At 56.8% G+C, this 122433-nt stretch overlaps 7 protein-coding genes and 1 long non-coding RNA gene across 14 annotated transcripts; 5 read left to right on the top strand and 3 right to left on the bottom strand.

Moving 5' to 3' along the window:
- Positions 1-14682: 14682 nt before the first annotated feature.
- On the bottom strand, positions 14683-22975 carry CTU1 (cytosolic thiouridylase subunit 1). 3 transcript variants are annotated; one of them, XM_050930170.1, is made up of 4 exons: positions 19970-20035; positions 19704-19859; positions 18663-19168; positions 14683-18239 (listed from the first exon to the last, which is right to left on the bottom strand). In XM_050930170.1, exons 2-4 carry the CDS (start codon positions 19853-19855, stop codon positions 17608-17610), a joined length of 1290 nt encoding a protein of 429 aa, XP_050786127.1. In that variant the 5' UTR covers positions 19856-19859; positions 19970-20035; the 3' UTR covers positions 14683-17607. The 3 variants fall into 3 exon arrangements, with proteins under 3 accessions (XP_050786127.1, XP_050786128.1, XP_050786129.1); XM_050930171.1 differs by having other exon boundaries at positions 19704-19835; positions 19946-20024; XM_050930172.1 differs by lacking the exons at positions 19704-19859; positions 19970-20035 and adding an exon at positions 22921-22975.
- A 92-nt stretch (positions 22976-23067) lies between these two features.
- LOC127037965 (beta-1,4-galactosyltransferase 3-like) lies at positions 23068-34853 on the top strand. Of its 5 annotated transcripts, XM_050930230.1 has the most exons (9): positions 23068-23140; positions 25842-26116; positions 29352-29437; positions 31323-31661; positions 32040-32275; positions 32744-32931; positions 33524-33646; positions 34005-34109; positions 34524-34853. In XM_050930230.1, the coding sequence occupies exons 4-9, from the start codon at positions 31388-31390 to the stop codon at positions 34672-34674; spliced, it is 1077 nt and encodes a 358-aa protein (XP_050786187.1). In that variant the 5' UTR covers positions 23068-23140; positions 25842-26116; positions 29352-29437; positions 31323-31387; the 3' UTR covers positions 34675-34853. The 5 variants fall into 5 exon arrangements, with proteins under 5 accessions (XP_050786187.1, XP_050786185.1, XP_050786186.1 ...); XM_050930228.1 differs by lacking the exon at positions 25842-26116 and having other exon boundaries at positions 23070-23140; XM_050930229.1 differs by lacking the exons at positions 23068-23140; positions 25842-26116 and adding an exon at positions 28023-28874.
- An 11680-nt stretch (positions 34854-46533) lies between these two features.
- On the top strand, positions 46534-53632 carry LOC127037998 (TYRO protein tyrosine kinase-binding protein-like). The gene is made up of 5 exons (XM_050930320.1): positions 46534-46705; positions 49915-49935; positions 50774-50911; positions 51843-51889; positions 52401-53632. Exons 1-5 carry the CDS (start codon positions 46645-46647, stop codon positions 52461-52463), a joined length of 330 nt encoding a protein of 109 aa, XP_050786277.1. The 5' UTR covers positions 46534-46644; the 3' UTR covers positions 52464-53632.
- Positions 53633-55576: 1944 nt separating this feature from the next.
- Positions 55577-71184, bottom strand: LOC127037943 (B-cell receptor CD22-like). The gene is made up of 11 exons (XM_050930148.1): positions 71128-71184; positions 68914-69038; positions 68091-68495; positions 66085-66375; positions 65397-65663; positions 63528-63791; positions 62821-63084; positions 62367-62447; positions 58763-58789; positions 57841-57978; positions 55577-56464 (listed from the first exon to the last, which is right to left on the bottom strand). The coding sequence occupies exons 2-11, from the start codon at positions 69029-69031 to the stop codon at positions 56421-56423; spliced, it is 1899 nt and encodes a 632-aa protein (XP_050786105.1). The 5' UTR covers positions 69032-69038; positions 71128-71184; the 3' UTR covers positions 55577-56420.
- A 1685-nt stretch (positions 71185-72869) lies between these two features.
- On the bottom strand, positions 72870-73947 carry LOC127038008 (uncharacterized). The gene is made up of 2 exons (XR_007770544.1): positions 73721-73947; positions 72870-73446 (listed from the first exon to the last, which is right to left on the bottom strand). It is a non-coding gene; the product is annotated as an uncharacterized LOC127038008 (long non-coding RNA).
- Positions 73948-82730: 8783 nt separating this feature from the next.
- Positions 82731-83148, top strand: LOC127038001 (transmembrane protein 258-like). Its single transcript, XM_050930323.1, has one exon. It carries the CDS (start codon positions 82734-82736, stop codon positions 82971-82973), a length of 240 nt encoding a protein of 79 aa, XP_050786280.1. The 5' UTR covers positions 82731-82733; the 3' UTR covers positions 82974-83148.
- A 5249-nt stretch (positions 83149-88397) lies between these two features.
- Positions 88398-88825, top strand: LOC127038000 (transmembrane protein 258-like). The gene has a single exon (XM_050930322.1). The coding sequence runs from the start codon at positions 88411-88413 to the stop codon at positions 88648-88650; it is 240 nt and encodes a 79-aa protein (XP_050786279.1). The 5' UTR covers positions 88398-88410; the 3' UTR covers positions 88651-88825.
- A 12309-nt stretch (positions 88826-101134) lies between these two features.
- Positions 101135-107273, top strand: LOC127038366 (sialoadhesin-like). Its single transcript, XM_050930944.1, has 6 exons — positions 101135-101200; positions 102676-102744; positions 103805-104158; positions 105378-105641; positions 106055-106336; positions 107107-107273. The coding sequence occupies exons 2-6, from the start codon at positions 102699-102701 to the stop codon at positions 107271-107273; spliced, it is 1113 nt and encodes a 370-aa protein (XP_050786901.1). The 5' UTR covers positions 101135-101200; positions 102676-102698.
- Positions 107274-122433: the final 15160 nt, after the last annotated feature.

Below are 122433 nucleotides of genomic sequence, written 5' to 3'. Positions count from 1 at the left end.
CACTTCGGTATCTGAGCACCTTACAAACATGAATGGAGCAGATCCCCGCACTGGGGCAAACCAGCTGTCACTCCATTGGAGTCAATGGGGCCAGATCCCAGTTGAGGTCAATGGGCTGTAGCTCCATTGGGGTCAGTGGGGCCAGATCCCAGCTGGGGTCAACGGGCCATAGCTCCATTGGAGTCAATGGGGCCAGACCCCAGCTGGGGTCAATCGGCTGTAGCTCCATTGCAGCTTAGAAGCTGAAGGTCTTGTCCTCATGCAAAAGTTTTTCGGTATAACCTAAGGCAGAAGCATTACTTTTTTTCAGTTTCGTTGATGTCACTTGGGAGATGGGTTAAGCTGAGCCGGAGAATGTCACTGTTCTACCAGCACAAAAGCGTCCATGGGGCAGGAGGTTAGAGCAGCAGACCCAGTACACCTGGCCTTTGAAGACAAGGCCTAAAAGCCTCAATAAAATCCTGCCCTTGGAATCTGGTCAGTTGCATTTAACTGCAATGCTGGGGCAGTGGGTTTGCTACGTGTGTAGTTTTTCATGCTGACCAGTATCGTCTGGTTCTTTCCTTGCACTTTTTCTTGGCCTGTTTGTGAATCTACCTATTGTCAATAGTCTTACACTCTTCCGGGAGGGCCTGTCTTTGTGTTAGATCTTCGTACAGCACCTGGCACAATGGGGCCCTGGTTTCTATTTGCTACCATAATACAAAGAAGTCACAATAATTGACCGGGGACCGTGTGCCTTCACCATATAAACGGACTGACAGTCAGTATGGATTCTAATCACAGCGTCTTGCGATCATGTGACGCTTTATTGACTCAGTCACTCCCTACACAGCTGGGAACGCGCACCCATCTCTAGAGCCCTGCAAATCCATAGGGATCCGCTAAATATCTTGACCAGTTTTGTGATACCAGGATTGATGCGAATACAAATTTTGTATCTGCACAGGGCTCTGACAGTAAAAGCCGCGTGGGCAGCTGTGAGGATCCGCGGTGTGGACCCCCCAACTGCCCTGGGCAGGAGGTCTGGGGGGCAGGGTTCATGGACGCTGAGCGAGGGCTGCTCAGGCCTCCCACCCAGGGCAAGTGGAGGGACCCAGGTTTCCCACAGCTGCCAGCGTAGCTCTCCCTGGCCCGGCTCTGGTGGCTGGGGGAGGGAGGGGGTCGGAGCTGCAGCCTGGCCATGTTATCCTTCTAAGAAGCACACAGGATCTTTTTCAGGGGAAAAGGCAATATGCCGTCTTTATTGGAAATACATCAATTAGCATAGGCGTTCAATCACACCACACACACACACAGACACACACACACAAACACTGTCCTGCCAGTCGATGTTATAGTTAACAGTCCAGAGTCTGGATCAATCTAGTGGCCAGCTAGGTTGATCACGGGTAGGGAGAAGCTGGGTTCTGTCAGTTGCGGCACGATGGTCCGGGGAAGCCTTGGCAGGAGGAATCCAAAGTTTCATAGCAAGGCCCCCTGTTTATATAGAGATTTTCCTTCATTGGGAGCAATGAGTTTTGTACCGTCCTGCTGTAACCAATCGTTGTTTGATGAGTGCTTGTTTGGGGTTTTGTAGGGGGGGTTAATTAATTTTTTTAGGGAGTTATCCCATGATGGTTTTGATTACAGCTATTCTGTCCCCATTGAGAGGTGCTTGTTTTATTTTTAGAGTTGTTAATTTCCCCTTTTTTGACATTTTAATAGGGGCATGTGGTGATTTTCTGGTGCCTTTGCGTCTGTCCTCGGTTCCTCCCTAGACCATCTGGTTGGGTGATGGCCTTCACACTTACTTTCTAACACACACATTTCTCATTCGCGCACAAAACAGAATTGATTTACACAGACCATTTGAACAAGAACATCAAATTGCAATGCAAGAGAAAACAATCACGGCATTCTCTTACTTATTTTAAAATGCTTAACCCACAACAAAGTGGTGATCCTAAAAGGTCTGTTACTGACTTGAAATCAGCTCAGACAGATTCTGGCTAATGCATCTCTACCAGTGCCCAGTTAGGCCATTCCTTTCTGCTACAGGTCTCGCAACTTACGCGCATTTAACATGCGCGATTTCAGCTTTAAGCTGAAAGGCCTGGAGTCCGGGAGGGGGCGTGGCCTCAAGTAGAAGAGGCGTGGCCTCAAGATTTAAAGGTCCTGGGGCACCAACTGTGGCTGGGAGTCCCAGGGCCTTTAAATCACCCAGGGGGCTTCCAGCTGCAGAGGTGGCTGGTAGCCCCTGGGGCAAACTAAAGGGCCCGAGACTTTAGCCACAGTGGAGCTTCGGGCCCTTTAAATGCCAGCCCCAGGCTGGCTGCCCAAAGCTGTGGGCGGGATTTAAAGGGTTCCTCCGGGCTCCTCACCATGGCGGGAAGCCCAGCAGAGCCCCTTAAATCCCGCCTGCAGCTTTGTAGCTGGGCAGGGGCAGGGGAGCCCTTTAAATCCCGCCCGCAGCTCCGGCGGCCAAGTGGGGGGTGGGGGGAGCCCTTTAAATTCCACTGGAGCTGCGGGCAGGATTTAAAGGGCTTGGGGTTTTGACTATATGCAGTTTTCGCTTTATGCGATAACCGCAGAACGGAACCCCCGCCTAAGATGCGACAGACCTGTATTCAACGAGGGTGGCTGGCAGGATATAATCAAATCATACACCGATACATTTAATACGTGCTACATTATTATCTCATTATTCTTTATTCTAAATTATATTAAATGGAAACATAAAATCCTACTGCTACATGTCCCCTTTTGACCCCTCGAGAACAATTCTTGACTGGGTCCTATTTTATACAACTATTTCACAGCAATTTACTGAGAGGCCATTTGAGCGTGTGGTTTTAATTTTAACGAATATCCTTTTTGTCCAACAGCACGTACAACACATTCCTAGCAAGCAAACACAGGAGACTATTAACACAACTAGTAATGTGTGAAACATAATAGACAATATGCCCTTAGATGTCAGGGACCAGACTGTAAAAACGTTGATAGGCTGTCAGGTCTTTTTGAGACCTAGCAATTTTTAGCATGTCTCCATTTGCATGTAATATTTGAATGACACGCTGTGACGAAGTGGGGAGTTTTCTTGTTTTTTTTCATGTTTTCCAGGGGGTTGCATGCAGAGGGAGTGGGACTCAGTGTGCCCGGATTTCCTGGTTTAATGAGGTGAGAGGACAGGGAGTTTGTTGTTACAGAGGACCGGAGAGGGAGATGGCCTGGAGGATGGAGACCCCAGCGACTGGTGACCTGACGACCTGGAGACCCAGCTCAGGAGTCACAGCTGGTTCTGGCAAGTGCGAGAAAAATGGGATGCAAAGAGAGGACCCTGGTGACCGGACCAGCCGGTTCCAGCCAGAGGGGGGCTGAGAAGAGACAAGACCCAGGCCACCCTGTTTACGACCGTGTTTACCTGGAGAGAAGACAATGGACAGAGGGGGAGTTGGTGCCAGGGATATCGGAGGCCCACCTGGGAAGCAGGGGCCTCTGGGCTGGAGAGGGGGAGCAGGCAGAGCCCACCTGGATGCAGGGGAGACTGGGATGTGCTGGGCTGAGGGTGGCCAAGCCTGAGGCCCTGAGAGTTTCCTGTGCTGTGTTCAACCATCAAAAAACCCTCCTGTTTTATGCTGACTGAGAGTCGCTCCGGTCTAGAAAACAGGGGGCATCAACTCCTTTGGGGGATGGAGACCCCGGGGATCCAGAGCGAGTTGACTCCTTGGGGGGGCCCACGGCGAGAGACAGACATGCTAAGGCTCAGAGAGGTGCGGCTCCAGGAGATGGAGGAGCCAAGCCCTGAGAGAGAGTGGATGCCCGTGAAGGGCTGTCACACTGAAAGGGGCACCCCCCACAGACCGCACGGGGCCACGAGTGGGCACGATCTGTGAGGCCGTGTGTCATAAACGGATAGTTAAGGGTTAATAGAACAGGAGGACTTCATGTCTCTTTTGCCTGTAAAGGGTTAACAAGATCAGTGAGCCTGGCTGTCACCTGACCAGAGGACCAATCTGGGGACAGGATACTTTCAAATCTTGAGGGAGGGAAGTTTTTGTGTGTGCTGTTAGTGTTTGGTGGTTGTTCTCTCTGGGTTCTGAGAGTGACCAGACGTGCAACCAGGTTTATCTCCATCTCTCTGATACAGGCTCTTATAGATTCAAAATAGTAAGTACTAGGTGATAAGGCAAGTTAGGCTTATGTTTGTTTTCTTTATTTGCAAATGTGTATTTGGCTGGAAAGAGTTCAAATTTGTATTTTGCTGAAAGGATTTTAATTTGTACTTGTATACTTAGGCTGGGAGGGTATTCCCAGTGTCTATAGCTGAAAGACCCTGTAACATATTCCATCTTAAATTTACAAAGATAATTTTTACTGTTTTTCTTTCTTTAATTAAAAGTTTTTCTTGTTTAAGAACCAGATTGTTTTTTTTTTATTCTGGTGAGACCCCAGTGGACTGGGTCTGGATCCACCAGGGAATTGGTGGGGAGAAAAGAGGGAAGGGGGAGAGAGAGGTTATTTTCTCTCTGTGTTAGGATTACTTTCTGTCTCAGGGAGAGTCTGGGAGGGGGATTGAGAAGGAGGGAAGGTGAATTTTCCTCTCTGTTTAAGATTCAAGGAGTTTGAATCACAGTAATCTTCCAGGGTAACCCAGGGAGGGGAAGCCTGGGAGAGGCAACGGTGGGGGAAAGGGTTTACTTTCCTTGTGTTAAGATCCAGAGGGTCTGGGTCTTGGGGGTCCCCGGGCAAGGTTTTGGGGGGACCAGAGTGTACCAGGCACTGGAATTCCTGGTTGGTGGCAGCGCTACAGGTTCTAAGCTGGTAATTAAGCTTAGAGGAATTCATGCTGGTACCCCATCTTTTGGACGCTAAGGTTCAGAGTGGGGGTTTATACCATGACACCGTGACACACGCTTCCCTACATCCCTGTGTGTTTGTTGTAAAAACGGAGTCACCTTGGTTTCTGACAACAAGTGATCAGTTAGATCTTGCCAATCAAGACCAAGAGTAACAGAGAAATTAACCAGGGTAGCAGTTATCCTGCTCTGTGCTTTTTCTCTTTTTGGTAATTAGTACGTGTGATTGCTAGCATATAATACATGGGCATTACATCCACATTCATGCACTGGGCGTTGGCTGATACTTGCATCCTCCCAAAATACTGTTTTCCAGGTTAAAAGAACAGGAGTACTTGTGGCACCTTAGAGACTAACAAATTTATTTGAGCATAAGCTTTCATGGGCTACAGCCTCACTTCATCAGATGCATGTAGTGGAAGATATATATACACAAAGAACATGAAACAATGGGTGTTACCATTCACACTCCAAGGAGTGTGATCAGTTAAGGTGAACTATTATCAGCAGGAGAGAAAAAGAACTGTTTCCAGGTTGTAACACAGACACGTTGTCCATTGTACAAAACGCGCGTCAAATTCTCTGGTTCGTCCCATACACGTTTCCAATGATGTATCTCTGCTATATGGTTCTATAGTGACATGTAGGGGACAAGCACACCCATTTCTGAGGGCTCCACTCCGTACACCCTCCGGTGTCCAATAATTTCTCCTCTTTCTCAGCCCACTTACCCCATAACCCAGGGTAGCCAAAAGGATCCCATGGTCAATTTTGGGAGCAGGGTCACTTTCCATATTTTTGTTTCCACAGACCGTTGGTGAGCAATTTTAACAAGAGTTTCACTTAATAAGAAATCAGGCTTAACCATGCTGAAAACATATTGCATCCATTCATGTCTATGGGTGTCGAACAAGGACCTTGTCTGTTGTTTTAAAAGATGCCCAGACCTTCCCAGATATTACCCAAAACATTTCGTGCTCCAGCGATGCTAAACTAAGAATTTGCATCTCAGTACATCCCATGGCCAAGGCAGCTCTAGTCCCTAATTCTGTTTGTTGTTTATACAGAAGCCAGGAGGTGGTGTTCAGCCACCGCCACATATTCCGTAGTGCTTTTAGGGTTCCCAGACCTGTTTGTACCAAGTCCACAGTATCATCTGCCTGCTGGGGAATGAGACTATCTTGCAGTTGGGCCAAGAAACTTAATTTAGTCTTAATTACCTCCAGCTCTAGAGTATTGATAAGCCCTGCTCCAAAAACAATCTACTGCATCTGATTTTGCTCGGCCATTGGGGTGTTGAGGTGTTTTTATTTGGGCTGTTATAATAGGAAGGGAGGAGGGGGAACATTTGGCTTCCAATTTAGACATGTTTGGCTGAGTTCAATCCATACCAATTTTCGTTTTCACAAATAGTGGATTTAACAAGACTTTTACTGGGTTACTTTGAGTCACAAACAATTTTGGTTTCTTTATTTTATTTGCGGTGCCTCTTTCCAATGCATCGTCCCTGGTCCAGGTTCTGGTGCATGTGTCCGGGAACCATAAGTTCAGTTCACTATGGGGTATTGGACAGTACTCCACAATAACCGTTAGTATTGTTCCTGTCTTAACAGGCTTATCCCATTGATATGGTAATTGTGGGTAGCTGGAATGCCAGGTGGTATCCCCACAGGGACCTTCTATTTTAACCCCTAGTTCCCAGAGGTTTGGTATTTCTGTGGCTTTTATAAGGTACATGTTAAGTCCAACTGCCCCTTTCCAGACATATACATTGGTATTTCCTAAGGGTCTTAAGTAATAGCTAGGAGGACAGATAGCTCAGTGGTTTGAGCGTTGGCCTGCTAAATGCAGGGTTGTGAGTTTAATCCTTGAGGGGGGCATTTAGGAATCTGGGGCAAAAATTGGTCCTTCCAGTGAAGGCAGGGGACCGGACTTGGTGACCTTTCAAGGTCTCTTCTAGCTCTATGAAATAGGCATATCTCCATATATACCCTTCCATGAGGATCAAAGCTAGGAATCCATGGTTTGCTAGCCACACTTGGTGTCCCAGGCCTTTGGGGAAGGGGTGGATTGGGGCTAGGGTGGAGGCTTTGGGGAAGGGGTGGAGTGAGGGCAGGGCTGGGGTGGAGCAGCGGTGGGAAGAGGTGGGGCCAGGCCTTTGGGGAAGGGGTGGACGGGTTTGGGCTCAGGTGGAGCAGTGGTGGGAAGAGGTGGGGCCAGGCCTTTGGGGAAGGGGTGGATGGGTTTGGGCTCAGGTGGAGCAGGGGTGGGAAGAGGTGAGGCCAGGTCTTTGGGGAAGGGGTGGATTGGGGCTAGGGTGGAGGCTTTGGGGAAGGGGTGGAGTGAGGGCAGGGCTGGGGTGGAGCAGCGGTGGGAAGAGGTGGGGCCAGGCCTTTGGGAAAGGGGTGGACGGGTTTGGGCTCAGGTGGAGCAGTGGTGGGAAGAGGTGGGGCCAGGCCTTTGGGGAAGGGGTGGATGGGTTTGGGCTCAGGTGGAGCAGGGGTGGGAAGAGGTGAGGCCAGGTCTTTGGGGAAGGGGTGGATGGGTTGGGGCTGGGGTGGAGAAGAGGTGGGATGGGGGCTTTAGGGAAGGGGTGGAGTAGGGCTGGAGCAGAGCAGAGGCGGGAAGCAGTGTGGCTGGGGCAGGTCCAGGGGCCATGGGAAAGAGGCAGGGCTGGGGCTGGAACAACACGCAGCTGTGTAGGGCTCTAGGAGCTTTGGTGCCTCAAATTTTCTGGTGCCCTATGCAATTGTGTACTTTGCATATGGGTAGGGATGGCCCTGCAGGCTGGGAACCGACTGGCTAAGCAACAGTTCTGCAGAAAAGGACCTGGGGGTTACAGTGGATGAGAAGCTGGATACTAGTCAGCAGGGTGCCCTTGTTGCCAAGAAGGCTACCAGCATATTGGGCTGCATGAGTAGGAGCATTGCCAGCTGATCAAGGACGTGATCATTCCCCTCTATTCGGCACTGGGGAGGCCACACCTGGAGTATTGTGTCCAGTTTTGGGCCCCCCACTACAGAAGGATGTGGACAAATTGGAGAGAGTCCAACGCAGGGCGATGAAAATGATTTGGGGGCTGGGGCACATGACTTATGAGGAGGGGCTGAGGGAACTGGGGTTATTTAGTCTGCAGAAGAGAAGAACGAGGGGGGATTTGATAGCTGCCTTCAACTACCTGAAGGGGGGTTTGAAAGAGGATGGAGCTCGGCTGTTCTCAGTGGCGGCAGATGACAGAACAAGGAGCAATGGTCTCAAGTTGTGGGGGGAAGGGGTCTAGCTTCGATAGTAGGAAACACTATTTCACTAGGAGAGTGATGAAGCACTGGAATGGGTTACCTAGGGAGGTGGTGGAATCTCCATCCTTAGAGGTTTTTAAGGTCAGGCTTGACAAAGCCCTGGCTGGGATGATTTAGTTGGGAATTGGTCCTGCTTTGAGCAGGGGTTCGACTAGATACCTCCTGAGGTCCCTTCCAACCCTGAGATTCTATGATTCTCCCACGATTGCTCTATTTGGACAGTGAAAGTTCCCAGAAGCTGGTAAAGCCAAATCTTCACACTGGAGTCTCATTTTCTGTGGATTAAAATTGTGGTGGTTAAGCAGCACCTTGTGCTCAATTCTGGGAAGTCCTTTTCTGTGAAAATCACTGTCAGCATAAATATACACAGGCCGTGGGGAATTTTCATATTGCCTTAAAACTTGATAAATTGCGTGGAGCTTGGCACGCTGAGCTGATCCATGGTCTACACGCCCCTGAATGACTTCCTCTTCTAAGTTAATGGCAGCGTATTTTACACATTTTTTCCCCTTTTACTACCATTGCACTCCTGTCAATAAACTAAATGTGCTTTTCTTGGCCCACGGTATCTAATTCTTCCAGTGGGGGTGCCTCTACCAAGGGAATTCTTTGCTCCAGAATGACCTCTGGACATTCAGGTAGGTTCCTTTTTTCAATTAGGGCACGTGTTAGCAAGTCTGACTTGGACACTGTTTCCGTGATCACCCCTCTGTTAACTATAGTAAATATCCATTGGGCCATTCGGTTGTTTGAGACTGTACCTCCCATCAGTTCCCCTGATGAAATGTACTTGAGGGGAGAGTGAGTGCTTTGGATAGTAATAGGGGCCGTTCCTGTGAGTGGCTCAAAAGATTGTACAAAAGATGGCTGCTAGACACTCACATTCACAGGAATCAACATTTATTTCTGCGCCTTGTAATTGTCTAGATTCATACGCTACTGGCACTAGTTTTTCCTTTTCATTGATTTGTAACAGTGTGGCAGCTGGTATTAGCTGCCAAACAAATAACACAAAGTTGTGATTCATCGGGGAAAGGCGGGGCTGGGACTAAGGGCCTTGTGTTTCAGCAGGGTTAACGCGGGGTCCTGCTCTTTTCCCCGTTCCCATTTTGTCTTTTTCTTTAGGAGTTTCCGCAGTGGGTGAGTGATTCCACGTATTTATAAACGTGTGGGCTAAGGAAATGGAATCCTTTTAGCAGAACGTATTAACATTTCCTTTATTCCAATGTTTAATATTAACATCAAATTTAGACTTTAGCACTGAATACACATACAAAAAGAATATTTGTTCTACTTAGGGTTAACCTGGTTTTGTTTGTTTGTTTTAGGTTTGACTCCTTTTCCCACCTTCTTCTGGAGGGTCAGAATTTGAGCCTTTTGGTTGCAGGTAGTTTGTTTGCTGACCAGGTGTGTCCTTTATCTGCAGTTCCTTTGTGCTGCCACAAAGTTCTCTCCTTCGGTTAGGTCAGTGGCATGAACAGAGAGGCTTTCTGGCTTGCTTCTGGATCCAAAGCCAAGCAGCTCAGAGACTGTGTTTTAAAAGGGACCCAATCAACTTTCACCAGAGTTCTGATTACTTTTAAAACTTTGAACTCCTGCTTCCAAAACACACAGCTTTCCGAAAAAGAAAACACAATGTATTGTGGCTCCCTTTGGAGCCCTAATAGGATTTTAATTAAGTGGCATGTTTTGTTTGCATTTCTTGTATCCCTTCTACAATATACACTGCATCCGGCCTGGGGAGAATGCACATTCCTTTCATAGTTTAACTTCTATAACATTAGCCGTATCAGTTTGTAGATAAGGAGTAGCTGTTTCTTTTGTGCTTACAGAGTTTTCAAGTACCCTTATCACAGTGACAGTCTGATTACTAAAGGCTGAGTGTTTTTATGTTGCCTTGTGCACCTCACCCCTGCTGGTGCTCCAGAGGGGCACTGTCTTTTTTTAGTCTTATTATTTTACTACAGTTTTTATTTGCTATTTTGTTACCAGAAAACAAACCCAGAATTTCTTCCCATTCTTCTGGTTCTGGCTACCCTGCTGCAGCCACGACTTTGGTCTTTGAAAAGATATTGAACATTATAAAGCATTGAGGTACCTCAAGGATTAAATGCTAAATCCCAAAGCCAAACAACCCTAGTGACCTGTTTCTGGCAAAAAGTGTTTCTCAGTCATGCAACTTTGAATGAAAGATTCAAATGGATGTTAGTGGTATTATTTCAAAACCAAACCAAACCAATTCATCTTAAACCTACACAACAAGAGTTTTACAAACCAGGAGTGTTGATTTAGGTCAGGGGTCGGCAACCTTTCAGAAGTGCTGTGCCAAGTCTTCATTTATTCACTCTGATTTAAGGTTTCGCGTGCCAGTAATACATTTTAACGTTTTTACAAGGTCTCTTTCTATAAGTCTATAATATAGAACTAAACTATTGTGTGCAAAGTAAATTAGGTTTTTAAAAATTTTAAGAAACTTCATTTAAAATTAAATTAAACTGCAGAGCCCCCGGAATGGTGGCTAGGACCGTGGGCAGTGCGAGTGCCACTGAAAATCAGCTTGCGTGCCGCCTTTGGCACACATGCCATAGATTGCCTAACCCTGGTTTAGGTAGGTCCTAAACACTCCACATAGTTACACAATCTATTTATATGCACAGATACATACATACTCTTTTGCTCAATTCCATTGCTTTAATTTTTACACAGCTGTACATAATTACATTTGTAGACATTTGGGGGCAGTTTAAGTTCCAGTAGAAAACCCCTTATGTTCTTTTAGTGAATTTGACTAAATTGTTCATGGTGAGATGATTTCAATCAGATTGTCTCTTTGTCTGGCTTATTGACAGACCTTCTTTTGGAAAAGGGCCCATTTTCCCTTCAGAATGGCTGCAAAGAAACCAAGAATTCTCTCTCTTTAACACTTTTAAAAAAACAAACATACATTTGTACAACGTTCAGCTGCTTATTTCCCTCCAGCCTCTGCAGAATTAACGTCTCGCTCTCTTTCCTTTAATCACTTATTTTCCAAAAAGACTCCTCCATCAGCCAAGATTTCACCATTCCAAGTATCATGCCAGGGATCTGAAATCCCCAGGCCTGAGCTTACTGCTTCCCTTACTCCTGCCACTATATGCCCCTCAGGACCCCTAACCTGTTTTCCAATCTCTATTTGCTGCCTGCCTGCTTCTCTGGGCCCGATCCTGCTTTCCTCACTCAGGGCCGGCTCTAGGCACCAGCAAACAAAGCACGTGCTTGGGGCAGCACATTTTTAAGGGCAGCATTCTGGCCATCTTTTTTCTTCTGCTTTTTTTTATTTATTTTTACTTTATTTTTTGCTTCGGGTAGCAAAAGCCTAGAGCTGGCCCTGGCAGCAGCAGAGCGTGGTGCGCGTGGGGTGCCCTGGACCTACTGCGGTTCGCGCCATGAGGGAGCAGAGCCCGCCCTTTGTGGCTGTACCAGGCAGGCTCCGAGCGGGGGACACTTGGGTTGGGGGCCGCCCCGCGGGGCACATGGGGCCATCTGCAGGTGCCACAGGGCAGCCACTCCCCAGCGCCACAGCCAGGGTTGGGCGAAGCGGCCCGAACCACCCAGGGACTGCGGCAAGGCGGCCAGAAGCAGCAGCGGGGCCATAGAGGGCGAAGCGCTGCCATGCAGGGCCCGTGTCCTGCTCTCCGGGGCTCCGCTCCCTCTGAGGCTACCTGTCCTGGCTCCTCAGCCCCCTGCCCGGGCGGTCCCCCGGCTCTGCCCTCCTGGGTCTCCGCTGGTCCTGGAGGCGGGAGCCCTGGCTGGAGGGACCCTGGGCTGAGACATGGCCCGGGAACCCCGTTGCTCACCCTGACCCTGCCAGCCTGGGCAGGCTGGAGGCAAGGGGGGAGCAGATGGAGTCAGCATTGGTGGGGGGTGGGGAGCCCAGGGCTGAGGCGGCAGGGGTTGCGGGTGGAAGGAGTGCACTGGTGGGGGAGGGCGAGAGCCCAGGGCTGTGATGCAGGGCAGCCAAAAATGTTTTTGCTTGGGGCGGCAAAAAACCTAGAGCCGGCCCTGTTCTCACTGAACCGTCCCTTCCACGGACACGGGCTTTGTTCCACTACCACTATAGCAAGGAGGGTGGGTTCCTCAACTAGCCCCCACTCCTCCTGGTCCCTTTCCTTAAATATTCCTCTCAAAATTGTGAAATCGCCACAATATCACTGTCATAAACAGATAGCTAAGGGTTAATGTTCTTTTACCTGTAAAGGGTTAACACAGGGAACCAAACACCTGACCAGAGGACCAATCAGGAAACAAGGCTTTTTCAAATCTGGATGGAGGGAAGTTTGGGTGTGAGTTCTTTGTTCTTTCTCTTGGGTCTGACCCTCTCGGCTCTGAGAGTGATTTTTCTGTCTCCAGGTTTTCTAATCTTCTGTTTCCAAGTTGTAAGTACAAGGATAGTAAGACAATAGGTTTATATTGTTTTTTTTGTATTTACATGTGGGTAGTTGCTGGAATGTATTAAACTGTATTTTTTGAATAAGGCTGTTTATTCATTTTTTCCATTAAGCAATTGACCCTGTATATTGTCACCTTAATACAGAGACTATTTTTAATGTCCTTTTTCTTTCTTTTTACATAAAGCTTTCTTTTTAAGACCTGTTGGAGTTTTTCTTTAATAAGGACTCCAGGGAATTGAGTCTGCAGCTCACCAGGGAATTGGTGAGAGGAAGAAGTCAGAGGGAAAATCTCTTTGTGTTAGATTTACTAAGCCTGGCTTTGCATACCCTCTGGGTGAGGGGGAAGAGAGATTAGATCTCTCGGTACTTGTGTTTCCAGGACTGGAAGCAGGGAATCTCCTAGGGTCGTCCAGGGAGGGGAGCCTGGGAGGAAGTAACAAGGAAACAAGGGGAGGGGGTTATTTCCCTTTGTTGTAAGACTCAAGGCATCTGAGTCTTGGGGTCCCCCAGGGAAGGTTTTGGGGAGACCACAGTGAGCTAGGCACTGTATAATTCCTAGCTGGTGGCAGCCGTACCAGGTCCAAGCTGGTAACTAAGCTTGGAGGTTTCCATGCTAACACCCATATTTTGGACACTAAGGTCCAGATCTGGGAAGAAACGTTATGACAATCACTCACAAAAATACTACACTGCCCAAACTCCTACATCCTTCAGAGGTGGGTCTCTCAGAGAAAATATCACTTGAACATTTTTTTTCCTACCCTTATAACTTTTCCATGCCCAGTTTGTGCTGGGACTTACACAACACAAAATGTCTCTACCCACTAAAAACTCTTCCTGACAGAGCAGGATGCGGGGAACGCTAAGCCCCCTACCTTTTGGGCTCTATCCTGCTATGACCGAGGATATATACACCTATGCAATTTTTCCCGGACAGACAGGTAGGAGCAGGGACTCTAATCCTCTCCCTTGGGGCCCGGTACTCTACAACCAGGGTGTATATACCTAGATAGTTGTGTACAAACAGTTGACACATATCTCTTATCTGTATAGTTTTCCCTGACAGATGGGTCGGAGCAAAGTCGCTCATCCTCCCCGTATTGCCCGGTATCTCTACGACCAGAGGTGTGCACACCTGAAAGATCGATCACTTTATACCTATTAGATACCTTTTAGCAGCATTTTCAATAACCATGCTGCATGTCTTTTCCCTTTCACAATTCTCCACCAAAAATGTTATGCTTATAAGCACCACACAGGATCTTTTTCAGGGGAAAAGACAATACACCGCGTGTATTGGAAATACAACAATTAGCATAGGCAAGTCACTCACACACACACACACACACACACACATTGATGTTATAGTTACTAGTCCAGCGACTGCATCAATCTAGTGGCCAGCTAGGATGATCACGGGTAGGAAGGAGCCGGGTTCCATCAGTCGCGACACGATGCTCCAGGGAAGTCTTGGCAGGACGAACCCAAAGTTTCATGGCAAGGCACCTTGTTTATATAGACATTTTCCTTCATTGGGACCAATGACTTTTGCACTGTCCTGCTGTAACCAATTGTTGTTTGGCAAGTGCTTCTTTTCTTAAATTGTTTTTCTTATTTTTAATTACGTTTCTCTGGGAGTTACCCAGGCTGGTTTTGATTATGGCTATCTTGTCCCCATGGATAGGTGCCTGTTTTCCTTTTAGAGTCGTCAGTCTGCCCTCTTCTACATTTCAATAGGGGTGTGTGGGAATTTTCTGGCGCCTTTGCCTCTGTCCTCAGTTCCTCCCTAGAACATCTGGTTGGGTGATGGCCTTCATACTTATCTTCTAACACACACGTTCCTTATTCACACACAAAACAGGATTGATTTACACAGAGCATTTGAACAGGAACATCAAATTGCAATGCAGGAGAAAACCATCACTGCATTCTTTTACTTATTTTAAAATGCTAAACCTACAACAAAGTGATGACCCTAAAGGTCTGTCACTGCCTTAAAAATCAGCTTCAGACACAGATGCCGGCTGATGCATCTCTACCAGTGCCCCATTAGGCCATTCCTGCTATTCTAAAAGGGTGGCTGGCAGAATATAATCAAATCATACACCGATACATGCTACATTATTATTATTTATTCTTCTTTCTAAATTATATAAAATACATAAAATCCGACTGCTACATTGGGCTCTCAGCAGACTCAGGCAGCATCACGGATTTCAATGGAATCTCGATGCCTAAGGTGACTTGCCCCAGCCCATAGAGAAAGTCTGTAGTGCAGCAGGGAAACTCAGGCAATTCTAAGTCCCAGTCTAGTGCTCAATAACCACTGGCCCATTCTTCCCCTCTAGCTGGTGTTTTCAAACTGTGGATCTCAAAGCGATTCACAAAGGTCAGTATCAATATGCCCATATTAGACAAGGGGAAACTGAGTCACAGAAAGGGACTCAGCCAGCAGGCAGGAATAGCACCTGAAATGAAAATGTCAAAATAAGTCATTTAGACACTTCCCCCCACCCCCCAAATCCACACGTCCCCACCAAACATTTTGATTGTGACGAATTGGCCATTTCCAACAGCCAAGAGAACCTACTTCAGGGTTTTCTGCCTGGCAGTTGAGCTAGAGCAGATCTCAGAGGTACAGTAATTTTCCCGACCTTTGCTAGGGTCTGTCAAGTGATTAAATTCAGGGCCTATTATCTGAAACCGAGATGAAGTGGGGGGGAGGGGGGGCTACAGGACCATGGTGAGCTCCAGTGCGGAAAAGACTGAAACACTCCAGCCTGTTCTCTGTATGTATAAATATCTTCTGTCTATGTGTTCCATTCTGTGCATCCGAAGAAGTGAGCTGTAGCCCACGAAAGCTATGCTGAAATAAATTTGTTAGTCTCCAAGGTGCCACAAGGGCTCCTGTTCTTTTTGCAGATACAGACTAACACGGCTGCTACTCTGAAACCTGTCATCATAAAACCAAGGTGCCCAGAGCGGGAAAATTGAGCTCGTTATGGGAATCTCCAGCAGGAACCATCCCTCTGCTCAAACCATGAGACCCATCAGACCTAACACTATTGGTGAGGATGTGAGTGTAACTATAGTTGTAACTTGTGCCTAGAATTGCGATCAGCTTGGTTAATAACTTTAATTGTAACTTTAATAAATACTATAAAACAGACTAGACCTTGTACTTGTGAATGTCTGTGTGTTCTCTACCTTTGGTCTTTGTGTTCCTCAAGATTCTATATCGGGGTAGACAACCTATGGCATGTGTGCCAAAGGCGGCATGCAAGCTGATTTTCAGTGGCACTCACACTGCCCGGGTCCTGGCCACCGGTCCTGGGGGCTCTGCATTTTAATTTAATTTTAAATGAAGCTTCTTAAACATTTTAAAAACCTTATTTACTTTACATATAACAATAATTTAGTTATATATTATAGACTTATAGACATAGACCTTCTAAAAACATTAAAATGTATTACTGGCGTGCAAAACCTTAAATTAGAGTGAATAAAAGAAGACTTGGCACCCCACTTCTGAAAGGCTGCCAAGCCGTTCTACATCTAAAGCACATAGCAGAGGTGGCTTTCACTTTGTTAAGTTTGAAACGGGAGCTGCTAGATCTGAACCCACGGTGGTGTGATACGTTACAAAATTCACGTTCCATTAAATAAAAGGCCACACTGGTGTGCAAACTGTCCTCCTAGGTCCCTACTTCGCGTTTCTTGCTGCTGAGTTGTAATAAAAGTGAAACCTCGTCCTCTCCCAGGTGTAAGGTGCTGCCACCTTGGCTGCTGCTGGCGGCAGCACTGCCTTCAGAGCCGGGCGGCCAGAAAGCTGTACCCACCCCCGCACCAGTTCCCCTTTTCCTCTGACAGTGTCCTTCAACTATGGTACCCCCAGGTCTCAGAACCCCCCTATAATAGCCTTGCCACCCCCTTTTGGGTTGGGACCCCCAGTTTGAGAATTCCTGTTCTAGAGAATAAATGGACATCGCATCCCCGCTATACAATGGGAATGGCACAGAAAGATTCCTACATGCCACTTATTTCTACAGGGTGGATTTACTAAAAATCATTTCTGTAAAACTCTTCACATCACCTCTGACCCTTGTGGTTTGAACCAGGCAATCTGTGACCCAGGAAAATCTGGGGCTGTGTAATCCGGCCACAAACGCTGTAGGTTTCCCCTGCCCCAAGACTTTCAGGAAAAAATTACCCAGCCCCAAATCAGACTGAAAAGTCCAAAGCCTCTAGTATTTACATGAGAAAATCTTTTTCTTCAGTTCCAACCCCTCAAGCAGTTTCCTTTCAATCATTTTGAAATATCTCATCTCAAGTTTGGACCTTTGCCCCCTTAACGTGCGAATTTGCTCAAATTTCTAACCGAAAAGTTGTTTCAACTGGGAATAAAATTAAGCTTTGGAGTGCAACAACGTCCAACCTGGTACAAAAAAATTGGGAGTCAGGCATTTCCAAATTTTGTTTTCTACATTTTTTGGTAGAAAATCCCCTATTTTGTTCCTGTCTGAGTTTAAACCTGCGAGCCAAGTTTTTAGTTTTTAAGGGCCTGTCTGTCTTTTGTTATGTGATTGCCAAAGATTAGAGAGGCTGTTTACCGCGTGATTTCTTCTTCAGCAAACAGTTTTATTATCAGCTCTTTCACATGTCCTTGTAATCTCCTGGTACAGAAGAGAACCATGAGCCGTTTCTTCATACTGAGCACTTATCATAACCAGCTCTCATAGCAGTTTACAAAATATAAGCTGCATTATCTCAATTCTAGGAGGCTGGGAGGAAGCAACTGAGTCACGGGGAGGTAAAAGTAACTTACCTAGTCACACAGTGACTTGGAAATAGAACCCAGGAGTCCTGGCTCCCAGTCCCCTCTGCTCTAACCACGAGACCCCACTTCCCTTCCAGAGCCAGGAGAGATGCAAGAGTCCTGGTTCCCATCTCCTGTTGTATCCCACTGGATCCCACTCGCCCCCGCGCAGGGCTGTGGACAGGAGCACGGCTGTTCTCAGTGGCACGCTCCACACCACTTCAGAAGTCCAGGTCCCGTGGGCCCCTCAGTTCCTGTCTGCCCCACAGCTCCTCGTCTCTCCCCAGCTCCACTCGAGGCACCTGCTCCTCCGGCAGCTCCTCCTCGGCCAGAGCCCCCAGGCGCCTGCGCTCCTCCTGGGTGAGGGGCTGCCCGTCCTGCAGCTTATCCCGCAGGCGCCGGTGCTTGCCGATGCCCAGCTTGGGCAGGCCGCGGTCGAGCCCCTCCAGCAGGACGCAGGCCTTGCACAGGGGCTGGCTGGCCACGTAGCCGCAGCGCTGGCAGGTGCCGCGGGCCGGCATGCGGAGGTCGGAGCGCAGCGAGAGCCGTTCGCCCGAGTGGCCCAGGTCAGCCACAGCACTGGGCCGGGCGGCCTCCAGCTCCTTGAGCAGGGCGCGGGCGTAGCCGCGGTAGGCCTGGGGAGCGTAGACGCACTCGGTGCTGAAGTAGTCCAGGCCCTGGAAGTAGGCGTAGAGGACGATCTCCTTCTCGTAGGCGTGGCGCAGGGGCTTGCAGCGGGGCACAGCCCCCTCCCCCCCTGCTGGCCCTGCTCCTGCCCCCCGACGCAGCCGGCCCACGTCGCCCCGCAGGAAGTTCATCAGTACCGTCTCAGCCACGTCATCCGCGTTGTGGCCTGCGAGAGAGAGCGGAGGAGGAGTCAGGCCGGAGGGGGCCCCACCGAGTCGGACCCTGCAGTGACTCTTCCCCCCCAGTACAGAGCCCCCCAAAGCAGACCCCATAGCACCCCCTCCTCCAGCACAGAGCCCCTCCAAAATAAGACTGAACGCCGCCTTCTCCCCAGCAGAGCCCCCTCCCTGCAATTCAGCTCCCTCTGCCTCCATCGCACAGGACCACCCCCCACGCACACCTAGGGAGATGTTGTGCATGCTGAGCAGCAACCCTCTAGCTAACACCCCACCCTACCTGCCCTCAGGGCAATCCTGGCCTCACCCCTGGCCCCTGTTCTCCCATGCCACACGCTCCCCGTGGGCTCTCCTGCCCCCCCCGGGCCATCTTGCCCCTCCCAGCAGCAGGGCCCCCGGCCGCTCCCTCTCACCTGTGGCGATCTTGTCAGCACCCATCAGCAGGGCGCCCCGGTCGAGGGCCTGGCGCCGGAAGACGCCGCAGAAGGTGCAGTTGTTGCGGGGGCCGAGGTGGCGGGCGATGCGGTCCATGCTCCAGCCGTAGAGCTGGCGGTAGGAGACCACGTGCAGGGGCAGGCCGGAGCGGTGCTGGTGGCGGCGCACGGCAGCCAGGGAGGCGTCGCGGTACCCGGCGATGCCCTCGTCCACGGAGAGCAGCAGCAGGCGCAGGCCATAGCCGTGGCGCTGGTCAAGGAGCTGCAGCAGGTGGGCCAGCACTGTGGAGTCCTTGCCACCTGAGGCACCGATGGCCACGGTCTCGCCAGGCCGGAAGAGCCGCCCGGCCACGATGGCCTGGTGTGTCTCCTCCTCGAAGGCCGCCAGGAAGCAGGCGCGGCACAGGGCATGGCCCGTCTTGGGGCGCCGCAGGGCAGCCGGGCTGGTGCCGCAGGCAGAGCAGGTGGCCGGCATGGTTGGGGGGCTGGGAGAGATGGAGTGAGGATTAGAGGGGGAGTACCCAGGCCAGACCCCCAACTCACCCAGCCCCCCACTACCCCTGCTCATCCCTCGCCTCATCCAGCCCCCCACTGCCCTCCACCCATCCCCCCACTGTCCCCTGCCCATCCCCCTCTCATCCACCCAGCTCCCCACCTAGCCCTTCCCCCACCTCCACCCAACCCCTCATTGCCCCCTGCCCAGTCCCCCAACTCACCCAGCCCCTCCACCCTCCCCACCCAGTTCCCACTCAACCAAGCCCCCCAGCCCCTGGCACAGCCCCACCACCCACTCCCCGTCCCCCGCCATAAACAGCCTCCCTCCCCTCAGCCCTCCACCCCTCACCCCTCCTCTTAGCCCCCCCGCCCAGCCCCTGCAAACCACCCCCTCCCCACAGCGCCCCGCCCCAAATCTCTCCCAACATCCCACCCTTGCCCCCCACGCCCAATCAAGTACCAGCCCCGACCCTCCCGCGGGTGCACAAGCAGAGCCCGGGGCTGGGGGTGGGGGGTCTGACTCACCCACTGCCGGAGCTGGAGTCTCTGCCCCTCCTGCCCCACACGCTGGCAGCGCACACTGGCCAATTCCCAGCATGCACCTGCCTACAACTCCCAGCATGCACCTGGCCAGAGCCTGTAACTCCCAGCATGCACCTGCCTACAGCTCCCAGCATGCGCCTGGCCAGAGACTGCATCTCCCAGCATGCACCTGCCTACAGCTCCCAGCATGCGCCTGGCCAGAGCCTGCATCTCCCAGCATGCACCTGCCTACAGCTCCCAGCATGCACCTGGCCAGAGCCTGTAACTCCCAGCATGCACCTGCCTACAGCTCCCAGCATGCGCCTGGCCAGAGACTGCATCTCCCAGCATGCACCTGCCTACAATTCCCAGCATGCAGCTGGCCAGAGACTGGCACCCCCCCCCAGCAGCCACCAGCAGAATAATAACTCCTCTCCCCATTGTTTCGTGCGCATGCCAGCCCTCCCTGCGCCCCACCTGCTGCTGCCCCCCAGCCCAGGGCCGTGCCCCGCAGCTCAGAGGTCTTTTGCCCTCCCAGTCCCTTACTCAGCACTAGGGGATGAGATGGTGCCAAGGGGCGTGTCTGTCCTGCCCAGACCCCTGCTGACCACACCTCCCTTCCCCAGTTAACATCCTTCCTGTCACAATCACTGCTGGCCCCCATGCCCCTGTGCAGTGCTATGGGGTGCCAGGCCACAGGAAGTGGGGCAGGGGACCCAGCAGGGGGCGCTGGGCTGCAGGGAGCAGGCAAGGGGCTCGGCAGGGGGTGCTGTGATGCAGGGAGCAGGATGGGGGCTCAGCAGGGGATGCCATGCTGCAGGGAGCCAGTGGGGGGGCTCAATGGGGGTCAGTGCAGTTTTGTGCAGCTGTCAAACAGCTGCCCCTCCCCAGTGGTAGCTGCATTTCAGAACAGTGCAATTCCTATTGTTCCATTCACAACATTGCCCCATAGCACCGTGCTGGGGCATCAGGGCCAGCCCTGACTGCCAGGGGAGAGCGCCCTGCCCTGCTCCCTGCAGCACAGCATCCCCTAAGGCCATGCTGGGACATCGGGCTGGTCCTGACCCCCCGACCCCATACACACACAGGGGGCAGAGCCCCCCCACTGAGCTGCCCCTATGTGCACAAACCAACCCTAAACTAAAGTGGTGTCTGGCCACATTCAGGCTCTGGAAGAAGCAGGCCTGGGTGGGAGATGCAGGGTGAGTCTCTCGCCAACTGTTTATAAGAAGCACATGTGGGACAGAGCTGTGTGTGGGAAGGGGGATGGTGGGGATAGCATTTTCTCCGCCCTCTGGATGCCAGAGCGGTCTCTGCGGTGGGTAGGAGCATGAGCCACGTGGAGCAGAGCTGGGATGTGGGGAGCTCCAGGGCAGGATCTCACCCACCCGGGGAGCGGACAAAGCCACATGCCCTGCACCACTTGATCACACGGCCTCAATTGGGATGGGATATTTCAGGGACAGGGATGTAGCCCAGATCAGAACAGACCCTGATCTTTCCCTAGCCCAGACAGATGTGAGGGAAATGCAGCCAGCTTTGGAGCGGGGCAGCTGGGAAACCCACATGGGGATGGTTCGCCCAGCACTGAAGTGCAGCCAGCTCTGGGCAGGGCAGCAAGCGAACAGCCACACATAATGCCGCATGAGGATGGCTGGCCCAGCGCTGAGATGCAGCCACCTCTGGAGTGGAGCAGCTCAGGAAGAGCTGCACAGCTACGCTGCCCAGTAATTAAGTACTGGAAGTGAGGAATATGTGAAACTCCCTGCAGGACGGGACCCCTGCTGAATCCCCACCCTGCTCCCTGCAGCATGGCACCCCTTACTGAGCCCCCACCCTGCTCCCTGCAGCACAGTGCCCCTTCGGAGCCCCCACTCGGCTCCCTGCATCACGGCGCCCCACCAGGACACGGGTTATTAGCACTGAGTGGAGGAGGGAGTCTCTCTATCCCTGGCCAGCTGGCATCATATCCTGCTGCCTCATGAGTCTCCCACATGCCTCATCTGTGGGGCTGGGGACCAGCTGGTTCGCAGATGCTTCCTGTTGTTCCTTCATCTCCCTGGCCCAGGGCCGGGCTGGCCTCTCATTTCCACCCCTCATGGCCTCAAGCCGGGGGATACTGGGGGCCTGTGTGATGGGAATCAGGATGGGGGTCACCCCGGTCAGCTGCGGCTGCGGGGGATGGGGGATGTAGCTCCTCTCCACAGCAGCCATGGGGTGAGATCAAGATGCCAGTTTGGAGGCAGCTGGGGCCGTGGGGCCAGGAAAGAGATACCTGGCTACCACGGCTAGACGGGACCATCTTCTAGTCGGCCCCCCTGGCCTGGGAACTGCCCCCAAAATCGTCCATCAAGCCAATCTTTTTGAGCAACACCCCGAGAGGATTTTAAACTCTCCAGTGATGGAGAATCCCCTGCGGCCATTGGGAAATTATTCCCATGGGGAATTACTCCCACACTGCTAAAAAAATTCCCTCTTATTTCCCATCTGGATTCATCTAGCTTCAAATCCCAGGGGTCGGCAGGTGTTACAGGTGCCCCTGCTGAATCGAAGAGCCCGGTATTAAATATCCGTCCCCCACGCAGGTGTTCACGGACAGGGATCAGGTCCCCTCGTAACTTCCCCTTTGTTCAGCTCAACAGGCAGAGCTGCTGGAGTCTCTCGCCTTAAGGTGGGGTTTCCAACCCTGAAATAATTCCCCCTGGATTCTTCTCTGGCCCCCTCCCCAATTCATCGGCAATTGGGGGCACCACTCTAGGCCTGGTTTGCCAGCCCAGTCACCCTGGGGCCAGATCCAGAGGGAAAAAAACCTTTCTACTCCCACTCATGCCTCCCCAGTTTGTGCACCCCAGGAGTGCCTCAGCATCACCCTGGGACTGTCATGTGCAGCCGCTGAACCCCCACAGCCCCCCTGATCTTTCTCAGCAGTGCCGGTCCCCAGGGGGGAGCCCCCAGCATGTGGGTCTGGCCGACGCGCTTTGCTCCAACAAAGTGGGGATTGTCGCAGTATTTTTCGCCAGGCCACTGCGTGCCTCAGTTTCCCCCGTGTTTGGCACAGCTTCCCCGGGTGGCGGGTGATAGGGGAGGAGAGGGAAAGGGGCAAGCTGGAGCAATGGGCCTGAGCAGGCGGTAAAAGGTCCACACACACACCCGCCTCTCCAGCTGTGAGGTACAGCCCCCCCACTACCCCCCAGCGGAGATAGTTGGTCTCGCCCCCTACCCCCTCCCAAGTTGGTCTCTCCCTCCTCTGCCCCTGTGGATGGTCTCTCCGAACCCTCGCCCGCCTCTGACCCTCCGGCCCAGCCACGCCCCCTGTCCCGGCCAATGGGAGCCCAGCAGGCCCCGTGACGCGAGGAGTCCCGCCCCCGGCGGGGCAGGGAGGTGCGGGGGCGCGCAGCGGGCACGTGCCCGGCCCGGCCGCCCGGAGACAGAGCGAGAGGGTGAGAGCGGGGGCCCGCGCCCCGCCCCCCGCGGGGTGTCCCCCTCCCCTGTGCGCCCCCAGGGTGTCCCCCGCCCCCTCCCCTGTGCCCCCCCCGGGATGTCCCCCGCCCCCTGTGCCCCCCCCGGGGTGTCCCCCGCCCCCTGCGCGGAGCCCCCTCCCCCTGTGCGCCCCCTGCGCGGAGCCCCCTCCCCCTGTGCCCCCCCGGGGTGTCCCCCTCCCCCTGTGCGCCCCCTGCGCGGAGCCCCCTCCCCCTGTGCCCCCCCGGGGTGTCCCCCTCCCCCTGTGCGCCCCCTGCGCGGAGCCCCCTCCCCCTGTGCCCCCCCGGGGTGTCCCCCTCCCCCTGTGCGCCCCCTGCGCGGAGCCCCCTCCCCCTGTGCCCCCCCGGGGTGTCCCCCGCCCCCTGTGCGCCCCCTGCGCGGAGCCCCCTCCCCCTGTGCCCCCCCCGGGGTGTCCCCCGCCCCCCGCGGGGTGTCCCCCTCCCCTGTGCGCCCCCGGGGTGTCCCCCGCCCCTCCCCCTGTGCCCCCCCCGGGATGTGCCCCCCCCGGGATATCCCCCGCCCCCTGCGCGGAGCCCCCTCCCCCTGTGCGTCCCCGGGATGTCCCCCGCCCCCTGCGCGGAGCCCCCTCCCCCTGTGCCCCCCCGGGGTGTCCCCCGCCCCCTCCCCCTGTGCGCCCCCGGGGTGTCCCCCGCCCCCTCCCCTGTGCCCCCCCCGGGGTGTCCACCGCCCCTCCCCCTGTGCGCCCCCGGGGTGTCCCCCGCCCCCTGCGCGGAGCCCCCTCCCCCTGTGCCCCCCCGGGGTGTCCCCCGCCCCCCGCGGGGAGCCCCCTCCCCCTGTGCCCCCCCGGGATGTCCCCCGCCCCTCCCCCTGTGCCCCCCCGGAGTGTCCCCCGCCCCCCGCGGGGAGCCCCCTCCCCCTGTGCGCCCCCGGGGTGTCCCCCGCCCCCTCCCCCTGTGCCCCCCCGGGGTGTCCCCCGCGCGGAGCCCCCTCCCCCTGTGCGCCCCCGGGGTGTCCCTCTCCCCTCACAGAGAGCCGCCTGCTCTGTGCGCCCCCGGGAGCACCTCCCCCCCGCTGCTCCCTCCCCTCTGTGTGCCCCCGGGGTGTCACCCGTCTCCCTCCTCTGTGTGCCCCCAGGGTGTCACTCGCCCTCCTTCTCTGTGCGCCCCAGGGGTGTCCCTCCCCCCTGCTGCTCCCTCCCCTCTGCACCGCCCCCGGAGTGTCACTGACCCCCCTCCTCTGTGCGCCCCCGGGGTGTCCCCCGCCCCCCCCCATGGGGAGCCCCCTCCCCACCCCCGAGGTGTCCCCCGTTCCCCTCCTCTGTGCGCCCCCGGGTTGTCCTCCGCCCCCTGTGGGGAGCTGCCTGCCTTGTGCGCCCCCGGGGTTTCCCCCCAGGGAGCACCTCCCCCCCTGCTGCTCCCTCCCCTCTGCACCCCCACGGGGTATTCCCCGCCCCTTGTTCACCCCTCTCCTGCGCACCCCCAGGACATACCCCACCCACTCCTCCCCTGTGCGTCCCCGGGGTATCCGCCCCCCCGGACCACCTCCTCCCCTGCTGCTCCGTCCCCTATGCGCCCCTGGGTATCCCCCGCCCCCGTAGGGAGCCTCCTTCCCCTGTACACCCCTAGGGTATCCGTTGCCCCCCTCCCCTGTGAACCCCCGGGATATACCCCCCCGGGAGCACCTCCCCCCTTGCTGCTCCCTCCCCTGTGCGCCCCTGGGGTATCCTCTGCCCTGCCCCCCTCTTCTGTGCACCCTCAGGGTGTCCCCTGCCCCCCATCCACCTCCCTGTGTGCCCCCGGGGTATCCCCCGCCCCCTGTTCACCTCTCCTCTGTGTGCCCCTGGGGTGTCCCTTGCCCCCCATGGGGAGCCACCTGCCCTGTGTGCTCCCGGGGTGTCCCCTGCCCCCCATCCACCTCCTCTATGCACCCCTGGGGTATCCCCCGCCCCCTGTTCACCCCTCCTCTGTGCGCCTCCCGCCCCTGCCCCCACCAGCCTGTCCCCCACAGGGAGCACCCCCTCCCCCTCCTCCGTGCACCCCTGGGTTATGACCTGCTCCCCACAGAGAGCACGCTGCCTCCCCTGGGTACCCTCCCACCCCTGCTTCCCCCAGCCTGCTCCCTGTGGGGAGTGCCCCACCCTGCCCCCTCCTCTGTGCAGCCCCAGGGTACCTCCTGCCCCCTGCTCTTCCCAGCCCATCCCCCATGGGGATCACTCCCTCCTCCTATGGGAGTATGTGGGGGAGGCCATGTGCCCCCCCCCCCGGAAAGGGTAATGAGCTGGGGTGCTCCTCGAACCCCATGTGCTCAGCGTTCAGCCCTGCCCCATGGGGCTCCACATGCCAGCCCTGCCCCCATGCCCATTGGAGGTCCGGATCAGCCCTTTGGGCCCCTCCCTGCCCCACTGGGTCAGACCTCACATCTAGCTGTATCTCACCCGCTCCATGCCCGCCCCCCTCACAGCCCCTGGGCCCCTTCAGCCTGCTGCCACCGTCCTCGGGCTGGGCTGGGAAGCATGGCGGTGTCTGGCTGTCGGCACTGGGGGGGGTCTCCGGGGGGCAGGGCAGATGCTCACCCAGCCCTTGGGGTGCTGGGCTATAGAGTTGCAGGCCTGGCACCCCTGCTACTGACCCCCCTCCCCTCCCAGGGCTTGGACAGAACTCAGGTGTCCTGGTTCCCGACCCTTCTCCTTCCACCCCCTAGATCCCACTCTCCTTCCAGAGCTGGGTCCTTCCACGTCCAAGTCCCGCCCGCCCAGCAGGAGACAGTGCCGGCTGTTCCAACAGAAGCTGCCAAGCCCCTTGTTATGCAGCAGCCTGTGGAACTCGCTGCCACTGGAAGTCCCTGAGGCCAGGAACAAAGTGACTCTCCGAACGGACGGCACCATGTGCACAGGGGCTTTTATTCCTTCCTGACCCAGTTTCATCCGCAGACGCTGCTGGATGCCAGCAGTGCCCAGTTCCGGCGTCTCCCTCCCGGTGACTGACAGGCCAAGCCAGTCTCACGAGCTCATCAGGACTCCTGGGTTCTGTCCCCAGCTCTGGGAGGGGAGTGGGGTCTAGTGGTTAGAGTAAGGGGGCTGGGAATTAGGACTCCTGGGTTCTCTCCCCAGCTCTGAGATGGGGAATGGAATCTAATGCGAAGGTGGGGAGATGGGATCAAGACTCCCGGGTTCTGTCCCCAGCTCTGGGAGGGGAGTGGGGTCTAGTGGTTAGAGTAAGGGGGCTGGGAATTAGGACTCCTGGGTTCTCTCCCCAGCTCTGAGATGGGGAATGGGATCTAATGCGAAGGTGGGGAGATGGGATAAGACTCCCAGGTTCTGTCCCTATCTCTGGGAGGTGAGCGAGGTCTGGTGGTTAGAGCGGGGACAGATGAAACTTGGACTTTCCCAGCGCTGTCAGTCCCAGCATGCCGTGGGGTGGTTCTTTGGCCTGTCGGGTCGGTTCTGGTGCCGAGATTTTTGCGGCCGAGTTTCCACTGGCCTCTGCTTTTCGCCAGCGCTTTCTGGATGACTTTTCCCTCTGTGTGTGGCAGGGTGAGGCCAGCGCTGCGCCTGGTCCGGGGGGGGGGGGGGGGTGGTGCTGGTTGACAGGGGCGGAGGACAGACCCCGGCATGATCGCGGGACGGAAGAAGAGGCCTGGTAGCGAGCTGTCGCAGTGAGGACAGACCAGCGATAGTCAGGGTGCGGGGAGGAAATGGGAGGCTCGTCGATCTAGCCAAGAGCCAGTGGCTGGAGATTAAAGCTGGGCAAATTCCACCTCAGGCTTGGGGTGGAACTATGGGGTCGTGTCGGGAGCTGGCTGGACCCCCAGCGTTGCCGCACCACAGCCCTTTGTAAAGCAGCGCTTTATGCAAGAGGGGAAGGAGAGTTACCTCTGTTGGGGAAACTGAGGCACAGAGCAGGCGAGTGGCTTGGCATTGCTCGCCCAGCTTCCCTCCCTCCCCCGTGGCACCCACCCCCTCCCCCACATTCTACCCCATGCCTGCACTGCCCCCCACACACTGGTCTCACCTTCGGAGCACAGGATCTCCCTCCCCTTCCCCTGAGGGCTGCTCCCCTGCCCCAGCAAAGGGGACAGACCCCCAGGGCTAGCTCAGCACTGCCGGGACCTCCCATCTCCAGCTGAGGGTCCCAGGACTCCCACCACGCACCCCGTGGGCTCCTGTTAGCCGGGCAGGTACTGGGTCTGGGCGTGGACCTGGCCCTGTCTCTGAAAGGGCCTGTGTCGGGCCGTTGGTCTGAGCCTGGCTCTGTGCCCCTCCTGGGCGCAGTCCCCATGCGGTGCCCAGCTGGCTGTTAATGAGCCATTGTCTGGCGAGGAAGCCGGCTGGCTGCAGGGGAGGAGTCGGTGGAGCAGAACCCATCCCTCCCTCTGGGGATGGATCAGGGCCAGCACCCACTGGGGGAAAAGAGCCCCATTCCACCCCCCTGAGCCAGGCGGTCCCCTGGCCTGGGGCCAGATTGGGGTGCAGGGGTTGGCATGGCTGGGGTGCTGACTGGCCTTGCTGTGCGGAATGGTGCCAAGGGCCATGCTGTTGGCTCATGTCCATCCCCCTGACGTCAGGTCTGCGCACGGCCAGCGCTTGTGTAAATGCCACATTAGTGCCGGTGCACGGGGGAGTCAGCTGAGCTACCTCAGGGTGCTCAAAGAGGTCACCTATGGTAGTGAGTTAGAAGGTGGGGTGGGGCTGGGAGCCAGGACTCTTGGGTTGTATCCCCAGCCCTGGGAGGGGAGTGGGGTCTAGTGGTTAGAGCTGCGGGGGCTGGGAGCCCAGACTCCTGGGTTCTATCCTTGGAAGAGGAGCGGGGTCTAGTGGTTAGAGCGAGGGGGTTGGGGTGTGTTGGGGACCAGGACTCCTGGGTTTTATCCCCAGCTCTGGGAGGGGAGTGGGGTCTAGTGGTTAGAGCTGCGGGGGCTGGGAGTCAGGACTCCTGGGTTCTATCCCTGTCTCGCATGCCCATTCCTTCGCTACAGACTTGCAGTCCTTGTTGGGGTGGAGCGGGCTAGGGAGGGCGGGGGGTTGAGGTCTCACATGGGAGTAGTGTTGGCTCGTTTCACCTTGTGGCTTTATTGCTATTTGTCTGTGGTGGGGCGCACAGCTGGTTCCCTGCACAGACAGAGGTAGAGCAACCTCGGACTTCGATCCTTCCCCGTGTTTCCCCTCTGGGCACATTGCCGTCCCAAAACCGCAGCGTAGAACAAAGAGAGGCTGGGCTTGCACCAGGGCACAGAAACTCGCTCGTCCTGCGCTGCTGACGTAAATCCACCCCCAGCTCTGTGGGGTAAAGGGGAGGGGCACAGGGTGGCTGTTCCCTGGCTGCCCCACCCCAGAAGTGGCTGCATCTCAACACTGGGCAAGTCATCCCCACATGACATCCCCATGGGACCTTTGTAACCCAGCCAGGAACTCAAACACGCTAGATCCTGCTTTCTTCCTCTAGCCGCAGGCTGATTGCTGCCGGCGGTGGGGTGGGGGGGTCTGGTCACACGCCTCACGCTGTAAGGAAGGGGCATCTGGCGGGCACCCTGTGATGGGGTTTGCTGCTTTCCAAACCTTGGGCCCTTTAAGAGAGATGAGGAGTAGCTGCCTGGCAACCCCTGGTTGTCTAAGCAACAGGACGCTGGCTCACCCAGCAACGGGGGGCGGGTGCTGAATCCAGCGGGCTCTGTGCCTGCCCCCTGGGATCCAGGCTGGGTTTCTGGGGCCCTGGCACATCCCATGCCCGCCTTGGGGTGAGAGCCCAGGTGCCCTGGCATCTCTCGCTGTGCAGGGCTGGGGTCCAGGTCACGGCATGGATGGGAGACCTGCAGGGAGCGGAGCTGGGGGCTCTGTGCTGTGGGGAGCAGGGCGGGGGCTCAGTAGGGGGTGCCATGCTGCAGGGAGCGGGGCAGGGGGGCAGCCGTGCTGCAGGGAATGGGGCAGCTGAGGGGCTCATTTCCTTTTCCCTTAGGAACCCCAATTTCCACAAGCCCTGCCCCATTCCCCCTTGGATGTTTTTCTCTTTAACATCCTGGCGCAGCGTTGTTGGGGCTGTGGCCAGCTGCTGCGCTCTCCCCCAGAGGTGGCTGCATTTCAGCGCTAGGTGAAGTGGTGGGATGGGCAAAGGGAGTGAGTCTTTTGTCTCAGCCCCTATTCCACTCCCCCCACCCCCGCTTCCCTCCTGTATCCTTCCTGCTTCCTCTCACACTCGCCTCCTCTTCCTCCCCCAGGCGCCCCACGGACAGAGCCCAGAGCCAGCTGCAGGGAGTGAGAGCCGTCTCGGTGGAGCGGACTGGGGGGCGCTGTCCATCTCGAGGTAAGTACCCCGGATTTTGCTCCCCCAGGCCAGGCTGGGCACTGGAACAAACTGGGGGGGTTGGGACACAGGGCCCTTACCCTGTAGGGGGGCGCTGGCTCTGATCCAGCCCCGTGGAGGTGGGGTTGGGAAGTCCCTGGACCCCTCCTGCCCTGGCGTGGGCAGAGTCTGGGCACCAGCGTCAGTCCAGGATACGGATCAGAGCAGCCAGGCCCTGGAATTGCACAAGGCTGGTCAATCTGGAGAAACCAGTTCCCAGACCTAGGGAGCGGGGGCAGGGGACACCATGATGGGTAGGGGCTGGGAGCCAGGACTCCTGGGTTTTATCCCCTATCCCCGGGGAGGGGAGTGGGTCAAGTGGTTAGAGCAGGGGAGGAAGGACCTGGGAGCTAGGACGCCTGGATTCTGTGCTGGGGAGGGGAGTGGGGTCAAGTGGTTAGAGCAGAGGGAGGAGGGACTGAGAGCCAGGATGCCTGGGTTCCCTTGGTGCTGTTGGCCTTGCTGCTAGAATGATCCCCTCCCCCTAACAGCAGCAGGCCCAGGGACAAAGGGTTCCTGCAAAGTATGTCAAACATCCAGCCCCCGGGGCACAGGAAAGCAGCTGCCTTCCCCGGGCTCAGGGCCTGGACGCTAGGCTAAGTGGAGCCGAATCCCAGCAGGGGAGCACCCCACAGCCAGGACCCAACCAGGCCAGCCTCAGCACCAACCAATGCATCCCACTCCCAGAGCAGGGGATAGAACCCAGGAGTCCTGCCTTCCGCTCCCACCCCTCCCAGAGCAGGAGATAGAACCCAGGAGTCCTGCCTTCCGTCCCCCCACCCCTCCCAGAGCAGGGGATAGAACCCAGGAGTCCTGCCTTCCGCCCCCCCACCCCCACCCCTCCCAGAGCAGGGGATAGAACCCAGGAGTCCTGCCTTCCGCCCCCCGCCCCCACATCCCTCCTAGAGCAGGGGATAGAACCCAGGAGTCCTGCCTTCTGCCCCCCGCCCCCACACCCCTCCCAGAGCAGGGGATAGAACCCAGAAGTCCTGCCTTCCACCCACCCGCCCCCCAGAGCAGGGGATAGAACCCAGGAGTCCTGCCTTCCGCCCCCCCCCCTCCCAGAAGAGGGGATAGAACCCAGGAGTCCTGCCTTCCGCCCCCCCCCTCCTCCCAGAAGAGGGGATAGAACCCAGGAGTCCTGGCTCCCAGGCTCCTCCCCTTCCCAACCACTAGACCCCACTCCCATCCCAGAGCTGGGATAGGACCCAGGAGTCCTGGCTGGCTCCCAGCTGTCGGGTGGGAGGGGTGGGGAACCTGGGCGGAGACACTTGTTGAGCCAGGGGCTGCCTGGCTTTTGTCTTCCCTGATTTCCCAATTCCTGCCACGCCTCCTGCAGCAGCATCTGACTCACACCTCAGGCAGGTGAGGTGGTGAGCCGATATCCAGGACGCCTGGGTTCTTCCAGGACGCCTGGGTTCTTCGCCAGAAGGTGAGTGGAGGCTAGGGGGCTGGAGCTGGGAGCCAGGACTCCTGGGTTCTCTCCCCTGCTCTGGGAGGGAAGAGGGTCTAGGGGGTTAGAGGAGAGGGGCTGGGAGCCAGGACTCCTGGGTTCTCTCCCCTGCTCTGGGAGGGAAGAGGGTCTAGGAGGTTAGAGGAGAGGGGCTGACAGCCAGGATTCCTGGGTTCTCTTCCCTGCTCTGGGAGGAAAGAGGGTCTAGGGGGCTAGAGCCGGGAGTGGGGAGCCAGGACTCCTGGGTTGTCTCCCCTGCTCTGGTAGGGAAGAGGGTCTAGGGGGTTAGAGCACAGGGGCTAGGAGCCAGGACAGGTTCTTGGGGAGCAGCGGCTTTGGTTTACAGATGGCCCAGGGGCTCATGCTACCTCCCTCCCCCCGGCCTGTCCCCAGGACGCGGGGCCGTAGCCGTCTCCGCCCGCCCGCCGGCCATGGCTAGATGATCCTGGCCCCGCGCCATGCTGCAGTCCCGCGCCCGGTACCTGCTGCTCCTGCTGGGGGTGCAGCTGGTGGTGATGGCGCTGCTGTACCACGAGGGCTACCGCCGGCGGGTCGCCTACTTCCTGGGCATCTTCTACAAAGGGGGGGCCCCAGCCGGGCTGGGGGGACCACAGGGTGCCACCCACAACGCCTCGCTGCCCGGCGACGTCTATGCCAACCTCAGCCTCATCGCCCGGCCCCCACTGCGTCCCGAGGAACTGCCCTACTGTCCTGAGACCTCCCCGTTCCTAGGTAAGGGGCGCTCAGAGCCCTGGCTTCGGGGGTGAGGGGGGGAATGATGACGGTATGGGGTGCTGGGCTCAGGACAGCTGAGTTCTATCCCGTCTCTGGGAGGGGAGTGGGGTCTAGTGGATAGAGCGAGGGGGTTTGGAGTCAGGACTCTTGGGTTCTCTCCCTGGCTCGGTCGGGAGAGTGGGGTCTAGTGATTAGACCAGGGCAGCTGGGAGCCTGGATTCCTGAGTTCTGTCCCTGGCTGTGGGAGTAGGACAGAGATTTGGGGGCTCCCATGGATTTGAAGCCTCTCTGTGGGATATGGGGGGCGGCCCCCCAGAGCTGTGAACCTCAAGTTTGCTAAGGCTCAGACGTTTGCCCTGCCTCTCTGCCCTGCAGGGGGCCCGATCCGGGTGACCTTCCCCCCGGGGCTGACCCTGGAGGAGATTGTGCGCAAGAACCCCTACGTGACGGCCGGGGGCAGGTACCAGCCCCCCGACTGCGACCCCCTGCACCGCACGGCCGTCATCATCCCCCACCGCAACCGGGAGCAGCACCTGCGCTACCTTCTCTACTTCCTGCACCCCTTCCTGCAGCGCCAGCAGCTCAGCTATGGCATCTACATCATCCACCAGGTGCCCTGGATGCCAGGGGGCGGGAGGGGGGGTTGGCTCTTGGGGGTTAGAGCAGGATGGGCTGGGAGACAGGACTCCTGGGTTCTGTCCCGGCTCTGGGAGGGGAGTGGGGTCTAGCGGTTAGAGCAGCACAGCTGGGGGCCAGGACTCCTGGGTTCTCTCCCAGCTCTGGGAGGGGAGTAGGGTCTAGTGATTATAGCAGGGAGGCTGGGGGCCAGGACCTCCTGGGTTCTGTCCCGGCTCTGGGAGGGGAGTAGGATCTAGTGATTATAGCAGGGAGGCTGGGGGCCAGGACCTCCTGGGTTCTTTCCCGGCTTGGGGCGATTAGTGGGGCATATAGGTTAGAGCAGGTGGGCTGGGAGCCAGGACTCCTGGGTTATATCCCGGCTCTGGGAGGAGGGTGTAGGCTAGTGGTTAGAACAAGGGGCTGGCAGTAACCCTCCGTTGTCTCCCCTTCCCACCCGCCAGGCAGGGAACTACACCTTTAACCGGGCCAAGCTGCTGAACGTGGGGTTCAAGGAGGCGATGAAGGATGAGGACTGGGACTGCATTTTCTTCCACGACGTTGACCTCATCCCTGAGGACGACCGCAACCTGTACACCTGTGACCGCTTCCCCAAGCACGCCGCTGTCGCCATGGACAAATTCGGATACAAGTGGGTCTCTGCACCCCACCCCAGAGGTGGCTGCATCTCCATGCTGGGCAAAGGGTGCCCAGATAACCAGCCCGCCACGTCTTCACCCCGGGCGAGGATAACCAGCCCCTGAGCACCACCACAGAGGTGCTGTGTCTCCCTGCCAGGCGAGGGGTCCCTGGATAACCAGCCCTGCACCCCACCTCAGAGGTGGCTGCCTCCCATGCTGGGCGAGAGGTCCTCGAATAAACATGTTCCCCCCTCCCCCCAGAGGTGGCTGCATCTCCATGGTGGGCGACGGGTGCCCAGATAATCAGACCGTCATGTCTTCAGGCCGGGCGAGGGATCCCTGGATAACCAGCCCCCGAGCCCCACGCCAGAGGGGCTGCTTCTTGCCAGGCAAGGGGTCCCCGTATAATCGGAGCTCGTGCCCCGCTCCAGCTGTGGCCACATCTCCATGCTGAGCGAGGGGTCCCTGTATAACCAGCCCCCGTGCTCCACCCCAGCAGGGCCGCATCTCTGGCAAGTGTGATTGACAGCCTGGATTCCCCTCCCCCACCATCACTGCCCATCTGGAGTGCCCCCCGCTGATGCTGCCCCCTCTTCCCGGTAGGTTGCCCTACAAGACGTACTTCGGGGGGGTGTCAGCTTTGACCCCGGAGCAGTACATGAAGATGAACGGTTTCCCCAACAACTACTGGGGCTGGGGGGGTGAAGATGATGACATCGCTGTGAGGTAGGGGGTGGGGCCATGGGAGAGGGGGTGGGGCTGTGGGAGAGTGGAGTGGGGCCTTGGGCAGCCTCACGGCCAATCACCCCTTTGAGTTCTCCCACCTGGGGTGGGCGGGGGTGAGGATTCTCATATTACACCTGCTGGGCTAGCCCAGGTTTATAGGAGGGGCTACATGGTCTATTATACAGGTGGGGAAACTGAGGCACATGTGCGGCATAGCCAGGGAGAGAACCCAGGAGTCCTGGCTCCCAGCCCCCCTGCCGCAAGGCTGGATGGGCCTGTGGGTGTGATGGGCAGGGGGACGACAGGATACCAGGCTAGATGGGCCCATGGTTTTTAACCCTGCCTCCTCTCCCTGCAGGGTGGCACTGAGTGGGATGCTGATCTCCCGGCCCTCCATACAGCACGGCCGCTACCGCATGATCAAACACGGCCATGACAAGGGCAACGAGCAGAACCCCAGGAGGTGACGGGGGCAGGGGAACAGTGGGGGGGTGGGGGGAGGGATCCCCTCAGTAGGAGAGGGGAGTGGTGTTGGGAGCTCGGGGAGCCTGGCAGCGGGGGAGGGGAGCAGCGTGTGGGGGGGGTGTCCTGGCAGCAGGGGAGGGGAATTGGGTGGGGTTTGGTGTGTGTGTGGGAGATCCTGGCAGCAGGGGAGGGGAATGGAGTGGGGCTTGGTGTGGCGGGGGGGAGATACTTGCAGCAAGGGGGAGAATGAGGTGGGGCTTGGGGGGGGAACTCCTGGCAGCGAGGGGGGGGAATAGGGTGGGACTTGTTGGGGAGAGGAGATCGTGTGGGAATTGGGCATCATCCCAGCAGTGGGCAGGATTTGGGGGGGGGGGTTCCCTTGTCCGGCTAACCCTGCCCCCCGCCCCCCCAGGTTTAACCTGCTGGCCAAGACACGTCGGACCTGGCGCCAGGACGGCATGAACACGCTGGACTATCAGCTGCTGGCCAGGGAGCTCCAGCCCCTCTACACCAACATCACCGTCGCCATCGGCACGGAGAAGGGCCTGCGCCGCCCCACGTGACCTCCCCGTCCGCACGGGGGCTGGGACTTGGGGGGAGGGGGGCGTGGCTGGCCCCCCGGACTGGACCCCCTGATCCACCCTGGACTGAGCAACCAAAGATGCCCAGCTGGAGGGGGTGGGGCCTTGAGCTGGTGCTGCAGGGGGAGGGGGAGAGATTGGGCCCCTGAGCTGGGGCAGGGGATGTGGGGTGGACCAGGGAGTGGGGTCCTGATTGGGGGGGGAATTGGGCCCCCAAGTTGGTTGGGGGGGTGCAGGCAGGGGAAGGGGCCCCTGATGCCCCTGCTCCTAGAGGGCGAGGGGGGAGGGAATCAGGGCCTGACTCCCCCCAGAGCCATTCACCAGGGCTGTTTTTTTATACAGATGTCTCTTGGGGGGGCGGGGTTTGTCTCGGGGGGGGTGGGGTTTGCTGTCCTGCCCATAGAGGGGGCTGCCTCCCCCCCCCCCCCCCTCCCTGCACAGACTTTCTTATTAAAGTGCAATTTATTTTACTGCAGCTGTGTTCCCCTCCCCCAGCCTTGTTTGTTCTTGGGCGGGGGAGGGGGTATTGGGCAGGGCCGGGCCACCTGGCTGCTGTGGGGGGCCACCGGCCATGCTGGGCCCATGGGGAAAGGGAGGCATTGGTCATGCCACATCCCCAGCTCTGATTGCCCTGGGGCTGCCAGCACCTGTGTCCCTCCTCTCTGCCCCCCAGGGGCTCCCCAGAAAGCTGGGCCCCAGCACCCCCAGTGCCCAGCTCCCTCCTACTGCAGGGAGTCTGTGGGTCTGGGCCCCCTGCAGCAATGAGAGCCGCTGGAGACCCACTCTCCCCTGGGCTAATGGGACGAGTTGCAGTGAGAATCTGGACCCCCTCCCCCACAGCTCCCCATGCAGTGCCCAGGGCTTGGGGCTACCCCTCCCCAAATGTAGATGGGGCTCCTGGTCATGCAGCCATAGGTGGGGGGAGGGGATTGAGGGGCACCAGCAGAGCTGAGTGGGGAGGGGCAGGAGTGAGGGGAGCCCAGGGCTGGTTTACCTAGGGGCTGTGGGTGGGGATTGAGGGTCACTGGTGGAGCTTGGGGCGTGGGGGCAGGAGAACTCAGGTCTGGGTTTATCCAGAGGCTGCGGGTCCCCCAGTGTCACTGCAACCCTACACTGACATTCTCTAGCAGGGCTCATTCCCTGTTTGGAGCGGGGGCATCTCCAGCAGCCGCTTCCTCCCCCTCTCCCAGCTGAAAGAAGTGAGAACGAAAAACATCAGTTAAAAGAAACACACATTTCCCACCCCCAACCCCACCCCCGGCTGCAGGAAGACCTGGGCCCTGGGGCCCATCGCCCTGGTCTCCTGGCCTTGGGGGTGTCTCCAGAATCTCAGCCTTCAGCTGAAAATACAGTTCTGCTTCGAGCCCCTGCAAGTGGGGAGAAAAGCTGAAAACTCTGGGGAGCTGCCCCGGGGTACAGGCGACACTGCCTGAGTCTGCTGAGAGCCTGAGCCCAGTGCTTGGAATGGGGGGAGAACTGTCCCAGGTGTGAGCAATGCTGCCTGAGTCTGCCAAGAGCCTGAGCTTCACTTGGCAGAGCTAGGCCAGGTCCTGGGGGGGAGGAGAGGGGGTGTCACTGGGTCCAAGTCTCGTAAAGCTGGGTCTGATCCTTGGCTAACTCAACAGGCAGAGAAAGTTCCTGGTCTTCCAGCCCAGCAGCATTTCAGGGACTTTGGGTGTGGCCGCCCTGCCTGGGCCCCTGGTGTCCTCCCCGGCTCTCCGGTTGCCATCAGAGCTGCCGCAGGCCTTGTGCACCTTCCTGGCTGGGGGTGCCCAGAGAAAGCTGCGGTGTGAGGCTGGCCAGGGCCTCCACATGTAGCCTGTTCGCCTGGGGCAAGGGGCAGTAGCCAAACCAGGAATAAAGCCCAGGAGTCCTGGCTCCCATCCACCTCCCCTGGATCCGCCCCACTAGCCCCCACTGCCCTCCCAGAGCTCCCACCGAACCCAGGAGTCCTGGCTCCCAGCCCAGGGCTTGAAGCCATGCCAGGGGGCCCATCATCCTCACCCCAACGGGATGCCAAGCAGCCCAGCTGTTGGGTGGAGTCGCCTGGCTCCATGCCTGTTAAACATAACACAGCCTGGGGTGAGAGTCTCTTCGAGTCTTTCACTCGCCTGTCGGGGCGGGGCCTGTGCTCCATCCAGAGAGGGCTGCGTGCCAAGTGGGGGGTCCCTGGGGAGTTTAGCTGCTACCCTGGGGAAAGGGGATTTGAATGGCCCCGCTCCGGTAACCCTCCCGCGGGTCTGGTTTGCTCTGCGATCGGCGCTATCGCAGCCAACCACCAGGTGGCGCTGCTGTCTCCTGTCGCCTCCAACTCTCGAGTTCTCTGCTGGGGGTTTTAGGGCTTGTGCGTCGGGACTCCTGGGTTCTATCCCTGGGAAAGGGAGGGGGATCTGGTGGGTTAGAGCAGAGGGGCTGGGAGCCAGGACTGCTGGGTTCTGTGTCTGGCTCAGGGGGTGGAGGGGGATCTGGTGGGTTAGAGCAGAGGGGCTGGGAGCCAGGACTCCTGGGTTCTATCCCTGGGAAAGGGAGGGGGATCTGGTGGGTTAGAGCAGAGGGGCTGGGAGCCAGGACTCCTGGGTTCTGTGTCTGGCTCAGGGGGTGGAGGGGGATCTGGTGGGTTAGAGCAGAGGGGCTGGGAGCCAGGACTCCTGGGATCTATCCCTGGGAAAGGGAGGGGGATCTGGTGGGTTAGAGCAGAGGGGCTGGGAGCCAGGACTGCTGGGTTCTGTGTCTGGCTCAGGGGGTGGAGGGGGATCTGGTGGGTTAGAGCAGAGGGGCTGGGAGCCAGGACTCCTGGGTTCTATCCCTGGGAAAGGGAGGGGGATCTGGTGGGTTAGAGCAGAGGGGCTGGGAGCCAGGACTCCTGGGTTCTGTGTCTGGCTCAGGGGGTGGAGGGGGATCTGGTGGGTTAGAGCAGAGGGGCTGGGAGCCAGGACTCTTGGGATCTATCCTGGGAAAGGGAGGGGGATCTGGTGGGTTAGAGCAGAGGGGCTGGGAGCCAGGACTCCTGGGTTCTATCCCTGGGAAAGGGAGGGGGATCTGGTGGATTAGAGCAGAGGGGCTTGGGAGCCAGGACTCCTGGGATCTATCCCTGGGAAAGGGAGGGGGATCTGGTGGGTTAGAGCAGAGGGGCTGGGAGCCAGGACTCCTGGGTTCTGTGTCTGGCTCAGGGGGTGGAGGGGGATCTGGTGGGTTAGAGCAGAGGGGCTGGGAGCCAGGACTCCTGGGTTCTATCCCTGGGAAAGGGAGGGGGATCTGGTGGGTTAGAGCAGAGGGGCTGGGAGCCAGGACTCCTGGGTTCTATCCCTGGGAAAGGGAGGGGGATCTGGTGGGTTAGAGCAGAGGGGCTGGGAGCCAGGACTCCTGGGATCTATCCCTGGGAAAGGAAGGGGGATCTGGTGGGTTAGAGCAGAGGGGCTGGGAGCCAGGACTGCTGGGTTCTGTGTCTGGCTCAGGGGGTGGAGGGGGATCTGGTGGGTTAGAGCAGAGGGGCTGGGAGCCAGGACTCCTGGGTTCTATCCCTGGGAAAGGGAGGGGGATCTGGTGGGTTAGAGCAGAGGGGCTGGGAGCCAGGACTCCTGGGTTCTGTGTCTGGCTCAGGGGGTGGAGGGGGATCTGGTGGGTTAGAGCAGAGGGGCTGGGAGCCAGGACTCTTGGGATCTATCCTGGGAAAGGGAGGGGGATCTGGTGGGTTAGAGCAGAGGGGCTGGGAGCCAGGACTCCTGGGATCTATCCCTGGGAAAGGGAGGGGGATCTGGTGGGTTAGAGCAGAGGGGCTGGGAGCCAGGACTGCTGGGTTCTGTGTCTGGCTCAGGGGGTGGAGGGGGATCTGGTGGGTTAGAGCAGAGGGGCTGGGAGCCAGGACTCCTGGGTTCTATCCCTGGGAAAGGGAGGGGGATCTGGTGGGTTAGAGCAGAGGGGCTGGGAGCCAGGACTCCTGGGTTCTGTGTCTGGCTCAGGGGGTGGAGGGGGATCTGGTGGGTTAGAGCAGAGGGGCTGGGAGCCAGGACTCCTGGGATCTATCCCTGGGAAAGGGAGGGGGATCTGGTGGGTTAGAGCAGAGGGGCTGGGAGCCAGGACTGCTGGGTTCTGTGTCTGGCTCAGGGGGTGGAGGGGGATCTGGTGGGTTAGAGCAGAGGGGCTGGGAGCCAGGACTCCTGGGTTCTATCCCTGGGAAAGGGAGGGGGATCTGGTGGGTTAGAGCAGAGGGGCTGGGAGCCAGGACTCCTGGGTTCTGTGTCTGGCTCAGGGGGTGGAGGGGGATCTGGTGGGTTAGAGCAGAGGGGCTGGGAGCCAGGACTCTTGGGATCTATCCTGGGAAAGGGAGGGGGATCTGGTGGGTTAGAGCAGAGGGGCTGGGAGCCAGGACTCCTGGGTTCTATCCCTGGGAAAGGGAGGGGGATCTGGTGGATTAGAGCAGAGGGGCTTGGGAGCCAGGACTCCTGGGTTCTATCCCTGGGAAAGGGAGGGGGATCTGGTGGGTTAGAGCAGAGGGGCTGGGAGCCAGGACTCCTGGGCTCTGTGTCTGGCTCAGGGGGTTGAGGGGGATCTGGTGGGTTAGAGCAGAGGGGCTGGGAGCCAGGACTCCTGGGATCTATCCTGGGAAAGGGAGGGGGATCTGGTGGGTTAGAGCAGAGGGGCTGGGAGCCAGGACTCCTGGGTTCTATCCCTGGGAAAGGGAGGGGGATCTGGTGGATTAGAGCAGAGGGGCTGGGAGCCAGGACTCCTGGGTTCTATCCCTGGGAAAGGGAGGGGGATCTGGTGGGTTAGAGCAGAGGGGCTGGGAGCCAGGACTCCTGGGTTCTATCCCTGGGAAAGGGAGGGGGATCTGGTGGGTTAGAGCAGAGGGGCTGGGAGCCAGGACTCCTGGGTTCTATCCCTGGGAAAGGGAGGGGGATCTGGTGGGTTAGAGCAGAGGGGCTGGGAGCCAGGACTCCTGGGTTCTATCCCTGGGAAAGGGAGGGGGATCTGGTGGGTTAGAGCAGAGGGGCTGGGAGCCAGGACTCCTGGGCTCTGTGTCTGGCTCAGGGGGTTGAGGGGGATCTGGTGGGTTAGAGCAGAGGGGCTTGGGAGCCAGGACTCCTGGGATCTATCCCTGGGAAAGGGAGGGGGATCTGGTGGGTTAGAGCAGAGGGGCTGGGAGCCAGGACTCCTGGGTTCTATCCCTGGGAAAGGGAGGGGGATCTGGTGGGTTAGAGCAGAGGGGCTGGGAGCCAGGACTCCTGGGTTCTATCCCTGGGAAAGGGAGGGGGATCTGGTGGGTTAGAGCAGAGGGGCTGGGAGCCAGGACTCCTGGGCTCTGTGTCTGGCTCAGGGGGTTGAGGGGGATCTGGTGGGTTAGAGCAGAGGGGCTTGGGAGCCAGGACTCCTGGGATCTATCCCTGGGAAAGGGAGGGGGATCTGGTGGGTTAGAGCAGAGGGGCTGGGAGCCAGGACTCCTGGGTTCTGTGTCTGTTTCAGGGGGTGGAGGGGGATCTGGTGGGTTAGAGCAGAGGGGCTTGGGAGCCAGGACTCCTGGGTTCTGTCCCTGGCTCAGGGAGTGAAGAGGGATCTGGTGGATTAGAGCAGAGGGGCTGAGAGCCAGGATTCCTGGGTTCTGTCCCTGGCTCAGGGAGTGAAGAGGGATCTGGTGGATTAGAGCAGAGGGGCTGGGAGCCAGGACTCCTGGGTTCTGTGTCTGGGAAAGGGAGGGAGAACTGGTGGGTTAGAGCAGAGGGGCTGAGAGCCAGGACTCCTGGGTTCTATCCCTGGGAAAGGGAGGGAGAACTGGTGGGTTAGAGAGGAGGGGCTGGGAACCAGGACTCCTGGGTTTTGTCCCTAGGTCTAAGAGGAGAGTGGGGCCTGGGGGTAGAGCAGGTGGCACTGGGGCCAGAATGTGTGTGTGAGTGAGGAATCATGCATGCATTGTTGTTGGTCTCTGTGGGTCTGTGCATGCATTTTTCCTCGCATGTTGCAGCTGGAACATGTGGGTGTGCTTTTGCACCTGTGCATTTGGCACTGAGTGTACAGTTCGGTGCATGGAGGGGGTGCATTTTTGCACGAATCCATGTGCATGCATGTCACAGATCCACAGGAGAGCCCTGCAGTGGGGCCGGATCTCATGAGCCCCTCTCCAGTAGGACCCAATGCCATAATAGTAGGAGTGGGTGAAATGTACTTTGTTGCTGGTGAACAAATACCCCAGACTGCGGCGGTTTTCAGGAACACACGAAATCTCCCATCCGTTTGGCAGAAAGAGAATCTCAGCAATGCAAAGCCTGTCTGTCTGGTTTTAAATGAAAGTTTTCATGCTTCAGGTTAAGCAAGGAATAGAAAGAGATTTCCTGTCTAGTATGACAGGAGTGAAAGTGTGTTTGTACATGGCTTAAGCAAGATTTGTTTGATTCTTTCAGTGAGAAAAATTGTGTCTGAATTCTGTTTATATAGATCATATCGTCACCCACCGGTTTTATGCTGGTTTTTTTAGCAGCGTGGGGGAATCTGTCTTTTTTGCGGGATTTGCAGGATCGAAGATTTCTGGGATGAAAATAGAAGAAATGCGGGAGCAGGTAGGAGCAGGTCTTGCAGGTGGGATGCGCAGGGGTCTGTCATGCATGTATCGCTAGCGGCCCATGCGTGAATTTTTGCTTGCATGTTGCTGCGGGACTGTGTGGGTGTGCGTTTGCCCGTGTGCATTTGGAGCTGAGTAGGCATCTCTGTGCATGGGGGGGGTGTATTTTTGCACGAATCCACGTGTGCACGTGTCACAGATCCAGGGGGTCAGCCCTGGGGAGGCCCCCTTCAGCGTGTCAGTTCCCCCACACACACATGCTAGGAGCAACCACTTGGCTTCACCGCCTCCTGGGACCTAACCTCGGAGTCTTCCACCCCCCTGTGTCACGCCAAGAACAGAAAGTTATGGCCTGGTCAGTCTGGAGTCCTCTGACCCTGCTCTAACTCCAGTCCAGACGCTTCTCGCTTCCAGCAGCCCCACAAGTAACAACCCACCAGACCCCTCCTCAGCCTTTTGTTCCCCGGCTTGTCAGACCCTCCTGGCTCCCTGCTGCGGGGTCCATCCACGAGTATTAGCTGCTAGGTGCCAAATGACCAGGCAGTTGGTATGGCCACTATCTTCTCAGAGGCTCCATGGGTGTGGGGCCCAGGCAGGTAGGTGTCAACCACATGAGGCTTTCTGCAAAGAGTAAATAACCTTTTCCCACCTCCTGGGGAACCATGCACCACTTTGGGGAAACTGAGGCACACGCCACATTCCCACAAAATATGTCAGAAAAGTGCCCCACTGTCCCAGCGCGTTGCTGCAGCTGCATGGCTGTGGGCGTGCGTTGGTAAGATAAGGCTGCAGAGGCAAATATTTGTGCCTTGGTGCACCACTTTGTGTGCGTGCACGCACATGCATTGCCGTACAGGCATTTGTGTGGGCAGGTGCATTCATTTGTGTGCTGTGCATTTGCAGAGGGGGATGTGTACATGCAGTTTTCTTGGTGCCTTTGTGAAAAAGGTGTGTGTATGCATCCTGGGGGTGTATTTTTGTGAGTATATGTGTGTGTGTATATTTGCAGAGGCATCTGTGCACAAAGGTGTGTGCTTTTTTTTACTGCTTTGCGTTTGTGTGTGTCGGGGATCTCTTGTCCCAGACAGCTCAGGTTTCCTTGTCCGACCGCAAAGAAACAGGCAACGACCAGCAAGAATCCCACTACCAAATTCTTTATTGTAGCATGCCATGCAACAGAGAACTGCCCATCTCACTCCATACAGAACCAGCCCCCCTTCACAAATTCAAACTGCTTTTTATTAGCTAGTCCGCCGCGTCATCACTTACGTCCTGTCATCACTGCACCTTCCCAGCATTTGTTCCCAGCATACAAAACAAAGAACAACTGTTACTTCTTGATAACTTCATGCTTAGTACAAAAAAGAATACATGTTACTTTAAACAGTGTCTGTAAGCATTTTTCTTTCCCAGCCCCTACAAGCATCTCTTATCTAGCAAGGTCACACAGATGTCTGTGCTGGCCTGTCTACCCCAGCCAGTAAATTAACCAGTAGGCCTCGCTGTGTTGGTGCTAAGCTGAACTAGGCCAGAACCACACTCATCAATTCCCCCCTTTGTTCCTAGAGGACCCACTAAGGGGACTCGAGGAACACAACTTAGGTTACATGATAAGGTAGCATACCCAACATGAAATGTTACTCAGTGCTGGCATACGGGCTTTCATTTCATGAGCAAAGCGAAGAAAGGCATTATGTTCATATCCCCTAGTTAATCCAACCACCACAAAAGAAAAACAACGAACAATGCACAAATGAGTCCACCAACTTCCCAGGTGACTATTCGCTGCCATTCCTTGGAGAATGGGCACCAGTATACTTCTTCTGGAGTTTTAGCCTCAGGTCGCCCAAAGGGGTAGCAGTCCATGTGTCCTGGGCACGGTGGTCGTCTGCTTCTGGCTCACCCAGGTCACAATGGGGTGAACGTGCGTGGCTCCCTCGAAGTCTGACGCCTTCTGCTTCTGGGAAACCCTTTACCAGGTCGGGCTCCCTAGCAAGGCTCTGTTTGACTCTGGTATGATGAATCCACGTGGGAAGTTCCTTGACCCGAACAGCAGTAGAGCTCCCCAGGATCATCTCGAATGGTCCTAGCCACTGGGGTTGAAGTGGAGTCTCTCGGTGAGCTTTGATCCACACCGGGTCACCTGGCGAAATAGAACAAACAGCTTCCCCCAATGGTAAAGACTGAGACTGTGCTGAGTACTGTTGTAATGCAGTTAAATGCTGCTGCAAAGCTTTTACATAAGCTTCTGTTTCACAAGTCAGATCAGTGTCAGTAGGTATTGAAACCAGAGAAGTAAAGGAAGGTGGTACATGTCCAAAAAGTATCTCAAAGGCGCTACCTTAGTCCTAGAATTCGAGGGGGGTCCAGACAATATACTTGAGACCATTTCATCTTAAGTTCCTGACACAGCTTAGTTAGGGCGGTCTTTAGAGTTCCATTCACAGGCTCCACCTGGCCTGAGCTCTGAGGGTGCCGGGGGCATGAAAAACCCATTTTGTTCCAACCGTCTCAGTAAGTTCCTTGCGAATTTTTGCTGTAAAATGCGTTCCCTGATCAGAATCAATTTTTTCAGGAGGGCCGAATCTTGGCATGATCTCTTTAAGAAGCACCTTGCAAGCTGCTTTGGCTGTGTCTTGGACAGTGGGAAAGGCCTCTACCCATCCTGAAAGTTGATCCACAATCACTAACAGATGTTTCTTTCCTTCTGAAGAAGGTAAATCAGTCAAATCAATTTGAATGTGTTGCAGGGGCCTATGAGCCCATTTGCGCCCACCAGGTGGCACTTGTTGGCATGTTCCCTTAGGATTACATTGCTGACAAAGAATACAACTTTCCACTACTCTTCTGGCCATTTCACTTAATCCAGGGGATACAAACTGCCTAAGAATGATTTGAACCATTTTATTCGCTCCTAGATGGGTGTTAACTATGAAGCTTTTGTAGCACCTCACGCTGATAGCTTCTAGGTAGGATAGGACGATCATCACATTCCCAGGTTCCCACTGAATTAGGTTGTGCACCCCACTTTTCCCATGTTGCCTTTTCAGTATCTGAAGCTTGTAATTGCCATTGAGCTAAGGGAGAGATCAGGTCCAATTGGGCCCCTCGGAAGGCTGCTGCCTTGGCTGCCCTGCCAATCTCCCTAGGAAGCAGTTCAGCAATTTCTTTTCCGTGGGCAATCTGAGCTCCAGACGAGGTAATGAAACCTCATTCCTTCCAAATTGCACCCGTGGCATGACACACCCCAAAAGCATATTTTGAGTCCGTATAAATATTAACCTTCTTTCCTTTAGCATAGAGGCAGGCTGCAGTCAGGGCTTTCAACTCTGCTGCTTGGGCACTCACCCCGGGAGAAAGAGATTCCCCTCTTAATACAGTCTTGCTATCAGTAACTGCATATCCAGAATATCTAATTCCCTCGCGGACAAAGGCAGATCCATCCACAAACAACTCCATTTCAGGGTCTTGGAGGGGAACATCAGTAAGCTGAGGGCGAGGGGTAGAAATTAAGTCCAAAACCTCCAAACAATCATGCACGTGTCCACTACTTCCCTCCTGGGGCAACAAAGAAGTGGCACATCGTTTGAGGGTTACCCCATGAGTCATTAGGAGAGCAATTTCATATTTTGACAATCATTGGTTAGTCAGATGCTTATGCTGTTGTGAATTTAACAAGCTGGCCACAGCATGAGGCATATGCTGTGTTATTGCTAAGCCGAACTGGGGTGCTAAGCAGAACTTGGCCAGAACCACACTCATCACGTGCATCTGTTTGTGTTGGCAGGCGCATGCATTTGTGCCTAAAGGTGTGTGCACCGATGATGTGTGTTTGCATCCATTGGGGGTGTGCATTTTGTGCAGGAGGGGTGTGGGCATCTGGTGTGTGTGCCTTGTGCATAAGGGGTGTGTATTTTTGCCTACCACTATGTGTGGATTAGCTCAAACACATTGTGTGTATGTGCGTCTGTGGGCATTTGTTTCTCTCCCGTATGTGTGGTGCTTTTGTGCTGGACTCCGTGTTCATGTAGCACGGGTGCGTTGCTTTTCGCATGCACCGACAGGTATTTTGCACGTGTACTGGTGGCTGTGTGCAACCTCACACACGCTTTAGCACTAGTGGGTGTGTGTGGCAGATGTGTTACTGCTCACTCCCTTTCTCCTCCGTTCCCCCCCCCCCAGTGGCACGGGCGGAGGAGGGGTGTGGGCGTGGAAGTGGCTGCAGGTTTCCGATGACCAGGCTCAGTTCCCAAACAGGGAGGGGCTTGGAATAGGCTCCGCCTCCTCTGGGGCAGCAGGGGGGAGGGGTGTACCGGAATGCAAGGCGCAGTGGGTGTGTGGGGACAATGCTTGGCAGAATGGGGTGTCTGGGGGGGCAGTGAAGTGTGAGGATGCAGTGAGGTGCAGTGTGGGAGTGGGGTTCAGTGAGGGGATGCAGTGGAGCGCTGTGCAGGGGCAAGGGGGTGAGGTTCCGTGGGGATGGGGGATGCAGTGTCTGGTGCAGTGTAGTAGAGTGGGGATTATGGGTTATAGTGGGGTGTAGTGATGCAGTGCCTTGCAGTGGGGTGTGAAGGTGCAGTGCCCTGTGCAATTAGGCATGGGGGTGCAGTGATCAGTGCAGTGTGGTGATGCAGTGCCTAGCACAGTGGAGTACGGGGGGGCATGGGGTGTAGTGCCCACCACAGTTATGCATGGAGGTGCAGTGAACAGTGTAGTGTGGTGATTCAGTGCTCAGCATGGGGGGGGCAGTGAGGCATGGAGTGCAGTGGGGTGCAGGGGTGCAGTGCCCTGTGCAGTTTGGCATGGGGGTGCAGTGATATGTGATGCAGTGCCTAGCACAGTGGAATACAGGGAGGCATGGGGTGCAGTGCTGAGTACCGTGGATTACAGTGAGGTGGCGGGGTGCAGTGACTGGTGCAGTGAGGTGTGGTGATGCAGTGCCTAGCGCAGTGGAATACAGGAAGGCATGGGGTGTGGTGCTCTGTACAGTGGGTTGCAGTGGGGCGGGGGTGCAGAGATTAGGTAGGGGAGGTGCAGTGCCAGGCACAGTCTGGGGGTGCAATGACTGGTGCAGTGAGGTGTGGTGATGCAGTGCCTAGCGCAGTGGAGTACAGGGAGGCATGGGGTGCGGTGCTTTGTACAGTGGGTTGCAGTGGGGTGGGGGTGCAGAGGATTGCAGTGAGGTGGGGGAGGTGCAGTGCCAGGCACAGTGGGGAGGCAGTAGTTAATTCCACGGTAGGGGCGGGCTGTGCACTGCGGTGTCTCGCTCCCCCCCCCCCGGGCCGCATCCCTTCCTCTTTTCGAGGGTTTCCTGTCCGTGCTGTCGCTTGGCTCCGTCCCCAGCACCCGGCCCCTCCCGCAGGGACCCCAGCGCCCGGCAGACACCTTCGCACCCCAGCACCATGGGACCTCCGGGCCCCCCACCCCTCCATGCCCTACTAGGCTTGGCCTGGGCACTGCTGGGTGAGTCTGACTCCCTCCCCCGCCACAGCTCTCCCAAACCTCCCCTGCATTGCAGCTCCCCCAGATCTATCCCCTCCCTGCAGCCTCCCTAGACTCCCCCACCAATCAACAGCTCCCCAGCACTCCAGAGGAGCGATGCCTATGGGATGCTGGGGACCCATCCGAGGCTGGGGGGGTGGGGGGCAGGAATGATGGTCCCAGCAGGGTCCTGTCTCGTCCTGCCCTCTGCTGTGGGCTTCCCAACCTCCCTCCCCCCAGGGCCTCCCCTTCTGCACCCCCTGCTGCTTCCCCTTTCCAAGGAGAGACTCAGCAAAGAACAACATGACGGGGTCGGGCAAGGCCAGGACGCCTGGGTTCTCTCCCTAGCTCTGGGAGAAGAGTGGGGTCTAGTGGTTAAAGCAGGGGAGGCTGGGAGCCAGCTAGGAACAGGAGTGTGTGGGTTGGGACAGGGAGCCACAGCTCCTGGGATCCACCCATGCCGGGCCTTGATCAAGTCCTTACCCTTCTCTGTGCCTCAGTTTCCCTTGGCTGAGTGATGTTAATGGGATGGCACAGATGAAGCTAGCAGTGGAAGTGGGGGTGCACAAGCTGTCTGAGTGCCCTGTGGGGCTCAAACTCCTACTTATGGGTCTCCCCTCCCCCCACACTTCTCTGTATCCTTCCTCCTTCAATCTCCAGCCATAACGTGCTTAAAAATACTCAGCCACAAGACTCGAGCTTCCGGCCGTCTCAGCCCTGGCACACCCTGGTCACATTAATGCAATGGAATCCAGGGGTCCAGGTGCCAAGCCCCCCTCTGCTCTAACCACTAGACCCCACTGCCTTCCCAGAGCCAGGGAGAGAACCCAGGAATCCTGGTGCCAGCCCCAGGGGTCTATTGTACATGGGCATCATTGGTACAGTGCCCCAGTGGCATGGTGACCTCAGGGTGTTAGACACAGCCTAAGAGGGAGATGGGGGGCAGGATCCTGCTGTCCCCCAGTACAAACACAGAGCAGGGCCAGGCCTCAAGCGGAGAAACCAGAGCTGTGAAACTGACCACGGGTGGGGTCTGCAGCAGCTAGGGCCAGGCAAACTGATCGGAAACACTTGCACGCGGGGGCGGGGGGTGAGGTGTCATTGCACAGATAGCACATGAGAGCTGAGATCAGAACCGAACCCTGCCCCCGCTGCAGTCAGAGGTGACTCCGGATTGACCCCGAGGAGCTGAGATCAGACCCCAGCTCTGATCCTGCTGCAGTCAGGGGGTGACTCCGGATCGACCCGGGGGAGCTGAGATCAGACCCCAGCTCTGCCCCCGCTGCAGTCAGGAGTGACTCTGGATTGACCCTAGGGAGCTGAGATCAGACCCCAGCCCTGCCCTCGCTGCAGCCAGGGGGTGGCTCCAGATCGACCCCGGGGGAGCTGAGATCAGACCCCAGCCCTGCCCCTGCTGCAGTCAGGGGGTGACTCCGGATCGACCTGGGGGAGGTGAGATCAGACCCCAGCCCTGCCCCCCCTGCAGTCAGGGGTGACTCTGGATTGACCCTAGGGAGCTGAGATCAGACCCCAGCCCTGCCCCCGCTGCAGCCAGGGGGTGGCTCCGAATCGACCCCAGGGGAGCTGAGATCAGACCCCAGCCCTGCCCCTGCTGCAGTCAGGGGGTGACTCCGGATCGACCCCAGGGGAGCTGAGATCAGACCCCAGCCGTGCCCCCACTGCAGTCAGGGGGTGACTCTGGATCGACCAGGGGGAGCTGAGATCAGACCCCAGCCCTGCCCCCGCTGCAGTCAGGGGTGACTCTGGATTGCCCGGGGAGCTGAGATCAGACCCCAGCCCTGCCCCCGCTGCAGTTAGGGGGTGACTCTGGATTGACCCTGGGGAGCTGAGATCAGACCCCAGCTCTGCCCCCCCTGAAGTCAGGGTGTAACATTGGATCGACCCGGGAGAGCTGAGATCAGGACAGTCTCGCAGCTAGGACCTTCGGAAGTGACTTTGCCCCAGGTCTCACAGTGAAACTGGAGCCGTGTCTGTCCCAGGCGGATGTTAGCACAGAGAGCTGGGGAGGGAACATTGGTATTGGATCAAGGTGTGCCGGGGAGCGACAAGCGAGCCAGGGAGCCATAGGCCCCTGGAAACGGACCTTGTGGAGCTTGACCGCTCGGCTCGTCCCAGCAGCCACATGGCCCATAAGAGCGATTCCCTCCCCTGCCTGCCTCCTCATGCTAATAATCCAATTTACACAGCAGTCTGAGGCAGATCTGGGATGAGAACCCAGAAGTCATGGCTCCTGGCCCCCCCCCCACTCTAACCACTAGCCCCCACTTCTCTCTCAGAACTGGAGAGAGAACACAGGAGTCCTGGCCCCCAGACCTGCCTGGCAGAGATGAAAGTAAGCCAGTCCGGTCCGGTATGGTGTACCAGCAAGAGCCAGTACGCCATGCTGGACCGCACCGGCTTCCACTGTGGGGATTGAAAGGGCTTTGGGCTGCCCGCGTCTTTTAATCCCAGTCGTGGCTCTGGCAGCCAGGCTGGGGCTGGGATTTAAAGGGCTCAGAGCTCCCCGCAGCTGTGGGCAGTCCAGAGCCCTTTGAATCCCATCTGTGGCTCTGGCGGTCGGGCAGGGGCTGGGATTTAAAGGGCTCGGGGCTCCCATCAGCGGCAGGAGCTCTGGGCCCTTTAAATCCCTGCCCCAGCCCCACAATGCTCGGGGTTCCCCCCGGTGGCCGGAGCCCCGGGCCCTTTAATTTTCCCCTGAGCCCCGAGGGGCTCCCAGCCACTTCTGCAGCTGGGAGCCCCTGGTTGATTTAAAGGCCCTGGGTCTCCCAGCCACAGCAGGTACCTCAGGACCTTTAAATCTTGAGAGGCCACGCCCCTTCTGGATGAGGCCACGCCCCCCCAGGACTCCTGCAGTACCGGTAAGTCCTGTAAATTACTTTCACCCCTGCCCCCTGGTCTAACCACTAGCTCCCACTTCCCTCCCAGAGCTGGGGAGAGAATGCAGGAGTCCTGGCCCCCAGACCTCCCTGGTCTAACCACTCACTACCTGCACTGTCCTTCCAGAGCTGGGGAGAGAATGCAGGAGTCCTGGTCCCCAGACCCCCCTGCTCTAACTGCTAGCTTCCACTTCCCTCTCAGAGTTGGGGAGAGAACCCAGGAGTCCTGGCTCCCAGCCCCCTCTTCCCCCTGCTCTAACCATTAGACTGAGGATCCTTTTCTTTGTCTTGCAGGTCCTGTTAACGCACAGAGAGGTGAGGAGCCACCCCACACTTAGGGGCTGGAACTCGGGGTGCTGGGGCCTGGCCGTGCCCCCTGACTCGAGGGGGTTTCCACGGTTTCCAGTTTGGTTCAGTGGCTCTCAGCTGCCCCCCACACTCCCACTGCGCAAATTGTTCCAGCGCCCTGCCCCACACCCCATTCTGTCCCTGCCCCCCAGCTCACTTCCCTGCCCCCTGTGTCTTTACTCTCCACTCCCTGCCCCCCACTGCCTCTACTCCCCCACACCCCATTCCTTCCCTGCCCTCTGCGTCTATACTCCCCCACCCCCTCCCTGCCCCCCACTGCCTCTACTCCCCCACCCTGCCCCACACCCTATTCCTTCCCTGCCCCCCTGCATCTCTACTCTTCCACCCCCTCCCTGCCCCCCACTGCCTCTACTCCCCCTCCCTGCCCCACACCCTATTCCTTCCCTGCCCCCCAACTTGCTTCCCTTCCCTGCCTGCCCCCCTGCATCTCTACTCCCCCACCCCCTCCCTGCCCCCACAGCCCTTCTGTGCCCCACCGCTCTGGTCTCAACCCCCTGCTCCCCACACCCCTCGCCTTTTTCCTCCTGCCCCAGCTGCCTACACTCCATTTTATGCCCCCTTTGCCTTCTCTCTCTGCCCCCCACCCCACCGCAGTCCCACACAACCTCCAGCCTTCCCCTCGTGGCCCGCTGCTCCCAACCCCCCTCTCCTTCTCTCCCCGGCCCCCCCAATCTCCTTACCCTCCTCCCCCACATCCTGCCCCTCCCCCACCCTCTCTCCTCTCCCCCCCATACCCCACAGATCCATGGCTCGATGCTCATCTCTCTCTCTCCCCCCTGCCCAGATTGCACTGGCTGCCCCCAGCTGAGCGGGGGGCTGATCGCGGGGCTGATCATTGGGGACCTGCTGCTGACGCTGCTCATCGCTCTGGCTGTCTACTGCCTGGCTGGCAAGATCCACCGCCATCGGGGGAGCGCACAGGGTACGGCACTGGGGAGTGGGCTGGGGCCGAGGGATGAGGTTGGGGGTTGTACAGGGAACGGGGGGCACCCAGGGGATGGGACAGGGGAGGAATTGAGAGGCAACCAGGAGGTGGAGCAGGGGAAGAGTTGGAGGTGCACAGGGTATGGGATTACGGGTCATACAAGGAATGGGGGGCACCCAGAGGATGGAGTTGGGGATCATGTAGGGAATGGGGGCACCCAGGGGATGGGGCGGGGGAGGAATTTGGGGGGTGCACAGGGTATGGGGTTGGGGGTCATACAGGGAACGGGGGGCACCAGGGGATGGGGCAGGAGAGGAATTTGGAGGGTGCACAGGGTATGGGGTTGGGGATCATACAGGGAACGGGATCACCCAGGGGATGGGGTAGGGGATGAATTTGGAGGTGCACAGGGTATGGGTTTGGGGGTCATATAGGGAACGGGGAGCACCCAGGGGATGGGGGCAGGGAAAGGATCAGGGGCAGCCAGGGGATGGTGTTGGGGAGGAATTTGGGGGTGCACAGGGTATGGGGTTGGGGGTCATACAGGGAATGGGGGGCACCCAAGGGATGGGGTTGGGGAGGAATTTGGGGGTGCACAGGGTATGGGGTTGGGGGTCATACAGGGAATGGGGGGCACCCAAGGGATGGAGTTGGGGAGGAATTTCGGGGTGCACAGGGTATGGGGATGGGCATCACCCGGGGATGGGGCGGGGGAAGGATCGGGGGCAGCCAGGGGATGGGGTTGGGGAGGGGGCCAGGGACACCCAGGAAAAGGGGGGGCTCCCAGCGAGAAGGGGTGAGTGGGACTGCATGGGAGGGAGTGTCTCTGCTGCCACCTGCTGGCAGGATGGGCCCTGCTCTTTCTGTGTCCGTCTGTCCCTGTTCACCCCCTGCACACACAGACGGACATTCATTTCTTACCCCCCAGGGGAGGTCAAGAAGCCCCCCGCCCCTGAGACGGAGTCGCCGTACCAGGTGAGCATGACCTGCTGTTTCCACTGGCCCCCCGCCCCTCAACCCCACAATGTATCACCACCAGGCTTGTCTCAGCCACGTGTCAGGGCCCCGCACTGACCAGAGTGCCTGGGGATTTGCCCTCAGTTACAGCCACTAGCTGGCAGGGATCTCGGCTTTTGACTGCTACGAATGATCCTTGGCACCATCACTTACCCTCCCAGACCCTGCACAGGGAGGGGACAGGGAAATAGCATTAGCCCTGTTTGGATATGATTGGGAAACAAAGGCACAGATCAGGATGTGATTTGAATTGGTGGCAGAGCTGGGGATAGAACCCAGGAGTCCTGGCTCCCAGCCCCCCCCACCACTAGACCCCACTGCCCTCCCCACGCTGGGGCAGAATCCAGGAATCCCAGCTCCCAGCCTCCCCCAACCACTAGACCCCACTGCCCTCCCCACACTGGGGTAGAACCTAGGAGTACGGGCTCCCAGGAGCCCTCTCTGACACTCTCCATTTCTCCTCTTGTAGGAGCTCCAGGGTCAGAGATTGGATATTTACAGTGACCTGAAGAAGTCGGGTGCCAATTATTAATGCCCTGTCTCCGTCCCACGCCCGCTCTGCACCCAAACAGCTGGTGCCAGGGTGTCAAATCCATGCAGCCTTCGTTGTTTAGCTCCGTGCCACCCGCTCTGAGCACCATTCCATACAAACATGCAGCCCCCCTAAATCTGCAGCGTTGATCCCACCTCGCATAGGTGCCGACTCCGTGGGTGCTCCGGGGCTGGAGCACCAACAGGGAAAAATTGGTGGATGCTCTGCACCCACCGGCAGCTCCCCAACCCGCCTCCGCCTCCTGCCCTGAGCACGTTGCCACGTCCTTCTTCTCCCCCCTCCCTCCCAGTGCTTGTGCCGCACAACAGCTGTTTCGCCCGGCAAGTGCTAGGAGGGAGGAGGAGGAATGCGCCACGCTCGGGGAAGAGGCGGAGCCATGGCGAGAATTTGGGGAGGGGTCCAATAGGGGCAGGAAGGGGGCGGAGTTGGGGTAGGGCCAGGGCAGGGTGGGGGCCGCAAGCTCCCATGGGCGCCAAGGAAAGTTCTTTTCAGAGATGCATCTCCTCTCTGCTGGACTCATTTAATCTCCAGTTGAAGTGTCCTGCTTGTGTCCGGGTGAGGGGGTCACAAAGACCCTGACCCTGGTCCCTGGTTGTGGGTTTTCGATCTAAACAAAGTTTTTGGACTGGGAATTTCCTTCCTTGCTGGGTTTTCTCCTCGATGTTATTGGTACAATTTCAGCTTTAACGACGTCTTTCCCCAGGGAATTTTCTTAGTCGTTTTTCCTTCACCGACGTTATTGGTACAATTTCAACGTTAGCAACAGGTTTTTTGCTTGGAAATTTCCTGACTTGCTTTTTTTCCATTAAAGTTCTTGGGCTGATGTTAACAAAGTTTTTTGGCTGGAAATTTCCAAAGTTGCTTTTTCACAATTCTTTGTCCTGTTTCTATTTAAATGAATTTTTTAGCTCGTGAATGATCATAGTTTTTTCTCCATTCCATTCCTGTTGCTATCACTGGCCCTAGGTCAGTGTTAAAAGTTTTTTGACTGGTTAAAGCTTGGTTGCCGTTTTTTCCTGGTTAAAGCTATTGGGCCAATTTCCACATTAAGAAAGTTTTTTCAGCCAGGAATTTCTCAAATTTGTTGTTTCTGTTCGTGTTGAAGTGCTTGGTACAATTTCAAGTTTAATAAAGCTGATTTGCTGAGAGTTTCCTCAGAGGCAGATGCATCTGTTGACAGAACAAGGAGCAATGGTCTCAAGTTGCAGTGGGGGAGTCTAGGTTGGATATTAGGAAACACTATTTCCCTAGGAGGGTGGTGAAGCACTGGAATGGGTTAACTAGGGAGGTGGTGGAATCTCCATCCTTAGAGGTGTAACCCTTTTGCCCCTCTGAGTTGGCAGCAACAAGGGCCGGGTTCAGTATCCAGGGGTTCCCTTTCAATAACACAATGCATAACCGGCTCGAGCCCCCACCCAGTGACCTGGGACACTCACATACTGGCCGCCTCTAGGAGGCAATTCTTCCCCTCTCGCAAGCACAGAGTCTGAGTGTAGCAAAATCCTTTTAATAAAGGAGGGAAACAATGCAGCATCACATTGGAGAAACACCACAAACAGGATTATAACACAAACCATAAGCAAAAACCCACCTCCAAGTACGTTTGGCAATGTCCTTTCCCCCTTAGGGTCTTAAGTCCAGTCACCCCAAAGTCCAACAACCCGAAAGTCTCTGGTCAGTGCCACCCCAGAGTTCAAAAGTTTATGTGCAGAGTTTTACTCCCCCTCGAGACTGGGTGGAAATGGGGGGGGCACACACAGGGTGTTAAGGGGCACCCTACGTGGGTCAGGGACAACTGCTCCACCTCTCCGTGGAGTTCTGCTGCAGCCTTCACCACGACCAGCTCCACTCCACCAGCTGTGCCGCTCCTCCAGCCGACCCGTGAGCCACTTCAGCCGTCCCCGCAAACCGCTCCACTCCGCTCACTGTTCCATGGCTGCTCCAACATGCTGCAAACTGCTCCGCTCTGCCAGCCGCTTAGCGATAGATCTTCAGGCTCCCCCACTAGTTAACACAGCCCTCAGTGATCTCAGCTCAGTAAGCTTAGCTCTTTTAGTGATTTCAGCTTGTAGTAGGGGAGCCCCAGTGGTGCACCATTGGCCCAACATGAATTCAGCTCAGCAGCCTCTAGATGGACTCCTAATGGAATCAAAATTAGCTCTGCTCTTCAACAGTGGAGAAAGGAGGTGCTGCCATTGGTGTTCCAGACCCTCAAAAGGGGCCCATGCCATCAGGCAGACACATCAGTCCCCAACCTCTCTCATTTCAATGGGTTTTGGCACCCATGTCCCTTGTCTAGCAAGTGCTACTTAATTGATAGAGACATCTCTATGTCATAAAGCAGTCTCTGAGTTCCTCATTCACATAATCAGGGTGACAACACTTTATTCCTCCAGCCCCAATAACAAAGAAATTGGGGATCCCAGAGCTGTCAAAATAACCATCCCAGGCTGCCGTGGGCTATGCTAGGTGGGGTGGGTGTGCCAATGCAAATACCTAAAATTCCTTTCCACCCTCCCCATAATTCACCACCAGATATCAAGGTAGAGCTCATCCTGACTCTGCTTACAGAGGTTTTCAAGGCCTAGCTTGAGCAAGCCCTGGCTGGGATGATTTAGTTGGGGTTGTCCAGCTTTGAGCAGGGGGTTGGACTAGAACCTCCTGAGGTCCCTTCCTACCCTGGTATTCTATGATTCTATCTCAGCACCTGGTGAGCCATCACCATGAGGTGTTATGTGCGGCTGTTACCCCGCTGCCTCGCCCCAGAGATGGCTGCATCTCAGCACCGGGTGAGTCATGCCTGTAATTAAGATCGCTAAAGTGCTAGCGCCCCCTAGAGAGGGAAGGCCCCGTGTCCCATTCCCTGCACCCCTGAGCTAGCCAGACCCAAACGATGTGAGCCGGTGACCCCAGAGGGGAAAGACCTGGTGTCCCATTCCCCGTCCCCCCTAAGAGCCAGCCAGTCACTGCCCTGGGGCTGGACTGGAGCCAGCGACCCCTAGAGGGGCACTGAGCTGCAGAGAACAGGGTGGGGGCTCAGTAGGGGGCACCAGGCTGCAGGGAGTCGCAATAAAGCACCACTGGAGTCAAAATAAACAGGCCCCATTTGTTTTAATGGGAAAGCTGAAGAGAAGCAGTGAGGCGGCTTATAGCTCCAAATCCTTTGACGCTTGGGGCTGATGGGGGTCGGGTGGGGGCAGAGGTGGGTGTCTTCTGTTTCCTGCCATCCCTGAGGGTGGCTGGGTAGCACCCCCAAAAGTTGACCCTCCCTTAGCGTTAGCCCAGGAGTTCACTGGCTCCCTTTCATTGCCCCTCCCAACGTGAGCCCCCACACAGATCTGGGGGGTCCCTCTGGCAATCAGGATGTTTCCCCCACCGATCCAGCCCGTCCCCTGCTTGAAATGGAGCTAAATTCTGCACCCCCTGAGCTGGTTCCAGAGTCCTCCCTCCAGGGCTCAATCCCCCCCCAAACTACAACCCCCCAAAAGGGGAATGTGAGCCCCCCAAATCAACTGCCTTTACATTCATCCCCAAACTGGGGAAAGCCCTTGGGATTGGCCATGAAACTGGGAACCCCAGGCTACACCCAAACTGGGGCTAAGGCATGTGATTCTGTCACCAAACAGCAGGGGACACTGGGGAGCCAAGAGTCCACCTGACTGCACCCCAAATCCCTGACCACATCAGCCCCCCCCAAGCTGGCACCCCCTAGAGGGGAAAGCCCCCGTGTCCCATTTCTCAACCCCTCCCCTGGCGCCAAGCCAGCCAGTCCCCCGACCTGGGACTGGATTGGAGCCAGCACCCCCAGAGGGGAAAGGCCCCATGTCCCATGTGTTGGGGCAAGGAAGTGCTGGTATCTGCAGAGAATGTCTCTCCCCCGGTGGCAGGGATGGCGTCAGTAGTGGGATCAGCAAGGTACTTGGTGGGGGAGGAGGGTCAGTTGACTCTTCCAGGCATGTTCATATAAACCTTCTGGTCTTCTGCAGAGTGAGACAAGCAAAGAGCATCGGTTAGCAAACAGCCAGTCTGATTTGGGAGGAGGGGAAATGGCGGCGGAGCAGGGGGTGGGGTGGGGGTGGGGATCCCAGCAACAGGAGAGGGGGTGGCATGGCGGGGTCCAGTGAGGAAGGGGGTGATGTGGGACACACAGGCTGGTGGGGATCCCAGCAGCGGGGCAGAAGGCAACCGGCTGGGGGGATCCTGGCAGTGGGGGAGGGGTTGGGGGGGGAATCCTGGCAGGGGGAAGGGGCAGTAGGCCGGGGGGAGCCTGTCAGTGGCAGAGGGGGTGGCATGGGGGGGATCCCAGCAGGGGGGGAGGGGCAGTAGGTGGGGGGATCCTGGCAGTGGCAGAGAGGGTGGCATGGGGGGCAATCCTGGCAGGTGGGGAGGGGTTGGCATGGGGGGAAATTCTGGCAGGGGGGAGGGGCAGTAGGCCAGGGGGATCCTGGAAGTGGCAGAGGGGGTGGTATGGGGGGAAATTCTGGCAGGGAGAAGGGGGAGTAGGCCGAGGGGAGCCTGGCAGTGGCAGAGGGGGTGGTATGGGGGGCAATCTTGGCAGGGGGGGAGAGGGTGGCATGGGGGGGATCCCGGCAGGGGGGAGAGGCAGTAGGCAGGGGGATCCTGTCAGTGGCAGAGGGGGTGGCATGGGGGGGATCCCGGCAGGGGGGGAGGGGCAGTAGGCAGGGGGATCCTGGCAGTGGCAGAGGGGGTGGCATGGGGGGGATCCCGGCAGGGGGGAGGGGCAGTAGGCGGGGGGATCCTGGCAGTGGCAGAGGGGGTGGCATGGGGGGGTCCCGGCAGGGGGGGAGGGGCAGTAGGCAGGGGGATCCTGGCAGTGGCAGAGGGGGTGGCATGGGGGGGATCTCGGCAGGGGAGGAGGGGCAGTAAGCGGGGGGATCCTGGCAGTGGAAGAGGGGGCGGCATGGGGGGGATCCCGGCAGGGGGGAGGGGCAGTAGGCAGGGGGATTCTGGCAGTGGCAGAGGGGGTGGCATGGGGGGGTCCCGGCAGGGGGGGAGGGGCAGTAGGCGGGGGGATCCTGGCAGTGGCAGAGGGGGTGGTATGGGGGGCAATCCTGGCAGGGGGGAGGGGGTGGCATGGGGGGGATCTCGGCAGCGGGGGAGGGGCAGTAGGCGGGGAGATCCTGGCAGTGGCAGAGGGGGTGGCTTGGGGGGGTCCCGGCAGGGGGGAGGGGCAGTAGGCAGGGGGATCCTGGCAGTGGCAGAGGGGGTGGCATGGGGGCGTCCCGGCAGGAGGGGAGGGGCAGTAGGCGGGGGGATCCTGGCAGTGGCAGAGGGGGTGGCATGGGGGGGTCCCGGCAGGGGGGGAGGGATGGGGCATCTCCCCGCCAACACTCACCGCTGTTGTCCGTGGGTTTGCCGCAGCGTTTGGTGCAGTGATACACCACGACGATGAGGACCAGGGTGAAGATGAGGTCTCCGATCACCAGGCCGACGATGACGGGCGTCTGGATCTGGTAGCAATCCCCGCACGGCTCTGCGGGAGAGCGGCTGTGAGCCCCAGAGCGCAGCGCGGCATTAGGGGCACCGCGGAGCGGGGTGGGGGCTCAGCAGGGGGCGCTGGGCGGCGGGAGCGGGGTGGAGGGGCTCAGCAGGGGGCGCTGTGCTGCAGGGAGCGGGGTGCGGGGCTCAGCAGGGGGCGCTGTGCTGCAGGGTGCGGGGCTCAGCAGGGGGCGCTGTGCTGCAGGGAGCGGGGTGCGGGGCTCAGCAGGGGGCGCTGTGCTGCAGGGTGCGGGGCTCAGCAGGGGGCGCTGTGCTGCAGGGAGCGGGGTGCGGGGGCTCAGCAGGGGGCGCTGTGCTGCAAGGAGTGGAGGGGCCCAGCAGGGGGCACTGGGATGCGCGGAGCGGGCGGGGGCTCAGCAGGGGGCGCTGGGCTGCGGGGAGCGGGGTGCGGGGGCTCAGCAGGGGGCGCTGGGCTGCAGGGAGTGGAGGGGCCCAGCAGGGGGCGCTGGGCTGCGGGGAGCGGGGTGCGGGGGCTCAGCAGGGGGCGCTGGGCTGCGGGGAGCGGGGTGCGGGGCTCAGCAGGGGGCACTGGGATGCGCGGAGCGGGCGGGGGCTCAGCAGGGGGCGCTGGGCTGCCGGGAGCGGGGTGCGGGGGCTCAGCAGGGGGCGCAGGGCTGCGGGGAGCAGGGCGGGGGCGCCCAGCAGGGTCAGTGTGTTTGCCGCCCCCTGCTGGAGGGGCTGAGCCCTGTGCTATGGGGGGGGCGGCTCCCCCCGCAGTCCCGCTCTCCGTGGCTCGGCTCCGTCCCGCTCTCACTCACCCTGTCCCTGGGCGGAGACGGCGTCTGCTGCGGAGAGAAAGGAAACGGCCTGATCCAGCGCCAGCCCCACTTCTGCCCTTGTGCCCCCCCTGCCCCCCTCTGCCCCCCCCACGCTCTAACCCCCCCTCGGGCCGCCCGTTCCCTGGGGGTTACTCAGTAACGATCAAAACCCGAAAGAAATTCCCTCCCCAAAACTCCGTTCACCTGCAATTCAATGGGCTTCCTTCTGCTCCCCCCCACTGCAGCCCTCCCCCCCAGGCCCCCTCACTCCTGACCCACAGCCCAGCCCTGGGCTCCCCCGACCCCCGGCTCTGCCAGTGCCCCTCACTCCTGACCCAGAGCCCCCCATCAGCCCAGACCTGGGCTCCCCACCCCCCAGCTCTGCCAGTGTCCATAACTCCTGACCCACAGGCCCCCGTCAGCCCAGACCTGGGCTCCCCCCACCCCCTAGCTCTGTCGGTGCCCCTCACTCCCGACCCACAGCCCCTGCAAACCCAGCCCTGGGCTTCCCCCACACTAGCTCTGCCAGTGCCCATCACTCCCGAACCGCAACCCCCCGTCAGCTCAGCCCTGGGCTCCCCACCCCCCAGGGCTTCCAGTCCCCCTCACTCCCGACCCACAGCCCCCTGCCAACCCAGCCCTGGGCTCCCCACCCCCCAGCTCTGCCGGTGCCCCTCACTCTCAACCCGCAGCCCCCTGCCAGCCCAGCCCTGGGCTCCCCACCCCCAGGTCTTCCTGTGCCCCTCACTCCTGAACCACAGCCCCCATCAGCCCAGCCCTGGGCTCCCCCCACCGCCCAGCTCTGCTGGTGCCCCTCACTCCCAACCCACAGCCCCTGCTAGCCCAGGCCTGTCCCCTCCACCCGCACCCCTGCCGGTGCCCCTCACTCCTGACCCACAGCCCCCTGCCAGCCCAGCCCTGGGCTCCCCACCCCCCAGCTCTGCCGGTGCCCCTCACTCTTGACCCACAGCCCCCCGTCAGCCCAGCCCTGGGCTCCCCTCCCCACAGCTCTTCCGGTGTCCCTCACTCCCGACCCACAGCCCCCCGCCAGCCCTGCTCTGGGCTCCCCACCCCCTAGCTCTGACCCACAGCCCCCCTTGCTGTACAGAGCAGTACCCAGTTTCCTTGCCCAGTTGTGGGGGGCTGTGGCTGTGGATATGTGGGGGCTGAGGGGTGGGGAATGGCCACTCTGTGGGGGGGAGCCAGGTGTGTTCACCCCCCCTAGGCAGCATCTGGTGGGGTTCAGCAGCAAAGAGGAAGTGAAAGGGACGTTTTGAAACACTTCCCTGTCCCTGGTCCCAGCCTGGGGTTTGCACAAGAGGATGTGGCAGCAGCAGGAGCTCGACCGAACCTTCTTCCCTGGGGGGTTCGGCCCAACCCCCTCCCTGCTGCCCTCCCTGCCAGGGGCCATCCTCTGTCCCCCCCACACACACACACTCCCCTCGGGTCACAGCCCGCCATGCCCTCAGCTCCCACATCTGTCCCCAGAGCCTGGGAGCCCCAGCTCCTGGGTTCCCCCAGTGTTGCCAGTGGAGAGGGATCTAGTGAATTAGAGGGGAGGGGGCAAAGGGGTCGCGAGCCAGGACTCCTGGGTTCTCCCCACTGCTGCCAGCGGAGGGGGTCTAGTGGGTTACAGTGGAGGGCGTGGGGACGGGGAGCCCGGACTCCTGGGTTCTGTCCCCGGCACGAGGAGGAGTGCGGGGTCTGGTGGTTTAGAGCAGGGGGGCTGGGAGCCCGGACTCCTGGGTTCTGTCCCTGGCATGGGGAGGGGAGTGGGGTCTAGTGGTTTAGAGCTGGGGGGCTGGGAGCCCGGACTCCTGGGTTCTCCCTACTGTTGCCAGAGGAATGGGGTCTAGTGGATTAGAGCAGGGGCGGAGGGGTTGGAGCCAGGACTCCTGGGTTCTCTCCCCAGGCGCCAGGTGGACACTCACCAATGAGGAGACAGAGGAAGGGCAGGGCAGGGCCCCACATGATGAGCTCGCCCTGGGCAGGCCTACGGGCAGCAAAGCCGGCGCTCAGCCACTCTCCCCTCCAGCAGCGGCCAGGCGATTGCTACATGTTTGTGACATTCTCTCTGGAGCCCAGCACCCGCCACAGTCACCCACATCCGGGGCTGGGGCACGGCCCAGGAAGACCATGGCAAAGACGCACAGGATGTGGGGGAGTGGAGAGCGCAGGGGCTGAGTCACATTTGCCAGCCACAGGCTGTTGCTATGCCCCCTCTGCTCTAACCACTAGACACCCCTCCCCTCCCAGAGCCAGGGAGAGAACCCAGGAGTCCTGGTTCCCAGCTCCCCTGCTGTGACACCAGCTGCGGGTCTGGCCCCATTGACTCCAACGGGGATCCGGCTGATTGCCGCAGACTGGGCTCTGCCAGTCTCTCCTCGCACCACGTGAGCTGAGCCCTTGTGCGGCCTGGGAGCAGGTTTCTGTTTACAAACTGACTCCCTCGAACGCGCCTCACTCAGCTGGCTTTGAAATTCACTGTGATCGTTCGCCCACCCCCCTCCCTGCCCTGTCACAGACACGCCCTGGCGCTGAGCAGGAGCCCCCACCCCTCAGACCCTTCACCTGCACCATGGACAGAACCCGGCGTTTATGAACCCTTACTGCCCCTTTGCCTTGGGCTCACCCCATGGCAAGAAAACTCCCTGCCCCACTGCCGACACAACCTAGCCCACGCAGCGCTCCCGTGAGACCCGCCAGCCCTCGCAACATACATGTGCGCCCCTTTCCCAATACCCCACAACCAGGCAGGGGGCACAGAGAGCGGCTCACAGACACTCCCCACGGAGTGCAGGCCCCCCCCCAAGATCACCCCATGCCCTAGTCACATCTCTGCCAAGCTGCTCCAACCAACCCACCTGGGGGCAAGGTGACAAGAGAGCAAGTGTGAAAAATTGGGACCCTTTTTTGTTTGTGGGTGGGGTGGGGAGGGGATAGTTGTTCATTAAGACACAGCCCCTAATACTGGGGCGATCCCAATATTGTCTGGTCACAATCCCAGGGGCAGAGTTAAGGTTACGTGGGTGTAAGCTAGGTGGAGAGGAGAGGGGAGGGAAATCAATCCACTCCCCAGTTCTGTGGTACAGAATTACTCTTGCCAGCTCTAAACTACTGATCTGCACAAGCCATGAATTTCTGTCCTCACCAGAGACTCCGGCCGGATTTTCGATAGCAACCCTCGAAATCTGACAGGTGGTGACTATACTAGGAGTTGCTTCCCCTAGGCATCCCCAGAAGACAACTACCCACCCCGCACACTCCCAGAATGGCCTCTGGCTACGTAACTTGCCAGCGACCGCCCCTGCACCGAAGCCAGCCCAGCTAGAGGTTAGTGATTTGCCTTTCTAATGAAGAATAAGCCCTACAATATAGCGATTTCTGTCACCTTCCATAATACGGCCTGCGATCGGGACTCCGGAGAGTCGGAGATTTTCTGCTTTCACTTACGCTCACCCTGGGTGTTCTACTGACCATTAAATGCAGCGACATTCCTGCCCCTCAGCCGACTGGCCTAGCACCCGCACTATTGAGGGCAGAGGTGTCGTCAAAGGAGAAAAACCGGGCCAAGAGCATCACGCCCTGTCTCAGCTCTGCTTACGTGATGCCTCCTGAAGCCAGGGGTCGCTGGCCTGCAATCCCTCCTGGCTGCTGGGTTTCCCGGCCGGCGTCCCACGAACATCTGCAAAACGCCCGATTCAGTCAGGTCCCCCAGTGGCTCTGGTGAGGGGACTGGATCGGACCGGGGTGCACACCGGCCACCAGTTCCGTCCCGCCTGGCAGCACACGCTGCTGAGTGCAAGGAGGTGGGGGGGCACGCGGAGACACCTGCCCATCATGGCAACGTCCACATGTGCAGTATTTTTTAAAAGGCCAAAACATGAGAGACAAAGACGATTTTTCTAATGGGAGAAAACTGAATTTTTTTGCTCTTTGAAAAGCACCAATGGAATTAAAATGTTGAGCCGGAAGAACAAATAATTTTTTTCCTCAAAATTTTGGAGCAGAAAATCCCAAGAGGACTCTGCCTGGGAAGCCAGGAGGTGATTACTTACACTGCACATCCACTGAGACAGGCGGAGACTGTCTATAGCCGATCGCGTTCTGAGCCTCACAGCTGTAGCTACCGGACCGCTCCTTTGTGGCAGGGAAGGTCAGGACGCTCTCCTGGGTCTCCTGATAATGGGTGTCATCCTTGTACCACGTATATTTGGTCACCGGGGGGTTACTGCTGCCCACAAAGCAATTGAACATCACAGCATCGCCTTCCCGGATGCGCTGGGGGTTTTGGAGGGTGATTCGTACCTCCTTGGGGGGATCTGGAAAAGAATCCAGGTCGGGATGTGTCTTGGTGTTCGAGGTGGGGAGGTTATAGGCAGGAAATAAAAAGGAGGGAAGTGCCCCAAGCATAGCCAACGCCTGCCTGAGTCTGCAGAGAGCCTGAGCCCATTGCTCCGAGAGGGGGGAACTATCCCCGGGTGTTAACTCCCAGCTCCATTGCACTGAGGTCCTGTGTCCGAGCAGGGGCTCTGTGAGGCAGGAGGGGGAGAGCATCCCACCCATGAACTTGGGTGCTGAGGTACATACCGGGATCCCATCTCTCACACCAGTGCTTCTGCAGAGGGCGGAAGGAGGTCCTAGAGGAAGGCTACAGCTCCTGCCCCTCCAGGATTCATGCAGGCTCTGCCCTGCCAAGCTGGAGTGCAGATCCTGGATACCCCACTCAGCTGCAGTGCCCCCTGCTGGTCCCCTGGCTACTCACACTGTACGTCGACTGTAATGGCCGGCGACTCCGACATCCCGACTCTGTTCTGAGGCTTGCAGTGGTAGGAACCGGACTGGTTGGCATGGATCTTGTCGAAGCGAAGCTCCTGCTGGGTTTGTGCTGGGATGTGCTGCCCGTTTCTGTACCATGTGTAGCTGCTGATGGGCGGATGAGCCCTGCAGGAGCAGCTGAGCACAACCGTGTTCCCTTCCTGGATCTGAGAGCCTGTCACCAGTTCAACATGCACGTCCTTTGGGGCATCTGGGGAATAAAAAGGCCCTGATTTAAATGGATTATTCTGTGGGGAAACCCTAAGTGACTTGACCAAGGTTACCCGGAGACTCCAGTGGCAGAGAACAAACTGAACTTAGTTCCCTGGTGAACACCTGATGCACGGGCCCATCCTGTCTTTAGAGGTAGGGTGGGGAAACGGAGGCAGTGTCAATGCACAGCCCTGCCTGATTTGGGGAAATGGCCATTATTTCTCTCAGGAAGTTTTGGAGGGTTACATCTGAAATGTTTGTGTTTTCAATGAAAACGCCCCAGACATTTCCAGTGGAAAAAAAAATCATTTTCCGGTTTGTGATGGAGTGATCACCCCACACTGGAAAGCAAGGGGTTAAAAGCAGCCAATCAGAGAGCGACTGAATGGAGCAGCCAATCAGGTCTCAGAGGGCTCATATAAAAGTAGCTGCAGGGGCGGGGGCAGAGACAGTCAGTGTCTGCAGGGTGCCCAAGGAGAGAAGACGGGGTTCCTAGCAGGCTGGGAGGCCTTGAGAAGAGGACGAAGGAGATGCTGGGACCATGAGGACGTGGCCCAGGGAACTCAAGCAGCAGAGACAGAGGTTAGAGGCGCAGCAGGTCTGCAGGTGGTGACGATGACGGGCGACACATCACCAAGAGGGGGCTAATCCCCCAGACGGCCAGCAGGAGGCACCGCTCTGGCGAGTGAACCCTGTCACACGGTCTCAGGAAAAGTTCAAAACCCTGAATATGTTTGGATTTTCAGCGGGCTGCACCCCCAGCCCACAAAACCAAACCAATTGTCCAGTGACACGAATTATCTGTCTGTGACAATTTTCTGTCTGTCTCCAAAAGCTGCGGGGGCGGGGGGCGGGAAAGTGCTTTGTGGTCTGTGGGTTTTTTAGCACAATCCGGGACATTTCATCTCAAAAGTGAATATTACTCTTGCATTACACATTATTTTCTGCAAATGCCATAGACCAAGCATGAGTTGCCGAATTCATTCAGGCGGAAGACACTCTCTGGCTCTCCCAAGAGGTGACGGGTTGAAAAAACTTGCAAATGTTTGAAACAGCCATGTCGCTTCTGCTTCAAAATGGGTAGATATGGGGGACAGGGGAAATGTCACATTTTTTAAATGACACATTTTCCATTTTTCTCCTGTTTGCCCCTGAGCGCAATAAAATAAATTGTTCCAGTGTTTGTGGTTTGTTTGTCTTGTTCTCCCAAGTGTGTGTGTGTGTGTGTCCTTGCTGCCCCATGCTGGAGAGGTTGAATCCTGCTCTGCGTGTGTAAGCTCTCCCCTTGCTGGAGGGAATGGGTCAGATCTGTCTCTCTGTGTGTAAGACTAGGCACATTGCCCTCTGCTGGCTGGAACCAGAATTGTCACGCTGTGTGTCAGAGGCCTTGTACTGCTAAGAGCTAATGGAGATTCCCCTTTAACTTTAGTTCCTGTCTTTTCCAATGCCACAAGCCCTGCCTATTTCACCTCCTCTGATGACCACATCACAAGCATCTAGGGAAGAACCTCCTAGTCTCCCTCCTTGTGCTTAGCAGAGGTATCTAGTCTCAGGCAGTTCCACAGACCCTGCTTTCCCATCTGGCCCCAGCCCCCACACTCACACTGGATGTCTATTTGCAGCGTTGGGGATCGGATTGCGCTTATTTCATTGACGGCTTCACAGACATAGGAACCGGAATGCTCGTCCCCCTTGGCTTCAAACTCCAGCCTCTGTTCCTGCCCCTGGTGCAGCCGCTGTGAGTCCTTATACCAGTTATATGTGGAGACGGGGGGGTTGCTGCCCTTGGTTATGCACATCAGCATGAGTCTGTCCCTCTCTCGGATGATCTCTCCAGGTGTCGCTTTCACCTGGACTCCCTTAGGGGCATCTGGAGCAAACCAACACGCAGGTGAACAGCTGAGATATGGACACTGTCCAGAGGTGGGGCAAGGAAAGGGACACTGGGCCTTTCCCCTCCAGGCAGCGCCAGCTCCCATCCAGGGCAGAGACTAGCTGGCTCAGGGGGACGGGGAATGGGGCATTGGGCCTTTCCCCTCTAGGGGGCGCTGGCACTGACCCTCATGCCCATCCCTGCCCAGTGGGACGGCCCCACTCTTCCTTCAAAATACAGCCAGCTCGCACCCCATTGGCCAATCTGCTTCCACCCATCTGGACCCATATCCACCTCCCTGGTGCCCCCCAAGAAATGCAGCCCCTAGGGTGCTTATGGGTCAGTGCCAGAGCTACTGGTGGGGCTGGTGCTGTCAGACCCAGGGGCGCCCAGTTCAAATCCCCCCCCACCAACTCACATTTCACGTCCAGCACCACACTGCTGTCAGAGCTCGGTGTCCCAGCCCGGGTGTTGAGCCGGCAGGTTACATTTGTCCCATGGTCCTGCCAGGTGGGCGTGAAAGTCAGTGTGTTCTCGGTCCTTCCACTGCCCGTCCTTGTGGTGGGCTCAGAGGTCCTATGCCCCAAACCGACCCACGTCAGGGTTATGGGATAGTCAGGACAATAATAGGCTATGGAGCAAACTGCCTGGGCCGGGATTGACTCCCTGAGCTCGCTGGGTGCTTTGATTTGAGGAGCTGGAGGTGAAGCTGTGCCAGGGGGACAAAGAGAAAAATTATTATGGAGAACACTTTATTATTAGGTGGTGTTAGATGTTTGGCTGCATGTGTGTGTTCTCTCTGTGTGCTGCCCCAGCTCTGCACGGACACCTTGAGTGAACCACCCAATGACCACAAGATCCGTTAAGGTATGAAGGCACCAGGCCAGGTTTATTGTCGACAAAGCATGATAGTAGCACCCAGAAGACTCTATGAGGACACTAAGATATGTCTGCCCATGACAATGGAGGCAGCTCAGTCCATGGTGGGACTTTCCACTGCCCCTTTGGCTGGCCAAAGAGTCTCCCTCTGAGGCTTTGTCTGCATTGGAACTTCATTGGCAAAACTTGTCATTCAGGGGTGTTAAAAAACACACACACCCCGAATGACAAAAGTTTTACCAACGAAAAGTGCTGGTTGAACAGTGCTTTGTGGGCAGGAGCACTATCCCGCTGACAAAGCCGCTGCCACTCCTTGGGGATGGAATTTTTTTGTCAGCAGGAGAGCTCTCTGCTGCCGACAAACAGTGGCTACACTGCACGCCTCTTAGCAGCAGGGCTGTAGCAGCACAGCTGTGTCGCTGAAAGGTGCCTAGTGTAGACAAAACCTTAGATACATCCTTATACTCTGCTATAAACAAGTTCCATACTGTCAGCCTGATCTGATCTGTTAGGAGGGGTCAGTGTGTGCCTCTTATCCTGGGGGAAGGTTTTTGTACCTTCCTTGGTACCACTTAATATCGGGCTGTGTTTGCGTGAGTGCTCTGTGCCTAGCACTTAGCAATGTGAATCTCTGCAAGATCAGCCCTGTTCTTGCCCCATTCTGTGAGCAGGGCCTGTCTCATACCAGGCCTCTGATACAAAGGCTCGCATCACAGGCTCTCTTCCTAATGCATTAGGTACGTTACGGTAGAGTCCCTGCCCCAGGTGCGATCTGGGCCCTGTTATGCAGGGCGCTGCCCAGACACAGCGAGAGACAGTCCCTGCCCCAAAGAGACCACAGTGGAAACAGGCAAAGGATTATTCTCCCTGATTTTCATTTGGGGAAACTGAGGCACGGAGAGCTGAAATGACTTTCCCTGGGACACCCAAGGAAAAGGGAAAATATGAAATAACAAAACCCAACCCCCGACATCCTTCCTCGTGCTGCACTTGGGGTGAAAAGGGAATAAAAAGCAAGTCGAAAAGTGAAATTCAAGATTTGTGGGTAAAATATTTCAGGAGAAATGTGGAAAAACACCATAAAACAGAAGAAACTTAGAAGTTTTCCACCCAAACCATTGTTCTGTTTTGCTAGAGGCTCTGCTGAACAGCACAGGGGATAACAACCTACTGCTTCCACTAGGTGAGGACCCATCTCCTTTAGCTCTACTAGAAGAGGTCAGTGCTGCTCTCGTGCAGACAGGGAGTTCAAGGCTGGCTGTAGCCCCAGACTTTAGTGAGAGTCGTTGCCTCATTAAAGGGATGGGACAGAGGTGGAGAAAATAGGAACAGCCGGCTTGGATGTCATCCCAGGCGCACTGAGCTGCGTCCCCAGTGATGGCTGCTACCAGAGCAGGGTCTAGTGTTTGCGGGGGCTAGAAGCCAGGACTCCTGGGTTCTCTCCCCAGCTCTGGGAGGGGAGTGGGGTTGAGTGGTTAAAGCAGGGGGGTGGGCTATGAGTCTTTAGTCTGTTCCTACAAGGAAGCAGAGGACTTTCCCTCTTACCCATCACGTTCACACTGATCTTAGTCATCCACTTCTTCTCCTCCTCCTGTTTCCTAGGGTTCGAGATGACCAGTCTCAGCCCGTATGAGCCGTTCTCGCTGGCCCGCAGGTCAGACAGCTGTAGGCTGCAATCTCTCTCCAGGTCCCCCAGGAACCTCACATGCCCTGCAAAGGCCGGGCTGATGGCGACGTTGTGTTTATACAGGACGGTGCCACTAAAATCTTTCTTCTCAAAGTCATACACAGGGTTCAGGTACCAGGTCAGGGAGCTGATGATCAATTTCTTTGTCTTTATGGAGTTCACGACACATGATTTATAGCGGCACGGGATGGACAGACAGGCCCCCGTCCAAGCGATCAGGGACTCGGGGACCTCGACAGGTGGGTCACATTGACACAGGAAGCCTGGAAGCAGCAGAGTGACAGAGATGGCAGCGAGGGGCAGGCTGGCTGGGTGCTTCCAGTGCCAAACTGGGACTCAGGAGATCGGGGTTTGATTCCCAGCACTAAATTCCCTGTTTAGCTCATGGTGTGGCTCTGGGCTTCAGTTTTCCCATCAGTACAATGAGGAGAACCCAGGAGTCCTAGCACCCAGTGCCGCCCCCCCACTCTAATCATTGGACCCTGCTCCCCTCCCAGGGCCAGGGATAGAACCCAGGAGTCCTGAATCCTTGCTCAGCCCCCTATCATTGAATTGCATCAATCTGAGGCAAGAGAAGTAAATCTCACAGAGGAACATCTCCCCCTGGGCTTGTGACCCCCTGGCCGGGTCCCCAGGGCTCTGAGGGAGCCAGATGCTCAGGGCGAGGGGAAGGGGCCTTACCTGGTAGAAACAGCAGCCAGATGATACGCCTCATGGTGACCCCAGGGCAGCCGTGGCGCCAGGGAGCAGAGGAAAGAGCGAAGGGCTGGTTGGTTCCTGCGATGACCCAGAGCAACATCAACCACCTGGAGGGGAGAGAGACCAGCTAGAGGGGAGACTGCAGGGAACCCGCTACCTGCCCTAACCACTAGACCCTGCTCCCCCCTCAAGGGTGAGAGAGAAGCCAGGCGTCTTGGGTCCCAGTCCCCCTGCTCTGACTAACCAAAAGGCAGATGAAATAGCTGCCGGATGGGTTTGTCGCGCATGGCGTGGTACAAAGGGCATCACATTTACATAGGGAGGAGAACCGTTACACACCCTGCTGAACTGGGTGCTGTTACTAGAGGTCTTGGTACAAACCCACCCACACTCCCCAGGACCTCACACCAGATGCCTCTAATTGGTTTGGGGGTGGGGGCTGGGAGCCAGGACTCCTGGGTTCAATCCCTGGCTCTGGGTGGGGAGCAGAGTCTAGTGGTTAGAACAGCAGACGAGCCCAAAACTCTGAGACCACTTGTGAATGAGGGTCTTTCATTCACCCCTGTGCCTCAGTTTCCCAGCTGCACAGCGGGAACCCAGCCACACGCCTGCTGTCAGGCTGTGGGCATCGCCGCAGGCTGGGCACGGTACAGCCCAGCGTCATGGGCCCCGGCTGCTCCTCATGTTTGATCCCCCACTTGGGGGATGAAAAGCGCTGACAACGCCCCTCCCCCACTTCCCAGCAGCGCAGGGCACCAGAGAAGCTGTTTCCCCCACGTCAAGGGTCACTGGCTGGGCCTCGGCCGGGGCGTTTTTGTCACAGAGACGCTGCCACTTCCTCTGGGTGTTGAGCTAACCAAAGTGAGGGGGAGGACGTGGGAGAGCAGCCTCAGGGCATGAGAATCGGCACTGACTGCCCCTGCTCTGCCCCCCGCAGCACAGCGCCCCCTAGCATCCCCACCGCACCACAGCGCCCCCTAGTGCCTCTACCCCGCCCCTGCACCACAGCACCCCGTAAAGCCTCCACACCCCCCAGCACAGCGCCCCCTAGCACTCTCACCCCGCTGCCCCCTGCACCCCCTAGTGTCCCCAGCCCACCCCCTGCACCAGAGCACCCACTAGTGTCCCCACCCCACCTCCTGCAGCACAGCTCCCCCAGCGCCCCCGCCCCATCCTCTGCAGCACAGCGCCTCTACCCTGCCCCCTGCACCACAGCACCCCGTAGAACCTCCACCCCCTGCAGCACAGCGCCTCCTAGCATCCCCACCCCCGCCCCCTGCACCACAGCGCCCCCTAGTGCTCTACCCTGTCCCCCTCAGCACAGCGCCCCCTATTGCCTCTACCTCGCCCCCTGCACCACAGCACCTTGTACAGCCTCCACCTTCCCGCAGCACAGCGCCCCCTAGCACCTCCCACCCCATCCCCTGCAGCACAGCGCCCCCTAGTGTCCCCACCCCGCCCTCAGCAGCACAGCACCCCTTAGTGCCAGGGAGCATTCACGGCTCCCAGGAGCAGAGACCTATTGATTGGGGGTGGGAGGCAATCGACCAACCAGATGGAGAGAAATGGGGGACACACAGAGCTCCCCTCATTTGGTCAGAGCAGCCACAGCTCCAGCCGGCTCTGGAATAGACAGTAGATCTGAGAACCAGCTGGGGGTACCATTGACGCCTTCCAGCTCCACCCCACCCCCAGCTCAGCTCTGCCCAGTGTCCCAATGGGGAGGGGGCACAGACTGAGCCCCTGGCATGGGGGGAGCTGGTATGGGGGAGGTGGGAATGGGGGGCTCAGAGGATCCCTGGCCTGGGGGTTAGATTGGGGGACCCTGGTGCAGAGGGGAAACAGGGGGCACCGAGAGCCCCTGCTAAGGGGAAAGAGGTTTCAGGGAGTCCCTGACCTAGAGGTGGTGGGAGGGGGGCACACACGGAGCTGTGGGGGATGGGGGGAGCTCTGCCAACACCTGCTATGAAGTGCCCTGCCCTCTAGTTGATTGTTTCTCCTGAGTCGCGGTGCACCCCAAGGGGCTGGGTTTGCCTGGGAGCACAGGAGGGCGGGGACTGTCTCTCTGTGGGTCTGGAGGGCACTCGGCACAATGGGGCTGCATGGAGCTGGGAAAAGAACCCAGGAGTCCTGGTTCCCAGCCCCTCACTCTAACCACTAGCCTCCACTCCCGTCAGCAGGAGAACATGCAATTACCTTATAGCGCGTCCTGCAGCCGTGGCTCCAGCAGCCAATCTGGCCGGGGGAAGCTGAGCAGCTTTGGAGGCCAAAAGGGGAAGTGGCACCGGGCGGGGAGGGGGTGAGATTTCTGCGGGTCCCCCTGGAGGTGAGCTGGGGGCCAGGCCACAGAGCACCTTGAAAGGAGGCTCCAAATTCCCCCTTTTGCTGCTATGCAGGGGGTTGTTTAGCAGCATCTGAGTCCTTTCACTTTCCTCTCTCTGGCTAAGCAGTGGTGGGCACGATCCGGGCATGGAGGGGATATGGGCAGGGAGCAGGGTGGGGGGCTTTCCCCTGGCAGGCAGGGCTGGCCCCAATGCCCCAGCCCAGCACTAGGGGAATAGAAAGGTCACTAATTGCTCAGATCTCAGCCCAGACCTGGGGTCAGCCTGGGGCACTGACAATAGGGGGCGATCGTGCCCTGGGCACGGGGATGGGGTGGAATATACAATCCTACCTGTAACCTCAGCCCCATCCCATGCAGAGGGTCCTTCTCTGGCCCCGCGTCCATGTCCCCCCCCATGTGGGCACAGACAGAATTACAGCGAGGGGCAGCCTGGCCTGGGCTGCAGGTTCCTTAGCACTGTGGGGCTGCGGTCTGGGCCCAGGGCAGCGCTGACCCCTAGGGGTTGGGTTTCACCCTGGCGGGGCCTGTCCCCCTTTCCCGCCCCTGGGGAATCGCTAGCTGCAAAGTGGCCAGAAAGAAAAACACTTTGTTGTGAATGGAGCCCATGTGTTCAGGGGAGCGAGGGGTCGAAACCAGAAATTGGGGGCACATCGTTTCAATGGCAAAACTGAGCCCCTCCCCCAGTGCTGTCCCTGGTTCTGTCTATTGGCCCCTTTCCTGGCCTGGCCCAGCCCTTCCTGCCTCCATCAGCAGATGTTTTGGATCTGCCCCAGATCCCCTGAGCACGCTTGGGAGCAGCAATGCAGGAGCCCTGGATGAGGAGCATTCCTAGCACGACATGCTGGAAAGCCCTGCCCACAGAGCAGGGAATGGAGAGCGACACAATGGGGTCAGAACAAAGTGCCCTGTGCTAACCACTAGACTCCTCCCAGCACTAGGGATAGAACCCAGAAGTCCCTGCTGCCAAGCCCCTGCTCTAACCACTCCTCCCTCCAAACACACACACACACCCCTCAAGCTGGGGGTGTGATCGCTGCTCTTCAGACCCTCTTTCCCACCGTGTGTCGTTCTGTGTCCCCAGCAGGAATCCTGCTCTCCGGGGATATCGCCAGCCCCTCGCATGATGATGGAGGCGATTATAGCAGCCTGGGGGGCTATTCTAACTGAGCCCGGCCGAGGTCCCTGCGAGCCGTGGTCTTCTCTGTGCTGCCAGGACCCTGAACCCGAGGAGACTCCACCGTCAACGCCCTGGCCTGTATCCACCCTCCTCTGGGAGCTGGAAAAACCCTCTGAAGCAAGCTCACGCCCAGTGCTCGGCCCCCAGCGGCTGCAGAGCCCGGCTGCAGCCCAGACGACACTTAGGGCTGGGAACTGCTGCTGTCAAATGCCGGGTTTTCCTAACTTTGACTTGAGCCGGGAATTTCCTGCCTGTCTCCAATTTGGGATTTGAAAGCTGCCTTGTTCCCCTCTCCTTTGCGCCTGGGAATTGCTGATCACGTCTCACCTTTAACTCCAAGTTAACCAAAGTTTTTTGTCTAGCTATTTCCACTGTTTTTTATCAAGTTGATATTAAAAAAAAAAATTACCCAATGGCTGCATTTCGGAGCTATTTATTCCCAACTGAGTCACCCCAGCTGGGGGTCTGACCCCATTCATTCCAATGGAGACACTGCCGCTTTACCCCACATAGGCACCAACTCCACGGGTGGTCTGGGGCTGGAGCACCCACTGGAAAAAAATGGTGGGTGCTGAGCACTCACCGGCAGCTCCCCATCAATGCTTCCCCCTCCTCGCGCCTCCCGCCCGCCGCAATCAGCTGTTTTGTGGGGGAAGGGGAGAGGAGCGAGGACGCAGTGTGCTCAGGGGTGGGAACAGATGGGACAGGGGTGGGGGAGAGACAGGACAGGGGTGTGGCCTTGAGGGAAGGGGTGGAGTGCGGGTGGGGCCTGGGGAAGTGCCAGGGGTCAAGCACCCCCAGCACAATGGAAAAATCGATGCTTGTGGACCCCTGCTGGGATCTGGCCCTGTTGAGCGATGGCTTCTCTTTGTGTTTAAGGTCCCGGCCATGCAGCGGGGGTCCCAGCTGGTTGGGATTTCAGCAGAGCTCAGTGGAAACCAGCTTGGGGAGAGTCCAACTGGCTGTAAATATCCTGGGTCCGTCCCTGGAGTTCCTGTAGGCCTAAACAGAGAACCAGTGAGATCCCTGCTCGACGGGCCCCAAGGCCAGTGGGGTGGGTGCTGCCAGGACTGGACACTCTGTGGCTGGGGGAATCTCCCCTGAGCCGGTAGCAGGATGGGGTCTAACACACACTCGGGCAGCACCGGTTCCACCCAGCAGGGGGCAGGGATTTGCAGTGTGGGGGATGGGGCGGCTGCAGCCGCACACACACCCCAGCCAGCAAGGGGCAGCAGGGACCGGGGGCAGGAAACAGACCCTGCACTCACCTCTTAGGGTGACTCTGTCTCTGGCCTGCGGGAAAACTCAGCCCCTCGTGGGAAAGGGGAAATAGTTTCTGTTATTAGATCTGTGTCCCCCCAAACCACCAGCCCCCTGAATCCCCCAAGTGTCTCCAACCAGCCCCCATATTACCCAACTCCCCACAAATTTGTCCGACAAGCCCCCCACACCACCAGCCCCTTGGATCCCCCCAAGTGTCTCATGAGCCCCCCAAACCACCGGTTTTATTTGAAGTGAATGCGAGTGATGTGACATTACAGCAGTGAGGGGCCGGCGCTGGCGGCTGCCGTCTCCATTCAGCAGAGTCACCTCGGCCTGGTTTAGATCCAGCGTCACTAGGACACCGGGAGGCCCAGGCCAGTAACACAGACAGTCACAGGAACAAGGTCCCTTGTCTCTGCTCAACTGCATTAAAGTCACCAGCTGAGTGATGACTGTCACCGCGTGTCCAACTCCGAGAGCGATCCGTGCACCAGCGATAGCTGCACACGGACTCGCAGCCTCCCACACAGTGCGAGGGGCTGCTGGGTCTCCCGTGGATTGATCATCAGCAGAAGGAGGGTTCCCTTTGGAGTTTCTCCATAGGAAGCTCAATTTCCCCGCTCTGGGCACCAAGCCCTGTAATAACCTCCCTGCCCAGCGGGATGGGCAATGGTTCCCCTGCGTTAAACTGCCTCCTCTGTGTCAATCAAGTGACGCCCTTTGCACTGCGCCATCCAGCAGCTAATGAGTTAAAGCAGGGGGCTGGCAGCCCGGACGCCTGGGTTCTCTCCCTAGCCTTGAGAGGGGAGTGGGGTCTAGTGGTTAGCGCAGGTAACAGGTTCCCTGCAGTCTCCCCTCTAGCTCCTTTCTCTCCGGTGGTTGATGTTGCTCTGGGTCATTGCAGGAACCAACCAAACCTTCGCTCTTTCCTTTGTTCCCCGGTGCCGCAGCTGCTCAGGGATCACCTTGAGGCGTCTCGTCTGGCTGCTGTTCCTCCCAGGTAAGGCCCCTTCCCCTCGCCCTGACGGTCTGGCTACTTCAGCCCCACAGAACCCTGGGGGCCAGGGAGAAGGGAGGTGAAACCCGGTCGGGGGGGTCACAAGGTCAGAGGGAGGTTTTCCTCTGTGAGATTTACTCCACTTGCATCAAATTAATGTGATCCAGTGACAGGGGGTTCAGAGGGTTGGGCTGGGATTCAGAATTCCTGGGTTCTGTCCCCAGCTCTGGGAGGGGTGTGGGGTCTAGTGGTTAGAGCATGAAGGCCGAGAGCCAGGCTTCCTAGGTTCTCCTCATTGTACAGATGGGGAAACTGAGGCACGGAGCCACACCATGAGCTGAACAAGGCGTTTAGTGCTGGGAATCAAACCCCAATCTCCTGAGTCCCAGTTCGGCACTGGAAATGCCTGGCCAGCCTGCCCCTCGCTGCCATGTCTGTCACTCTGCTGCTTCCAGGCTTCCTCTGTCAATGTTTCCAGCCATCCATCGAGGTCCCCAAGTCCCTGATCGCTTGGACAGGGGCCTGTCTGTCCATCCCATGCCACTGTCAATCCTGTGTCCTGAACCCCACAAGGCCAAACAACCTGACCATCAGCTCCCTGGCCTGGAACCTGAATCCTGGGTATGACCCTGAGAAGAAAGATTTCAGTGGCACCGTCCTGTATAAACACAACGCGGCCTTCGCAGGGCGTGTGAGGTTCCTGGGGAACCTGGAGAGAGATTGCAGCCTGCAGCTGTCTGACCTGCGGGCCAGCGAGAACGGCTCGTAGGGGCTCAGACTGGTCGTCTCGAAGCCCAGGCAGAAGCAGGAGGAGAGAAAGTGGATGACCAGGATCAGTGTGAACATGCTGGGTAAGAGGGAAAGTCCTGGGCTTCTTTGTAGGAACAACCTAAAGACTCACAGCCCAGCCCACTCCCTGCTCTAACCACTCGACCCCACGCCCCTCCAGGAGCTGGGGATAGAACCCAGGAGTCCTGGGCCTCGGATACACAGAGGAATGAGTCGCTCACCTGCAGTACTTTGCCCATGTTCATTGTCTGGCTGTAGATGTGGGATTGCCCGATGCCAGCCAGAGAGCCTGGGCACAGCTCGGTGGTCGCGCTGCCACGGAAAGAGAGAATGTTTGGGGGGCTGGGGATGGCGCGAGGGCATTTGGTTGGTAGCGTTGGGTCGGCTGCAGCACCGTGGCTGGGGATTGGACAGGCTGCTTCAGTCAACAGCACAGAACCCCTGTGGGTCAGTGGCTGGTGGGAGACCCCTGGGCTAAAGCTCCCCAGACCAGACATGAGTCATGGATTTGGGGAATGGGGCTTTCCCCTCTAGGGGGCACTGGCTCCAATCCAGCCCCAGAGTGGGGGACTGGCTGGCTCAGGGCAGGGGGTAGAGAAGGGTGCTCAGGGCCTTTCCCTTCTAGGGCAGTGGTCCCCAAACTGTGGGGTGCACCACCCTAGGAAAGTGAGGAGGAACTTTCAGGCCAGTGTGGTGGGGTCAGATCCCATGGGGGGGCAGGGGGAGAGCCGCACCCAGCCTCATTCTGCCCCAGCCGCAGTTCCAGCCCCAGTCCTGGCCCCAACCCCAGCTCCCGGCAGGGGAGGGGGGTGGGGTGCAGACAGATTCCATTGTGGGTCAGAGAGGGGGAGACAGAAAACGTTTGTCAATCCCTGTGTAGGCAGTGCTGGCTCCGATCCAGCCCCCACCCTGAACAGGGCTCATCCCTCCAGCAGGGGGCGCCCCACCCACGCACCCACCCGCCCACCCATACACCCCCCCACACACACGCCCACTGACCTATCCCCCAGGAGGAGGCGCGTATCAAGCTCACCCGTGGTGAAATTCTTCTAACATGGGCTGGCTGCCCCAGGCCATAGTCCTGGGTGTTCTTGTCATAGATGCATCCAGACATCAGGGTCTCCCCAGGGCCCGGCTGGTGCAGCAAGGCAGGCAGAAGTGAGGCCGCGAGCCACTGCTCTGGGACTGTTCGGTGATGTGTCATAACAAAGGGGAATGCACATAGGCCCCCTCTCCCCCCAGATAAACTACCCAGGGGATTGGAAAGACCTTCTGTCCTGCTCCGGGGAGGGGGTGGAAATTTATAATCCTGTTTTATGGAGGGGGAAACTGAGGGGCAGAGCTCATCTAAAGTCATGCAGTGACTCAGCAGCAGAGCTAGGGAGAGAACCCAGCCCCCCTGGCTCCCAGCCCCATAGACGCACTTACCGCATTGCTGCTCATTCCCTGGCGTTTGCTCCGCCTCTTACTACAAAGAAAGGAGACCAACAGCTCAGAGGCAAAACATCATCTGCTTCGGTTCAGGAATGGAAGGAACAAGACAAAGGCTCCCACAAAATAGAACCTTCTGCCTTGGCTTGACCCCTGCTCTCCTGACCACCAGCCCAGCCGTGCAACCAGGTAGCCACCCAGCCCTTCCCAGGCCCCTTGCAGGTGTCAAGTATTTGTGTGGGACCCAACCACCACCATGCAATCACCTCCCCACAGCTGGGTTTCAATGCATCTGAATTGGCTCAGCAATTCTCAGTCCTGGATTGCTCGGGGTTCTCCGGCAAAGGCCAGACGGAAGGAGCTGGGGATTGCCAGAGATCAGAGACGTGGATATTACCGGTTTGCCAAAGCGCAAATACCTCCAAGCAATAACACCGACCATCCCCACCAGCAGCAATAGGACAACAGCAGCTGTAGGTCCTATGATGTACTTGGGAGCCCAAACAGGGTGGGTGACTGAAAAGGGGAAAGGATGGTTATTGGATCTACCCTGCAGCAGATTTTTGAACACCTTTTGCTGATGGATGGCAGCTGGGTAACAACCACACAATGAGGTTGCAGAGGGATGGATCGTGACATGTGGTGCTAAGATGCAGCCACCTCTGGGGCGGGGCAGCTGGGAAACAGCTGCACGGTGCCACTCCAGAGAGATGGGTAACTTGGTGCTCAGATCCAGACATATCTGGGGCAGAGCAGCTGGGTAACAGCCACAGAGCAATGGCTCGCTCAGCACTGAGATGCAGCTGTCTCTGAGAAAAGGCAGCAAGGTAGTAGCCATACAGGGAAGGCTCAGCCAGGGGTGAGATGCAGCCACCTCTGGGGTGGGGTAGGGTGGGGCAGGGCAGCTGGGTAACAGCCACACAGCAGCATCACATGGCGATGGCTCACTTGGTGCTGAGATGCAGCCACTTCTGGGGCCCAGAGGTGGCTGGACACCAGGAAGGTGGAAGGGTTGACCAAAACTGGTTATTAGGAGGCAGGGGTGGAATATGAGGCTGGGGTCATGAGGTGGGTGCGGTGAAGCAGGGGGATGAGGTGGGGGTACGTGGGGCTGCTCCAGGAGGCCATGTGGGGAGTATTGGGGGCTATGAGGGAGGAGGCTCTCGCCAGCCCTCACTGCTTACGCTGAACTCCAACCGATTCCCTTGCAGAGAGGCTCAGATACCCCCAGCTGGGGCCGGAGACCCAGACCCCGCACGCGTAGCTCCCTCCATCAGAGACGGCTGCCTTGTCAACATGTAAATCCTGCCCGGCTTCTGGCAGCCACACGTCCCCGCGGGATCAGACGTACCTGGTGACGGGCCGCAGGGCAGCAGCCTGGCAGCGCAGGGTAAAATTGGCGCCTTCCCTTAGCGCTGCCTTCCCTGCCGGCCACAAAACCTCGACCCTGGGCATGTTGAGGGCGAGAGTCAGGTGAGTTTGTCAGTGGGGCCCTAGGAGTGAACGAAGGGGCAGGTCCCTCCCCATCCAGTCCCACAGGGCAAGAATATTTGCTAGAGCCAGATGACAGTTTTTGAGGGAATAGAACCCAGGAGTCCTGATTCCCAGCTCCCACCTGCTCTCACCCACAGATCCACCCCTCTCCCAGAGCTGGGGATAAAAGCCAGGAATCCTGACTCCTTGCTCTAACCATTAGTCCCTCCTCCTCTCCTCGTCTCAAGAATAGAACCCAGGCATCCTGGCTCCTACCCCCCCTGCTCTACCCATGCCATGTCTGGCAGCAGAGCTCACCTGTCCCCAGGGTCTGGGATTGGGCAGAGTCACACTCATCCCTATATCCATCCACCTGGTATCTCAGCGCCGCGCCAGGTCCAGCTGGGATGGGGATATTCGCAGCCTGATTGCAGGAGGAACCCTACTGGCAAGGGGTCAGGCTGGGTTACCAACTTTGGTTGGACAAAGTCCCAAAGGTTTCATCACAGGATAATCTTTAATTACAGATTAATCTTTAATTCCTGGACACTCCAGGACAATCCTGGAGGGTTAGCAATCATAGGTCAGGTGCTTCCCATGCACAAGAAGCTGGGTGCGGACGGGGGCAGGGACCAGCCAGGCCGGAGTTGGGCGGACAGGCAGGGCAGGGAACAGAGGTCTCCAGGCTGGCCCAGGAGACGCCCCGACTCGCCGGGGCAGCGAGAAGCCTGGAGGCAGGACGTGGCACAGGGAAAACGGCAGCCCGGGGGCCGAGAGCAGCTGAGGCCCTCGCGGCTCAGCCCAGGGTGGCCCAGGCTAGACCAGGCTGACTGCCCTGAGAACCAGGTGTTCTCCACCGGGGTGAAGCAAGCAGCGAGGACCCGGCTGCTCGGGGTCAGGGTCAAGGCCAGACGCACCCTCGGCTTGAACTGGAGCTGCTGGGGCGAGTGGCTGGGACTTCCCTGCGCTGAAACCCGGTTCCGAGCCCCCTCCTGGCAGTGTAGACGCACTCCCAGGGCTGGGAAATGGTCCCCACCGGCCCCCTGGGCGGCAGCGCGGTGCGTCTGTGTGAATTACTCACTGCTCAGAAGGCAGTAGGCAGGGACCAGCACCAAGCCCATCTCCATCCAGGACAGAGCGCTCAGCCGGGCTGGGGGGAAGGGGTCGGGAATGTGTCACCTGCAGCATTTCTGGGTGTGTCATAAACAGATAGCTAAGGGTTAATGTCTCTTTCACCTGAAGCACCTGACCAGAGGACCAATCAGGAAACCGGATTTTTTTCAACTTTGGGTGGAGGGAATTGAGTGTCTGTGTCTTTGTTTTCTGGCTGCCTGCTTTCTCTGAGCTTTGGAGAAGTAGTTTCTATTTTCTAGTCTTCTGTTTCCAAGTGTAAGGACAAAGAGATCAGATAGTAAGTTATATGGTTTCTTTTCTTTGGTATTTGCATGAATATAAGTGCTGGAGTGCTTTGATTTGTATTCTTTTGGAATAAGGTTGTTTATTCAATATTCTTTTAAGCAATTGACCCTGTGTTGTATCATCTTAATACAGAGAGAACATTTGTACTTATTTTTCTTTCTTTTTATATAAAGCTTTCTTTTAAGACCTGTTGGAGTTTTTCTTTACTTCAGGGAAATTGAGTCTGTACTCACCAGGGAATTGGTGGGAGGAAGGAATCGGGGAGATCTGTGTGTTGGATTGCTAGCCTGATTTTTGCATTCCCTCTGGGGGGAATAGGAAAGTACTTTTTGTTTCCAGGATTGGGAACAGAGAGGGAGATTCACTCTGTTTGGGTTCACAGAGCTTGTGTCTGTGTATCTCTCCAGGAGCACCTGGAGGGGGGAAGGGAAAAAGGATTATTTCCCTTTGTTGTCAGACTCAAGGGATTTGGGTCTTGGGGTCCCCAGGGAAGGTTTTTCAGGGGGACCAGAGTGCCCCAAAACACTCTAATTTTTTGGGTGGTGGCAGCAAGTACCAGGTCCAAGCTGGTAACTAAGCTTGGAGGTTTTCATGCTAACCCCCATATCTTGGACGCTAAGGTCCAAATCTGGGACTAAGGTTATTACAGGGTGACAGCTCATCTGCGCCGGGCAATGGTGTCCGGCCGCAGGATCGGCTGCGTGACCTGGTATTTTACACCTAGAGCCCTTCGTAAAAGCAGTTCCTAAGCAGAAGGGAGTAAAGCCCAGAGATTGGCCCGACGGAGCAAGGATTGGTTGCATTTTTATCCCCGTGTGCTTTGTGGGCCATGTGTGCAGAGCTCATGGCCTCAGGGGTGAAATGCAGCCACCTCTAGAGAGGGGCACGTGACTGTTCGGTAGCTCACAGCAATGCAAAGGGCAGGTTCAGGGCAGGACCGAAGGACGATTCCTATGTGGAGCTGACATGTGCAGGGAGAATCAAGGAAGTGAAACGGAACAAAACAATTTGGAGTGGGGCAGGGACCCCAAGGGGGCATTCTGACCCCCTGGGATAGAGCCATGTGGGGGAAGGGTATCACAGGCCCAAGGGGCAGGGCCGGGGTTCAGTGTCTCAGCTGGGAACAGCAAAGCCCCAGAAGCAGAGATCAGTCCTGACTGCGAGGAGAGAGCCCCCTGCTGAGCCCCCCGCCCCATCCTGCAGCTCTGCACCCCCAGCGCTTCCTCGGCTGCTTCCTCTCTGATAACTGGATTGTTTATTGGGTCCTGTCTGTGTGTGTATCTGTGACCACAGCCTGGGCAGAGCCAGTGTCTGATGTTACCCGACCGCTCTGAGAATTTTCTACTCCTCCATCTGTCACGGACACAGCATACAATAGCGGGTCAGTCACTGCTCTCTGAGCCTCAGTTTTCTCTCCCACCTATTGTCTATTTTAATGTAATTTCTATGGGGCAGGGACTGTCTCTGTCTGTGTCTAGGCAGCGCCTGGCACAACAAGGCTGTGATCTCAGCTGCGGCCCTTCCCATAAGAAACTCTCACCGTTTAATCTCCTTTCAGTGATTTAGAGATGCGAAGAATCATTCTCCCCAAATCTGGCTTTTTGCCCCAAAACAAGGGAAAATGGCTCTTACCTGGGCCCTGGGCCTGGGTTAGTGGCTGGGACTCTGGTCTGATCCCACCGCTGACACTAACAGGAGAGCAGGGAGGTTGGGGGCAGGTAATCATATTTATCTACATCTGTGGCAGGAGACTGCTGTGAGTGGCTGGTGACTCAGGGGAGGAAAGGGAACCATGATAGTGTGTTCCTGGCCTTTAAAGGCAACATACTTCCTGGTTTGATAGCAATAGGATCTAGTGGTTACAGTGACTGAGACTCAGGACTTCTGTTTTTTATCCCCAGCTGGGGGAGGGGCGTGGGGTCTAGTGGTTAGAGCAGGGGGCTGAGAGTCAGGACTTGGGGGTTCTGGCTCCACGCACCATTTTTCCTATGGGAGCCTTTCACTTTGTTGTCTACCTGTGGCAGAGAAACTTCTCCTTTCTCTGGAAATTGCGAAAGCTCAGCCCCAGCGCTGGTTACAACGGGGTGTGTGTGTGGTGGTACCTGTTCCTTTTAACCCTGTCCAGCCCCAGAGACTCCCCAGCCACAGGCCAAACAGGCCTGCTGGGTCAGAGTTCGAAGGACCACGACCCCTGTTCTCTGAGAGACCCTGGTGAAGGGATGAGGCTTGGTCCTGTTCTAGTGCCGGCCAGCTGGGATCTCAAAGCCTCTGAGGAGCCATTCAGCCCTCGGAGCGAGAGGAGGGTCCCCATCCCTCAGGGGCAAAGGGGCAGAACCAAGAGTAGAACCCAGGAGTCCTGAGTCCCAGCCCCACTGCTCCAACCCACTAGATCCCACTCCCCTCCCCTCGCTGGGGATAGAACCCAGGAGTCCAGACTCCCAGCCACTGTGACGGGGTTCCCTGGGGTACAACCTGGAACTGGGGCACCACTGAGCCCTATGGCTAACCAACCTGGTGTCACAGAGTGTGGGGGACTCAGGGCCCTGCACCCCCACTTTCTGCGATTCACCGTGACTCTCAGCCAGCCAGTGAACTGAAGGTTTATTGGACAATAGGAACGCAGGCTACAACAGAGCTGGTAGGTACAACCAGGACCCTTCAGTCAAGTCCTTCTGCGGGGCAGGGAGCTTAGACCCCAGCCTTGGGGTTCCCTGCATTCTGCCACCCAGCACCAAACTGAAAGGAAAAACTCTTCCAGCAGCTCTCTCCCCCTCCCCTCAGCTCCTCCTCTCCTTTGTCCAGTCTCTGGCCAGAAGGTGTCACTTCCCCCAACCCCTCTCCTGGCTCAGGTTATAGCTCAGGGATCTTCCTTCAAGGAAAGTTCCTCATCCCCAGTGCAACTCGGCGCGATGGAGCTCGAGGCCATGAGCAGATACACCAGCCCGGTGAACCCGGCTGTGTTCCCACACCTCACCGTGGTGCTGCTGGCCATTGGCATGTTCTTCACTGCCTGGTTCTTCATCTATGAAGTGACTTCCAGTAAGTACACATGGGACATCTACAAGGAACTGCTTATCTCTCTGGTGGCTTCACTTTTCATGGGCTTTGGAGTTCTCTTCTTGCTGTTGTGGGTCGGTATCTATGTGTGACACTAAGCCAGGGACCTATTCTAGATTCCAGCTGGAAGACCTCACAGAAGCTCCATCTTTTTTCTATTTTTGTACTTTAAGGATATGGCCCATCACAGATGCGGAGTCTGTGTCCTGCCACGTGACATCACCTCAAGCGTGAATAAAGCTGGTTCTGTGATGTAGCAAAAAAACAAACAAACAAAAAAAAACATTCCCAGGTCAAATCTGCCCCACTCCCTGCTCCATCACACCTGGGCTCCCTCTCACACTGTGACCCTGAGTAAGGACTGAGCCTGGGGAGGGCTCCAGGAAGATGGTGTCTCCAGGGAGGAAGCCCTGGGCATACGGCCCCATACCAGGGCTGGACAACTTGTCCAAGAGGACTTGAGATTGTATAAAAGATCCTTGGGTCCTGATTCTGTCATCTCAGATCTGCTTAAGCTTCTTCAGGGGAAGTTCGAGTGGCAAGATTGAGGTCCCAGTTGTGCTGGTACCACCCTGAATAGGGTGAGCAGATGTCCTGATTTTATAGGGACAGCCCCGATTTTGGGGGCTTTTTCTTATATCGGTACCTATTACTCCCCACCTTCTCTCCCGATTTTTTACACTTGCTATCAGGTCATGCTAGCCCTGAATGTGATATTTGGGTTTTAGATCAGAACCACATGCTTGTCAAAATTTATTTTTGATATTCCCCTTCCCCTTGTGCCTGTGATACCCTTCTCCCACATGGCTCTCTCCCAAGGGGTCAGGATGTCCTGCTGGGGTCCCTGATGCACCCCAACAGTTTGTTCCCTTCCCCCTCCCTGAATCTCCCCACGTGTCAGCTCCCACACAGGAACCTTCCTCTGATCCTGCCCTGAAACCGTCCTCCGCATTGCTGTGAGCTGTCAAACAGCCAGGCACTCCTCCCCAGAGGTGGTTGCATTGCACCACTGAGGGATGAACCTTGCATACGTGGCCCCCATCGGGCCAGTATCCAAGCTATACTCCCTTCTGGTTAGTAAATTATTTTATGACAAGCCCTAGATGTAAAATACCTGGTTATGCAGCCGATGCCATGGCTGGATGCCATCGCGCGGCGCAGACGAGCTGTCACTGTTGTTGCCATCCTGCTCCTTGTCCTTGTTAATGTGGGGGTTTGTTACCTGCTCGTGAGAGGCCAGAGGCAGGCAGGAGCCGAGGGGGCTGTGGAGGGTAAGAGCTGGGCTGGGTGGGAACAAGGATAGGGCTGGTGCATGGGTGGGTGATTTGGGGGGGCTGGGGAGACACATGGGGAAATAGGGGGATGACAGGAGACACTTGGGATAATTTGGGGGGTTGGGACCAGTGGTTTGGCAGGAGACCCTATGGATTATTTGGGGGGGCAGAGGCTGATAGTTTGGGGGGCTGGTGGGAGACACATGGGAGAACACAGGGCTGCTGGACTGCTGAGACATGTGGGGTGATTTGTGGGGTGCTGGTGGGAGATGGGGGAAATACAGGTGGTGACAGATGGTGGTTTGGGATGGCTGGGGGGAGACACTTGGAGGAATGCAGGGGTGCAGCCAGTGATTTTAGTTTATGCGCTGTCCTGGGCCCAGAGCGCAGCCCCGCAGTGCTGAGGAACCTACAGCCCAGGCCAGGCTGCCCCTCGCTGTAATTCTGTCTGTGCCCACATGGGGAGGACGTGGACGTGGGGCCAGAGAAGGACCCTCTGCATGGGATGGGGCTGAGGTTACAGGTAGGATTGTATATTGCACCCCACCCCTATGCCCAGGGCACGATCGCCCCCTATTGTCTGTGCCCCAGGCTGACCCCAGGTCTGGGCTGAGATCTGAGCAATTAGTGACCTTTCTATTCCCCTGTGGCCCAGCGCCCCCTAGTGCCGGGCTGGGCCATTGGGGCCAGCCCTGCCTGCCAGGGGAGAGCCCCCCACCCCACCCTGCCCCTGCCCCTGCCCGTCTCCCATCCATGCCCAGATCGTGCCCACCCCTGCTGCGCCAGAGGGAGGAAAGTGAAAGGACTCAGACGCTGATAAACAACCCCCTGCATGTCCGCAAATGGGAGGAGTTTGGAGCTGCCCTTCAAGGATCTCTGGGGCCTGGCTCCCCAGCTCCCCTCAGGGGGACCCACAGAAATCTTACCCCCGCCCCGCGCATTGTTACTTCCCCTTTCGCCCTCCAAAGCCGCCGGACTGATTGCTCAGCTCCCCCCGGCCAGATCGGCTGCCAGAGCCGCGGCTGCAGGACGCGCTATAAGGTAATTGCAACTTCTCCTGCCGATGGGAGTGGGGGCTAATGGTTAGAGCAGGAGGCTGGGAGCCAGGACTCCTGGGTTCTTTTCCTAGCTCTGTGCAGACCCGTTGTGCCATGTGCTACTGAGACACACTGAGCCAAGGTCCCCGCCCTCTTCTGCTCCCAGGCTAACCCAGCCCTATGGGGTGCACCAGGGCGGATAACCGTGGGGCAACCTGAAACCTCTTTACCCTTAGCAGGGGCTCTCTGTGCCCCCCATTCCCCCTCTGCACCAGGGTCCCCCAATCTAACCCCTAGGCCAGGGAGCCTCTGGAGCCCCCACTTCCTCCTCCCACATACCAGCTCCCCCCATACCAGGGGCTCAGTCTGTAGGACACTGGGCAGAGATGAGCTGCGAGGGTGGGGCTGGAACCATCAATGGTGCCCCCAGTCCTCAGATCTACCGTCAATTTCACTTTGGGGCGCTTTGCTGCAATGGGTGGGGTGGGGGCACTAGGAGGCGCTGTGCTGCAGCAGGTGGGAAGGGGGCACTAGGGGGCGCTGTGCTGCAGGGAATGGGGTGGAGGTGCTAGGGGGCGCTGTGCTGCAGGGGGCAGGGTGGAGGTGCTAGGGGGCGCTGTGCTGCAGGGGGCAGGGTGGAGGCACTAGGAGGTGCTTTGCTGCAGGGAGTGGGGTGGAGGCGCTAGGGGGCGCTGTGCTGCAGGGGGCAGGGTGGAGGCGCTAGAGGGTGCTTTGCTGCAGGGAGTGGGGTGGAGGCGCTAGGGGGCACTGTGCTGCAGGGGGTGGGGTGGGGGCACTAGGGGGCGCTGTGCTGCAGGGGGCAGGGTGGAGGCGCTAGGGGGCGCTGTGCTGCAGGGGGCAGGGTGGAGGCGCTAGGGGGCGCTGTGCTGCAGGGGCCGGGGTGGAGGCACAAGGGGGCGCTGTGCTGCAGGGGCCGGGGTGGAGGCGCTAGGGGGCGCTGTGCTGCAGGGAGTGAGGTGGGGCCCTCCCTTGACAGTCAGGGCTTGCCACAATGCCCCAGTGTGAATCAAACAGAGCGAGGGCTTGGATCTGGGTCTCCCACAGCGCCGGGGAGGGGGAAGAGCCTGACCCACTGGCCCGTTGGCTGCTTTGGGTCTGCCTCTCTCTGTGGCTTTTCCATAAAAAATAAATCAGTCTCAGTTTCACCCCATCACAGAACAAAACCAAACACCGAACCCCCCCACCACCTCCCCCAGCTCTGCACATGGGATCCACACGAGGCCGCCCCATGGATCTCTAGATCTCAGCACGACCCCATTCCCCGGCTTCCTTCCCATCCTGCACCTTGCACACCCCGAGATCCTTCGCTCCTCGGACTCCCCAGCAGAGGGCGCCATTGTCCCGTCTGTGTGTGTATCTGTGACCACAGCCTGGGCAGAGCCAGTGTCTGATGTTACCCGACCGCTCTGAGAATTTTCTACTCCTCGATCTGTCATGGACACAGCATACAATAGCGGGTCAGTCACTGCTCTCTGAGCCTCAGTTTTCTCTCCCACCTATTGTCTATTTTAATGTAATTTCTATGGGGCAGGGACTGTCTCTGTCTGTGTTTAGGCAGCGCCTGGCACAACAAGGCTGTGATCTCAGCTGCGGCCCTTCCCATAAGAAACTCTCATAGTTTAATCTCCTTTCAGTGATTTAGAGATGCGAAGAATCATTCTCCCCAAATCTGGCTTTTTGCCCCAAAACAAGGAAAAATGGCTCTTACCTGGGCCCTGGGCCTGGGTTAGTGGCTGGGACTCTGGTCTGATCCCACCGCTGACACTAACAGGAGAGCAGGGAGGTTGGGGGCAGGTAATCATATTTATCTACATCTGTGGCAGGAGGCTGCTGTGAGTGGCTGGTGACTCAGGGGAGGAAAGGGAACTGTGATAGTGTGTTCCTGGCCTTTAAAGGCAACATACTTCCTGGTTTGATAGCAATAGGATCTAGTGGTTACAGTGACTGAGACTCAGGACTTCTTGTTTTTATCCCCGGCTGTGGGAGGGGCGTGGGGTCTAGTGGTTAGAGCAGGGGGCTGAGAGTCAGGACTTGGGGGTTCTGGCTCCACGCACCATTTTTCCCATGGGAGCCTTTCACTTTGTTGTCTACCTGTGGCAGAGAAACTTCTCCTTTCTCTGGAAATTGCGAAAGCTCAGCCCCAGCGCTGATTACAACGGGGTGTGTGTGTGGTGGTACCTGTTCCTTTTAACCCTGTCCAGCCCCAGAGACTCCCCAGCCACAGGCCAAACAGGCCTGCTGGGTCAGAGTTCGAAGGACCACGACCCCCGTTCTCTGAGAGACCCTGGTGAAGGGATGAGGCTTGGTCCTGTTCTAGTGCCGGCCAGCTGGGACCTCAAAGCCTCTGATGAGCCATTCAGCCCTCGGAGCGAGAGGAGGGTCCCCATCCCCCAGGAGCAAAGGGGCAGAACCAAGAGTAGAACCCACGAGTCCTGACACCCAGCCCCACTGATCCAACCCACTAGACCCCACTCCCCTCCCCTAGCTGGGGATAGAACCCAGGAGTCCTGACACCCAGTCCCACTGCTCCAACCCACTAGACCCCACTCCCCTCCCCTCGCTGGGGATAGAACCCAGGAGTCCAGACTCCCAGCCCCACTGCTCCAACCCACTAGACCCCACTCCCCTCCCCTCGCTGGGGATAGAACCCAGGAGTCCAGACTCCCAGCCCCACTGCTCCAAACCACTAGACCCCACTCCCCTCCCCTCGCTGGGGATAGAACCCAGGAGTCCAGACTCCCAGCCACTGTGACGGGGTCCCTGGAACTGGGGCACCACTGAGCCCTATGGCTAACCAACCTGGTGTCACAGAGTGTGGGGGACTCAGGGCCCTGCACCCCCACTTTCTGCGATTCACCGTGACTCTCAGCCAGCCAGTGAACTGAAGGTTTATTGGACAATAGGAACGCAGGCTACAACAGAGCTGGTAGGTACAACCAGGACCCTTCAGTCAAGTCCTTCTGCGGGGCAGGGAGCTTAGACCCCAGCCTTGGGGTTCCCTGCATTCTGCCACCCAGCACCAAACTGAAAGGAAACACTCTTCCAGCAGCTCTCTCCCCCTCCCCTCAGCTCCTCCTCTCCTTTGTCCAGTCTCTGGCCAGAAGGTGTCACTTCCCCCAACCCCTCTCCTGGCTCAGGTTATAGCTCAGGGATCTTCCTTCAAGGAAAGTTCCTCATCCTCAGTGCAACTCGGCGCGATGGAGCTCGAGGCCATGAGCAGATACACCAGCCCGGTGAACCCGGCTGTGTTCCCGCACCTCACCGTGGTGCTGCTGGCCATTGGCATGTTCTTCACTGCCTGGTTCTTCGTCTTTGAAGTGACTTCCAGTAAGTACACACGGGACATCTACAAGGAACTGCTTATCTCTCTGGTGGCTTCACTTTTCATGGGCTTTGGAGTTCTCTTCTTGCTGTTGTGGGTCGGTATCTATGTGTGACACTAAGCCAGGGACCTATTTTAGATTCCAGCTGGAAGACCTCACAGAAGCTCCATCTTTTTTCTATTTTTGTACTTCAAGGATATGGCCCATCACAGATGCGGACTCTGTGTCCTGCCACGTGACATCACCTCAAGCGTGAATAAAGCTGGTTCTGTGATGTAGCAAAAAAACAAACAAACAAAAAAAAACATTCCCAGGTCAAATCTGCCCCACTCCCTGCTCCATCACACCTGGGCTCCCTCTCACACTGTGACCCTGAGTAAGGACTGAGCCTGGGGAGGGCTCCAGGAAGATGGTGTCTCCAGGAAGGAAGCCCTGGGCATACGGCCCCATACCAGGGCTGGACAACTTGTCCAAGAGGACTTGAGATTGTATAAAAGATCCTTGGGTCCTGATTCTGTCATCTCAGATCTGCTTAAGCTTCTTCAGGGGAAGTTTGAGTGGCAAGATTGAGGTCCCAGTTGTGCTGGTACCACCCTGAATAGGGTGAGCAGATGTCCTGATTTTATAGGGACAGCCCCGATTTTGGGGGCTTTTTCTTATATCGGTACCTATTACTCCCCACCTTCTCTCCTGATTTTTTACACTTGCTATCAGGTCATGCTAGCCCTGAATGTGATATTTGGGTTTTAGATCAGAACCACATGCTTGTCAAAATTTATTTTTGATATTCCCCTTCCCCTTGTGCCCGTGATACCCTTCTCCCACATGGCTCTCTCCCAAGGGGTCAGGATGTCGTGCTGGGGTCCCTGATGCACCCCAACAGTTTGTTCCCTTCCCCCTCCCTGAATCTCCCCACGTGTCAGCTCCCACACAGGAACCTTCCTCCGATCCTGCCCTGAAACCGTCCTCCGCATTGCTGTGAGCTGTCAAACAGCCAGGCACTCCTCCCCGGAGGTGGTTGCATTGCACCACTGAGGGATGAACCTTGCATACGTGGCCCCCATCGGGCCAGTATCCAAGCTATACTCCCTTCTGGTTAGTAAATTATTTTATGACAAGCCCTAGATGTAAAATACCTGGTTATGCAGCCGATGCCATGGCTGGATGCCATCGCGCGGCGCAGACGAGCTGTCACTGTTGTTGCCATCCTGCTCCTTGTCCTTGTTAATGTGGGGGTTTGTTACCTGCTCGTGAGAGGCCAGAGGCAGGCAGGAGCCGAGGGGGCTGTGGAGGGTAAGAGCTGGGCTGGGTGGGAACAGGGATAGGGCTGGTGCATGGGTGGGTGATTTGGGGGGGCTGGGGAGACACATGGGGAAATAGGGGGATGACAGGAGACACGGGATAATTTGGGGGGTTGGGACCAGTGGTTTGGCAGGAGACCCTATGGATTATTTGGGGGGGGCAGAGGCTGATAGTTTGGGGGGCTGGTGGGAGACACATGGGAGAACACAGGGCTGCTGGGCTGCTGAGACATGTGGGGTGATTTGTGGGGTACTGGTGGGAGATGGGGGAAATACAGGTGGTAACAGATAGTGGTTTGGGATGGCTGGGGGGAGACACTTGGAGGAATGCAGGGGTGCAGCCAATGATTTTAGTTTATGCGCTGTCCTGGGCCCAGAGCGCAGCCCCGCAGTGCTGAGGAACCTACAGCCCAGGCCAGGCTGCCCCTCGCTGTAATTCTGTCTGTGCCCACATGGGGGGGACGTGGTCGCGGGGCCAGAGAAGGACCCTCTGCATGGGATGGGGCTGAGGTTACAGGTAGGATTGTATATTGCACCCCACCCCCATGCCCAGGGCATGATCGCCCCCTATTGTCTGTGCCCCAGGCTGACCCCAGGTCTGGGCTGAGATCTGAGCAATTAGTGACCTTTCTATTCCCCTGTGGCCCAGCGCCCCCTAGTGCCGGGCTGGGGCATTGGGGCCAGCCCTGCCTGCCAGGGGAGAGCCCCCCACCCCACCCTGCCCCTGCCCCTGCCCCTGCCCCTGCCCCTGCCCGTCTCCCATCCATGCCCAGATCGTGCCCACCCCTGCTGCGCCAGAGGGAGGAAAGTGAAAGGACTTAGATGCTGATAAACAACCCTCTGCATGTCAGCAAAAGGGAGGAGTTTGGAGCTGCCCTTCAAGGATCTCTGGGGCCTGGCTCCCCAGCTCCCCTCAGGGGGACCCACAGAAATCTTACCCCCGCCCTGCGCATTGTTACTTCCCCTTTCGCCCTCCAAAGCCGCCGGGCTGATTGCTCAGCTCCCCCCGGCCAGATCGGCTGCCAGAGCCGCGGCTGCAGGACGCGCTATAAGGTAATTGCACCTTCTCCTGCCGATGGGAGTGGGGGCTAATGGTTAGAGCAGGGGGCTGGGAGCCAGGACTCCTGGGTTCTTTTCCTAGCTCTGTGCAGTCCCGTTGTGCCATGTGCTACTGAGACACACTGAGCCAAGGTCCCCGCCCTCTTCTGCTCCCAGGCTAACCCAGCCCTATGGGGTGCACCAGGGCGGATAACCGTGGGGCAACCTGAAACCTCTTTACCCTTAGCAGGGGCTCTCTGTGCCCCCCATTTCCCCTCTGCACCAGGGTCCCCCAATCTAACCCCTAGGCCAGGGAGCCTCTGGAGCCCCCACTTCCTCCTCCCACATACCAGCTCCCCCCATACCAGGGGCTCAGTCTGTAGGACACTGGGCAGAGATGAGCTGCAGGGGTGGGGCTGGAACCATCAATGGTGCCCCCAGTCCTCAGATCTACCGTCAATTTCACTTTGAGGCGCTTTGCTGCAATGGGTGGGGTGGGGGCACTAGGAGGCGCTGTGCTGCCGCAGGTGGGGTGGGGGCACTAGGGGGCACTGTGCTGCAGGGGGCAGGATGGAGGCGCTAGGGGGCACTGTGCTGCAGCAGGTGGGGTGGGGGCACTAGGGGGTGCTGTGCTGCAGGGGGCAGGGTGGAGGCGCTAGGGGGTGCTTTGCTGCAGGGTGTGGGGTGGAGGCGCTAGAGGGCACTGTGCTGCAGGGGCCGGGGTGGAGGCGCTAGGGGGCGCTGTGCTGCAGGGGGCAGGGTGGAGGCGCTAGGGGGCACTGTGCTGCAGGGGGTGGGGTGGGGGCACTAGGAGGCGCTGTGCTGCAGCAGGTGGGGTGGGGGCACTAGAGGGCGCTGTGCTGCAGGGGGCAGGGTGGAGGCGCTAGGGGGTGCTTTGCTGCAGGGAGTGGGGTGGAGGCGCTAGGGGGCGCTGTGCTGCAGGGGGCAGGGTGGAGGCGCTAGGGGGCGCTGTGCTGCAGGGAGCGGGGTGGAGGCGCTAGGGGGTGCTGTGCTGCAGGGAGCAGGGTGGAGGCGCTAGGGGGCGCTGTGCTGCAGGGAGTAGGGTGGAGGCGCTAGGGGGCGCTGTGCTGCAGGGGGCAGGGTGGAGGCGCTAGGGGGCGCTGTGCTGCAGGGAGTGGGGTGGAGGCGCTAGGGGGTGCTGTGCTACTGGGACCGGGGTGGAGGCGCTAGGGGGCGCTGTGCTGCAGGGGGCAGGGTGGAGGCACTAGGGGGCGCTGTGCTGCAGGGAGTGGGGTGGAGGCGCTAGGGGGCGCTGTGCTGCAGGGGGCAGGGTGGAGGCGCTAGGGGGCGCTGTGCTGCAGGGAGTGGGGTGGAGGCGCTAGGGGGTGCTGTGCTGCAGGGGCCGGGGTGGAGGCGCTAGGGGGCGCTGTGCTGCAGGGGGGTGGAGGTTCTACGGGGCGCTGTGCTGCAGGGGGCAGGGTGGAGGCGCTAGGGGGCGCTGTGCTGCAGGGAGTGGGGTGGAGGCGCTAGGGGGCGCTGTGCTGCAGGGGGTGGGGTGAGGGCACTAGGAGGCGCTGTGCTGCAGGAGGTGGGGTGGGGGCACTAGGGGGCGCTGTGCTGCAGCAGGTGGGGTGGGGGCACTAGGGGGCGCTGTGCTGCAGGGGCCGGGGTGGAGGCGCTAGAGGGTGCTGTGCTGCAGGGAGTGGGGTGGAGGCGCTAGGGGGCGCTGTGCTGCAGGGGCAGGGTGGAGGCGCTAGGGGGTGCTGTGCTGCAGGGAGTGGGGTGGAGGCGCTAGGAGGCGCTGTGCTGCAGGGGGTGAGGTGGGGCCCTCCCTTGACAGTCAGGGCTTGCCACGATGCCCCAGTGTGAATCAAACAGAGCGAGGGCTTGGATCTGGGTCTCCCACAGCGCCGGGGAGGGGGAAGAGCCTGACCCACTGGCCCGTTGGCTGCTTTGGGTCTGCCTCTCTCTGTGGCTTTTCCATAAAAAATAAATCAGTCTCAGTTTCACCCCATCACAGAACAAAACCAAACACCGAACCCCCCCACCACCTCCCCCAGCTCTGCACATGGGATCCACATGAGGCCGCCCCATGGATCTCTAGATCTTAGCACGACCCCATTCCCCAGCTTCCTCCCCATCCTGCACCTTGCACACCCCTTCGCTCCTCGGACTCCCCAGCAGAGGGCGCCACTGAGCTGCTGCCAGCCCTGGATTATCACCTCCCCCCAGGGATCTGAGAACTGATTATTTTTGTGCTGCCCCGTGAGGTGCCACCTCCAGACCTGATTTGGAGCAAACCCTCCAACCGCTGAAAACCGAGCCGCTGGGCAGCAGCTGAAGTTCAGCACCTGACAAATGAAACCACCCCCAGGATTGCGGACAATCCTGGGGCAATTTCTCCTGTCCAGACACCCCCACGGCTCGCTTGGCTGCCCGGTGGGCAGGGGAGTGGGGTTTTGCTCTGTTTGTACAGCACCTGGCACACTGTCCCATGAGCGGTGCGCCTACGTGTTACCCCAGACACTGAATACACAACACTTGGGGGTAGGAAATACACTGGGGCAGGGCTCCGTGTCTCCCCGAGAACAGGAGGCGCTTTATTCTGAAATGAGAATGACAGCCTGGGGGGGGGGAGGGGATCCAGCCTTCTGCAAGACGGGGTGAGCCGGACACTGCTTAGTGCAGAAATCTTAGCCCCGGACAATGGCCCCATTGAGCCAGGAGAACCCGGCTCTCCCCATTCTATGAGCCAACGAAAGTGACTAGCCCTGAACTGAGGAATAATTCACCTGCGGTTGCTACACTCCTGTAGGAGAGTGAGAGACAGAAGGAGCTGGAGCTGTTCAGTTTCTCTCGAAGGCGGTAGAGAGGTGCCTTGGTCCAGGGCTATCAGCACCTCTCTGGGGAGGGGATTTCTGGGAGCAGAGGCTGTTTAACCCACTCCACAAAGGTAAAGCGAGCGCCGCTGGCTGGGGGATGAAACTAAACAAATCCAGACTGGAAATAAGGGGCAAGTGCTCCTCAAGGAGAGGACTTGACCCTCGCAACAACTACCCAGGGAGGGGGCAGATTCTCCAAACCTTTGAGTCCTTCCATGGTGATCAGGTGTCTCACTAAAAGCCCAGTTCTAGCTCGACCCCCAGATCTGGGCTTGAAGTCTGCAAAGGGGGCAGAGTTAAGGGCACACATGCAAGGGGTTGGACTTAATGGTGCTCTAGCTCAACCCCCAGATCTGGTCTTGAAATCTATGAAGGGGGTAGAGTTAAGAGCACACATGCAAAGGGGCGGAATTAACGGTGCTCTAGCTTGACCCTCCCCCCCTCCAGATCTGGGCTGGGTGCAGGGACCCCTGGGGGAGTTTCTCTGGCCCGGGCTAGGCACAAGGGCAAACTGGCCATGCAGAAAAGTCCCTTGAGATGTGTGGATGGATTAACCAAACCTTCTAGCCCTGCAAACTGCACGGCCCGGAGAGTATACTCTGCCCAGTATTACCCACCCCAGGGCTCTCTTAGCATTGTGATCCCTCACTCGCCTTCAGGATCCACAGCTCAGCATTTTAACTCGGAGCCAGGAGGAGACACTTTGGTCCCGATCCTGCCATCGGGCCCTGTTATCGCCCAGTGACTGGACCTGATACAGGATCCAGGTCTCAGTTCAACGTCAAGCTCAGCGTGGGCAGAACAGAGATGCTTCTGGGCCCATTTCAAATTTCAGCAGGGCAGTCGGCTCAGGCCTCAGTAGACTGGTAGCAGTGACCGTGCCAGGAACGCACAGTCAGGGTGGGGTTGCCCCCATCACAGCTGGGCAAATCACAGCTTTCCTGGCGTTTCAGCAACGCCGAAAAATCGGAAACAAAATTCCTGTCGCGTCTGACTGATTTTCAATGGTTTTGATTTAAAAACAACACATTAAAAGGAATTTTTGAGACAAAAAAAAAATCATTTTGGACTGAACCAATTCGAGGGTTTGGAGGTTTTAGTTCTACTGAAACAATTTGGCAAAACCAACCTGAAATTGTGTGATGCTTTGGTGGCGCTGAACCTTTGTTTCCTGATCACAAAAAGTTTTGTGTGAACACGTTCACTTGTTTCTACCCTCGAACTCCTGCTCCTAGGGCCGGGTCATTTCTGGGCCCTGCCTTCTCTAACACCAATGCAGAGCAACACATATGTGGCTATATGGATATATAGGTGCAGCCTACACTGATCTGATAGATATATATAGTGCACTCCATTGATAAGAATCACTGTTATAAGAATCAATCGTTCTTAAAAGTATCAAAAGCAGTGAGCAAAACCATTGGGACAAATACATACCTGTACTCTGCTTGCAAGAAGCGACCGTTTATAAGAATCAAATAATCCAGGGGAGATGTGATTGTTACAAAAGGAGGGCATGGTATATAGAGACACCTCTGTAGAGAGAGTGTGAGATTTTTACTGTTTTATAATTTCAACTAGGGCTGACAATTGACTAAATAAATTAATCACATGACTAATTGCAATCTTAAACAATAACAGAATACCATTTGTTTAAACATTTTTGGATTTTTTCCATTTTCAAATGTAAGCAGAGTCAGGATGAGCTCTATCCTGACATCTGGTGGTGAATTATGGCAAGTGTGGAAAAGACCTTCAGGGGCTGATCGTGTTTGCATAGGCACAGCCACCCCACTTGGCATAGCCCACGGCAGCCTGGGATTGTTGCTTTGGCAGCTGTGGGATCCCAGTTTCTTTGTTGTTGGGGTGGGGGGAGTGAAGTGTTGTCACCCTGATTGTGTGGATGAGGAACTGTGAAACTGCTTTCTGATAGGGAGTCTCACCATCAGTGGAGTGGCACTCACTAGACAAGGGAGTGGGCTCCTTGGGTGAGCCAGAAGTATCAATTACACCTTCTTCTCTCTCCACTGTTGAATATTGGAGCTGTTCTTTGATTCCTTTAAGAATCTAGGTTACAGGTTCCTGAGCTGAAATCGCTAAAGAGCTGTGCTAACTAGTGGGGGAACCTGAAACTATGCTGTGGAGCAGCGCAGTTTGTAGGACAGTTGGAGAACCCATGGAGCGAGCGGAGCTGAGCCGAGCAGTTTGCGGGGACTGCTGGAGCGGATCACAGGTCAGCTGGTGGAGCAGAGCAGCTGGCAGAGCGGAGCGGTTTGTGGGATGGTTGGAGCGGCCCACGGAGTGAGCAGAGCCAAGCAGTTTGCGGGGATGGCTGGAGCAGATCATGGGATGGCTGGTGAAGCAGAGCAGCTGGCAGAGCAGAGCTGAGCAGTTCGTGGGGAAGGCGGAAGCAGAATCCCACGGAGAGGCAGGGCAGTCGGCCTCGGACCATGTAAGGTGCCCCTTTCTACCCAGGCTGGCCGGGGTGGGGGGGAAGATAGACTCTTGAACTCTGGGGCTGCACTGACACGGGGCAGAGACTTTTGGGTTGTGGAACTTTTGGGACTGTGGGTGATTTTGGGGTTGCTGGACTCAAGAATCCAGGGAAGAGGACACGGCCCAAATTCCTGGGGTGGGTCTTTGCTCGTGGTTTGGTCTATGAACTTTAGTTGAGGTGTTTTCCCAATTTAATGCTATGTCGAGAGGGAAAATATTTCCTCTTCAAGGCGCTCAGGGGTGTGTGTTAAATTTTCCCAGGTCACTGGGTGGGGCTCGAGCTGGTTTTGCATTACGTGGTAGGGAAGGGACCCCTATGTATTGAACCCGGCCCTTGCTGCTATCAATTCGGCCTGGCAGAAGGGTTACACAAATATATTGATTTCAGTTACAACACAGAATACAAAGTATACGGTGCTCAATTTATATTTATTTTTTATTACAAGTATTTGCACTTTAAAAAAACAAAAATAGTATTTTTCAATTCACCCCATACAAGTACAGTAGTGCAATCTCTTTATCATGAAAGTTGAACTTACAAATGTAGAGTTATGTACGTAAAAAACTGCATTGAAAAATAACAGTGTCAAATTGTAGACCCTGCAAGTCCACTCAGTCCTACTTGTTGTTCAGCCAGTCGCTCAGACAAACAAGTTTGTTTACATTTGCAAGAGATAATGCTGCTCGCTTCCTGTTTACAATGTCACCTGAAAGTGAGAACAGGCATTCGCATGGCACTGTTTTAGCCGGCATGGCAAGATATTTACGTGCCAGATGCGCTAAAGGCTCATATCTCCCTTCATGTTTCAACCACCATTCCAGGGGCCATGCGTCCATGCTGACGACGGGCTCTGCTCAATAACAATCCAAAGCACTGCAGACTGACGCATGTTCATTTTCATTTTCTGAGTCAGATGCCACCAGCAGAAGGTTGATTTTCTTTTTTGGTGGTTCGGGTTCTGTAGTTTCTGCATCCGAGTGTTGCTCTTTTAAGACTTCTGAAAGCATGTTCCACACCTCTTCCCTCTCAGCTTTTGGAAGGCAGATTCTTAAACCTTGGGCTGAGTGCCGTAGCTATCTTTAAAAATCTCACATTGGTACCTTCTTTGCGTTTTGTCAAATCTGGAGTGAAAGTGGTGGGTCATCATCCGAGACTGCTACAGCATGAAATATATGGCAGAATGCAGGTAACACAGAGCAGGGGACATGCAATTCTCTCCCAAAGAGTTCAGTCACAAATTTAATTAATGCATTTTTTTGTAATGAGTGTCACAAGCAGGGAAGCATGTCCTCTGGAACGGTGGCCGAAACATGGAGGGGCATACGAATGTTTAGCACATCTGGCACTTAAACACATTGCAATGCCGGCTACAAAAGTGCCTTGCGATCACCTCTTCTCGCTTTCTGTTGATGTTATAAAGAAGCGGGCAGTAGTCTCTCCCATCAATGTAAACAAACTTGTTTCTCTTAGCAATTGGCTGAACAAGAAGTAGGACTGAGTGGACTTGCAGGTTCTAAAGTTTTACATCATTTGCTTTTTGAGTGCAGTTATGTAACAAAAAAATCTACATTTCTAGATTGCACTTTCAGGACAAAGATTGCACTACAGTACTTGTGTGAGGTGAATTGAAAAATACTATTTCTTTTGTTTATCATTTTTACAGTGCAAATATTTGTAATAAAAAGTAACACACACATTGATTTCGATTACAACACAGAATTCAATATATATGAAAATGTAGAAAAAACATCCAAAATATTTAATAAATTTCACTTGGTTTTCTATTGTTTAACAGTGCAATTAAAACTGTGATTAACTTTTTTGAGTTAATGCTGTGAGTTAACTGTGATTAATCGACAGCCCTAATTTCAATAATATCAATATTTATTCTTAAGCATGTTTCAGATTTTGATTGATTTTACATTTTCACAATTGTGCAAAATTATGACCTTAATCTAATTTTATCAATTTAAATTGTCCTAATTGCAGGAACTTGTGCGTGGGAGGGGGTCAGCCAATATTTATTTCATGACTGCATGTCTCGAGGTTGAAAGAGTGAACACTTTATAACTCTTAAAACACACATTGTCAACACCCCCAATGAAAATAGCCTGAATTTGGAGCTTAATTCCCAGATTCTCAGCTCAGCCAGGGGTGGGGAGATCTCCCAGCCTGGCCTCGTGTGTCACCCAGGCCATGGGGCTGCCCTGAATTCACCACGGGCTGAACTGGAGTCGCCCCTTAAGCAAAACCATCCCATCTCGATGGCAGAATTGCCACCAATGGAGAACAGGGTTTCCACCTTTCTAATGGCTGGAACCTGAACCCCCAAAGCCCCACTCCCTGCTCCACCTCTTCCCTCAGAGTCCCCGCCCCCTCTCAGCCTCTGCCCCCAGGCCTCATCCCTGCTCTGCCTCTATCCCCCAAGGCCCCGCCCCTGCCCCACTTCTTCCCCCCAAGGCCCCGCCCCTGCTCTGCCTCTTCCCCCCCAGATCAAAAAAAACCAGACACCAGGTTTGTCACATGGCACCCGGACACACAAGCCGAAACCCAGACTGTCCTGGTAAAAACCGGCTGAGTCATATCCCTGATGGAGAACCTGCCCCAGCCCTGGGTAAATTGTTCCCCGGGTTAATTCCCCTCCCTGGTAGAAATTCCCACCTTATTTCCAATCTGAATTTGTCGAGCTTCACCTTCCCGCCCACTGGATCTTGGCCTGCTAGACTGAGCAGCCGCTCTCACCAGAGTTCTGTCCCCGGGGGATATTTCTAGTGGGGACTGAGTCACCCCTCACCCTTCTCTGTGTGACTCTGGATAGACTGAAAAGCGCCTGGAGTTTGACTCAGGCCTGGCTTCCCATCCTTGAGTCATTCTCCTGGCTCTTCTCTGGCCCCTCCCCAAGTGATCTCTGGAACTGGGGGGCCGCGCAGCTGGACGCAGGATTCCACCGGAGGTCGCCCCTGAATGTGGTGGGTCGGCTCTGGCCCAGATCAGGTCAGCTGACCAAACTGGCCTCTTCTGGCCATGGAAATCTGTTTGTCTCCTGTCTCCTCATTGTCCCTTTCCTGTCTCGTGGGATCCCTAGCCGAGAAGCCGGCGCTAGCAGCAAGCGTGTGCAGCTGGTTGGCGGCCATGGTGGGAGGCGCCAGGGATCCACAGCTGGATGCTAGCGCTTCATAGCAGCGTATTCGCAGGTGAGGTCGACGGCAGGCTCTGCTCTCCGGGTGGGAGGCTGCAGCTGGATGGCCGAGTACTGGACCTCGTCCGGGTCCCCCTAGGGTGAAAAATAATAATGACAATGCCTGGCTCCGATGGGGAGCTTTACGTCAGCAGAGCTCAAGGCACGGCTGGGGAAACTGAGTTCTTTCAGAAATAGTTCATAGTTTACAGTCCAATGTCCAAATCTCACATTCAGGCCGTATCAGCAGAACTGGCACCTCAATCTTGCGATTCAAACTTCCCCTGATGAACTCGAAGCAGCTCTGAGATGATGGAATCGGGACCCAAGGATCTTTTATACAATCTCACGTCCTCTTGGACAAGTTGTCCAGCCCTGGTATGGGGCCGTATCCCCAGGGCTTCCTCCCTGGAGACACCATCTTCCTGGAGCCCTCCCCAGGCTCAGGCCTTACTCAGCGTCACAGTGTGAGAGGGAGCCCAGATTGGTTAGCCAGAGGGCTCAGCGCTGCCCCAGTTCCAGGTTGCACCCCAGGGAACCCGTCACAGTTGCTGGGAGTCCAGACTCCTGAGTTCTATCCCCAGCTAGGGGAGGGGAGCGGGGTCTAGTGGGTTGGGGCAGTGGGGCTGGGAATCAGGACTCCTGAGTTTTATCCCCAGCTAGGGGAGGGGAGCGAGGTCTAGTGGGTTGGAGCAGTGGGTCTGGGAGTCAGGACTCCTGGGTTCTATCCCAAGCTAGGGGAGGGGAGCGGGGTCTAGTGGGTTGGAGCAGTGGGGCTGGGAGTCAGGACTCCTGGGTCTATCCCCAGCTAGGGGAGGGGAGCGGGGTCTAGTGGGTTGGAGCAGTGGGGCTGGGAGTCAGGACTCCTGGGTTCTATCCCCAGCTAGGGGAGGGGAGCGGGGTCTAGTGGGTTGGAGCAGTGGGGCTGGGAGTCAGGACTCCTGGGTTCTATCCCCAGCTAGGGGAGGGGAGCGGGGCCTAGTGGGTTGGAGCAGTGGGGCTGGGAGTCAGGACTCCTGGGTTCTATCCCCAGCTAGGGGAGGGGAGTGGGATCTACTGGGTTGGAGCAGTGGGGCTGGGAGTCAGGACTCCTGGGTTCTAGTCTTGGTTCTGCCCCTTTGCCCCTGAGGGATGGGGACCCTCCTCTCACTCCGACAACTGAGCAGCTCCTCAGATGCTTTGAGATCCCAGCTGGCCAGCGCTAGAACAGGACCAAGCCTCATTCCTTCACCAGGGTCTCTCAGAGCATGGGGGCTGTGGTCCTTCGAACTCTGACCCAGCAGGCCTGTTTGGCCTGTGGCTGGGGAGTCTCTGAGGCTGGACAGGGTTAAAAGGAACAGGTACCACCACACACACACCCTGTTGTAACCAGCGCTGGGGCGGAGCTTTCGCAATTTCCAGAGAAAGGAGAAGTTTCTCTGCCACAGGCAGACAAGAAAGTAAAAGGCTCCCATGGGAAAAATGGTGCGTGGAGCCAGAACCCCCAAGTCCTGACTCTCAGCCCACTGCTCTAACCACTAGACCCCACGCCCCTCCCCCAGCTGTGGATAAAAACCAGAAGTCCTGTTTCTCACTCACTATAACCACTAGACCTTATTGCTACCAAAGCAGCAAATACGTTGCCTTTAAAGGCCAGGAACACACTATCACGGTTCCCTTTCCTCCCCTGGGCCACCAGCCACTCACAGTGTCTCGGGCTATTGCCACAGATGTAGATAAATATGATTACTTGATACCTGCTCTCGCGTTAGTGTCAGCGGTGGGATCAGACCGGAGTCCCAGCCATTAACTCAGGCCCAAGGCCCAGGTAAGAGCTGCTTCTCCTTGTTTTGGGGCAATAAGCTGGATAGGGGGAGAATGATTCTTCACATCTTGAAATCACTGAAAGGAGATTAAACGGTGAGAGTTTCTTATGGGAGGGGCCCCAGCTGAGATCAGTGCCGTGTCATGCCAGGCACTGCCCAGACACAGAGACAGTCCCTGCCCCATAGAAATTACAGTTAAAATAAACAATAGGTGGGAGAGAAAACTGAGGCTCAGGGAGCAGTGACTGACCCGCTATTGTATGGTGGGTCCATGACAGATCGAGGAGTAGAACCCAGGGCTCTGTGTCCCTCTGCTCTGCTCTAGCCGCTGGGCCACACTGTCACACCAGGTAGCATTGAAAATACACTGGGGGCTTCTAAAAATGGCGTGAGAGCCACTCTCCACCCAGTGAGCTCAAGGTGTAAGATATGGGGACTGAACACGGCAGGGCAACATTACCCTGTGCTGTTAAACAGCTGCCATGCAGTACCCCAGAGCAGGCTGCATTTCACTGCTGGTTGAACAGATCAACAACTGGGCAGGCTGTGAAGGTGTTTGAGATCATATGGGGGAGACCACGCTAGAGCGATCAACTGTTCAGAGAGGGAGCCTGGTGTTTGGGGTAAAACTAGGGGCTGGGAGCCAGGACTCCTGGATTCTAGTCCGAGCTCTGCAAAGGGAAAGTTATTTTCAGACAACTGGCCCTCAGACCCTTGCTGGCCAGTTGCCCCATTACCCAGAGAGACGTTCTCAGAGCGGTCGGGTAACATCAGACACTGGCTCTGCCCAGGCTGTGGTCACAGATTCACACAGAGATGAGACCTGATAAACAATCCAGTTATCAGAGAGGAAGCAGCCGAGGAAGCGCTGGGGGTGCAGAGTTGCAGGATGGGGCGGGGGGCTCAGCAGGTGGCTCTCTCCTCGCAGTCAGGGCTGATCTCTGCTTCTGGGGCTTTGCTGTTCCCAGCTGAGACACTGAACCCCGGCTCTGCCCCTTGGGCCTGTGATACCCTTCCCCACATGGCTTTATCTCAAGGGGTCAGAATGTCCCATGGGGTCCCTGCCACACCCCAAAGTGATTTGTTCCGTTCCACCTCCCTGACTCTCCCTGCACGTCAGCTCCACATAGGAATCGTCCTTCGGTCCTGCCCTGAACCTGCCTTTTGCATTGCTGTGAGCTGACAAACAGCCACGCGCCCCTTCCCAGAAGTGGCTGCATTTCACGCCTGGGGCTATGAGTCCTGCACACACAGCCTGCTAGGCACACAGAGATAGAAATGCAACCAATCATTGCTCTATTGGGCCAGTCTCCGAGCTTTATTCACTTCTGGTTAGGAAATTGTTTTACAAAGAGCCCTAGGTGCAAAATACTTGGTCACGCAGCCAATCCCGTGGCTGGACGCCATTGCCAGGCACAGAGGAGCTGTCACCCAGAAATGCTGCAGGTGACTCATTCCCGGCCCCTTTTCCCCCTAGGCCGGCTGAGCACTCTATCCTGGATGGAGATGGCCTTGGTGCTGGTCCCTGCCTTCTGCCTTCTGAGCGGTGAGTAATTCACACAGATGCACCGCGCTGCCGCCCAGGGGGCTGGTGGGGACCGTTTCCCAGCCCTGGGAGTGCGTCTACACTGCCAGGAGGGGGCTTGGAACCGGTTCTAGTGCAGGGAAGTCCGAGCCACTAGCGCCAGCAGTTCCAGTTCAAGCCGAGGGTGTGTCTGGCCTTGATCCTGACCCTGAGCGGCCAGGTCCTCGCTGCTGGTTTCACCCTGGTGGAGAACACCTGGTTCTCAGGGCAGTCAGCCTGGTCTAGCCTCGGCCACCCTGGGCTGAGCCGCAAGGGCCTCAGCCGCTCTCGGCCCCCGGGCTGCCATTTTCCCTGTTCCATGTCCTGCCTCCGGGCTTCTCGCTGCCCCGGCGAGTCGGGGCGTCTCCTGGGCCAGCCTGGAGAGCTCTGCTCCCTGCCCTGCCTGTCCGCCCAGCTCCGGCCTGGCTGGTCCCTGCCCCCGTCTGCACCCGGCTTCTTGTGCATGGGAAGAGCCTGACCTATGATTGCCAACCCTCCAGGATTGTCCTGGATTGTCTAGAAATTAAAGATTAATCTTTAATTAAAGATTATCCTGTGATGAAACCTCCAGGAATTTGTCCAACCAAAGTTGGCAACCCAGCCTGACCCCTCGCCACTGGCGCTTCTCCTGCAGTCAGGGCCTCTGGCGCAAGAGCCAGATTCCAAGCTGGCGGGGGGAGCGAACTGAGAGGGGATGGGGGTGCACTGACAGGTGACATGGGAACCTGAACTGAGTGGGGAATGGGGAGGTGAACTGAGGGAGGGCTGGACTGAATAGGGTGGCCAGGGGAGGTGAACTGAGCAGGGTTTTATGGAGACAGAACTGAGCGGAGGGGGGGTAAAGTAATGGAATGGAGACGACGGACTAGACTGATGGGAGGCAAGGCAGATGCAGATTGTGTTTTAAAGCCCCTGGTTTAGGGGGCTGAGCTGATGCTGGCCTCTCCCAGTGGGATCTGTGCGGCAGCCCAGGCTGATGGGCGGGTTCCACAGCTGGCTGGGGCCGGGTGCCGATCTGAGCCCCGTTTCCTGTCTCTGGCAGGTTCCTACGCCCAGGAGTGGGGCGTGACACTCGCACCAGGGCCCCTTGATGGATGGGCTGGCTCCTGCGTGACCATCCCTTGCTCCTTCACCTACCCCGCAGGGTGGACGGTCAGGGCCATGAGCTGGACACGGGACAGGGATCAAACCGTGTATCACTCGGACGAGGCTCGTGTCCACGCTGCCTTCAAGGGGCGTGTCCGCTATCTGGGGGACCAGCAGCACAACTGCTCCCTGCGGGTGGCAGGGCTGCGCCACAGCGATCAGGGCACCTACCGCTTCCGCTTTGAAGTAATGCGCGATGGCAGGAGTGACGCATGGACGGGTCGGCCAGGGCAGCAGCTCAATATCTTCGGTAACTGACTTCCATCCATCAGCCCCAGGTCACTCTCTCTCTCTCTCACACACACACACACTTTTCTGCCTTGCTCTCAAATCCAAGTGGTTAGAGCTGGGAATCAGGACTCCTGGGTTCTCAACCCAGCTCTAGGGGAGAGGGGTAGTATTTAGAGGAGGGGGGACTTGTGGGTCACAGTCTTTGTTTAATCCTGAGCTGATGGTGTCAAATTTGCAGATGAACTGAAGCTCAGCAGTTTCTCTTTGAAGTCTGGTCCTGAAGTTTTGTTGCTGCAGGATGGCTGCCTTTGTAAACAAAGACTGTGAATGGCTAGCCAACTACAAAAGCAGTTTCTCCTCCCTTGGTGTTCACACCTCAGCTGCTGGAAGAGGGCCTCATCCTCCCTGATTGAACTAACCTCATTGTCTCTAGCCTGCTTCTTGCTTGCATATATATACCTGCCCCTGGAAATTTCCATTACATGCATCCGACGAAGTGGGTATTCACCCACGAAAACTCATGCTCCAGTATGTCTGTTAATCTATAAGGTGCCACAGGACTCTTTGCTGCTTTTACTAAATCTTATAAATGTACCAAGAGTTGCCTACTGGGGAAATTGCTCGATATTTTCTTTGAGCTTCTCTTTCCTCTCCATGTTTCTCTCCTTCGCTCCAAATCTGGGGAAATGCACTGGCCCAAATCACGTCAGAGACACGTTCTGTGATAACAGGAGTTACAGTGTGTTTGTACCTGGCTCAAGCAAGATATGTTTTATTCTTTTAGTGGTAAAAATTGGGTCTGAATTCCGTTCATATCGATCACATCTTCACCCACCAGTTTCTCTCTGTTGGTTGGTTGGTTTTTAGCAGCATGGGGGAATCTGTCTCACTTGTGGGATTTGCAGGATCAAAGGTTTCTGTGGCTGGGAGGGGGATGAAAATGCAAAATCCAAAGCCAGGCACTTGAATAACAGGAACGGGACAGAATTCAAAACAGTCCCGCTTAGGGCTCTGGTCTGAGGCCCAATGTGTGGTGCCCCCCACTGGCGGCTGCGCCCCTCTGGGCAGACCCAGCGCTCCCCGTGTCTCAGGCCAACTTTTGCTGCTCTCCCCCATTGCCACGAGCCCTCATTGCCCCGGCCAGCTGAGCTCCCAGGCTGGGCCGCAGCCCCTGGGAGCGCTGCCAGCCCCAGGGCCCAGCAGGATTCAATGGCTCCTGACCCCTCCTCTCCTCACAGCCCATCTGTGCCGGCCCTCCCTGGGGCGCCGAACGGAACTGGGACCCTCCCTCACTTGCTCCGTGGGGGCCACCTGCCCCCATCGCCCCTCCTGGTACGACCAAGATGGTGCACGGCAGAGCGCAGAGGAAACCCCGGGCGGGTCTGGGGCAACTGAGCTGCGAATATCCCCGTCCCAGCTGGACTCCGGCACGGCGCTAAGATGCCAGGTGGATGGATACAGGGATGAGTGTGACTCTGCCCAATCCCAGCCCCTGGGAACAGGTGAGCTCTGCTGCTAGACATGGCATGGGTAGAGCAGGAGGGGTGGGAGCCAGGATGCCTGGGTTCTATCCCTGAGACAGGGAAGCAATGGGGGGCTAGTGGTTAGAGTGGGGGAGCAGGGAGTCAGGATACCTTTTCTATCCCCAGTTCTGGGAGAGGGCGTGTCTAGGGGTTAAAGTGGATGAGACTCAGTGCCAGGACTCCTGGGTTTTTCCGCAACTCTGGGAAGAGAGTGGGTCTGTGGGTGAGAGCTGAGGGGCTGAGAATCAGGACTTCTGGGTTCTATTCCTTCAAAAACTGTCATCTGGCTCTAGCAAATATTCTTGCCCTGTGGGACTGGACAGGGAGGGACCTGCCCCTTCGTTCAGTCCCAGGGCCCCACTGACAAACTCTCACCCAACTCTCGCCCTCAGTTGCCCCCAACGTGCCCAGGGTCGAGGTTTCATGGCCGGCAGGGAAGGCAGTGCTCAGGGAAGGCGCCAATTTTACCCTGCTCTGCCAGGCTGCTGCCCTGCGGCCCATCACCAGGTACGTCTGGTCCCGCGGGGACGTGTGGCTGCCGGAAGCCGGGCAGGATTTACGTGTTGACAAGGCAGCCGTCTCCGATGGAGGGAGCTACGCATGCGGAGTCTGGGTCTCCGGCCCCGGCTGGGGGTATCTGAGCCTCTCTGCGAGGGAATCGGTCGAAGTTCAGCGTAAGTAGCGAGCGCTGGCGAGAGCCTCCTCCCTCGCAGCCCCTGATGCTCCCCACACGGCCTCCTGGAGCAGCCCCGTGTGCCCCCTCCTTGTCCCCCCTGCTTCACCCCACCCACCTCATTAGCCCCAGCCTCATATTGCACCCCCACCTCCTAATAACTGGGTTTAGTCAACCCCTGTGCTGTTCTTCTGGGCTGGGCCCCCCCACCTCTGCATCGCTCCCATGGCTGGGCCCATCAGCGACAAATTCAGTTTGTGTCCCCCTCCCACCTGCCTGGGCCCCCAGCCCGCTCCCGGCCACTGCCCATCCCCCAACCTGCCCTGGGGCCCCATTCCAGGCTGAGCTGAGCCCTGTCCCCTCCCACCTTCCTGGGTGTCCAGCCGCCTCTGTGCCAGGCCCTGCCCCTCCATCTGTCTTGTGTCCCCAGACCCCGCTGGGACAGCCTCTGCCCCCGCAACTGCCACAGACCCCCAGCCCCATATGGCCCAGGACCCGTCCCACCCCTCACCTGCCCCAAGCCCCCAGATTGCTCTGGGCCAGATTCGCTCCCCCCCAATTGCCTTGAGCCCCCAGACCCTTCTGGGGGACCCCTCCCCCTTATCCCCATGCCACCCTGCCTGTTCTCGCCCCCAGGAGCCACATGGGCCAGGCCCTGCCCCTCACCCTCTTCCCTGGATCCCTTCCCCCCTCTGGGCCAAGTCCCCCCCCACTCCGTCTCTCTCCGTTCACACCCTGTGTCTCCATCTCGCCCCCCAGACGCCCCCACAGGTGTCCGCGTTACGGCATTGCCGGGCACCAGCCCGCAGGAAGGGAAATCAGTGACACTAAGGTGCAGTTACACCAGCAGCCTCTCCACCCCCAACTCCTACACCTGGTACCGGGGCGGCCGGCAGCTGGGGGGACCCCAGCGGGAAATGGGGTTTGGGACGCAGTAGGGAGCGGGGCGGACTGACCTGGGAGTGTGTCTAGTTTTACTGGGACTGTCTGCATGGGGGGATGGGAGAGCAGGGGGGGATGATACCTGAGCCAGGAGGGGGATGGGGCCAGATGCCACCTTTGCCCGGGAAACTGGACAAAGGCTGGAGGCAGAGCCGGGGGGAGGGTGGAAGGAGACGGCTGCAGGGGAGTTTCAGTTTGAAGCTGGCTGGGGAAACAAAGGGAAACCCCAGGGTTGGGGTCTAAGCTCCATGATGCCCCAAAAGGGACCTGGCTAAGGGGTCCTGGTTGCACCTACAAGCCCTGCTTGGGACTGTGTTTCTGTCACCTAATAAACCTTCTGTTTTACTGGCTGGCTGAGAGTCACGATGAATCTCTGGAAGAGGGGAGTACAGGACCCTGAGTTCCCCCCACTCCGTGACAACTGGTGGCAGGGGTGGGATCTACTGCACCCCATGGATGGCGCTTCCTGCAGTAAGTGACTGGGAAGCAGTGAAACGAAGGGGGATTGACGGGGACCAGGCGTGCTGAAGATTCAGCAAGGAACCGGGGGAGGAGGAGCTATGCTTAACCCCTGAGAGGTGGTGACCTGGAGAAGGGCTGGAACACAAGGGGTTCCCCCTGGAAAGCGTGGGGAGCAGGGAGCACCCAGGCCTGCGAGGGGCCAGCGAGGAGGTGTACAGCAAGCACCTTAAGGGCGACCTCGTGGCGCTGTGCAGGCAGAGGGGGCTGTGCATTGGGAGGCTCACCAAAGAACAGCTGATTGCCCAGCTGGAGGAGGAAGATCGCTCGAATGAACCGATCTCTGTCTCTGAGGGAGGCAGTCCAGCAGATGCAGTGCAGGCACCAGTGTCTGTTCCACCTTGGAGTGGTCAGATGGCTGCTGAGGGCTTCCCGAGACCCTTCTTCCTATGCCTAGGGGAAGGGCGGGGAGGAGTCCAGTGAATACCACAGGCACCGTGACCCCCCCCCGGCCAACAGGGGATCCTCCCGGTGGAACTCCCCATAACTGGAGCTGAGTCGGCTGAAATGGAAGAAGGAAATAAGGGTAAAAGAGCTGGAGTTGAGGCAGCAGGAACTGATGAAGGAGCAAGCAGAAAGGGAGAAACAAAGACAGCATGAAAAAAAACAGAGACAGCAGAAAGAGCGACAGAGACAGCATGAGCTGGAGTTGGCCAAGCTGAGGAGCAGCGACCCCCCGGCTGCGGTGAGTGAGGGGGGACTCAGGACTGCAAGGAGATTTGATAAGGGCTTCCTGGCCTGGCATAAGGAAGGGGAGGACATAGATGACTTCCTGAATGCCTTTGAGACGGCCTGCGAGCTGCACAAGGTTGACCCAGCAGAGAGGCTCCAGTTTCTCACCCCCTTACTGGACCCCAAAGCCGTGGCGATGTACAGCTGAATGAAAGGGGTGGAGGCAGGAAACTATGAACTGTTTTAAAAGGCCCTGCTCCGCGAGTTTGGGCTGACTCCCGAGATGTACCGAAGTGAGGGTAAAACCCCTGAGGTCACATATCTAGATCTGGCCCTCCGGATGCAGGGATACGCCCACAAGTGGGCAGATGGGGCCCCAACTAGGGAGAACGTGCTTAACCTAATGGTACTGGAGCAATTGTATGAACAGTGGCCATCCAACCTGAAGCTATGGCTGGTGGACAAAAAGCCAGAGGACCCGCGACGCACAGAGCAGCTGGCCGACAAGTTTGCGACCAGCCGGTCGGGGGTGGCAGGGAGAAGTCCCAAAGGAACAGGTCCACCATGATGCAGAAAGTCACCCTGGGACCTCCCAAAGGGGGACCATGCCTCCCAAGGGGAACATCCAGCGTCAGGACCAACCGACCGGCTCGAGGTGACCAATGGGACATGAGCTGCTATTACTGTGGCCAAAGAGGCCACATACGGACCCAGTGCCCCAAGCTCAAGGACAGACTGAGCAGACTGAACCCACACCGAGTTAACTGGGTAGGGACCCATCTGGATGAGGGGCTGGCTTCCCAGGCAAGGGGAGCTGACAGCTTCCCACCTGCTCAGGAGGGAGGAGGGCCCCAGACCAGCTTCTCTTGGGGGCTGGATGCTCCAGACTCAGGATTTTTGGTTTACAGGGTGGGCGCGGGGCTGTCCCTGCGGAACGAGTGCCTTGTTCCCCTGAAGGTGGATGGGAGGAAGGTCAATGGATACTGGGACACGGGCACTGAGGTGATGCTGGCCCAGCCCAAAGTGGTAGCTCCAGACCACCTAATGCCCAACACCTACCTGACCCTGACCGGCGTGGGCGGGACCCCATTCAAGGTGCCCATGGCGAGGGTACTTCTGAAATGGGGGGCCAAGAAGGGCCCCAAGGACATGGGGGTGCATCACCATTTGCCCACTGAGGTGTTAATGGGGGAGGACCTAGAGAATTGGCCAAGCAACCCCCAGAACGCCCTAGTCATGACCCATAGCCAGAGCCGGCAAGGGGCATGACGCCCTGTCCTCAGGAAGGATATCACACTGGAGGCACAGAACCCTATCCTGGTGGGGAGGAAGCAACCAGGAACAAGGGTCGGAGGGGCTGCGGCTTCAGACCCAGCCAGTGAGAAGGAGCAGGTCCCCGTCCCTTACCCAGCTGCTGAGTTCCAGGCCGAGTTGCAGAAAAATCCCTCCTTGCAGAAGCTAAGGGACCTGGTCAACCTCAGTGTGGTACAAACCATGGGAAGAGGTTGCAAGGAAAGGTTTCTGTGGAAAAAATAGTTCATATACTGAGAATGGGCTCCCTCAGGGGAGATGGAGTCAAGGGGGATCAGTAGGCAGCTGGTGATACCCCAGAAGTATCGCTGCATGCTAGTGTACCAGGCCCATGACATCCCTCTCGCAGGGCACCAGGGGATCTGGTGCACCAGGCAGAGGCTGCTACAGAACATTTACTGGCCTGGGGTCTTTACTACTGTCCAACAGTATTGCAAATCCTGTGACCCCTGTCAGAGGGTGGGGAAGGCCCGGGACAAGGGGAAAGCGGCTTTGAAACTCTTGCCCATCATAAAGGAGCTTTTCCAGAAGGTAGCTATGAACATAGTGGGACCTCTCAGCAAGACAACCCAGTCGGGGAAGAAATACATTCTGGTGGTGGTAGATTTCGCCACCTGCCACCTCGAGGCAGTGCCCTTATCGTCCATTAAAGCAGACACCGTGGCAGATGCACTGCTAATCATTTTCAGCCCAGTAGGGTGTCCCAAGACAGTCTTGACAGACCAAGGGTCCAGCTTCATGTCAGCCCTACTCTGGTTCTTGTGGGAGAAATGTGGGGTCCGGCACAACTGGGCCTCAGCATATCACTGGTGGAGAGGTTCAATGGAACGCTAAAGATGACGCTGAAAATCTTTATGAACCAGCACCTGCAGGATTGGGACAAGTACTTACCTCACCTGCTGTTCAGGAACAGTGAAGTACCGAGAAGTTGACTGGGTTTTTACCTTTCGAACTATTATATGGCAGGAGGGTAAGGGGGTCCCTAGACCTGATGAGAGATGAATGGGAGGGGAAGGCCACTCCCGATGAAAAGTCAGTGGTGAAGTATGTCCTGACCTTCTGGAAAAAACTTGCTAAGTTTATGGGCCTGGCCAGGAAAAATCTGGCCAAAGCCCAGAGGAAGCAAAGGGTCTGGTATGACCACAGAGCACAACCCCGCACCTACGCCACTGGGAATCAGGTGATGGTTCTCATCCCCGTGAGGAGAAACAAACTACAGGCTGCCTGGGAAGGTCCTTTCAAGGTTGTCAAACAACTAAATGAGGTAAACTAAGTGGTGGAGCTGTCAAACCGGGCAACCACTGCCGGATGTACCATGTGAATATGATGAAGCCTTTTTATGACAGGGGGAATGTGGTGTTGGCCGTGTGTGGACATTGGGAGGAGCAGGGGGATGACCCTTTAGTAAATCTATTCCCTGGAACAAGAGCTGGCTCCCCACCTGGAAACAATTTCCCTCTCTGATTGGCTAACCCCTGCCCAGAAAGCTGAGATCAGAGGGCTGCTGTATCTGTACCAACAGCTGTTTTCCAACGAGTCTGGACGCACTAATCTGACTGTCCACCGGGTGCAGACAGGGCCGCACCCCCCTATAAGATGCTCTCCCTTCCGCCTCACAGGAAAAACTATGCAGGACCTAAAAAAAGAAGTCAGGGACATGTTGGCTTTGGGGGTGATCCAGCCGTCTTCCAGCCCTTGGGCCTCACCAGCGGAGCTGGTCTCCAAAAAGGACGAGTCGATCCGGTTCTGTGTGGACTATCGAAAACTCAGTGCCATCACCGTATCCAATGCCTACCCCATGCCCAGGCCTGACGAGCTCCTAGACAAGCTGGGAGGTGCTCGGTACCTCACCACCATGGATCTTACCAAGGGCTACTGGCAAGTGCCGCTGGACGCAGATGCCAGGTTGAAATCGGCCTTTATCACCCCTCTGGGGCTCTACGAGTTTCTGACCCTGCCCTTCGGCCTCAAGGGAGCACCGGCCACCTTCCAGCGCCTGGTGGATCAGCTACTGAGGGGGATGGAGAGTTTTGCCATGGCGTATATTGACGACATCTGTGTCTTTAGCCAGACCTGGGAGGACCACGTGTCCCAGGTTAAACAAGTGCTGGACCAATGCCAGGAGGCTGGGCTGACCGTAAAGCACAACATGCGACCCGCGTGGGCTCACTGTGCAGCCCACTGAGGGGGAGCAGGCAAATGGCAGGTAAGGGAGGGGGGCTGAAGAGGCGGGTGGGCAGTGGCGGGGGGTGAGGAGGTGAGACGGAGGGTGGGGGGCTGAGGAGACGAGCGGGGGGGGGGCAGGTGAGCTGGCGGCGGGGAGAGGGGGCTGAGTAGGTGAGCCGGAGGAGTGAGGGGCTGAGTAGGTGAGCCGGAGGGGTGGGGGGCTGAGAAGGCGAGCGAGAAGTCAGTGGCTGACCTGTTCTACTGATCTGATCTGGCTCCCAGCCCCTCTCCAAGAGGTGCAGCTGTCTGGAGGTGCTGCCTTCCACACCTTACTCAGTCATTCAACAGGGCAATTGATTACAAAGTGGAGGGAAGATCTTATTCTACTTCTAGCAAAAAGACAATTTTCTTTTACCTTAATTTTACTACCTTAGGGGCTCGTTGCAACATATTATAGCTGGGTGTGCAGGGGGTGTGCTGGGGGGGCGTTGTGTTTCGGGGGGCTTGGTGGCACTGGAGGAGACGGGTCAGCGGGACCGGGGAGGGAGGGGGTCGGCCCTCACTGTTTGCTTTGGAGTAATATGGCCCTTTCCGCTTTACGAATTGTGCAGACCTGCCGTAAAGGCTGAGATGTGCAAAGTGGGGATGGCTGAAGTATCCTACCTGGGCCATCGGATGGGGAACCAGCCAAGGTGGAGGCGATCGGAGGCTGGCCCACTCCCCAAACCAAAAAGCAGATCCAAGCCATTATTGGGCTGGCGGGGTACTATTGAAGGTTCATGCCCCACTTTAGCTCCATAGCCACCCCCATCACTGAGCTATGCCAGAAGGGGAAGCCAGTCAAGGTGGTCTGGACCAGCAGGGCCAGGAGGCTCTCCGGGCGCTGAAGATAGCTCTGGCCAGTGGCCCAGCTCTGGCAAACCCAGACTTTGACAAGCCCTTTATGGTGTTCACCGACATCTCAGACACCTGACTGGGGGCGGTGCTAATGCAGGATAACAAAAGGGGGAAGAAACACCCCATCGTGTACCTAAGCAAAAAGTTCCTACCCCAGGAGCAAAGCTACGCAGCCATCACAAAGAAATGCCTGGCCATGGTGTCACGGAGTGGGGGGGAGTCAGGGCCCTGCACCCCCCTCTTCCTGAGATTCACCCTGACTTTCAGCCAGCCAGTAAAACAGAAGGTTTATTAGATGACAGGAACACAGTCCCAAGCAGGGCTTGTAGGTACAGCCAGGACCCCTCAGCCAGGTCTCTCTGGGGGGGGGGGGGGGGGGGGGCAGGGAGCTTAGACCCCAACCCTGGGGTTTCCCTTTGTTTCCCCAGCCAGCTTCAAACTGAAACTCCCCTGCAGCCGTCTCCTTCCAGGCTCCTCCCGGCTCTGCCTCCAGCCTTTGTCCAGTTTCCCAGGCAAAGGTGGCACCTGGCCCCATCCCCCTCCCGGCTCAGGTTACAGGCTCAGGTATTGTCCCCCCTGCTCTCCCATCCCATACGCAGACAGTCCCAGTAAAACTAGACACATTCCCATGCCCGTGCAGCATTGCTGTGCAGCTGTTACCCAGATGCCCTGCCCCAGATATGGCTGAATCTAAGCGCCAAGTTACCCATCTCTCTGCAGTGGCACCGTGCAGCTGTTTCCCAGCTGCCCCACTCCAGAGGTGGCTGCATCTTAGCACCACATGTCATGATCCATCCCCCTGCAGCTTCACTGTGTGCTTGTTACCCAGCTGCCATCCATCAGCAAAAGGGGTTCAAAAATCTGCTGCAGGGTTGATCCAATAACCCTCTTTTCTCCTTTTCAGTCCCCAGGTTACCCACGTACATCATAGGACTTACAGTTGTGCTTGTCCTGTTACTGCTGGTGGGGCTGGTTGGCGTCATAGCTTGGAGGTATTTGCACTTTGGCAAGCCAGTAATATCCACGTCTCTGACCTCTGACAATCCCCAGCTCCTCCCGCCTGGCCTTTGCCGGAGAACCCCGCGCAATCCAGGGCTGAGAATTGCTGAGCCAATTCAGATGCATTGAAACCCAGCTGGGGGGAGGTGATTGCATGGTGGTGGTTGGGTCTCACACAGATACCTGACACCCACAAGGGGCCTGGGAAGGGCTGGGTGGCCTCCTGGTTAAAAGACTGGTCTGGTGCTCAGAAGAGCAGGGGTCAAGCCAAGGCAGGAGGTTCTATTTTGTGGGAGCCTTTGTCCTGTTCCTTCCCCTCCTGAACCGAAGCAGATGATGTTTTGCCTCTGAGCTGTTGGTCTCCTTTCTTTGTAGTAAGAGGCGGAGCAAACGCCAGGGAATGAGCAGCAATGCGGTAAGTGCGTCTATGGGGCTGGGAGCCAGGACTCCTGGGTTCCTTCCCTCCCTAGCTCGGGGATGGGAGTAGGGGCTAGTGGGCTAGAGCAAGAGGAGCTAGGAGCCAGGACTCTTGGGTTCTAACTGTCGCTCTGCTGCTGACTCACTGCATGACTTTAGATGAGCTCTGTTCCCTCAGTTTACCTCTCCATAGAATATTGTTATAAAATTCCCACCTCTGCCTCCCCCTCCGAGCACGACAGAAGGTCTCTCCAATCCCCTGGGTAGTTTATCAGGGTCGGAGGAGGGGGCCTCTGTGCATTTTCCTTTGTTATTACACATCACCGAGTGGTCCCAGAGCAGTGGCTCGCGGCCTCACTTCTACCTGCCTTGCAGTGCCAGCTGGGCCCGAGGGAGACCCTGATGTCTGGATGCATCTATGAGAACACCCAGCACTATGGCATGGGGCAGCCAGCCCACCTGGCCCCAGCAGGGCCTGGCTGGGAGCAGCTGTGCAGGGGCTGGGTGTGGGGTGGTGCCCACGAGTTAGGAGAATGTCGCCAAAGGTGAGCTTGATATGCCTCCACCTGGGGGTAAGTCAGCATGTGTGTGCCTGTCTGTCTGTGTGTGTGTGTGTGCCTGTCTCTGTGTGTGTGTGTGTGTGTGTCTGTCTGTCTGTCTGTCCCTGGCGCCCCCTGCTGGAGGGATGAGCCCTGTTTGGGGCAGAGGCTGGATCGGAGCCAGCACTCCCTAGGCAGGGGTCCACAAACATTTTCTGTCGCGCCCTCCCTGACCCATAATGGAATCTGTCCGTGCCCCACTCCAGAACCGTGGTCAGGACCTGGGGTCGAGGTCGGAGCTTCGACTGGGGCTGGAGCTGCAGCTGGGGCACAGTGGGGCTGAGTCGGGCTCCCCCCCTGCACCCCATGGGGCTCCCCCCCTGCACCCCATGGGGCCTGGCTCTGCTGCCCTGCCCCAAAAGTTCCTCCATGCCCTCCTAGGGTGGTGTGCCCCACAATTTGGGGGGAAGGATATGGTTTGAGCATTAGCCTGCTAAACACAGGGTTGTGAGTTCAATCTTTGAGGGGGCCATTTAGGGAACTGGGGTAAAAATCTGTCTGGGGATTGGTCCTGCTTTGAGCAGGGGGTTGGACTAGATACCTCCTGAGGTCCCTTCCAACCCTAATATTCTATGATTCTATGAAGGGAAAGGCCCTGTGCCCCCTTCCCTGCCTTGGCCCCCCGAGCCAGCCAGTGCCCCCTAGAGGGGAAAGGCCCCATTCCCCAAATCCATGACTCATGTCTGGTCTGGGGATCTTTAGCCCAGGGGTCCCCCCCAGCCATGGACCCACAGGGGTTCTGCGCTGTTGACTGACGCAGCCTGTCCAATCCCCAGCCACGGTGCTGCAGCCGACCCAACGCTACCAACCAAACGCCCTCTCGCCATCCCCAGCCCCCTAATGTTCTCTCCATGGCAGCGCAACCACCGAGCTGTGCCCGGGCTCTCCGGCCGGCACCGAGCAATCCCACATCTACAGCCAGCCGATGAACATGGGCAAAGTACCGCAGGTGAGCGACTCATTTCTCTGTGTATATGGGGCCCAGGACTCCTGGGTTCTATCCCCAGCTCCTGGAGGGGAGTGGGGTCTAGTGGGTTAGAGCCGGGGGAGGGGGACAGAGGCTGGGAGCCAGGACTCCTGGGCTCTATCCCAGATCTGTGCCCTGTGAGATCAGCTTCCAGGGGCAGCGAGATCAGGCTGGGCTGGGTGCTCTGGGTCAGGGCGAGCACAGCTGCTGGGCCGGGGAGGGGGCATCGCCCAGCAGCTGGAGGGCACAAAGGTGGGCGAGAGGCTGAGTTATGGGGCTGGGGGGGTGACATGAAGAGAAGAGCGCCCTGGAGGGAGGGCTGTGTAGCGCCTGGGGCAGTGGGACAAGCTGTGGGCAGCTGGCCTTTGCAGAAATATTTCGTCCACTGGCTGGTACAGGGAATGGGGTCTGGGGCCGTTCCCCTGTAGGGGGCCCCGGCTCTGATCCAACTGCTGGTGACTCAGTAGCAGCATTACCCTGAGCTGATGGAGCTTCTCCATTAGATGGCAGGAGTAGCAGAGCTGTTATCCCCAGGGGGGAGCTAAAGGAGTTGCTCCATTAGCCAGCAGCAGTGGTAGGGCTGTTATCCTCCATGTGTATCTCCCACTACAGAGGTGATGCCCTTAGCCGGTGTGTTTCTGTCAACATAAGGGGTCTCCAGAATGCCAGGCGCTGTAATGATCATCAAGGCTAAAATTGTGGGAGGAGGAGTTGTTTTTAGGAGACGGTGTTGCCTAGTGGATAGACCACTGGCCTGAAACACAGGACACCTGGGTTCTCTTTCTGGCTCTTCCAGCTGCCTGCTGGGTGACCTTGGCTAAGTCACTTCCCTGCCTGTACCTCAGTTTCCCCAGCCATGCCTTGAGCTCTGCTGACGTCAAGTTCCCCATCAAAGCCAGGCGTTGTCATTATTATTATTCACGCTAGGATGACCCGGACGAGGTCCAGTACTCGACCATCCAGCTGCAGCCTCCCACCCAGAGAGCAGAGCCTGCCGCCGACCTTACCTGCGAATACGCTGCTATTAAGCGCTAGCATCCAGCTGCGGCTCACCTGGCACCTCCCCCCAAATTCAGGGCAGCCCCACGGCCTGGGCAACACACTTGGCCGGGCTGGATGATCTCGCCGACCCGACTCTGGGAATATAGGCTCCAGATTCAGAGATTTGCTGGATCTGGATTCTTAGAGGAGGCCCCGTAAATGGGACATTCAAGGGGGCGGCGCAGGGATCAGAGGGTGGAGGGAGGCGCTAAGGCCCAGCTCCTGGAAGGGATTTCGGTGCCTAACTCTCCTGGGCTTCTGCCCCGCGGAAGGGCTGTTTCTGTCACTTCCCATTGACTCAATGGACATTCCAGGCTTCAGCGCGACGCAGACACAGTGCGGCTGTGCTGGACTGACACTATAAAGCTTTAGAACTAAAACGCAAAGCGTCGACTGTCCTGTTGTAGCCGCGTGGCCCCGGACTGTGAGAGAGACAAGGTGGGATATGGTGAAATCGACATTTACTGCCATTGAGCAATGAAAATAATTTAAATCTTCCAAGCCTACATGTATTTATGCCTGGCTAAGCGTCAGTGTGATACCAGCCCTCTAGCCAATAACGATAACCGCCCTTATCCTAAGCTAATTCACCGATTTCTTTGTGGCGGATTCTAGGCTCAGTTGCCAAACCTCTTGCTGAACAGTCGTTCACTTAGTATGTTCGCTTAGTAAGTCCACAGACCTGCAGGATTTGGTTTTTAGTGGTAAATGTCAATTTTGCCAACTCTCACCGACCGCCAAAACATATTTCCATTGATGATAATTGACATCGGCAGGTGGGCCAAGTAAGAAAACTGAGGCTTGAGAACCTAGTGTTTGATTTAAGGATATTGAGTCGGCTATTTTGATCAGGGATGTTGACAACTGGGTGTTTTAAGAGTTGTACAGTGTTCACTCTTTCAGCCTTGACACATGCAGTCATGAAATAAATATTGGCTGACACCTCTCCCCCTCCACAATTCCCTGCAATTAGGACAATTTAAACTGATAAAATTAGTTGAAAGGCCAAAATTTTGCACAGTTGTGAAAATTTAAAATCAATCCAAATCTGAAACATGCTTAAGAATAAATATTGATATTGTCTGTTGAACTTAGGGCTGTGGATTAATCACAATTAACTCACATGATTAACTAAAACAAATTAATTGCAATTAAAAATATGAATCACGATTAAGCGCAGTTTTAATCGCACTGTTAAACAATAGAAAACCTATTGAAATTTATTACATATTTTGGATGTTTTTCTACATTTTTATGTATCTTATATTCTGTGCTGTAACTGAAATCAAAATGTACACTTTTTTTTGTTATATTTCCATTGTAAGAATGATAAACAAAAGAAATAGTATTTTCAATTCACCTCATACAACGACTAAAGTGCAATCTCTTTGTCGTGAAAGTGCAACTTACAAATGCAGATTTTTTATATATATTATTTTGGTTACATAACTGCACTCAAAACCAAAATAATGTCAAACTTTACAGCTTACAAGTCCACTCAGTCCTACTTCTTTTTCAGCTAATCTCTCAGACAAACAGATTTGTTTACATTTGCAGGAGATAATGCTGCCTGCTTCTTGTTTACAATGTCACCTGAAAGCGAGAACAGGCATTTGCATGGCACTTTGTAGCCAGTATTGCAAAGTATTTACATGCCAGATATGCTAAGCATTCATATGCCCATTCATGCTTCAGCCACCAGAGGACATGCTTCCATGCTGGTGATACTCATTAAAAAAAATGCATTAATTAAATTTGTGACTGACCTCCTTAGGAGAGAACTGTATGTCCCCTGCTCTGTTTTACCTGCATTCTGCCATATATTTCATGTTGTAACAGTCTCGGATGATGACTCACCACTTTCACTGCAGATTTGACAAAACGCAAAGAAGGTACCAGTGTGAGATTTCTAAAGTTAGCTACAGCACTCAACCCAAGGTTTAAGAATCTGAAATGCCTTCCAAACTCTGAGCGGGACAAGGTGTGGAACATGCTGTCAGAAGTCTTAAAAGAGCAACATTCCGATGCAGAAACAACAGAACTCGAACCATCAAAAAAGAAAATCAACCTTCTGCTAGTGGCATCTGACTCAGCTAATGAAAATGAACATGCGTCAGTCTGCACTGCTTTGGATTGTTATCGAGTAGAGCCCGTCATCAGCATGGAGGCATGTCCCCTGGAATGGCGGTTGAAGCATGAAGGGACTAAGAACCGTTAGCGCATCTGGCATGTAAATATCTTGCCATGTCAGCTACAACAGTGCCATGCAAACACCTGTTCTCACTTTCAGGTGACATTGTAAACAAGAAGCAGGCAGCATTATCTCCTGCAAATGTAAACAAACTTGTTTATCTGAGCGATTGGCTGAACAACAAGTAGGACTGAATGGACTTGCACTCCATTAAAGCACACTGTTTTCTTTTTGAATGGAGTTTTTTTATGTACACAAATCTACATTCATAAGTTCAACTTTCATGATAAAGAGATTGCACTACTGTACTTGTACTGGGTGAATTGAAAAATACTATTTTTTGTTTTTTTACAGTGCAAATACTTGTAATCAAAAATGAATATAAAGTGAGCAGTGTACACTTTGTATTCTGTGTTGTAATTGAAATCAATATATTTGAAATTGTAGAAAACATCCACAAATATTTAAATAAATGGTATTCTGTCATTGCTTAACAGTGCGATTAATTGCACAGTTAATCACAATTAATTTTTTAATCACGTGATTAATCGCAATTCTTTTTTTTTAATCACTTGCCAGCCCTAGTTGAAATTATAAACCAGTAAAAATCTCACACTCTCTATAACGAGGTCTCCCTATATACTGTGCACTCCTTTTATAACAATCACATTTGCTCCAGATTTTTTGATTCTTATAAGCGGTCGCTTCTTGCAAGCAGAGTATAGGTATGTTTTTGTCCCAGTGGTTTTGCTCACTGCTTTTGATATGCAATTGATTCTTATAACAGTGATTCTTCTCAATGGAGTGCACGGTATATCTATCAAATCTGTGTGGGCCACACCTATAAATCCATTTAGCCACATATGTGTTGCTCTGCAGTGGTGTTCGAGAAGGCAGGGCCCAGAAATGACCCGGCCCTAGGAGCAGGAGGTGGGGAGTAGAAACAAGTGAACGTGTTCACAAGAAACTTTTTGTGGTCAGGAAACAGGTTCAGCACCACCAAAACATCACACGATTTCAGGTGGGTTTTGCCAAATTGTTTCAGTAGAAGATAAAATTAGGGCTGAGCCTTGACATTAAACTGTATTAGGTCCTGTCACTGGGTGGTAACAGGGACCCAATGGCGGGATTGGGGCCAAAGTGTCTCCTCCTGGTTAAAGCACTGAGCTGTGGATCCTGAAGGTGACTGAGGGATGGCAATGCTAAGAGAGCCCTGGGTGGGCAGCTTGTTCTCTCCGGGTCGTGTGTTTTGCAGGGTTAGAGGGTTTGGTTAATCAATCCACACATCTCAAGGGACTTTTCTGCATGGTCAGTTTGCCCTCATGCCTAGCCCGAGCCAGAGAACCTCCCCCGGGGTCCCTGCACCCAGCACAGATCTGGACGGGGAGGATCAAGGTAGAGTACCATTAACTCCGCCCCTTTGCACATGTGCCCCCTTCATAGATCTGAAGCCTAGATCTGGGGGGTTGAGCTAGAGCACCATTAACTCCTACCCCTTGAACATGTACCCCTAACTCTGCCCCATTTGCAGATTTCAAGCCCAGATCTGGGGCTGAGCTAGAGCGGGGCTGTCATAACTATAAAGGGAAGGGTAACAGCCCTCCTGTGTAGAATACTATAAAATTCCTCCTGGCCAGAGACACTAAAATCCTTTTACCTGTAAAGGGTAAAGAAGCTCAGGTGACCTGGCTGACACCTGACCCAAAGGACCAATAAAGGGACAAGATACTTTCAAATCTTGGTGTGGGAGAAAGCTTTTGTTTGTGTGCTCTGTTTTGGAGGTGGTTCACTCTTGGGACTAAGAGGGACAAGACATCAATCCAGGCTCTCCAAATCTTTCTGAACCAGTCTCTCATATTTCAAACTTGCAAGTAACAGCCAGGCAAGGCCTGTTAGTTTTATCTTTGTTTCCTCAACTTGTAAATGTTCCTTTTGCTAGAGGTTTTACCTCTGTTTGATGTAACTTTGAACCTAAGGCTAGAGGGGGTTTCTCTGGGCTCTATGAATCTGATTACCCTGTAAAGTTATTTTCCATCCTGATTTTACAAAGATAATTTTTACTTTTCTTTAATTAAAAGCCTTCATTTTAAGAACCTAATTAATTTTTCCATGTTTTAAGATTCAGGGGGGTTGGATCTGGATTCACCAGGAATTGGTGGGGGGGAAGGAGGGAGAATGGTTAATTTCTCCTTGTTTTAAGATCCAAGGGTTTGGACTAGTGTTCACCAGGAAATTGGTGGACAAGTCTCTCAAGGCTGCCCAGAGAAGGGTTACAGTACTTGGGGGGAGGTAGACAAAGTTTCCCAAATAACTCATAAATAATTTGGGTGGTGGCAGCAAAACCAGATCTAAGCTGGTAGTTAAGCTTAAAGGTTCTCATGCAGGTCCCCACATCTGTACCCTAGAGTTCAGAATGGGGAAGGAACCTTGACAGGGGATTTTAGTGAGACAGCAGCAAAGAATCCTGTGGCACCTTATAGACTAACAGACGTTTTGGAGCATGAGCTTTCGTGGGTGAATACCCACTTCCTCAGCATCTGAGGAAGTGGGTATTCACCCACAAAAGCTCATGCTCCAAAACGTCTGTTAGTCTATAAGGTGCCACAGGATTCTTTGCTGCTTTTACAGATCCAGACTAACACGACTACCCTCTGATACTTTACTGAGACACTCGATCTCCATGGAAGGACTCAAAGTTTGGAGAATCTGCCCCCTCCCTGGGGTAGTTGTTGCGAGGGTCAAGTCCTCTCCTTGAGGAGCACCTGCCCCTTATTTCCAGTCTAGATTTGTCTCTCTTCATCCCCCAGCCAGCGGCGCTCGCATTGCCTTTGTAGGGTGGGTTAAACAGCCTCTACTCCTGAAATCCCCTCCCCAGAGAGGTGCTGATAGCCCTGGACCAAGGCACCTCTCTACCGCCTTCGAGAGAAACTGAACAGCTCCGGTTCCTTCTGTCTCTCACTCCCCTACAGGAGCGTAGCAACCGCAGGTGAATTATTCCTCAGTTCAGGGCTAGTCACTTTTGCTGGCTCATAGAATGAGGAGAGCCGGGTTCTGCTGGCTCGTTGGGTCCATCGTCCGGAGCTAAGATTTCTGCGCTAAGCGGCGTCCAGCTCACCCCGTCCTGCAGGAGGCTGGATCCCACCTCCTCGGCTGTCAATCTTCTCACTTCCAAATAAAGTGCCCCCCCTGTTCTCAGGGAGACACGGAGCCCTGCCTCAGTGTATTTCCTGCCCCCGAGTATTGTGTATTCGGTGTCTGGGGTAACACGTAGGCGTACCGCTCACAGGACAGCATGCCAGGTGCTGTACAAACAGAGCAAAACCCCGCTCCCCTGCCCGACGAGCAGCTGAGCGAGCCGTGGGGTGTCTGGACAGGAG

The sequence above is a fragment of the Gopherus flavomarginatus genome, chromosome 20 (genome assembly GCF_025201925.1).
Source record: "Gopherus flavomarginatus isolate rGopFla2 chromosome 20, rGopFla2.mat.asm, whole genome shotgun sequence".
Taxonomy (NCBI): domain Eukaryota; kingdom Metazoa; phylum Chordata; order Testudines; family Testudinidae; genus Gopherus; species Gopherus flavomarginatus.
Note: the sequence above shows the minus strand (reverse complement) of the source record. Positions and strands in the feature narration are given on the sequence as shown.

What these genes read in the sequence shown, in the direction of transcription:
- CTU1 (XM_050930170.1), bottom strand. Translation starts at nt 19,855, where the DNA reads ATGCTGGGAGCTGTAGGCAGGTGCATGCTGGGAGTTACAGGCTCTGGC. An exon ending in GACTCCAGCTCCGGCAGTGG is followed by an intron (nt 19,169 to 19,703) that starts GTGAGTCAGACC and finishes CATCTCTCCCAG; the next exon opens with CCCCCCAACCATGCCGGCCA. An exon ending in TGCTGACAAGATCGCCACAG is followed by an intron (nt 18,240 to 18,662) that starts GTGAGAGGGAGC and finishes TCTCTCTCGCAG; the next exon opens with GCCACAACGCGGATGACGTG.
- LOC127037965 (XM_050930230.1), top strand. Translation starts at nt 31,388, where the DNA reads ATGCTGCAGTCCCGCGCCCGGTACCTGCTGCTCCTGCTGGGGGTGCAG. An exon ending in TGAGACCTCCCCGTTCCTAG is followed by an intron (nt 31,662 to 32,039) that starts GTAAGGGGCGCT and finishes TCTGCCCTGCAG; the next exon opens with GGGGCCCGATCCGGGTGACC. An exon ending in AACGAGCAGAACCCCAGGAG is followed by an intron (nt 34,110 to 34,523) that starts GTGACGGGGGCA and finishes CCGCCCCCCCAG; the next exon opens with GTTTAACCTGCTGGCCAAGA.
- LOC127037998 (XM_050930320.1), top strand. Translation starts at nt 46,645, where the DNA reads ATGGGACCTCCGGGCCCCCCACCCCTCCATGCCCTACTAGGCTTGGCC. An exon ending in CTTGGCCTGGGCACTGCTGG is followed by an intron (nt 46,706 to 49,914) that starts GTGAGTCTGACT and finishes TTTGTCTTGCAG; the next exon opens with GTCCTGTTAACGCACAGAGA. An exon ending in TCCTGTTAACGCACAGAGAG is followed by an intron (nt 49,936 to 50,773) that starts GTGAGGAGCCAC and finishes CCCCCTGCCCAG; the next exon opens with ATTGCACTGGCTGCCCCCAG.
- LOC127037943 (XM_050930148.1), bottom strand. Translation starts at nt 69,031, where the DNA reads ATGTTGCTCTGGGTCATCGCAGGAACCAACCAGCCCTTCGCTCTTTCC. An exon ending in CTGGCTGCTGTTTCTACCAG is followed by an intron (nt 68,496 to 68,913) that starts GTAAGGCCCCTT and finishes TGCTGCTTCCAG; the next exon opens with GCTTCCTGTGTCAATGTGAC. An exon ending in GCTGCAAATAGACATCCAGT is followed by an intron (nt 63,792 to 65,396) that starts GTGAGTGTGGGG and finishes TTTATTCCCCAG; the next exon opens with ATGCCCCAAAGGACGTGCAT.
- LOC127038001 (XM_050930323.1), top strand. Translation starts at nt 82,734, where the DNA reads ATGGAGCTCGAGGCCATGAGCAGATACACCAGCCCGGTGAACCCGGCT.
- LOC127038000 (XM_050930322.1), top strand. Translation starts at nt 88,411, where the DNA reads ATGGAGCTCGAGGCCATGAGCAGATACACCAGCCCGGTGAACCCGGCT.
- LOC127038366 (XM_050930944.1), top strand. Translation starts at nt 102,699, where the DNA reads ATGGAGATGGCCTTGGTGCTGGTCCCTGCCTTCTGCCTTCTGAGCG. An exon ending in GCAGCAGCTCAATATCTTCG is followed by an intron (nt 104,159 to 105,377) that starts GTAACTGACTTC and finishes CTCTCCTCACAG; the next exon opens with CCCATCTGTGCCGGCCCTCC. An exon ending in ATCCCAGCCCCTGGGAACAG is followed by an intron (nt 105,642 to 106,054) that starts GTGAGCTCTGCT and finishes TCTCGCCCTCAG; the next exon opens with TTGCCCCCAACGTGCCCAGG.